Below are 144,179 nucleotides of genomic sequence, written 5' to 3'. Positions count from 1 at the left end.
CAACGTGGGATGTCTTACCTAATATAATAAGGAAGAAATATCATTAAGTGATGGTCTTAATGGTAAGAGTTATCTATTTTACAAGTGCATGAAATCATATTTTTCATTGACAGCTTCGAAAAGAAAAGAAAGAGACTGTTATAGTTTTAATAAGTAAGACTTTACATATTTCAATTGAGTATAATTAATCAAAAATATCACTGTACAGTTATGCCAAAACTAGACCTTGGGTCATCACTTACATATTAAGTAAAGTATAAAGGTGAAATAACACTAATAGGTCTTTGAAGAAATAAAAATCTGTCCACAACGCATTAAACATGTGAACATGGAGGTGGGATCAGGTGTGACCGTCATGGAAGGGTCAGCATCCCATGTCGACCGGTAGCACCTTATAGCCTTATAAGCCTTATATAATGTCTAGGTAGGCGGAATATTCTGTAGTCAAATTAAGTATAAAATAAAGGCTTAAAATCATTAATCATCATGATACTCTTGTTTTCCCTGCCATCTTGTTGGTATGCATTAAAGCAGAAAGAGATCTGTTAGTAATTTGCTTATGTTTCAAATTTTTGTTTTAGAAATCTGGATAGTCAAATACAATTATTGAACGTGAGATAAATTATCGCTGTGTTACTCCCTCCCTTGATTCCGCTACTGATAAAGCAAACTTGGTGGTAAAACAGTAAGAACTGTGCACAAGCTAGAAAGATTATTTCTATAAGGGGAATTATCACTACACTTAAGTCTTACCACAGCTGTTCAAAGACATGTTCAGCTTGAAAATCTCCAATGCCGCTACAGCAGACGACAATTTTTGCTGGTCATTCTGGGATTGTTCTACTTCCGCTTTCAAACCATTAACTGTCTTATTAAGGTCGTCTGGAAAAAAATTGAAAAGAAAAATTGAAGAAAGCAATCGTTTCACACTCTGTTCTGAAAGTTGAATTGTTTCATAAAAAGATACCGTATAGCGGGTTTTCTTGGCGGGTGTAAAATTTGGCGTTTTGCCTGCTGAAAGGTATGCCAATAATTTTGGCGTAATTTATTTTAGCGGACACAGGCCTGAGGGTTTCATTGCAGTTGTACACTAAGAAGACTAAGTAAAATGTCGACTGAATATTTTAGCGATTAAAATATTAGCGGGCTGCCATCGGAACGCCAAAATAAGCCAATATTAGCACCCCGCTAAAATAACCCGCTATACGGTACTGTACCTGACATCATTCTCATAACGGTTGTGTGGTACTTTTCCAAAGTAGACACTTCGTTGACAACTGTTCATTATAAATGGAATTAGCTGTAATATCTTCGCTCAATAATTCAAGTGAAACATTCAGTTTTCCTGACAAAAGTGTTATTTTGTTGTCGATGAGGACTGGAATAGATTTATCTAACTCTAGAGTGTGTTTATTCAGATCTAATAGAGTCACTGACAAATAACGAACTTCAGTTTTTATATCGTCCAGTATACCGGAAGTATTTTTCTCATATTCCCGCCTTTTCGTGTCCAATGCTCTCTCATATCCAACGCGACTGTTTGTAACATTAGTGAAATTTTCCTCAATGTCTTCAAACTTTTTATCAATATCGGTAAATCCCTGCTGGAATTTTGTAACCTGCTCCTTTATTTGTTGATTTTCAGACTTCAGTGTCTGCACCTCTTGTTTGAGATTCACGATTTCTTTCTCAGCGTCCCGGAGTCGTCCGTCGTTGGCAGCCATACTTTGTTTCATTTCCACCATGTCCTTCATCAGAGCGTGGACGTTCTTCACCAGCGCCATTCTGATCAGGGTCTCCTGGTTCAGCAGCTGTCTGAAGACATCGGTGTTTGGTTTCCCACCTACTGATTCCTGTCCTAGCAGACTAGTGACGTTCTGTATGTCGTCATCAGTAAGAGCAGACAACCCTTGCGCGACTGTGATACACAGTGAACAGAGGAGTATGTAAGGCATCATACTTCCATATACGCTATAATGTTTAAATTACATGCCAATTCTTTTATATACAAATTGTTATAAGATGTTTGAAGTATTTGGAGAAAAAAAATACTTTCCAAAATTATATTTTGTTCACTTCTCTTATTTTTCATTTAGTTACGCCCTTCACTTACAAAATTTTACACAAAGAAATCTTAAGTTCCTTAAGATTGTTACTCTGATGGCTATTATGCCGCCCTTATTACAAGGATAAGACATTATATTATTACTTGAACAAGTTTTGAATTAAGTATATGACTCTAAATTATAAGCTTTATTTGTTAAAAAAAATATTTGCACTTAGATGAATGTAATGGTACATATACACATTATTTTTTACTTTTCAAAAAATGTTGCATATAAAAATATAGCTTTTATCGAATTCATCGGTATCACTCTGGATGGTGGTAAAGAAATCTTATTAAGAGGAAAAATACATGTGTTTGAAAAAACTCTAGATAAAAAAAAAGATCACGGCTAGGAACAGGTTAAATTCAAAGACAGTACCGTTGTCAGAAACCTTTAAAGTTAAGCACCGAAAATGGCTCGTTGTCATGAATTTACAGGTGAGGTTATGACAAAATTCGTCCGGTCTCATTACTTGAGAAGACAGGCAGTGAGTAGTTTCTCATTTTTTAAGTTAAATAATTTTAACCAATGTCTGAAATTACAATGGGGAACAGGACTGACACCCCTTTTGGTGTTGAATGAATTTTAGCAGTTAAAATGAAGTAATAAAACAGGAGTTTGCGTTGGCGATATTAAACCCTGGTGAAATCAAACATGGATTTTATTCATTTTCCTTCTGAGATAATATATTGTTTGTAAACAGAATTGGTTATATATACCAAATGGTGCAGACAGTATCAAGACCTGTTGTAAGCCTTTACAGAAAAGACATGATACGAAAAATCAGTCCGTTGTCATCGGTCTGTTGTCGCTACGTATACACTATGAAAGAGGTCAATTTTAGTTTTTTTTATCCTTTGATAAATTTCAAGCATGCCTTAAATAAATGGGTGAACTAATTAGTAATAAGGAACTAACGTATGCTATTTTCTATATTTCATATAAAATTCGGCATTTGTTGGTCATACATAAGGGCTTCAGCCCTTTCCTTAAAAATTGATTTCAAAGTGAAGGAAGAAATACGCACTATAACTCTCCATTCCCGCCTACATTTTGCACCCATTTAATTCAATATTAATGTCAACTTGGCCATAAATTCGTTGTGTAATACAAAGAACTTTTCAATGGTAATTGATGAATTGTTTTAATACCAGCGCTAAATTGTAAATTTTCCCTATTGCCAGCTCTTGAAAAAGGGGGGTAGACGATATTTTCCATTGAAATCGGATTTTCAAGGATCACCATATTTTGTCTTGGATAAGATTAAGTTTCTTGTATCTTTTCTTATGTTTTGGGCAAAGAAATTAAACATATTAATAAAATATCATGTTTCAGGTGTAAATCGCTTCGAAATTGGTGAAAAATAATCATTTATGCTTCCCATGAGAAGGATATGTCCATAAAACAATACAAAACAGGAGCAGAGCAAACAATGAAAGCTATTTTTAGCATATAGGTCACAGACAAGGTTACAAGGTCTTTGACCTTGGTATTATTGGAATGAGTTTAATTAGTAGAGTATGCATATTAAATAGGAAGCCTCTGTCTTTCATGGTTCAAAAGTTACGGCGAAGGTTAAAGTTTGCAGTAAAAAACTATTTTTAGCACATAGGTCACAGTCAAGGTCACAAGGTCATTGACCTTTGAAAGATCTTTATTAGTGGAGTATGCATATTAAACATGAAGTCTAGGCCTATATCTTTCATGGTTCAAAAGTTATGGCGAAGGTTAAAGTTTGCAGACACAGACAGACAGACAGCTAGACAGACAGACAGACAGACAGGACAAAAACAATATACGCCCCGGATCTATCGATCCTGGTGCATAATTTTTACTCACCATTGAATAGAGAGTTTTTTAAAATATATCTCCTAGGTAACTACTGTATCCGTTATCAGACTCTTTGTATGGGAGTTTATATATAAAGATGCTTAATGATTTGTTACTTAGAAGAGGAACTCTAAGTCTAACATATTTAATGTTTTACTAAGCGGTTAAAAATTTTCAGTCCCCCAAATGTTGACCTTGAAATTTTTTCACGCTGTAGTCGCTTATGTGCATCCTTTCGATGGTAACTCAATTAATTGAATTAAATCCACAGAGCAGAAGGGGTAAAGGAAATTGATATAAATCCTAAATATAGACAAAAGATATATCATCACAAACAAGAGGCCCAGGGGCCACAGCGCTCACCTGAGCACATCAGTTTTAAAAAAACATATCAGATCAGAACTGAAATTTAATTTAAGTTTGTTAACTTTTGGGGAGTCCAATTTACACACACATTACCTGAGGATGATTCCATACAAATATTACTAATCCTGGCTTTGAAGTACTTGAAAAGAAGATTTAAAAAGGTTTCCCTATATATTCCTATGTAAAACTTTGTCGGCCATTTTGGCCCCGCCCTACCCCCGGGGGTCATATATACAAACTTGAATCTACACTACCTGAGGATGTAAAATCTTTCCAGGCCCAGTGGTTCTTGAGAAGAAGATTTTTCCTATATATTCCTATGTAAAACTTTGATCGGCCATTTTGGCCCCGCCCTACCCCCGGGGGGTCATGACTTGAACAAACTTGAATATACACTACCTGAGGATGATACCACATGAGTTTCATTTTTCCTGGCTCAGTGGTTCTTGAGAAGATTTTTAAAGATTTTTCCTATATATTCCTATGTAAAACTTTGATCGGCCATTTTGGCTTCACCCTGCCCCCGGGGGTCATGACTTTTGAATCTACACTAAAAATTCCACATGAGTTTCATATTTGTGGTTCTTATTTTTAAAGATTTTTTCTATATATTCCTATGTAAAATTTTGATCTGCTATTTTGGCCCCGCCCTACCCCCGGGGGTCATGATAACAAACTTGAAGATACACTACCTAGGATGATTTGTTTCATCTGTCCTGGCCCAGTGGTTCTTGAGAAGAAGATTTTTAAAGATTTTCCCTATGTATTCCTATGTAAAACTTTGATGTTTTACCCCGCCCTACCCGGTTAAAAAACTTTCTACTCTACCTTGAAATGTTCCACATGAATTTCATCTTTCCTGGCCCAGTGGTTCTTGAGGAAAGATTTTTTAAAAATGCCATAATTTTTCACTAAATCATGATTATCTCCCCTTCGAAAAGGGCGTGACCCTTCATTTGAACAAACTTAATACTTTGTGCCAAGTTTGGTTGAAATTGGCCACAGTGGTTCTTGAGAAGAAGATGAAAATGTGAAAAGTTTACGATAACGATCAACGACGACAACATACAACGACAAAAGATATATCATCACAAAAAATTGTTGAAGGTTTTACTGATAACAAAACATTTATTGACTGCATGTGAAGGAAACATGTAAACATTGACAATCTTACTTAAGGTAGTCGAATTATTGTAGCATACTAGGTGTCAAGTGTTATGGATACATTTTATTAAATGAAGAAAACGATATAAACCGTGTATAAAATTATAAGGCACAGTGAGTTTGAGAAACTTTCTCGATGTTGTTTTTGACGTTACAATGCTTTTAACCGTGTTCCGTGGTGATAATGCATGGTGCTTTTAAAATTGGCTAACATGAGGTCCATTTAATCAAATGGAATGAAACTTCACACATCTTGAAAATATATATGTTTTTACATATAAAAATGTGCTGATATTTAACTTTGTAAAAATAATGTGATGATGAGGAACATTGTATACGTATTTTTTGAATGACCCTCGTATTTATGATTAAAGTAATCTTTACAATAAGAGTAGACATATTAATGGGAAAACATTTTAATCATGAAATATGACGAATGAAAAATTTTAATCTTCATACAAAGATGTCTACCAGGACTTAAAATTTGTAAAAGGACATGTTCATTTCAGCAATTTCGAAGAACAGTTCTTGGTCATTTTCATATCGACTGTCAAATTTAATTTTAATGTTGTATACGTGTTACTCTTTTTTACTGATCAGTTAAGATGGTTTACTGTGGAGATAAATCAGGATAAGGCGAAGATTACATTTTTCTCAGTCTCGAATCAGTTTGATGATATGAATACCATTTGCAAGTGATAGCAGATTCAGCACTGTTGCAGAAAAAGAAAGTAGAAAACAATTCAAATCTGTGTTTAAAACAGTGTTTTTCTTTTTCATATACCACTTTATTCCCAATTAGATTTTTTTTCAATTTTCAATATGCAATTTTACAATATTGAATAAAGTGTAATTTTTACATTTTAGTCAGAAAATTTAAGCAACAAAAGAAGAAACTTCAAATACGAAATGTCAACAATGAAAATAACAAATCTGATTTTTCAAGTAGTGAGAATTTAATTTATAGGGCATATAATACTGCAGTTTTTAAAATAAATGAAGTTTTTTTCTTTTGTTTGTATTTTCTAAGACAAACAAGTTTTTTTATAGGAATAATCAACTCTGCATTCAATTTCGGACATATTTACCGGTAAACATGCAACATAAAGATGCTGTATAATTAATTTACAAGAGGAAACCAGAAAAGGTAGTTATGGGTACAGATTCGGAATGGTAGCTTTTCCCACTAAAACGTTTAATCCATACACTATCGCCCTTCACCAGTTGTAGGACAGCCATATTTGTTCCCGTCATGTAATTTGCACTGTTGTGCGACAATGTTCTGACCTTTGAACTCCCATTAAGGACAATGTCTAATTTAATATAATTATTACTATTAACGTTAACATTGACAAAGAAGACGTAAGTGCCGGCCGTTGGTGACGTAAAATTCCAGTGATGGGGTTGTATCCATTTCCGTTATTGTAAACAACGTGTGGGAACACTAGAGTACTCCCAGACCAGGTTGAGTGACCACTCGTGATACCGACTGTGAAGCCAACGTGGGATGTCTTGCCTATTAAAATAAAAAAAAGTTTATAATTATTAAGAAGGATATGGAGATAACGAACAGTATACAATCTCAAAAGTCCATAAAACAATACAAAATAAGAGCAGAGCAAACACGGACCCCCGAAACATCAGAGGTGGGATCAGGTGCCATGGAGGAGTGAGCATCCCCTGCTGACCGGTCCCACCCGCCGTGTGCTCCTTGTCATGAACAGAAAATAACGGAAAAAATCCGTCGCCAATTCAGTGTATAAATAATGGACTAACAATATGTATGAAAAACGTCAGTCAGCATATGACTCAATGAAAAACTGTATTTGCTGACAAGGTCATTGAATCGACCATAGATTGATTGTGTACTGTTCAACGTCCCTCTCCAGAATATTTCACTGATATGGAGACGTCACCATTGCCGGTGAAGGGCTGCAAATTTAGGCCTATGCTCGGCACTTACGGCCTTTGAGCAGGGAGGGATCTTTATCGTGCCACACCTGCTGTGACACGGGGCCTCGGTTTATACGCTCTCATCCGAAGGACCGCCCAATTTAGTCGCCTTTTACGACAAGCAAGGGGGTACTGAGGACCTATTCTAACCCGGATCCCCACGGGGCGAATCGACCATAGAACTTACGTATATGATGACTTTAAACGAGACTGCTGATATTCTTGAGATATATTGAGATATATATACGTCAACTTGCTTATGTCACATAAATTTATGATAACAGTGCATAAAGTTATTTTACAAATTCAAATAAAATCGCTTCAGCTATTGTATATACGGTTTATGAGCATGCTCTTGCGTATCGAATCAAAATCTGAGATATATTATACCGTATGCAGGTGATGAAGGTATATTCCTGCATAAGTAAGGGAAGTTGCATTATGAACGTAACACATTCTTTGAAATGATTATGATAACAGTGCATGAAGTTATATTTACAATAGCTTCAAATACAAATCGCTATTCAGCTATTGTATATACTCTTACACAATGGTTTATGTAATAGAACATCACAAACTCTTTCTAAAAATCTCTAAAAATTTCTGAATTAACACAGGCTAACTTATTTCCATTACTTACTAAAATTTTTTCATAGGCAATTTTTTTTCTTCGCACTTTGAAAATTTTTTTCGTTTATCCAATATTAAACAAATTTTCAAAGTGCGTAATTTTTTCAAAGTGCGTTGCCACAATGGTTTCTCAATATCATATTCATTAAATGAAGTTCGTATATTTTATCTTTTTATCTACATGTTATTGTATGTTTCATAGCTGAAAATGAAAAATAAATAATTCATTAACGCACCCTGAAAATGTTTAATTGAAACTCTCATTATGCTATGGGAATTCGTTTCTAGCCACAATTAACATATTTTCCTCCTGATTCCAAAGTTACATATTTTCAGATGTGAAATGATACAATAAAAATGCGTTGGTACAGAATGGAATTTAAAACCTCAATGCAGATTTTATTCCTCTGTAATTGAAGATTCCGGTGTAAATAGTTTTGCCGTGTCAGTCCGTCTGTCTAGCTGCCTGTTTGTCCGCAAAAACTTTAACCTTGCCCATAAATTTTGATTTAGTTGAGCTATGACTTTCATATTTCACATGTACATTCTTTGTGATAAGACTTTTCGTTGAGTACCACCAAATTTGACGTTTTGACCTTGACCTTGGAGTTTGACCCATTTTTACACAAATATCAAAATTTTTACTTTGGACATAACTTTTGAACGGTCATACTTGGAATTTCATACCTCAAATATATATTCTTTGAGGCAAGACTTTTCATTGGATACCAAAACATTTTTACCTTGACCATGGAGATTTCCGTACGTACACAAAAAACCTTTACCTTGGTCATAACTTTTGAAAGTTAAGGGCTATGGATTTCATACTTCACATATATAATCCTTATGAGAAAACCTTTCATTGGATCCCAAAAACATTTACCTTGAAGTTAATTTACCGGTAATTAAAGAAAACATTGACAATAATTTTTGAAGTGTGAAAGCTAGGGCTTTCATACTTCATATATTTAATTCTTGTGATAAAACCTTTCATTTGATATCAGGAACTTTGACCTCGACCTTGTTTGACCTACTTTTTAAACCTTGGCTATAAATGCTAGTTCCATGGCTTTTATACTTCAAATATGCATTCCTTCAGACAAGACCTATCCTTAAAACCAACAACTTTGACCTTTAGACCTTGACCCTGGAGTTTGACCTACCTTTTAGAAACTCATACTTGGCCATAACTTTTGAACCGATGATGCTAATGGTTTCATATTTCACGACTGTATTTCTTGTGACAAGACCATATTCAATTTGCATTTAAGTAAAGTTTAATCTCCACTAATCTATGTTGCCATACAGGGGCATCAGTGTTTCACAAACATATCTTGTTTCCTTAAGTTAGTGAAAGTCATCACCTTTGGTATGAAACTCGTGAATTAAATTACCTCCAGGATTTTTAGAGAAGTATATTTTAGTTACTGCACCCATACAGCATGACTCAAAATCACAAAGGAAATTGTGGTCATTGTGCATCTTACTGAGCTACGGTACATTTACTTGGACCGTTTTGACTTTAAATTGAAATTCTTTGGTTGATTGCTTTAATCTTTATATTTTATCAGATGTAATTATGACAATAAATCTAATCTTATTCTACGTAATATAGTTTCAATAATTTATCATTGAACAAATCATGCAAATTAATGCGCAAAAATTATACTGTATGACCTTTTTGTACTAAAATAGAATTATATTTTGGGTATAAGAAATACAAAAAGTCGATACAATATTTTTTTTGTAACAAGTTTTTTATGTGCCGATTGCTTGAAAATATTTGGTTGTTTAAAATAATGAAAGAAAAGTTGGCGTCAATGGTGTAAATTTTATGAGGCTGATTTGGTATTACCGCCAAAAATGAAAAACCTATTTGAATAGGTGATATCACCAATTCAGCAGGTGATATCATCTATTCAAATAAGTGATATCACCTAGTCAGATTTTGAATAGATGATATCACCTATTCGAATAAGTAATATCACCTATCTAATTTAAATTGGTGATATCAGCTATTCGAATAGGTGATATCACTTATTCGAATAAGTGATATCACCTATTTCTTTCAAATAGGTGAAATCACCTATTCGAATTAGTGATATCACCTATTCAAATTAAATAGGTGACATCACTTGTTCGAATAAGTGATATCATATATTCAAATTATATAGGTATTATAACCTATTTGAATAGGTGATATCACAATATCATTTTAAATAAGTGATATCACTTATTCTAATAGGTGATTACATCTATTCAATATATAATACCTAAATCAACCTGCCCTATCTCAGGGGGGGTCATGATTTGAACAAACTTGTATCTACACTACATTTTAAACATACTTCCTATATATTCCTATATAAAATTTTGATAAGCCATTGTGGCCCCGACCTACCCAAGGGAGTTAATGATTTGAACAAACTTGAATCTAAACTACCTGAGGATACTTCCACGTGAGTCTTTCTTTCATGACCCAATGGTTCTGGAGAAGAAGATTTCTATAAAGAGCCCATTATATTTTCATTAAGTCATAAATATCTCTACTTGGAAGAGGTCTTGGTCCTTCATATGAAAAAAAAAATGAATCTCCGTAACCCAAGGATACTTTGTGGCAAGTTTGATTAAAATTGGCTCAGTGGTACTTAAGAAGAAGCTAAAAATGTGAAAAGTTTACGGCGACAACTACAACAACGACAGACAAACGACAGATTTTGATCAGAAAAGCTCACTTCGGCTCAAGTGAGCTAAAAACTAGAAAGTCTGCCTATGCAAGCAATAGCGTACTGAGGGATTATTTTATCTAAGTCAACACGGTTTTTTCAGCATTTAGACTGAATCGGGATTTTTGGCCAGGAATTTAATTGTATATATCATGGTATACTACTATTCATAACAAATAAAATGTGAACTTTTTCACGAAACAAAATTATCAAATTAGTCAATCTTTGAATATTTGCTACATGTTTGCTTTAGAAGTTTTTAATTAAATTGTAATTTCTATACAAGAAAGATTTTTTCAAACTGTAGACTAAATCCTTTTTGTACAAGTCACACTTGAGGGCTTTTGGCCATGACATACATAAATTTGAAAGGTGAATTACGAATAGTAATAGATATTTGGGAAAAATACAAATCTGTGAACAACACATAAAACATGGATCCCAAAAATTCCTGAGGTTTAACCGGGTGCCTTGGGAGAGTAATCATCCCCTGTTGAAAAGTCAAACCCACTGCAAGCCAATGTATTGCTCAGGTGGATGGAATATTTTGTAGTAAAACTTAGTGTAAAAATAAAGGATAACAGCCATCATCTATCATAAACTCTTGATTTTCCTACCACACTGCATATTGATTATCTGTGAATTGTGTGCATTCAATCGGAGAAGTATTTTCTGTTAGGTGTCAATATATATTCCAAAACTTGGTGTAAAACAAATCGAGTAGTCAATTACAATTTTGCAACTGGGGTAAATTAGAGATGTGTTCCCCTCGCCTTTGATTCCTCTAATGATAAAAAAAAATGTGAAAGTAAAACATTCAGAAATGTGTAACAAGCTTAAAAGAAGATTTTTTTAAAGAGAGGGATTATTTACCGTATACATAAATTTACCACAACTGTTTAAGGACATGTTCAGTTTGAAAATTTCCAAGGATGCTACAGCAGACGTTCATTCTCGGATATTTCCACTTCCGCTTTCAAGCCATGAATTGTCTTGTTGAGGTCGTCTGGTAATAAATAAAATTGAAGAGAAACAAATCGTTTTACACCCTGCTGTAATGGACAACCTGTACATTTTATTTTCAATATTTTAATTCAAATTTTGTCCGTAAATTCCGATTTCTGTGCGAACGACTTTACTCTACCGGTCCCCAGAAAAACTCGCTATAATGTAGTGTCGCCGAAGGCGACTTCGGTATACCTGAGATCGCGTGAGCGATCGAAAAAAATTAAAAATACGAAGTTTTTGGCCTTTTTTTTTCCCTATAATTGAATTCTACGGTTAAAAGAAGTTTTTAACCGCGTTCTATGAAAAAATCGACAGAGAATAATTCTGAACAAAGCACGGGCGGTGCATGCTTAGTGTCATTTCTTTCGGACTTAGCCATTCTTTCATGTAAACAGACCAAGGAAATGCCGTTGAAGCTGAATTATGCCGAATTATGATCTTGCAAAATTTACAAGCAACTGAATTTCTTAACTTATATAATTTAATTCTGGTTGTAACGCTGTATTTGATTGGATAAAAAATTTACTTCATATCGTATAAAATGGGTTGCCTACGTCATAATGACTTACGTCAAAAACCTATCAATCCGCCTGACGTTATATTCAAATTTTGTACAAATTTAAGTCATTTTGTTTGAACAATCATCTTTTTTTACTTACATCAAATGAATGAAAATTAAATTATATAATGTAAGCAATGAATTTAATAGCTACCCATTTTATACGGTATAAACTGGGTTGGAACAGTTTACGCTTTTTTATAAACCGCCTCGCGGTTCATAAAGCGTAAACTTTAACCCTTATCAGTTGAGTGACGTAAATCTAACGTCATAGTCCAATGAGCGCGAGGATCTTGTGGATCTGGGGACCGGTAAAGTAAAGTCTACTGATTGTGTATTATATGCTGCCGGCTGTCTGAATTTACTTGTTATGTTTAATTTGAATAGGAATTTGTCATAATATGAATGTTTACAAGGTTTATTGTAAGGAACACTTTTCGTGTCATCATTTATATGGATAAAAAGTTATATTATGTGTACATTTAGTATTTAGTACAAGTATTCTATTAACATTTCATTTGCAGTCAATCAATGTCAGAGACAGGGACGTTGTCATTTCACTTTATCAGAGACAAAGGGCTTTGTCATACCATGCCAAACTATGTGCATTTAATAAAGACATTGAATTAAACCTGTGTCGTTGGTACGAAAGAACACTACACCGGCTCTGAAAATTGAATGGATTAAGATTTTATAGAAGGATTATGTACTGTACCTGACATCATTCTCATAATCGTTGTCTGATTCGTTTCCAGAGTAGAAACGTTTGTTGACAACTGCTCACTGTAAATGGACGATGCCGCAATGTCTTCGCTCAACATTTCAAGTGAAACATTCAGCCTTCCAGACAAAAGTGTGAATTTGTCGTCAATAAGGTTGGGAATAGATTTATCCAATTCTAGAGTGTGTTTATTTAGATCTAACAGAGTTATTGACAAATAACGAACTTCTGTTTTTATATCGTCTAGTATACCGGAAGTATTTTTCTCATATTCCCGCCTTTTCGAGTCCAATTCCCTCTTATATTCTACGCGACTAGTTGCGACAAGAGTGAAATTTTCCTCAATGTCTTCAAACTTTTTATTAATTTCGGTAAATTCCTGTTGGAATTTTGTATTCATATCGGTAAATCCTTCTTCGAATTTAGTGACTTGCTCCTTCATTTGTTGGTTTTCAGACTTCAGTGTCTGCACCTCTTGTTTTAAATTCACGATTTCTTTCTCGGCGTCTCGGAGTCGTCCGTCGTTGGCAGCCATTGTTTGTTTCATTTCCACCATGTCCTTCATCAGAGCGTGGACATTCTTCACCAGCGCCACTCTGATCAGGGTCTCTTGGTTCAGCAACTGTCTGAAGACATCGGTGTTTGTTTTCCCGCCAACTGATTCCTGTCCTAACAGACTAGTGACGTTCTGTATGTCGTCATCGGTAAAATCAGACAACCCGTGCGTGATTGTGATACACAGTAAAAAGAGTACCATATAATACAACATGGTTACAAATAATTAGAATAATTGTTTAAAGACAAGTCGATGCTTTTTATACCATCGTCTTCCACCTTCCTCAAATAATTTATTTTCTCCACGAATGAGTCTACTCTGCTCTGTTTTTTGCAAATATCAAAACAAAATGTTTGTTGTAAATGAGCATTTATTGTAATGCCAAACAAATTAACCAAATATGTACAAAAGTTACATATGACCATATTTGAATATATCCTTTATAAGGATATTAATATACATAAGGAAAAAATACAAATATGACTAGAAGAATTTGCAAAAAAGATGGGAGAACAAACACGCCACAAACTTGTCGATAACTGTTTATCCACGCACGGAATAAAATCACCATATAGTCCCATTAAAGGCATTATATAGAGAATAATAAATACCCTTTTCCATATCACGTCCTGTATCACGCCCGAGACACCAATATCAGCCAGAGGGCCGAAGGCCCGAGGGCTGATATTGGTCGAGGGCTGATACAGGATGTGATGTGGAAAAGGGTATGTTTTATTATATTTATTACATACTTAGTAATAAAATACAGAACACATTAAGTTGAGAAGAAAATAAGTAAATAATCATGGATGGACTTCTTACAGAAATATACATGATCTATTTTCATACGATTTGGGTTTGTTGCTAGTTCTATTTCAATGCACTCGATCCGTAATTTAAAATGATCTATTACATTTACTTGTAAATTATAATTAACCTTATTTTCAAAAAGTTAAAATTAAGAGAATATGAACCCACCAAAAATTGTGTACGATCACAAGTACTGTTTTTGTGGTTTAATTTACTAAGGGTGTGATATTGACGTCACAATAGCCGTATCAGCCCTGCAGGGCTGATATGGATTTGCGGGGCTGATATAGGTTATCAGCTCCGCAAATCCATATCAGCCATGCAGGGCTGATACGGCTATTGTGACGTCAGCCATATCGCATATGCAAAAAACCTGTATTTATTACTAAGTGTGTAATAAATTATATTATCATCACAGCATGAGCTGAAAATTCACAAAGCCTCAATCCAAGGCGTCGCCACAATGGTTCACGATCATAATGTTCAATGTTTTGATATAATCAGCTAATGTACTTGCAGTGTTTTGTAAACAGAGTTTAAAAATATTGGGTAGCGGACAACTTTATAAGCCCAATCAACGATGAAAGAAGGTGTAAATCAATTCAGATACTCACACAAGTCAAGAAATCAAAAATTATTTCCATCAGAAAGCGTGGTCTGGATAAACAAGATCAAGTTACAAAAATAATATAGTATCAAGAATTCATCGGGGCATTGAAAATTCCGGAAAAATTCTCTCATAACAATAGACTGACAGAGATGGTATAAATTACTTTATGTTGCACATAAATACAATTATGGCATTAAGACGGGAAAAAATACTTTTCAGTTCTTCAACTGAAAACATAATTAAAAGAAATCTTGAAGTACTTTCGAGTAGGGTGATTATTCCCTTTTATTTGATCAGTATTGGAGATATTTGATTTCAAAGAGTCCACATAATTGTATCACTCAAAACAAATTCAAGTTCAAGTTCATTTTATTCACTCAGACCATATCAATGGTACATGAGGTTCAACAATATGTACAATATATACAAAGAATAATATACAAGATACACGTGAAATGGCGGAAATATTCACATAAAGTAACAAAGATAACTATGGAGGACAGACTTTTTCATATACTCTATTTATGTAACAGCATAGTGTTTAATCAATAGTTTGGAGTCAGCAGATGACAACAATTCTGATAATTTGAAAAAATTTGGTCTATTACAATATATACTGGGAAGATATTTTTTTCTACATTCGGAAAAATATTTGCATTCTAAAATGTAGTGATACTCATCAGCTATTTGTCCATTATTACAAAGATTACATTGTCTATCATTTTGGGGAATCCCAAACCATCTCCCAGTCTCAACTGGAAGACGATGATTTGTTGTTCTTAGTTTAATTAATATTGTTCTAAATTTTTTTGGTAGTAAGGCTAAATATTTTTCAAATCCAAATTCTGTTTTGAAGATACTATAAAAGAGACCTTTAGATGAATCGTGCATATTACTTTGCCACTTCTGTATGTACTGATCTTTAAGACGTTGATCAACTATAGCCTTTAGCCATTTAATATTTATAAAGGTCTGTTCATTCCACACATTTGAGAAGCCACAACTATCTAGTATATTCTTAATACATAAAATCCAAGGATTCTTATGACTTCCTGTACTGAACTGTTCAAATAAATGTCTATATGTAACATAAACAATCTTATTTTCAGGGCTTACCAATAATTTTGCCCAATAGGATATCATTCTCGAATACACTGTTATATACAAAGGGAAGCGACCCGTTTCGCCATAAACCATATAACTAGGAGTACTACTTTTTAGATTAAAAATATGTTTCAAAAATTTAAGATGAACACGTTCAATCATATCAATGTTCTCAAAACCCCATATCTCACATCCATACAAAAGTACTGGAGTGACAACTTTATCGAACAAATCAAGCTGGCAATCTACTGGTAAATTAAATTGTCGAATTTTTCGTATAATTCCATACATTGCTTTTTGAGCTTGCTCACATAAATGTTTTTTAGTTTTACAGAATGAACCTGATCGAGAAAACAGTATACCTAGGTATTTAAATTCGTTCACAATTTCAATAACAGAATTAATGTAATAAAATACATTCTTAACAGATGGACCTTTCGAAAAAATCATAATTTTTGTTTTGTCTACATTGACAGTCAGTTTCCATTGTACACAATATGAATGAAACTCATTTAGAGCATGTTGTAAACCCTCTGCAGACTCAGACATTATAACTGTATCGTCAGCATAGAACAAAATAAATATTTTAAAATACATCAAAATTTCATTTTCTACAGAGTTTGAACTGCTCACATTATTAAAAGATAGCCCATGTACATTTTTGCTGGCCAGAAACTCTTCTAGATCATTAATATACATAGAAAACAGGAGAGGTGATAAATTTTCTCCTTGGCGGACACCAATGTTACAATTGTAAAATTCAGATGAAAGACCATTCATAGTCACAAGAGACTTGACACCATTATACATATTTTTTATAAAAGTAAAACATTTTCCGGTAATGCCATTATTCAAAAGTTTGTACCAAAGCCCATTTCTCCACACTGTGTCGAATGCCTGTTTGAAGTCAATAAAAGCACAAAAAAGTTTCTTTTTGAGAGACATCATCATGTTTGAAAGAAAATGTAAACTAAGTATATTATCCAAGGTAGAATAACCTTTCCGAAAGCCAGTTTGGCTTTCGCTTATAAGATTTAAGCTATCTACATAACATTCCAAGCGTTTACATAAAATGGAGGTAAAAAGCTTACCAAGACAACTTAAAAGTGTTATTGGACGATAATTTTCTGGATTTGTTGGGTCACCTTTATTTTTATTCTAACCCTAACCCAAATTAGGTATGAATTAAATATCGGTCAGCAATGTACATGTAAGCTTTATTTCTTTAATCAGATCTACGTACTTTAAGTAAGTAAGTAAGTAAGTAAATTTTATTTAAAGTCGGCATTGTATACATACATAACAATAAACATGAGCTCTGTAGAGCTCTTCAACCGACTATCACAGTTAAAATATCACAGAAAGACGTTTACACATAAATTATCATGCAAAAACACATGTACATATATACACATACAAAAATTATGACAGATAAAATGAATTTTAAGAATTAAACAAATTTTAAGAATTTATAGTTTCTTTAGAATAAGTTAAAGAAAAATAATCAACTTGAAAAGCAATATGATTGCATTAAGAGAAACAAAAATAAATATAACGTGAGTATTATAAATAAATAAATAAAAGTCATATGATAGTACATGTAATAAAATTAAGCACTAAGTTTAATTCATAAATTCAGATAAAAATAACTAATTGTATTATTAATAATATTAAAAATAAATAAATAAAACCCGATAATTGAATAAATTTGAAAGTTTAGGAAATTTAAATTCACACAGACATAGCTAAACCAAATTGAGAAGGAAGGAAAGAATGAAAAATAAAAATAAATAATAATAATAATTTTTAAGTAATTTATGTTCCTCATCAGTACACATCCTGCCTAGTGATTGGGTCAGTCCCTACCTACATAGGCAAGATATGCATATTGTGAGGTTAAAGGGAAAAAAAAAAAAAAAAAAAAACTAGAAAACAATGAAATAAAATGAGATAGGTGATATCATTAGAGAAAATGAAAGATTTCAAAAATAAATGAAAATTCAACTGTTTCTAAACATTGTCTCATCAGCTATGCAGCCCCACGCCGTGGTTTCTGCAGGAACTGCATTTGCATTTTTCCCCCGTCCATGTCTCTATGAAAGTTTTAAATTGGCTGAGGGTGGAAAGTTCCCTAGCATGATTTGGTAGAGAATTCCACAGCGTAGCAGCTGCATAGCTGAATGACTGTTTTCCATACCTAGTGGTTCTTGGCCTAGGTAATTCCAGGGTCTTTTGATATCTAAAATTGTATGTTGAATTTCGCTGTTGAACTAAATCTTGCAGGAACAGTGGGCATTGATTGTTTATAATTTTGAAAACTTCAAGGGCCATGGCTCTCATACGCCTGATTTTCAGTGAGGGGAGGTTTGATTTTTCTAGGAGCTGGTCATAACTGCTTGTGTAGTCATTATATATGAATCTTAGTGCTCGCTCTTGAATTTTTTCTATTTTTTGGCAATTTTGTTCACTGCTAAAATGCCATACCAGAGGACAATAACTAAAATTGGACATTATAAAGGAGTGATAGATGGTAAGTTTACCCAGTTTACAGAGATGTTTCCCGACACGTTTTAACACATTTAATTGTCGAGCTGCTTTTTTACAAATATTTGATATATGAGAATTGAAGTTTAAGTTAAAATCAAAAGTAACACCAAGCAGTTTCACTTCATCCTCACAGGCAAGAGTTGTACCTTTCAAGTTTAAAGTAATGTTTTTATCATGCGTCTTTTTCCCCAGTGCTATTGCTTGAAATTTTTCTGGGTTTGCCTGCATTTTATTAGCTGAAAACCAATCGATGAGAGTGCCACTTTCCTTTTCAAGAGTAGTAATAACATTTTGTAAGATAGGATCAGATTTGGATAAGGTATTATCATCAGCATAATTGTACAAATCTGAATTTTTTACAAAATAAAAAATATCATTAATGAAAATATTAAAAATGACTGGCCCAAGAATTGATCCTTGAGGTACACCTTTAAAGATATCCAACAAGGTGCTTATATTTTGACTAATTTTGACACACTGTTTTCTGCAAGATAAATAGTTCTTTATCAGATCTACCGCAGGTGGAGAGAGACCATAAGATTTTAGTTTGAGCAGAACAAGATCATGAGGGAGGCAGTCAAATGCCTTGGATTAGTCCATTAAGATAGCAGCAACATATTTATTTTCATCAAGAGCTCTCTTCCAATCCTCGGTGATTCTTAATAAGGTCGATTGGCAGCCATACCCTGATCTAAATGCCGCTAAATAAGGGTTAAAAATTTTATCAAAATAGTTCGATATTTGGGTGTTAATTGCATTTTCAAAAACCTTGGAAAGAGCTGGGAGGACGCTAACTGGTCTATAGTTTCCCTTATCTAAGACACTGTTCTTTTTGTGAATAGGGACTACTTGGGCTATTTTAAGGGAATCTGGGAAAACTGAGGATGACAGCGACATATTTACCAGTTTGGTCAAGGGACTGATAATAACAGGCTTCGCGTAATGTAGTATCTTTGGAGAAATCCCGTCTATACCCGTAGCTTTTCTGGTATTGATCTTACTAATTTGTTTACTTATAAATTCTTCATCAATAGGTTTAAATTGGAAAGATTGATCACTGAGTTGTGGCAAGTTTTCCCTAATTGCTTTAACACTTGGGTGATTATCATCAGTGCTTAAATTTGAATTTCCTATATTTTTGGCCACATTAACAAAGAAGTCGTTGAAGATTCCTGGTATTTTGGATTGGTCAGTTTCAATCACATCATTTTCTAACAAGACTGTATCTTTCTGTGCACAGCTGCCCTTGTTTGTTAAAAAAGGTTTAATAGTGGGCCAGAAGTCCTTAGATTTCGGACCACCTGTACATCTTTCCAAAAAGTAATTATTAACTGATTTATTCTTTAACTTTGTAACATAGTTCCTTTGAACTCTATAGGCTTCCCAGTTCTTACTTGACCTACAAGTTTGGTATTTGTTGTGTAGCATTTTTTTGTTATAGATAGCTTTGCGTAGTTCTTTGTTCATGTATGGAACCTGACTGGGTCTTATTTTTCTCATTTTCATTGGCGCATGCTTGTCTATAATGGTTGCAAACTTGTTGCTAAAATCAGAAAATGCTAAGTTGATATCATTATGGTCCTCATAATAGAAATCCACCTGCGCAAGATCTGATATAAAAGATTCTTCATCGAAATTTTTAAAGGTACGGCACCTCTTCCATTTGCTATCTGATTGTTTGATGTTGCATTTAAATTGAACACCTATAAAATTATGGACATCACTGAGGCCACAGCTAAAGTTGCATATCTTGTTAATTTTGGTATCATCTTTAGTCAAACAAACATCAAGCAGACTTGGTTTAGCTATTCTGGTGAAGCAAGTCGGGCCTTTAACTAGATTGGTAAAATCAAAAATATCACAGATGTCTAGCAAAGGGGCGCCTTTATCCTTATCTAGCAGATCAAAATTCATATCTCCTATAAACATAATGTTATCGTATTTTGTAATTACTTTGTCCGCCGTTTTGCAAAAATCATCGTAAAAAGTAGAATTGTGAACATTTGGTGGTTTGTATACACCAGATAAAAACCATTTTTGACAATCAACTGTTATTTCCAGGCCTATTGATTCTAAAATTTCAAATTCAAGTTGCTTTTTCCTATCCCCTGCAATATCTGAACGTAAGTAAGCTATAATCCCACCCCCATGTACATTTCTATCAGCTCGCCATAAAGTAAAGTTATCAATGCTAAAAATAGAATCGGGAAAAGAATCATCTATTTTAGTCTCAGAGATGAAAAGAATGTCTACGAGGTTTCTATTCAGGAGGTCTTTTATACTTTCAAATTTGGATCTTAAGCTGTTTATGTTTAAATAGCCACACATGAGATTTAATGGTAGTTGCTTTCGAGTGTCTTTTAATTCGCTGAAGATGTCGTATTCAGCGTGTTCAGTATACCCATGGTTCGAGTTTCCTCTGCCGGTGTTCTGGCTTTCGTCGGCTTGGGGATAAGTGGACCTGTCGCTCTCAAAAGGTTCAAAGAAGAATGATTCAGAGAAGGGTGGTAATCTGCAGTCACAGGCTATACAGAAGTATGGATCGTTGGAGTTTCCTAGTTGAGTATATTCACGGACAGTTATTGTGGTGCATTTTCTATGTGTCCAGTGATCACAAAAATCGCACTGAATTGCTTGCTGATTTTTACGTACTGGTTTATGACATGCCAAACAGGGATTCTTAATAGGACCTGGATTAGTGGATATATCACCTCCAAGAAGAAGGAGTTTCAAAGCTAGATATTCAGGTCGGCATTGTTTTGAAATTGACAACTTCCGGTTTGCCTGATTAAAAAGAATTTCGGTGCTAAAACTTGGATCCTGAGTGTTATTGACTAGTACTGTGTTACCTTGTAATGATCTGCATATAAAAGAGTCCTTTGAGGTAAAAACTTTAGGAGAATTGTCTATAAAATTGATTAAAATCGCCAAAATTGTAAGCACTCGGTAACCACGTATTCCCGCCATTCATGACGTCAAGAGCTCAAGAGAGAGTACTTTAAGAAATGATGGTACATTTGTCTTAATTCTTAACTCAAATCAACAAAAAACATTGTTTTAATTCTTTTCATAAAGAAAGATACAGGCTCTGATCCTATTATGCATTGTTTCATGGATTTTTGATCTTGAAAATACTTTTCGTTATCTCCATATGCATATTTGGAACGTATAGATTTTAATTCGTGTATTAACATTTTATTTATGCAAGCATATTAAAAAAAATTGTCTTTTCAGGCGTTTGTACGCTGTAATCATGGGAGCAGAGCAAACACGGAGTTCCAAAACATCAGAGGTTGGATCAGGTGCCATAGAGGAGTAAGCATCCCCTGCCGACCGGTCACAAGTATGGAACGCCAAATTAACATATATTCAAATATTTGTACCTATTTTCAAATAATTGTACCTATCTTTAAATGAATTGAAGATAGGTGCAATTGGATTAAAGATAGGTATAATTGAATTAAAGATAGGTGCAAATGAATTGAAGATAGGTATAAATAATTATACCTATCTCTAAAGAATTATACCTAGGTACAAATGAATTATACCTATCTTTAATTGAATTACACCTATCTTCTAAAGATAGGTTCAATTGAATTATACCTATCTCTAATTCATTTGAAGATAGGTATAATTGATTTAAAGATAGGTACAATTGATTTGAAGATAGGTTCAATCTAGACATATTTACAAAGGATTTGGAGATAGGTACAATTCAATTATACCTAGGTTCAATTCGTTTTATGTTGTTGGTAAATAATGAACGCTCCCTTGGAGATAATTTTGAGTATGGAGGGAAACGCACAGAACCTACAGAGCGACGACAACAAGGATGAAAGGAGAAATAAATGTTAATTCAAAATGTGCAAAAAGCATCATATACTTATAAAAATACACATGCATATCATGTAGGTCTATCTTGTATTGCAGCCAGATGAAGATTCCAATAAACTTTCGCGCCAGCTGTGACGTATCGGAAATGACGTATGATAAAGGGAGTAGTTGTTATTGCCAATATCTTAGTAATTAAAGATAGGTTCAATTCAATTTTACCTATCTTTAAATCAGTTATACCTATCTTCAATTCATTGCATGTGTACCTATCTTCAAATCAACTTGTACCTATCTTCAAATGAATTAAAGATAGGTATAATTGAATTGTACCTAACTCTAATTCATTTGAAGATAGGTACAATTGATTTAAAGACAGGTACAATTCATTTGAAGATAGGTACAATTTAATTGAAGATAGGTACAAATAATTGAATATATGTTAATTTGGCGTTCCATACACAAGCGCCATGTGCACCATGTCATGATCAGGGAATATCGGAAAAGACGGTCGTCAATTCAGTGTATATATAAAGGGCTAAGAATTAGTATGAATGTCAGTCAGCATTTGACTCGATGATAAATTTTATTTGCTGACAAGGTAATTGTATCGACCATAGAACTTACGAAATGTTGCCTTTAAACGAGACCGCTGATATTCTTGTTTCATCAATTTGTCAATAATTTACCTCGTTTTTCAGTTGTTCATACTTAGAGCATGCTTTGCGTATCGTTTAAATATACTCCGTATGCAGGTGAAGAAGGTTTATTGCTGCATATGTAAGGGAAGTTGACGATATATTGTAAAGTCAAAGTTAGATTACCATCTTTTCAAGTAAAATATGCAAATATGAAACAGATGTGTCAGACCCTGTGGTATCTTTAATCTTTAGATCCAGCGGGATATATCGTATCGAAATAAGAATGGAAATAACCATTTTTAATTGACAATACGTCGTTGATATATCTAAATGTCGAGTTGAAGGCCACAGCAAGAGTTTTCGTCGATTTTAGACAAAAAAATTGAGCTTCATATAAATACAAACAGAAGTCTCTGTCGAGACTGTAGCTCTACTGGTTTGTACTTATAATAAAGGAAAAGTAACAATTTGACCTGAAACTCTGCAACAGCAATAAATAGAATAATGATCCTTGATTTGATACCTTTTTGTGGCAATATTAGACTGGAATTTTCTGTCTCTATTATACTAAGTGCGCATATCAGACAGACAAGCCAGTCTACAATAAGACTAGAACTGTATAGGAGATTAGTAGAAGCCTTTTAAAAGAATTTTACAGGTATTTCAAGTTTAGTAACCATGGCAACATCATTCATAGGAGGAATGTAGGAGGAATAACATTTTGAGAGTATTTCACAGAAATTTCTATTTTCGTAACCATGGTAACACCGTTCATCGAAATTAAGTACCGAATCACAGGATAATGTATCTCAGTGTTGTCTACTTGTGTGCTGAATTATCTTGAAATCAGACCAAAATTGTAGAAGGAGTAGCATTTTGAGAGTATTTCAGAGAAATTTCTATTTTTAATCTATGTTTTTAATTCTACATTAATCACAGCAACATCGTTCATCGAAATTAAAACCGAAACAAGGAATTATGTATCTTAGTGTAGTCTACTTGTGTGCCAAGTTATATTAAAATCAGACCAAAACTGTAGGAGGAGTAGCATTTTGAAAAAAAAATGTTTACAGACGGACAGACAGCTAGACGCATACGGACAACGGACAACTTACTATAAGCTCGTCTCGTCTCTGACCAGTAGAGCTAAAATTTGGTCTGTTTATATCGGGGCACAATTGGTACCCATGAGAATTTTTAAGATTGTTGGAAGACCTGGTCTCCAAAATCCAGATAATTCAGGATATCAAGTATCTTTTTTGATATGTCATCTTCAGAGTTCTAAACAAATAATTTTGCAAATGACCAGTGACAAGGTAAGTAATTTACAAGTTCCATTTTTATTGAAAAGCATGCAATGATTTTCCCGTCATTTCCCGATCATGACAATTTAGGAGCACACGGCGGGTGTTACCGGTCAGCAGAGGATGTTCTCTCTTCCATGACACCTGATCCCACCTCTGACGTTTTTGAGGTCCGTGTTTATTCCGCTCCTATTTTGTAATGTATGTTGGACTTTTGAGCTTTCAATCTAAACTTCGTTTACCGAAGCACTATCTTATTTTCTTCAATATGTCGAGAAACATTTCGTTGGATAACTCTCGCGGTCTACTATTTCCTTAACTCGCTTATTCCTCTTTCCTTTTGTTTTATTCTTCACATGAAGATTGTGGATAAGCTTTTTATCCTATTACCAGCTCTCTATAGAAAACAAGTCAAGATTCTTGGTGCATGTACGTATTTCTGACTGATGTTGATATAACTTGATCATAACAAAATCACGTACACACTGTCAAAATGTTCTAGTCAGCTAATGCGAGTACTAAGTGAACTAAGAATTGTCATAAAAATTAATTGAACTAATTATGTGGTCGGATCGAGGGAGTCAATTGTTTAAAAATCATACTTTACCGTTCTAAATTATTAGTAAAACTTTAACCCATAGGCCCTAATTATTCCATTGGATTAAATTGCAAAATATAAACTTTATGTGCTATTTAATCATCAAGGGATATCTAAATTATAAGATTTCGTTTGACTGAGCAAATTACTGCTTTATTTCCGATTTTTTTTTAAAGCTGATGTTTGTGCTTTTTGACAGATGTAGAGAATCAAGAAAGAGTGAATTCATCTTAGACATAGCAACGGCTTAGATAAACTCAACATAAATTTCATCCTGGGTACAATATAATCCCTGTTTATCAATTTTCCGTCCATCAGTACTGCCCAGTTTATCAGAACGTCCGTCTATCAGTACAGCCCAGTTCATCAGAACTTACGTCCATCAGTAGAACAGCAGCACTACAAAGTGCACACTACGACCCTGAGCCACATTCGGGGATTGAAATAGAACGTGAAGAGCGCGGAGAATGCTGGAGTCGATAAGAATAGAATTCTGTTATAAAAAACATCACTCAAGTTTCCAATTTAGAGTCAAACAAGGGTGAATCATATGAAGAAAAACATACCAAGTTTCTATTGTTTTTATCAGTTTCACGAACTGTTTTAACTGGGAATTTCTTAAAATCATAATGAATTTCATTTAGCGCAGTAATTCTAGTTTTGCACTCGCACACATATGTAGCATTTAGAACTGAGCTTTGAAAACATGCGTGTGAGATACTTTTTTCCACAAATTTTTAACAATATTTTTTCAATATATATTTTCTTTGGTAAAAGAATGATAAAAACACGTTGAAATTCTGAAAAACACGACTACAGCGTAGAATGCGAAAACTACGTATTATAATTGGTGCACATTTCTCATTCACAGATTTCTCAATAATATTTTTATCTTCCTCCACTCTTTGTTATCTGGTCGTTATCTGTTGGACGCACGTAGGAGATGTTTTATTCTATTACTGAAATCTGATAAAATTTGGGAGGAGAATAATTCTGGCAATAGCTTGGAGAGATTAAAAAAAGAGTGTTCAATGTGTATTCCTCTCGATATGACATAATAATTGCGTCACTTTCTCGGGATGACTAAGCGCCGGTGTAATTTATGAATGACTGGTCTTGTAAATACCTGACATTCTTCAGGCGGTGATGCGGCTCTCTACTGCCGCGCTAGTATTCCATTAGATCGCAGGAACCACTTTCTCGTAAGAGCGTGGAGCATCTTAGACGGATTCCATTTCAACGAGCTGCAAAATAATTGGATATAAACTGTTAGCTCGTTATTTCAATACACTTCTCTGGTAAGTTGAATTAATGTTTAGTTTGTAATGCTATAAAAAAAATGTTAGATTCTTAAATAATCATAACCTTTAAAAATTAGAATTATGTGTACGTATACTTACAATTATTTTTCATGCCATAGTAATAATAATCGGAATGTGAGTAAATGAAGTTTGTAGACGTTTCTGGTATCGATAAGTTTCCGTTATCTTCTCTTTTATCTAGAAGTTAAACAGACTCAGGCTCTGTACCTACTCCAGAATCAGAGCTCGGGCGAATATGGCCAAGTTTCGATCAGAGCTACAAGTTCCTGTGAAAAAGGACGAAATGACATTTCAAGACCGCCAGGTTAAAACTTGGGAGGATATGGAGGTTCGAATGGAAAAACGAAGGAAGGAATGGGACGATGAATTTGAAAAAATCCGAAAAGATTTCTTTACATTGAAACCAACAGATAATGGTATTGGAAACGGAAGCATTGGCAATCATATCGGATCAAACAGCAGCGTGGACACACTAAACTCCATGTTCGAAAATGATGGAACCGGGGAGAGATTTAAAGTGAGATTTGATGTTTCCGAATTCCGACCAGAGGAAATTCAGGTCAAAGTGCAAGACAATAAATTATTTGTTTCTGCTAAACACGAAGAGAAATCTACAAAAGCCTCGGTAAGTCGTGAATACAATAGACAAGTCGATATACCAAACAACGTCGATCAAGAAAAACTGCAGTGTGTTCTAAGTAGAGACGGAATTCTGACGGTAGATGGCCCCACTAAAGGACAAATTCAAATAGAAAGGGAGACAACTTTGCCAATACAACATCAGCCATCAAATACTCCCATAGTGACACCAGTATCCCCGACACCTAACGCTAATAACCAGATAGCGCCTTTCTCTAAACCACTAGAAATCGCCACCCCTGTCAAAAACCCTATCATAACGGAGCCCGATGGTACTCGTAAACTTCGGCTTAGTGTAGACATTGGAGAGTTCAAACCGGAAGAAATAGTCGTAAAAACAGCCGACCGGAAGTTAATTGTACACGCAGAACACGAGGAGAAATTGTCGGGTCGCACACTTCATAAGGAGTTTAACAAGGAATACGAATTACCGGAATCCGTGGATCAGTCTGCCATCACGGCTTACATCGGGGAAGAAGGGAAATTGTTTGTCGAGGCCCCGCTGAAACCACAACAACAGAAAAGATATTCCATCACACAGAGTCATGACGTCAGAAAAGTAGTCGTCACCAAGGAATCCCAAGTGACCATCACCGATAGCAACAATAGACCCATGGTAACGATCAATGTCCATCGGCGTTAAATAAACGCTTGATTCGTATAAATATAAGTGCTGTAGAGAGAATTCAATGTCTCAAATAGACTGAAACAAAAATGAATTCTGTTCTATTTTTATTACAACATTTATAAAGACAAAAGGAGACATTTATAAATACAAATCTTTCGTAGAAATATTTATTGAGTGACAAAAGGGAAATTGTTGGGGCCATTCTGTTCGGTTTCATCAGTTTCAGGAGGAATGTATTTTTAAAAAGTAATTTGGATAATGCATTTTCAGTGTTGAATCAATTTACGTAAATTTGTGTTCATCGCCTTTGCATCCACTTGTTGCGCAGATTCATCATTGCACAAATATGTTATCTTCATCGGCATGCCAACTGTCAGTAACCGGATATGACCCCTGACCCCATCATAGACTGGTCGTGTGTTCCCTTCAATTTATCTCAGACTCTGAGAGTTACATATTGTTTGTTTAATGTTATTGAAAACTTGAAGTATTCCTTAATAGCAAGCGTCAGTTAGAACTTGGAACCAATCCAAATTGAAATCTTTTTTGGGAAATGTGAAAGTTCTGTCATTGTGAAGACCAGTTACTGATGTATTGTTGAGTTTGTGAAGTCGCTCTTCCTAAGTTATCAACTGACAGATCTAGTGTGGTTATCTGTGTACGTGATTCAACCTTACAGCTCGGGAGAAAAAGAAATGTTGTACATTATCTGTTTTAAATGGTTTTCATTATTTATATTAATTTATAAGTAATCAATGAGATAATATAATTAATTTGTAAATATTTATACATGTATACCATGTATATAGGCTGTGAGAAGCTTCGTACAACAACAAGTATATATTCCATATTGTTCTTACAACTATATCTGGCCATTACTGTCAAAAAAACATCTATTTTATTGTGCGTCTCTAACTAGTATTTTCTCATTGCAAGGAAAATCGCCATTGAATGTTTAGCTAGCTAATTCGTGCAAACCATTTTTACTGTGATATGCTGTGTTTTATATTTGGGGAAAGTGCGAGTTAATTTATGAAAAATGTGAATTTATTTCTGAGAAGTGCGATTAATTTATATATTCATGTTCATGTGGCAAATGTTCGTATTTATGTTAAATGTAAGGGAAATGACGCCCCGGCTCATTCAGTGTGAACCTGTGATTTAAAATGGCCGTCAATTTTAAACGTTTCAATAACTCTTTGTTGTGTCTATGTTACTTTTGTAGATATTTTGTAAATGTGTACAGAAATAAATGTTACTGTCTTCTTTTTCTCTGTTTTGATTCAATGTTAATAATAAAGGATATGTAAATGAAAATCCAATGATGAAATATAAGAATATTAGTCATCCAAGACTCCATCCAGGTCCATATTTTTTTTCCTTTCGTCTGATCCGTTATTATCGGAAAGGTTTATCTGGCAACGTATACGAAAAAAAAAACAACTTAAAATTCCTATGAGCAGTTTCATCCCCCCCCCCCTCTCTCTCTCCTTGCTGATTACATAATAATTTAGCATCTTCTTCTCGATTTGTTTGGCGAACATAAGAGTATAATTTCAGTAACAGCTACTCAATCTGTTCCAAGATTTAATTTTTCACAGAAATATCTGTCAGACATAAACAACTAAGACGCGGAATGTATATTTTAGGAACATTAACACATGATCGAGAGTTTTTACAGCTGAGAGGAAAAAATAATGGCGAGCGACAGGTGTGAGAAATTAACCAAAGCTTCCGTAATTAACTCGTAATATAACAGGTTTAAAGAAAACCTATAGCAGACATGCTTGACTATCATAAACAAATACTAACTAGCTATAGTATTTGTTGGGTAAAACGAAGAAAAAATCCTCGAGATTCAAGGACAAATATTTCTCGAATAAATAGTTTTAGAGGTCACGACTCTACGACAGAAATATCAGATTTAACTTCTGTGATGTGAAATTACTGTATTTACCTTATTTTTATCTTATCTTCTCAATTTATTGGTGAATAAATATTTGTTTTATCTTTTTTACAACCAACTGCTATGATCCTCGGTGTCCATCAGAAGTTTACCCTGAGATGGGTTAGACCCTCATCATCGGCGTTCATCTGCAATTTAGCTCAAGCTTCGTTCATAAATTCGCTTGCGTTTCTTCTGGGTCAGCCATGTTGACCACTTTATTCGGAGTCCATCTGTCGTTTAGCCTGTGCAAGGCTTTTATCTAAACCACCATCTTTGTTTATTCAGCGGCTGTTGAGCTTCAGTCCCATGCACTCTCTTCCACTTGAGTAGATCAAAGTCTATCGCTTTTGATTCATTTGAGTGGAGTCTAATTTTAACATTTCTCAAATTACTTTAAACATATGGCAGTATTTTTATAGGATTTATGTCAAATTCCATTGGGCTTTGAATTTAAAATTTTCGGAATAATTTCCGAACAATTCAGTTGAGCATCATTTCACATTTAAAACTAAAATCCATAATCTATGAATTCAGTTATGTTTCACAACTTTAAAACAAAATAAAGATTTACATCTATGGCCGCTAGATTTAGCTCTGTATACATGTATAGTATTCAACCAATTTCATTGAAGAAGCTGAGGCACAAATCGGGGACAATTTATCTCCCCTCCCCATTTTTATTAAAATCATCGATATCTTTTTACCCTTTAGGCCCTAGAACTGATTATGATTTTTAACTTCCATAGAAAAAGGCGATCATGTCCCAGAACTCTTGCCTGTTTAAAATGGAACTGAGAGGTTCCGAATCCCTGTTACCGTGTTACTTCACCATGGGTCGTAAAGTAATAATATTTACTCGATGTTTGCCGGATATATTCTGGTGCTGAATACATTCCGCATGTTCATTCAAAACAATGGAAGCCACACGTCCATTGTTTCCTAAACTTCTCTAGTTACAGCTAACTATATACCAGTATCTCTTGACTCCACTGACCACTTCTAATCAGTATCCATAATTGAACCATACATGAAGCCAACAAAACAAATTGCCTATACCAGTTTCCAGTAAAAAGGGACAACACATGGCTTTTTATGTAAGAAGTTGCAATATAACAATTTGGATGTCAAATTATATCACAAATTTTTGTATAAATCATCCTGATTACATAGTTTTGTTGACTTTAAAAAAGGTGCAGCAGTTCTTCTATTGAAATTTATTGAAATTTATGCATGCAGTCTTTTGAAATCAGAAACTATGATTGGCACTTATTGGCACTTATTGTGCTCTTCTATTGAAATTTATTGAAATTTATGCATGCAGTCTTTTGAAACCAGAAACTATGATTGGCACTTAAGTTATTGGCACTTATTGTGCTCCTTTATTGGCCAACCTGTTTTTATGTTCATATTAAACAATATGTATTCTAAAACTTCTGCATAAGAGGGAGAAAATACTTTCAATTCGAATTTCAGATATATTGATGACGTTTAATCAATTAGCAAGACCAGTTACCTTCATTCATATGTCCACTCCATATATATATCATAATAAAATCGAAATAAAAGATAAGAGATAGAATTCTCATCTGTTTCATATTTGACAAACGTGTTGACTTCAACATTTCTTATTTATACTGTAATACTATCACCTGAATATAGTGTTGACGTGTCCCGAGTTATTCGAAACTCAAGGGCATCCTCTGAGTAAGAATAATTTTTGAACCTTAACAGGCCACTGTTAAATAAGTTGATGTTACAGTTAAGCTATCTCATTGCATGTCAGCTTTTCGTTAATTCTATGGTCAATGTGATGACCTTGCTAGCAAATAAAACATATCATTGAATTGTGTTTTCTGACTGACATACATGTATTTCATAGCTATTGTTGCCTTTATACTTATACTAAATTAGACTAAGATGAAACTCTAAAAGTAACTGGTAATCTACATCAAATTAAATTTATGAAAGAAGAATTATAGCTTTCATCAGTTTGTTTAAAAGATACTCTCTGGATACCTTGAAAGAAAATAAAAAGGTTGCCAAACATTACATTGCCTAATTTATAAGTAAAACATTCCGTAGACCCCGGACAGCGATTCTGAAGATCACTTATCACGGCAATCAAAACAGAAACCTTGATAACATTTAGTTCTGTGAATCTTCATTAAACAGATATCAGGTTCGATAGTTCTGTACATCTATAAGAACCAACTGTCGTTGTCTTGTTTATGTGAAGATGAAGAGCCGTTTTACCTTTCTTCCTCGTGGAGATTAGCTAGTCTAAATTTACCTTCAAAGACATAAGAGTGGATTCCGGGGAACCTGCATTTTGATAATGGCTAATCTGATGATATATGTATCTTCACTTTCAATAAATTCCTGTACATCAAACAAAATTCTGTATTATTTTAAGAGGTAATGTTTTGAATGACCAGGAGTTTTACCAAATATGTTTCTTTCTTATTTTCCTTATCTGCCGTTCAATGGTTTCATAACATTTCAAAGCGGAATTGAATATGAAGTGGAGAGCATTATATAATATATATATAAAGTCCTTTTTATTTCGTTATTAATTCTTGGACTGAATTTCCTGATTATTGCTGAGAGGTTTTGAATCCGGGTAGTTTGTGACCTTTGAACTGAGATAGGACAATTCTTGTACGTCATCATTCCAAAATGGACGTCACGATATTCAACACTGCTCGTTTCACTTTATTTCTGATGCCCAAAACGTTTCTCCCTAAAAATTTTAACAAAACTAATGGTTAAAACTGTTTTAATTGCATGCGTAAATGTTTATAAATACGATTCTGACGTCGCAGTGTAGGTTTTACACATTAATTTTAGTTGTAACACGTCATTTGATTGGTTAAACGGTTTTATCCATTTTGTATAACATAACTTGCCTACGTCACAATGAGTTACGTCAAAAACATATTACTCCGCTTGACGTTAATTTTAAAATAACGCTCAATTTCAAACCTTTTTCCGGAGGAAATATTGTCTTATTGTCTACCCTGAAATTAAATTATAAGGAATGAAGCTTATTTCAACTTATGTTATCCGATATAACATAACTTGGGGCAGTTTACGCTTTTTATAAACCGCTTCGCGGTTTATAAAGCGTAAACTGCCCCAAGTTATGTTATATCGGATAATAAGTTGAAATAAACTTCATTCCTTAAATAATTGCAAGCCAACTGTTTTTACTGCACCAAATTAAAATTAAGATTCGTTAAACGTATGACAACGTTACACAAGCGTCACACATTTCTGTACTGGAGGTGTGTTTGCTAACATGTAATTGTTTTCATCAACACTTACTCTCTCTGTATAATTATGTTCCCCAAACGAAGTTGGGGAACATATTGTTTTTACTCTGTTTCTTATTAGGGCTTTTCGACTTTTGTCGAAAAGACCTATTGTTTTCGTCTTGTTTTATTATTATTATTATTATACTTAACACTTCTATCGTTCAGGATATGGGGAGTACCTTTAAAACTAGGTGTTTTATTTAATAACTACTTAATAGCAAATTTAAATCTCACGTGCGTGAAACAAGATCAACTTCCGGTATAGTCACTTCCGGTTTCTACCAACGGAAAACTGAAATTTCTAAAGAAGCCAAAAACATTTTCAATTTTAGTGTCTAGACTCCCAAATTTAAGATATGAATTCTAGAAACCTTATCCAATAAATAAGTGCGCGTACGTAACGTTTGACCACAGATACTTTTCAAGATATAAGACTTCAAACATTGAAGAAGGGGGGATGAAATTTTTGAAAGTCACAATTACGTTACAAAAATTATTTTGAGCATAAAAATATGTTAGAACTAATTAGTAGAACATATACTGTAAGTTTCATATCAATCAGAACAGAACTTCCGGTTTTATGGGTCTTGAAAGTTTTATTTAAAATTGAAATTCATCGTGCCACATTATCTCTTAAAATAATTAAGGTTTTCTTGTAATATTTTGAATATGAAATGACGCTGATGCTGTTGTGACATCATCAGATTAAAAAATTAAAATTTTGGAAAATAAGGGATTTCTAGGGGCCAACATTGAAAACGGACCTTTGCCTGTAACTTTTTTATTTCTCAATGAATTTTCAAATAGTTTTCAGATTTCACTTAAAGATTAAAAGGACACTCTAAAAAATATGGTCCGTGGGGTCACTTTTTGACCCCTTATAGGAGTTGTAGAGACCTGAAATATTGCATTTTTTAGTCTTTTAGAAGATATGTGTGCAAGATTTATCTCTCTTTGTCCATCTGTTTGTAACGTTATATGCTCTCTATGTTTTAATTGTGGTATGCATCTGAAGAGTACTTCCGGTTTTATGAGTCCCTTAAAATTGCCTATGGAGATTTCTATGTTGAATTTTAAAACACGTTTGTTCCATTATCTCAAGAGGTGGGCAAGCAATTCTCGTGAAATTTCATATGAATATTGACTCAAGCATTGTCTCCAGAAGGTTAGGTCATGAAAACAAAAATCCTTCAAATTAAAAGATTTTAGGGGTCAGTACAGAAAACGGCTTTTTCCCTGTAACTTTTTTAATTCTCAACCAATCTTCAAACTAATTTTGGAATTGTATCAAGCATAAAGAGTACAGTTTAAAAATTATGGGCCGTGGGGTCACTTTTTAAGCCCTTATAGGAGTTTTAGTGGATTGAAAAACATTTTTGTATGTGTATAATAACCACGAAACAGTTATGTCTCTTTAAGTAGACACTAAAGTACAAAGAGAAATGTTATGTTTCCAATTATGTATTGATCTCAAAAGAACTTTTGCTATATTGTATTATATGATTTTTTTTAATGTGTAACATTGATTTTCTTTTAAGATTCTTTATTTTAAGGGATCGAAAAGCCCTCCGTTTTTGTTGAACGACAAAAATAAGGTCTAGTTATTAAGGTCTTCCGTTTCAGACGGAAGACCTTATAGTGATTGTACTGTTTCTTTTTATTATTATTATTATTTTTTTTTTTCCCCTTTTCTTGTAAGACGGATTTCTCAGGGATGGCTGGGCGGATTTTCTTGAAATTTTCAGGGATGGTGCAGAATGAAAATACGCTCAGACGTTTTTTTCATTTTTTCAAAATATACTTCCGGTCGTCAGATTTGTCCGATTTCCGTTTTTTTTTCACAAATATTTTGTCATAGTCATATCTGAGAAACGGTAAGAGATTAAGACACCAAACTTATATGAGTAATAGATCTTGATAAGTAGGCGAGCCCATTTGGGTTAAGATTGTCTGCCGTCACTTCCGGTCGTCACAGGAAGTGATCAAAGAAATCGAAAATTTCAACTTTTCTTTATTGAAACTTTTTTTGCATAATATTATAGCATTTTATTTGTAGTTTTGAAATATGTCAGTCCCACCGGAAACAAAAACGACAACTTCCGGTTATAAGAGAAAAACTGCATATTTTGAGTATTTTTCTTTCCCATAAATATTTTTTATAGATAAAGTATTTGTGATGATTTTTGGATATGTTATTTAAACTGCAACTGTCTACAGTAACGTCAAATATCTGAGTAAAATTCACTTCCGGTCGCGTGATTTCTTGTCCTCAAAATGAGAAGTTTTCATGGCTAGATCTCGTAAACGGTAAGAGATTAAGACACCAAACTTATAGGAATGGTAGATCTTGATGAGTAGGCAAAATCATTAGGGATAAGATCGTCCGCCGTCACTTCCAGTCGTCACAGGAAGTGATCAAAGAAATATAAATTTCAACTTTTCTTTTATGAAACTTTTTTGCATCACATTATAGTATCCTATTTGTCGTTTTAGAATATATGAATCCCACCGGAAACAAAAACAACAACTTCCGGTTATAAGAGAGAAACTACATAATTTGAGTATTTTTCTTTCCCATAAATATTTTTTATAGATAAAGTAATTGTAATAATTTTTGGATATGTTATTCAGACTGCAAATGACTACAGTAACCAAAAATATCTTTGTAAAATTCACTTCCGGTCGTGTGATTTCCTGTCCTCAAAATGAGAAGTTATTATAGCTATATCTCGGAGACGGTAAGAGATGAAGACACCAAACTTAGAGGAGTGGTAGATCTAGATGAGATGACAAAATCATATGGGATAAGATTGTCCGCCGTCACTTCCGGTCATCACAGGAAGTGGTCAAAGAAATCTAAAATTTTAACTTTTCTTTTATGGAACGTTTATTGAATCACATTATAGCATCTTATTTGTAGTTTCAAAGTATATCAGTCCCACTGGAAACAAAGAACGACAACTTTCGGTTATGAGAAAAACTACATAATTTGAATATTTTTCTTTCACATAAATACTTTTTATCGTTAAAGTATTTGTAATGATATTTGGATATGTTATTCAGACTGCAAATGTCTACAGTAACATCAACTATCTTTGTAAAATTCACTTCCGGTTGCGTGTGATTTCCTGTCCTCAAAATGAGAAGTTATCATAGCTAGATCTCGTAAACGGTAAGAGATTAAGACACCAAACTTTTACAAGTGGTATATCTTGATGAGTAGACAGGTCCATTGGGGATAAGATAGTCTGCCGTCACTTCCGGTCGTCACAGGAAGTAATCAAAGAAGTCCAAAAATTCAACTTTTCTTTATGGAAACTTTTTTTCATCACATAATAGCATTTTATTTGTAGTTTTGAAATTCGTCAGTAACGCCGGAAACAAAGAAGGACAACTAAAATACATATTTTGAGTATTTTTCATTCCTGTAAATATTGTTTATAGATGAAGTATTTGTAATGATTTTTGGATATGTTATTTAGACTCTAACTGTCTATAGTAACGCCAAATATCTTTGTAAAATTCACTTCCGGGTGCGTGATTTCCTGTCCTCAAAATGAGAAGTTATCATAACTAGATCTCGTAAAGGGTAAGAGATTAATACACATAACTTTTACAAGTGGTAGATATTAATGAGTAGGAAAAACCAGTTAGGAAAAGATTGTCCACCGTCACTTCCAGTTGTCACAGGAAGTGAACAAATAAATAAAATCTTTTCTTATGGAATCTTTCTTAGTAATACGTTATAGCATCTTTTTTGCAGTTTTGAAAAATGTCAGTCCCACTGGAAACAAAACCGACAACTTCGGGTTATGAAAGAAAAAATGCATCATAAATTTAGTATCATACTATCCCATAAATATTTTTGTTAAAAAGAGCATCTGAAATAATTTTAGGACATGTTATTCAGGCTGAAATGTCTAGAGTAACCTCAAATATCTTTTCAAAAATTTACTTCCGGTCACGTGATTTTTTGTCCTCAAAATGAGAAGATAATATTACAAGATCTCTTAAACTGTAACAGATCAAGACACTAAACTTATATGAATAAAAAACCATGAAGATTAGGCAACAAATATAGGGTAAAATGCGTCCGCCGTCACTTCCGGTCGTCACAGGAAGTGATAAAAAAGTTGAAAATGATTTTGTACATGTTATTAAGACTATAATTGTCTAAAGTAAAGTAAAGAATCTAGGTAAGTTACACCTCTGGCTGTTTGTTTTCCTGAAATCATCTAAAATATTATATGCCTTTTTAAGATTATTTTTAGATAAAAGCTCATTCATGTAGATAAATAGAGGAGAACGGAAGACCTTCTTTGTTGCTGTAGCAACAAGAGTTTCTAGTTAGGTTCCCCAAACGAAGTTGGGGAACATATTGTTATTCTTACTTTCTGTTTCACTTTTATTATTAGGGTCTTCCGTCTCCAACGGAAGACCCTTCTATTATTCTATTGTTTCTTCTTCACTTTTATTATTCTTCTTTTTCTTTACAATTTTTGTGCAGAAGATTTCTCGGAGATGGCTTGATCGATTTTGTTCAAATTTTCAAAGATTATGTGTTTCTATCTGAAGTTTGTGCCCCCGGCTCAATTTTGAAAAAATCACTTCCGGTGGGAAGTTATCGCCCTTTTACTGATTTTTAGAGGGTCTCCTTGTCCATGAGTAAACTCAAAAACGACATTAGCTAGAGAGCTGAAATTTTTAGCGAGGATAGCTGACACATTGCTGAATTGCGCATTGGATTCAAAATTTTTCAGAAAGGTCCAAAATGGAAGCTCGGTAGGGGTCAAAATCTAGGACACGAATCATGGGTGAATTTTCGAGACATTTTGTGTCATATCTTTTAAAGTATGATTATTTTGTTAAGACATACTGAACAACATTTGTGGGAAATGACAAGATCTTTAATATGACACCAAAAAAAAAAGTGCTGACTCATCACATTAAGGACAAAAAGGGGCCAAAATTATTCATTCAATAACTGTCTAGCAATCAGTTTTTTGTTATAAATTACTGAAGCAAAAATGTTTATCTCAACAATCTACAACTATATATTATAATTTTCATGCCGTTTGATACATAATTAGGGGCCACAAGGGGCCAGAATACTAAATCTTTGACGCTTTATATCTCGAAAGTGAAAAAAAATTTGACAAGTAATATTGAACAAAAGATGTTCAAAATCATGTTCTGAACAATATGCAACCTTTCATTTTTCGCTAAACGTCCCCATTAAGGAGTTGAAGGGTTGGCCCCTAAATATGTCTTTTGCAAATAACTCGAAAACGAAAAAGAATCTCTGAATAGTTGTTGAACAAAAAGTGTTCAAAATCCAAGGAGCTTTAAGATGAAATCAAGAACAAGGGGCTGGGTGCTCAAATTTGGGGCCAAGAGGGGCCAGAAGTCTTCAATGGATAACTCTTTATGAGTTAATATTTTATAATACATTACTGAAGCAAAGATGTTTATCTCAACCATTTACAACTATATGTTATGATTTTTATGTCGTATGGTACATAATTAGGGGCCACAAGGGGCCAGAATACTAAATCTTTGACGCTTTATATCTCGAAAGTGAGAAATATTTTGATAAGTAATATTGAACAAAAGATGTTCAAAATCATGTTCTAAACAATCTGCAACCTTTCATTTTTCGCTAAGCGTCCCCATTAAGGAGTTGAAGGGTTGGCCCCTAAATATTCCTTATGCAAATAGCTCGAAAACGAAAATGAATCTCTGAATAGTTGTTGAACAAAAAGTGTTCAAAATCTAAGGAGCTTTAAGATGAAATCAAGAAAAAGGGGCTTGGCGTTCAAATTAGGGGCCAAGAGGGGCCAGAAGTCTTCAATGGATAACTCTTTATGAGTTAATATTTTGTAATACATTACTGAAGCAAAGATGTTTATATCAACCATTTACAACTATATGTTATGATTTTTATATCGTATGGTTCATAATTAGGGGCCACAAGGGGCCAGAATACTAAATATTTGACGCTATATATCTCGAAAGTGAGAAGTATTTTGATATGTTAAATTGAACAAAAGATGTTCAAAATCATGTTCTGAACAATATGCAGCCTTTCTTTTTTCACTCAACGTCCCCATTAGGGAGTTGAAGGGTTGGCCCCTAAATATGTCTTTTGCAAATAACTCGAAAACGAAAAAGAATCTTTGAATAGTTGTTGAACAAAAAGTGTTCAAAATCCAAGGAGCTTTAAGATGAAATCAAGAACAAGGGGCTGGGCGCCCAAATAAGGGGCCAAAAGGGGCCAGAAGTCTTCAATGGATAACTCTTTATGAGTTAATATTTTGTAATACATTACTGAAGCAAAGATGTTTCTCTCAACCATTTACAACTATATGTTATGATTTTTATGTCGTATGGTACATAATTAGGGGCCACAAGGGGCCAGAATACTAAATCTTTGACGCTTTATATCTCGAAAGTGAGAAATATTTTGATAAGTAATATTGAACAAAAGATGTTCAAAATCATGTTCTAAACAATATGCAACCTTTCATTTTTCGCTAAGCGTCCCCATTAAGAAGTTGAAGGGTTGGCCCCTAAATATTTCATTATGCAAATAACTCCAAAACGAAAATGAATCTCTGAATAGTTGTTGAACAAAAAGTGATCAAAATCCTTTAAGCTTTAAGATGATATGAATAAGAAGGGCTGATTCCTAAAATTAGGGGCCGTGAAGGGCCACTAGCGGGTTTTTTAAGTCTTCAATGTTCAATGTCTTTTGACAGATTATGAAAAATCATTATTTTAGAATGAAAATCTAAATCAAAATCTTATCTCATCTCATCAAGAATTGGACGGAAGACCCACTCGTTGTTCACAACGAGATCGTATCTAGTTATTATTATTATTCTTTTTTTTCTTACCGATTTTGTGCACGCGATTTCTCGGAAACGGCTCGATGGATTTCCATGAAACTTTCAGGACTTATGTAACATTACTTAAACCTTATGCATTTTTTTTCGATTTGATGACGTCACTTCCGGTTTGGAGATATTGTCGATTTTATGATTTTTGAAGGGTCAGGTTGTCCTCGAACGTTCTGGAAAATGGCTATAGATAGAAACCTGAAAATTTTAGGTATGATAGTCCTAAGTCTATAGATATGTAAAATTTATTTCATTTCTATCTGAAGTGCCGCACGTCGGCGCTCGCTATGGCGCGAAAATAGTCCTATCGCGAATTTCAAAAATTTTAACACCTTTTCTACGATATCTTTTTACCTGGAAATATTTTGTTAAAACATTTAGCCCAAAAGAAGTGTAGAATTCCAAGACCTTTCAAATGATATCTCGTAAAAAGGGCTGGCCCCTAAAATTAAGGGCCCAGAGGGGCCGAAAATTTTTTCTTAATATCTCAAAACATATTGAGAATTTGTAATAAGTCAAAGAAGCAAAGTTGTTTAAAATGTCAAGTTAAATCTATTGGGGTCGTCAAAATACGTCCGTCGTCGTCACTTCCGGCCAAACCGGAAGTAGTCGAAAAACGCGTACTTTTGGCGTTCTTGAAAAGTTTTTGGGTAACATATGTCTCTGGGAGCATGAAAAATTAATTTTCAGTCCGTCGTCGTCACTTCCGGTTAAACCGGAAGTAGCAAAAAATTGCTTATATTTGCATTAATTAACATAGCTTTAGAGGATCCAAACCATTTTTGGCGTTATTTCTCTTTTTTGTTAAAAATAAAAGCTACTTCCGGTCAATCACGACGGAAGACCTTCTCGTTGCTTTGCAACGAGCTTTGCTCTAGTTATTATTATTATTATTCCTGGGAAAATTTTGTCCTCGAGTGATCTTGTAAACTTTACATCCGACTAAGGTAAAATGTTTTTAGGGTCAGTAGACATGTTATGTAGATTTGCCGAACGAAGGTCATTTTGCGCGCACGTGCTTGCAAGAGCGCGCACGTGCAACACGAGAAATGACCAATATAATGGAAATTACTGTAACTTTTCTTTTTTTGGAAGAATTTTTTTGAAACTCATAATATAAGGATACATTAGTAGTATAGACAAGATGGCATGGTCAAAATAGCAAGATCTCACGCGCATGCACGTGCGCTTTGCTCTGATTGGCTGAAACTAAAGTCTCAATATCTTTCTTGTTTCTTGTCATAATCTTTTGAAATTTTGAGCATAGTCCTAAATTATAAAGATCTACAGCATGATATATCAAAATTTCCATGAAAGCATGCGCATGTGCGCGTGCTGTAATCCGATTGGCTGAAACTTTAAATGGCTATATCTTCTTTGTTTTTTGACGAAATGCATTGAAATTTGAAACATAGTCATGCATTGGGATATCCTAAAATATGATGTAGGAAAAATCATGAAATCACGCGCATGCACGTGTGCTGCAATCTGATTGGCTGAAACTTTATATGGCTATATCTCCTTTGTTTTTTTACGAAATGTTTGGAATTTTAAAATATAGTCATTCATTTAGATACCCTTCAATACGATAAAGATAAAAATTTATGAAATCACGCGCATGTATGTGTGCTGCAATCTGATTGGCTGAAAATTCAAATGGCTGTAACTCCTTTGTTTTTCAACGAAACAGGATGGGATTTAGAACATAGATATATATAAGGGACTTCTAAAAGAAGGTGTAGTCATTATGCACGTGCTTGCACGTGTGTGCACGCAAAATGAGTAAAATTAAAAATACATTCGAATGAGTGTATTTTTTAATACTTATGGATTAAATGTTTTGATATTAAGTATATTAAAATTTTAGATAGTGTAGACAAGATAATATGGTCGTTACGCAAATGAACACGCGTGCAATGCCTATTTTTAAATATATTTTGTATTTTTCTGGAAGACTCATTAAGTCTAAATTCCATAAAGTATTTCTTATTTAATAGAGATTACAGGGAATATGGCACCAAAAGGGAGGTGGGGAGCGTTTGGGGAACATCTGTAACGGTCCCCGTTACAATTAGCACTAGTTGTTTATAGTTTCTTCTACCGGGCACGGAATGCAATGAGCGGAATAAATAAACGTAACAAGGAATTTTGACTGGAAGCATCTGTACATCGAAAACATAGCGTGAAATATCACAGATTGTGGATTTTTTCGTACATCTACGAGCACTTCCTTAGAGATTTCAAATTTTTGTTTTTAAATTGGATATTCTTCCTATCTTCGTGTCAATCTAGTTACTGCGTTTATTGTAATGTTTCCAGACCATTATTACGTTATAACTTAAATGCCAAAACTCCCTGTTTATCAAAGAAGAATAAATGAAAATATTTAAACCATAAAACCTACTCCAAATATCTGTTCCACGGTTATTGATGGAAAATTCTATACCTAGGTCATCAAAATTTGGAAATGTATCAATCATTTAGGTATAACAATATTTTGCAAAACATTCTTTCTGGACGTTGCCAAAGTTGTACATTACCGACATAACAAAGTTGTTAATCGACCAGTCATTTAGTCTGAGTGGGAAAAACATTTCTTGAATTTGTGCAGAATATGACAACTTGTCATAATCGCTCATGTTAATTTGAAAAAGAAATGTAAAGATTTGTGAAAAGAAGAGATTCTAGGAATGAACACTTTCTACAAACCAGCATGACGCCATGTTTGTTAGTAAAGAACAGGAGTGGACACCGAGCAGGTCTGCCAAAATCCACAGGATTCTGTATATCTATTAATTTTTTTTTTTTTTGTAAATTGAAGTAATGAATGCGCAGTACAGTAAAACTGGATTAAAACGAAATCACTGGGGCGCATCAAATATTACTTCGCTATATCTGTAATTCCTTATATCCGTATACGGAATTAGTTTAAATTTAATATAGCTGGGGATCCAAGATAACTTCACTCTATCCATGAATTCGCAATATCTGTGTTCGTGCTAAACAAGTTTTACTGTACTATAATATATACGTATATTCTCTTTATTTAGTGAAATTTTGGGGTTTACAAATCGATAGAAATGTCATCTCCTGTGGTACGAGACTTTTACATCATATAAATATTGTTCACAATGTTCTTTAAACTCAAATATGATTTCAACTTTTCAAGGAAGTGGTTTTGAGGCAGCTATTGTGCATATTCGGCGTAAACCACACAGTATTTACGGGATCTGTAGAGATGTTAATTGTTAGACGGTGCTGTCAGACAGGTGTTAGATCTATCACATCAGAAAGTCAGATCTAGATTCCTGTGATTTACAGAGTATATTAAATGCCAGTCTTCTGGGAAATAGAAAAACCAGCTCCATTTATTACTCAATGCATCAATGGCGCGCTAACAAGTTGGCAATTATAGCAACTATACTGTAGAGTAATGGTGGGAGAGCGCAATCAGATGTTAAGGAGGCTGGGGATCAACAAATTAACCATCACATATAATTTTTTATATATGATATGTTAATATGTCAACTATCCTTTGTTTTTTAAATTTGGTCATTTTTAGCTCTACTGGTCAGAGACCAGAAGAGCTTATGCGATAGTAATGCGTCCGGCGTCCGTCCGTCTGTCTGTCTGTCCGTCTGTAAACAATTTTTCAAAACGCTACTCCTCCTACAATTTTAGTTTGATTTCAGTATAACTTGGCACACAAGTAGACTACACTAAGATACATAGAATAGTGCATCGGTTTTTGATTTCGATGAATGGTGTTGCCATGGTTACTAAAAATAGAATTTTCTGTGAAATTCCTTAAAAATGCTACTCCTTCTACAGTTTTGGTCTGATTTCAATATAACTTGGCACACAAGTAGACTACACTAAGATACATAGAATAGTGCATCGGTTTTTGATTTCGATGAATGGTGTTGCCATGGTTACTAAAAAAATTTTCTGTGAAATTCCTTTAAAACGCTACTCCTTTTACAGTTTTGGTCTGGTTTCAGTATAACTTGGCACACAAGTAGACTACACTAAGATACATAGAATAGTGCATCGGTTTTTGATTTCGATGAATGGTGTTGCCATGGTTACTAAAAATAGAATTTTCTGTGAAATTCCTTTAAAACGCTACTCCTTCTACAGTTTTGGTCTGATTTCAATATAACTTGGCACACAAGTAAACTACACTAAGATACGTAGAATAGTGCATTGGTTTTTGATTTTGATGAAGGTTGTTGCCATGGTTACTAAAAATAGAATTTTTTGTGAAATTCCTTAAAAATGCTACTCCTTCTACAGTTTTTGTCTAATTTCAATATAACTTGGCAGACAAGTAGACTACACTAAGATACATAGAATAGTTCATCGGTTTTTGATTTCGATGAAAGGTGTTGCCATGGTTACTAAAAATAAAATTTTCTGTAAAATTCCTTAAAAACGCTACTCCTTCTACAGTTTTTGTCTGATTTCAGTATAACTTGGCACACAAGTAGACTACACCTAGATACATAGAATAGTGCATTGGTTTTTGATTAAGATGAACGGTGTTGCCATGGTTACTAAAAATAGAATTTTCTGTGAAATTCTTTTAAAACGCTACTCCTTCTACAGTTTTGGTCTGATTTCAATATAACTTGGCACACAAGTAGACTACACTAAGATACATAGAATAGTGCATCGGTTTTTGATTTCGATGAACGGTATTGCTATGGTTACTCAAAATAGAATTTTCTGTGGAATTCCTTAAAAACACTACTCCTTCTACAGTTTTTGTCTGATTTCAAAATAAGTTGGCACACAAGTAGACTTCACAAAGATACATAAAATAGTGCAATGGTTTTTGATAAGTACAAACCAGTAGAGCTACAGTCTCGACAGAGACTTCTGGTTGTGTATCTTCATATGAAACTCTTCTTCTTTAAGAGAACAATATAGTATTTAAATGGCCACAATCCGGCCCCCAGCCCTCTTAAGTAAGAATCCCCCAGAAAAAGGAGGTACAACCCTTATACAAAAGCATAGATTTGCAGGAAATTCCTGTTAAACTTGAAACTTCAAAGTTTGTTGTCTATGATAGGAACAGATTTTTATTCATAAATACAAGTAATATTGGCAAATAAATTAATTTAGAAGTACATGTACAAGTCGTCGTGGTTCTGGCTTCTAACCATATCGAAAATTCAACTTCGGATTTTAACTTCAGTATCTGTTGAGAAAAGAAATGAAAATAAACGTTTTATTGTAGTAGAACCATTGCCTTTCTAAGAATAAATGTTTCTCATTGTGGAGGGAAAGAAATAAGTTAATTTATTCTCTCTCTTGAAATCTTTTCAGTACACTTATTCACCTCCTGTTGCAGTTCATTTATTCCCAGTCTTGTCTTAATTGCTGACTTCACGTGCATGTTGTTCTTGTACTGTAAAATAAAATGCAATTCATATTTTTATGGGGTTAAAAATTCTTAAACTGTAATGTGTAAAGAAAAAAATACATGCACCTGTGTTGATGTTTGCACTGAATTTTTAAAAAGAAGCAATGGTTTGGTTTTTCCCTGTATCTGATGAATAAATTCCAATGTTAAGCTCACAGAAGATGTCCTTATTTGGCATTCTCCATAATAATGATTGTTTAACATAAAAGGATAGTAACTGATAAATGAGGACAATGACTGAATCTTAAGGACATTGTCTAACAAATGAGGACACTATATGATACATTGTCTAATACACGAGAAGGTCTGACCGATACGTGAGGACACTGACTGATACGTGAGGTCACTGATTGATACGTGAGGATACTGACTCATACATGAGGACACTGAGTGATAGTAAAGACACTGAGTGATACGTGAGAACACTGAGTGGTACGTGCGGACATTGACTGAGAAGTAAGGACAAGGATTGATACGTAAGGACACTGGCTGATACGTGAGTACTGAGTGATACGTGAGTACATTGAGTGATACGTGAGTACATTGAGTGATACGTGAGGACACTCAGCGATACGTGAAGACACTGTCTGATACGTGAAGACAGACTGATACATAAGGACTTTGACTGAATCGTTAAGACATTGGCTGATACTAAAAGTATATTGGGCTGACACAAGAGGACACTGACTAGATACGGAAGGACACTGACTGAGATTTGAGAATACTGATGATGTGTGAGCACAATGAATGATACGTAAGCACACTGACTGATACATTGACTGAAACAAGCACTAGTTAAAAAAATTATATCACCTGACTGTTAAATTACGTATTGACTTATTGATATTCCACTCTCTTACTGATGACCCAGTGACTGACATCTTCGCTAGCCAAGGGTTTCCGATCCGAAATCTTCTCTACAACAGTAGATTTGGGATCGGAAACCCTTGACTAGCGAAGATGGGTGACTGGCATACTGAAGATGTTTTGTCTGACAAATCGAGAATGCCTCAAATGACACACAGAGGGTAGAATGACTGACACACGAGAACACGTCCGACAGATAACTCTCTGAGTGACAGATGAGGGCCCATCAGTAAATCAGAACAGTGACAGATGTTCTCAGCTGGCAAGAAAATGAATAAAGCCTACTTCTGTTTTGGTCCTTAACTCTTCCACCCCATTCCCCCGTTAAGTTTTGGAATTTGCATTTTTCCTTGTTACTTTTTTTCTGTAAAAATAAATAAATAAATATATGTCTTTGATTCTCAAAAAACTAACCAGCCCTTACTTTTCCTCACACTGAAACTACATGTATCCTTAACTCAGAATCTAATGGAATGGTCGATTTCTAAAGGAAAAGAACCGCAATCAGCTATCTCTAGTCACTAAGCATACACTTAGATTGCTTACTCACTGCTTATGAATGGGTTACACTGTTAATAGTGTATTGGTAGAAACGGAGCTGGATTCAAAAACTTTTCAACAATTTAACAGTTATTTAGTTTCTCGTCCATTTTCTTAATTTTCATAAAGGTAGACAATGGAGACTGGAATAACATTAAATTTGTCACCTAAGTAAGAGGGATCGAGGAATACTGACGAGCTAGTCGATGTCTGCGAATGTCGTGCATGTATTAACAAGGCTTGAAGAATGCACAGAATTCTACCTCTGTAATGAATGCTCCCTCTAGATACCATACCTACCAACTATTCGTGGATGGTTCAGATATAACATCATTTTATTAACACACATCTCCCCTCCCACGTACTATTTTAATATATTTCATAAATCACCGTGTTTCTGCTTCTGGTATCAGTTCAAGGCAAGGCATAAAAAATAGATATACGCCCAACGCACCCCCTCCCGTTTCTATGCCCATGGACGTAAGTGCGTAGTAAATTCCGCGCAGCCGCTGCATTTTTTTTACTTTCTTATTTATTAATGCTTATCGACGAATGAAATTCAACTGATATGCTTGAATGAAAGCACAGTATTATTGATATATATCATGATGCAGTGCTCAGAGTTCATTATTTCTTCCTACTTGGTGTCACTGTCTAGTAAGATCTTTGTCTCTGTGACTAGAATACCTCTCTCTCTGAGTAGAACCGACACTTTTATGTTGTTAATTCACCGTGTACAACACACTTACATCTTATCCCACATTGTAAAGCACACTTACATTTTTACCCCCTTAATCGAGGTTGCCTCCAAATGAATATGACTAATCCTGACTTTCCTGTAGCTGTTTTTTTTTCGCTTCATTTTAACAAATTTGAATACTCCGTACCCAAAGACACTCTGTGCCAAGTTTGGTTGAAATTAGCCCAGTGGTTCTGAAAAAAAGAAGATGGGGAAATTGTAAAACGTTTACATGATTACAACGATGTCATCTACATCGACAGGCATAAATGATAAAATTTTGATCTGAAAATATTTGAATCTTCGACGGAGATATTAAATGGAAACTTTACCACACCTTACATCTCTGAGAATGATATGTTACATGTAACAGTACATCAAAATAGTTTCAATTAAATAAATCTCATACAATATAGCTTGGTATGCAACTTTTCAATGGATTGAGTTTGACTTTGACCTTGGAGTTTGATCTACTTTAATCAACAAATTCCGAACGTTAAGCATAACCATAACTTTTGAATAGTTGGTGCTAGGACTTTCACACTTCACATTTGAATAGTATTTCACTTTCATACTTCACATGTATATTCGAATCACTGTGAGAAGACCTTTCATTGGATATTAAAATATATGACCTTGACCTTAGCTTTGAGTTAGACCTACTTTTAAAACCTTGACCATAACCTTTGAACTGCTAGTAATAGGACTTTCATATTTCACAGGCGGATTTCTTGTGACAAGACCTTCCTATGAGTACCAAAAATTTTGCCTTTTGACCTTGATCTTGGAGTTTGACTTGCATTTCAGAAACTTCTACCCTTGCCATTAGCTGCTGTTTTACAAACAATTTTGTTTATAAAGTGCTGACTCGATCGCAATCTATGAGTAAGAAAACTATATAAGCGCTCTGCAACTGAAAAAGGAAATCACAGTCGTCTTCTGTGAAAACAACAGAAAAGAGATAATAATACGTTGAAATTAAGTGTAAAAATGAAGGGGAAATGTCGGGCAATTTACATTTTTTCGCTAACAGTAGGTCAAAGGATTAATTTAAGCTTTCTACCGAGACAATTTTAACTTGGCACAGCATCAACAATGTCTCTCCACACAGACATATCTGAATCAGGCTTTTATACACTGCTGTATGGCCGGGGTTTATGAGGTTTATATTTTCAATATAATAATCCGTATCTTAATTGTCATCTCTTATCTGGAAATGAAAGCACAGCTCTCCTTAGGTATACATGTCATGGCGTTTTTTGAGAACAAGCTTAAGGTTCCTCCTGTGAGTCACTTTCCGTGAATTTGGTTGATGCAGCAAAATAAAACTGAAACAATGCGCTCTGAAGAAACAGGTGCCCGTTCATATTTTACAGAATACTTAGGTTCTTGCGTCAAACAGTCTACGTTTAAATGAAAAACCTGTTATGTTTTGCCATTTTTGCTAAACTGACTAACATACGTAACATTTTCATTTTACGATTAGGTATTCAAGCTATAGTTTCACCTCTTAATTATAATATTTCAGATAAATGTATGTGCTTTACACTTGGAATTTAAGCACTCTTTTAAAGGAGGAATAGTTCACAATATTAAATATAGTTTCACAAAAGAATTTCGTCTTTTGATGGATTAAATTACTTTTTGTGAGAAAAATGTAGCAGGAAAATCGCAATAAAATCCCTCTGAATTCATAAAAGATCTCACAATAAATCAAATTCCTTCAGTATTTAATACTTTGGAAACATAGACATACAAAAAACATATCAATGGAAGCAACTTAATTAAATAATTAACAATGGATTAGGATAGTAAAATAAAACCTCTCACATTAGTATTATTAACATTAATACTTCCGCTGTAATAACAAATATCTAAGTCAAGTTCATGCTGTGTATTCAAACTCTCATCTTAATCAGTTTTGATAAATGTTGACGATTTCTCTTAAAAATCAAACCAACATGTTAAATTAACACACAAACACACACATTTCATGGCAATATTATGTATTATTTTGGGCAATATTTGGCTCACATTTACATATTATAAACTTTTTAAAGAAAACTTGAACAAGAAAATAATCAAATTTAGCTGTGACTTCACTAACGATAAATAAGTTGAATGTAATTATTTAGGCAACTACTAGAATGGAATCTGAAGCTTTTGCCTCGGTAAGATACCTGTACTGTGTGGTTCAACATACCCTGGAAAAATAATCTCCTCTGGTAAACTTGAACAATTTCATGCACAATTTTAAACACGATAAATTAAATTCTTAATATTCATCTACATGCAATAGAATAAATAAATGGAACACATTAATATTTTAAAGCTTGTATATATACATAAATTTATATTGTTTTTAAATTTCTTAACTGCCTGTGATAGGAATACAAGTGTAAATCAGATTACTGTGTATTAATGCTGTAGACAGCCGTGTACTTTAAATTAGTTATCCATACTTTCAAAGCTTCCTACATTGTTTACCCAGGCCAACAAATTTCATGGATCATTAACAAAGATAAACTCTATCTCATCTTAAGTTCATCAAAAAAAAATCAAAGTTTTTATCCTTAGAGTATGCCTCTGGTGGACTCAAAGTAAAAACATTGATTATCTTTCAAATAAAATCCTTTTTCTAGTGATCTGCCATTTTACAATATATCAATGGAGAAAAATACCTTGCCTGATGTGTGTTCCCTTCTTGGCAAAATTAATGGTGATTCTCAAACTTTAAAGCTTCAGATCTCATGAGAGCAAGGTGAAATAACTCACTGAAATAACTTTTTTTAGGCCAAGTTTATTTTTATGTAATAAGGCAAGACAGCCTACTTTTGAAATTTCCATTATCTTGTATATAATTTTAGTCTTGTGGGATATATGTATAGCAATAACCAGCATTTGTGAAAATCATGTCGAGTTATAAACACCAAATACTTATCTCACAGTAAATTGTCAATAAAATTTGTTCTGCAGTAGGGCCTAATGAAAAAAAATACTTTGGTGATTCAGTAAATCCCTAGCTTAAAAAGGCAATGTGTATGAAAATATAAACATCATTTGCAGAAATAAAAATCAGTATGAATAGGACTTATACATGTACCATGTTTCACACAAAAACAAAGTTTCATTATCATGATAAAAGAGGTGGGTTATTTTTAGGAGGACTCAGGAAGTCTTTTTGAATATATTTAATAATATGGTATAAAATCTATGTTTATATGATACAATACAATACATCACAGCCCAAAGGATTCGTCTTCATCCAACAACCCAAACTTACAATAAATATCAAACCACGAGTAAATAATCTTAGGCTATTCTATAACATCCGACTGTTGTTCAGAGTTTACAAAATATCACAAAATTAAAGACATTTTAAATATTTCAGATCTTCATATATTTTACTAAAGCTCATGTTCTCTGTATTGGGACAGACTACAAGAATCAGATGTTGTCGTTTTTGCTAAATGACTCTCTCACTATCAATACAATAGCCTCAGATATGTAGACTAGAAACAGAAATAGGTTCATTACAGTCATTTGTCTTAAAGGCTACAGCTATTGTAGATTTGTTGAAAAGACTCTAGCTTTTGTGGATTTGTTCCAAAGACTCTAGCTATTGTAGCTTTGTTCTACAAGCTCTAGCTATTGTAGCTTTGTTTAAAAGGCTATATGGCTATTGTAGCTTTATATTGTAGCTTTGTTCCAAAGGCTCTGTATATTGTAGTTATTTTTAAAAGCTTTGAACACAGTTACATGTGATATTCATATCAGGCTTTAAACCATGGATATTCACATCACTATGCCAACAGTTTCTATTGGCTTTGAGGAGGGTCATTACGCCAAAAGATCGTCTTCCTCCTCTTGTAACAGCTGGTTATATTCGGTGTCGCTGAATGTTGGCATGAATCTCCGCTTCCCATTGGACGTTGTCCATACGATACGTCATCCAATTCCAGGTTCTCTTCGTCTCTAAGTCTAGTGAAACCTTCCGTATCTGACTGAGATCGGAGAACACCGTCTTGTGAGGCAATGAACTGCATCACCAAAAATAAAACACTTAACAAAACACTGAGAGCCAGACAGGCGTACATCAGGGACATCTTAAGGTAGTGTTCATAGAAATACCCCGTGGTGACGGGCACGATCATCTGACCCATAGCTGATCCCATCACAAGCACCGCGGTTGACTTTCCAGTCATTTTAAAATATTGGTCAACCCAGGACACAGCTGTAGGGAAGAGAGAGGACATTCCAAATCCCAGGGTCAGGGTCCCAATCCACAGAATGGCATCATAGTAACTTATTCCAAAGCTTAAAAGTGATGAGCCAATCAACATCAGGGAAATGTCTACTAATAACATACACGTAGGACGGAAGCAGTTCGCTATAAATATTGAAAATCCTCGTCCTGCCGCTAGAGACCCCCAGAAAATGGCTGTCACTATTGCTCCTTTGTCTTTAGTCCAACCCATAAAGTTCACTATGAAGGTCATCAAAAGGCCTCCAAAGGTCGTCTCCATGCCAATATAGGCAAGGAAAAATAAAAACATCATGGACATGATCACATATCGCTTGCATGGATTTCCGAATTTATCTTGGCCTACATCACTATCTTCATATATACTGAAGTCCGACTTGTATCTATCATAGCAGTACAAGCCACAGAAGAAAAAGCCATTCACCAGTAGCATAGCACCAATGATAAGATAGGCCATTTGAACCCGGGACATATTGCTGACAACTTCAAGAATGTTCTTGGATTCTGTCATGTGTGGTTTCTTACGTCTAACAGGGAATGTAGTATTGTGAAACACTGTCGTTGTGGAGTTGTTTATTTGGTCTGAAGTTGAGGATGTGGAACTTGGTATCTTAGGTGAAGAAGTAGATGATTTTACAGATTTATTGACGGTGGGTGTTTGGGTTGTCTTCTTCTTGGTGGTGGGTGCTTTTGTAGTTGTAGTGGGTGCAGATGTACTTGTAGTGGGTGCTTTTTTAGTTGTAGTGGGTGCAGATGTACTTGTAGTGGGTGCTTTTTTAGTTGTAGTGGGTGCAGATGTACTTGTAGTGGGTGCTTTTTTAGTTGTAGTGGGTGCAGATGTACTTGTAGTGGGTACTTTTGTAGTTGTAGTGGGTGCAGAGGTACTAGTAGTTGGTGCAGATTTACTAGTAGTGGGTGCAGGTGTACTAGTAGGTGATTCAGTAGGGATCATGGGCGCTTTGGTGGTAGTGGTATTGGGTACCTGTGTACTAGTGGGTACTTGAGCACTGGCGGTGGTTGTGCTATGTGCTTTTGTGGTACCCATGACGGTGGTACTTGTGGCAGTTTTCTGTGTGGTAGCCGTGCTGGATTTTCCTGTCAGAGTATTATCCTCTTTTAATGACATTTTACTGTTTGTTGCTGGAGTCTGTGTGGACTTTGTACCATTAATGCCCGGCGTGCCTGGAGTAGGAGTAACTTTATGGATGTCCTTGATCTCTGGATTTTTCTCCTTTTGATTTTCTGGAGGTTTTTTAATATGTGTTAAAAACTGAGTACCGTCTGCCTTACTCTTGTCGTCTGTGGTGGAGTCAATGTGTGTTGGTTTCTTTGGGACAGGAATGGTAGTAGGAGTGGGGGTCACAACTGAAGTTGTTGTCATGGACACATCCTTTGTGTATAAATGTAACATGTCCGTAACATCAATCTGTGGAATCGTTTCATTTACATCTCTTCCAACCCGAGAATGATTTGTGTTCTCTATGAGAAACTTAGTAAAGGAGTCATCATTCACAGGGTTAAGCTTTCCGACATTCTGAATGCTGTTGGACAAGAATGGCTGAGAAAGTAAGGGAGCAATGAAAGCTCCCACTCCAAAGGCAAAGTGCATGGCCTGAATGTAGGGAGGGCTCCTCTTACCCCAGATCCTGACACAGAATGCATTGCCTCCTGAAAAAAAGATGAAAAATGGGTCAATAAATACCTAAAATGTTCAATGAACAAAATAAAAAAACTATTCTACACAATGTATACAGTCAGGGTTATTGGTCCTGGGAAACTTGTAAACAAATTTGACAAGTCATATATTTGCCTGTGGACATGACATAAGTGTTTAAAGTGAAATAACTTTTTTTTAAAAACATTTGTCTCATTTTGAATTTGCCCACTGATTACAAGTAAGAAATGGCGGGAATATTCAAGAATAATCAGATCAGAGACATGATGCATTAAATTTTTTTGCAGTTTAAAGTCATTTGCAAAAAAATGCATCAGGCCCAAAATTTTCCAGTCATTTTTTAAGCATATACATGTACCATGTCAAACTAAAAATCTTAAATTATATTTTTAAAAAAATAGCCCTAATGGTTAAAAATTAACTGACTTCAAAAGACGTTCTACCTGTATCCAAAACTCCCATGGAGCATCCCTGTAATGACATCATCACTGTTAGAACGGTCAGCGTGAGTGACCAGGGGATGATACTAGTGGCCAATGCGGCCACGATCAAAGTCACCATCAACAACAGCTGTTTGTCAAAGTGGTCAAACAGAAAACCCCCGATCAGTGACCCTAACAGATAACCGATGGAGCGTGCTGTGAAAATCAGCGCCATGTGAGTCGTGTCTGTGTTGATTCTCTCCTTCAGGTCGATAAGGGTGGCCCAGGGATCGCGATACATAGACCCTGTAATAAAAATACACACAGTGATAGTGAATTAAATAGAACCATCAGGTGTTTCACAAAGCCTTCTTAGGACCTATCATAGGGATTGCGATACATATATACTACCCTTGTCTTAAATTCCTAATTATGACACACAGGTAAATTGATGAGTGAATTAACTATATTGCATGCATATCCATTTCTTATGGAGACAGAGAAAGTGTTTAGGGAAAGAAAATCCAATGAACTACCAGAATATGGATGATTGTGTTTTCTCCAGGTTAAAACTGTTTTACTTTGCATGGAATTAGTAGGATTTCAGTAACTGGCAAACATGTTAAAATTACAGTCAAGGTATATAAAAATGTCCGTTCACAAAACTGGCGAAGTCGATGGTTTACATGCTGGAATGTACCATCATTTAAAGAGCACGCCTTTGTAAACAAAACAAAAAAAGCACATAATTTGATCCATTATTATACATGCATGTATACATTATATTTTTATCTACATGTATATCTATTTATTTATTACTAGTATTTTAATCGATATTAAATTAGAATTTGAAAATGATATTTCAAATAAATGGAAACACTCGTGTTCACTTTCGATAAATACATGATTCTAAATGAACCCCCAACCAAGCCCCGGGTATATAGACGTCTCTCCCAAGAATGATTGCATCTTATTTCTTCTAGGACGTTATTATTGAGGGGACACAAACATAACAGAGTTTTGTTTTCCATGGTATTCTATACATTGGTTAAATTATTATTACCCACCCCCCCCCCCCCTTCCCGTGCATGACATTCTTATTTTATATGTGTGAGAAAGCTTGACACATCACGAACAACTAACGTGGAGTACTCATTGACAAAGATTTTTTAAAAACGCCCTCACAAGTATTCGCTACGAAGCAATCATTTTTGATTTTCATTTAATAATTGACAATTAGAAAAGTATAGTAAAAAAAAACAATACCTGCATTGGATCAATACCTTATAAAGAACAAAATAAAGTAAATGTAGAACACGTAGAATGATGTTTAAGATAATACAAATATCGTGTGCCCGTAAGGGAAGAGAGCTTGAAAAGGGCTTGAAAGGGTGTGTCTTTTAATGCTTACTTCTACCAGCAAACTTCACAAAGTTAAAACACACTTCTGTCCAAGTCCTTTGAAAGTCGGGGTAATTCCCAATTCTCCCGCCCCTCCTTTTTGAAGCTAAAAATATAACCCATAATGACAAACTGAGAGTTGTACATAGAGTGGAGAAGTTATTTCATTACTCCTTATAAGGGTACAACTTAAGAAATGACTTAGGAAGCATAATATAAGATTGTTTCGTGAAACAGCTGTGACAAATCCTAGGAACTTTCTAAGTTATAACTTAGGCATATCTTAAGTTTTGTCTTACGACACATCTTAGGAAACATTTGTGAAACAGGCCCCAGGTCAATAAAGGTCGGCCCGGGGATTGCGATACATATATATACCCTGTAATAAAAATAGACACAGTGATAGTGAATTACATAGTTAATGTTGATTTTATCATGGTAAAATGAACTTCAATAAAACATTCTCAATGATTTTACATTGACTGCTTGTCAATTATGATGTTCTATATGTATTCCATAAAAACAATAGTCTAGGTATACTGTAAATCACTTTTTATTCGCGAGAACTTCATTACGCAGACGGTATGCTCGCGAAAATTTCATTCTCGCGTATAATAGAAAATCCTTTAGATTATACAGAGCAATGACCACCATTCGTGAAAATTTTGTCTCGCTAATAAAGAGTCAATGGCTATCTCACGAAAACAAGGTGTCGCGAAAATTAAGTGATCTACAGTACTTATGACAAACATTCATATCTGATGTACCATGTGACAAAGTATGCACTGAATATTGATGAGCCTTGTCAGAGTTCTACAATACTACATATATATTGTAGCACTTACTGACAATTCAAAATTATTTTGCAAGCATTTTCTTACATATATTTTTACAGATCGATTCATATATAGATATTCATTCTGATTTCTCATATCTTTGAGTTTATGACAGATTTCAAATATGCAATAACCTGAATAAGACACAGAGATTTGGTCTGATAGTTTAAATTTTAATCATACCAAAGTCAGAAATGTGAAGGACAGACAAATTGTCTTGACAAAGCTGCAGCACCACATGGATGTCGGACTTTTCCGTTTCCGTAGATCCAGGAGGGACGTGTGATCGTACGTCCCCCCTTCGTCATCCTCCTCCTGCATCATCCTGAAGTTCGTACGTCCTCAGATAAATCACAGGACCATTAAAGTCTCATTCCAGCACTTGTCTCAAATAATACCACATTCAATAGCATCTCCATATTCATATGACAACCTATAAGGTATATTGTGACAATATTTAAGTTCATAAATGACGTCTGTAAATGGGTTGGATAATTATTTTAAGCCTATTTTAAGTAGAATAAATACATATCATGAGACGGGCGAGTACGCATCAGAGTTATCAAAATATTCAAAATGTTTATATTTATCAATTTAGATCTAGTTAATCCACAGGCACCTAAGTTACCCCCCCCCCCCTTCTTTTAATTTTGTAAGAGTGTATAATACCTCGAAAATATATAAAATTTCCCCGTCAAACACATCTCTATGTCGTTATGTGCAAGCAGATTGTACTTTTTATCACGTTTAAAGAATGGCCCTATGATAATAAAAATACACAAGGTAAGAAACAAAAGTTGTAAACAAACGGTGGCAGATTAACAAGGTAATAATTAGTGATACCTATCATAATTTTGCAAACACTCTGTTTGTTCTTTTACTAGTCTCTTTAACCTAAACCCCGCTATTAGCGTTTGATATGCCGTAATCGGACGATTTATTAATCGGTTAATTGTAATACAGTTTAAATATCTAACCAATCAGATAAGGCAAAACAGAAAAGCAGCTCCAAAACCTCCTCCAACGCTGCCAATGGAGAAAATTTTATGTATCCGATTAATAAATCGTCCGATTACGGCATATCAAACGCTAATAGCGGGGTTTAGGTTAAAGAGACTAGTAAAAGAACATCTCCCAGACAGAGTGTTTGCAAAATTATGATAGGTATCACTAATTATTACCTTGTTAATCTGTCTCGAAGCAGGGGTCCCCCATTTGTTTACAACTTTTGTTTCTTACCTTGTGTATTTTTATTATACCGAATAGGGCCATTCTTTAAACGTGAGAAAAAGTACAATCTGCTTGCACATAACGACATATAGATGTGTTTGACGGGGAAATTTTATATTTTCGAGGTATTATACACTCTTACATTTTTTTTTCATTAAAAGAAAGGGGGGTATTATCCATACTTCAGGTGCCTGTGGTTAATCACTTAATCGTGTGTTAATTTCAATATCGAGTTCAACCTAGAATTTGTTATTTCGATAATGTATACTACTATAGTCAACGTTAAAAACCTTACCAAAGTAGACGACCAGTTAATCAGTCATACTCATCAACTCATGTTAGATCTACTTTGACTGAGGGCATACACGTCAGAGTGCTAACCGGAAACAGCAAAATGATTACAATGGTCGCTTACATCATATTCAATAAACCAAAAAAATCATCTTTATTTGAATTCACAGATATAAATCAGCATTTTTAATTATTAAAGATATATTTATTACTTTAATTTTTAGCCAATAGTATTTCAAGAAGACTTCATTGTAGGTATGCAACAAGAATTTCGTTTCACACTGTGAAATGAAAGTGAAAGTAGGTGGCAGAAGCCGACCCAAAGTCCACTGGGACATCACAACGTCAAACGATGGCAGCGTCACACAATGAGAGTTTGCAGAAATTGTTCAGAAATCTGGCCATTCCTGTTGGGTTATCTGCAGCAGCTCTAGGCACCGTGTACTTCCTGAGGAAGTTCGGAATAATTTATCAGCTATTTCACAAGGTAACATCAGGGCTTACAATATATCCTCGAATGGGCTCGATACATTTCTCTGTTTCTGGTCAAGCATTGTACCAAGTTGTATTTTCATATGACATCAGCATAACAGAAACTTGTTTCTGAGGGGCTGTTAGTAGCTCTGGTAATAAGTCTTTTGTTAGACATGTTAGATTTTCATAGACCTGTGTATAAATTTAATAAACTTTGAGTTGTATAATAAACATGATAAATATTAACTGAACTCAGCTGAAACAAAATTAACTTTTCAAAATTGTAACATTCATTAATGCTTTCACAGGTTGACAGCAAAACGAAGAGAAATGGTGGCGACATTGTGGCTGATGTCCTTAAGGTCAGTCATTCTACGATAAATGGACCAATTCATGGTATAAATTTAAAAAATATGATTGTTTCAAAAAGCAAAATGGACATCATAATTCTCTAAAGGACAAATCAATAGACTGAGTGAAAATAGCTTACTCACAACTAGAATCAATGATATAAGGTTCTGCATGCTGCTGTGGTCACGGTCAGATTACGAGGGTTGTTCGATATGTATTGTGTAATGTACCACAGCGCGATAACGCCTTGCACGATTTCGTCGATATTTATACGCTTGGATAACTGTATTCAATACCTTGCCAACAGTATAAACACGAGCCTTTATCTACACATGGTTATAAAATAATCGTCATTTCAATAGAGCCAGTCGTTGACCACTGTTGTAAAAATGGTTGGGAAAAGGGTTGAGAATATTGAAGAAATTAGAGCTTATATAAAAGTTCGCACAAAACTCGGTAATTCGGTAAAGCAGATTTTTACTGAATTGGGGAAATTTATGGGTCTGATAAGGTATCTTATGAGACAGTTCGTAGGTGGAGACAGAAATTTCTGACTGGCACAGAGTCCATCAAAGATGCAGCAAAATCGGGTCGAACTGTGACTGTATCAGGCAAGACAAATGTCTCAAAAGTCAAGGAAATTAATTGAAAGTGATGGCAGGTACACGATTCGTGATATTGCCAAAGCTGTTGGCATATCTATGGCATGCCAAATTCACAAAAATGATCTAAACCTATATAGTTTCACAATTGATAAACTAGGTTTATCGACTGTAAACTATAGTTTACATACCGTAAACTATAGTTAATGATTCGTTAAGTATAGTTTTCATCTGTAAAACTATATTTAACGGTTGTTAACTATAGTTTACGAATGATAATCTAAGTTTATCTGTCTGTAATAAGCGTTAACAATAGATTTTGTTGATAAACATAGATTCACGTTTGTAAACTATAGTTTACAATCGTAAACTATAGTTAAGAGTTGTTAATCATAGTTTCGCAAATCGTGAAACTATATTTATCAGATCGTTAACTATAGTTAACGGTTTGTAAACTATAGTTTACAAATCGTGAAACTGAATTTATCAGATAATCTATGTTTTGCAATTGCAAATGATTGATTTCGGTGTTAAGTATAGTTTGCGGTTGTGAAACATAGATTATCGCGTTCACTATGGTTTACAGATGTGAAATATAGATTAACATCGTTAACTATAGTTTACAGTCCGTAAACTATAGTTTACAACCGATAAACCTAGTTTATCGACTGTGAAACCATGTTTTGCTCATTTTTGTGAATTTGGCGTGCCATACATATCGCTATCGCGGGTGCATTTCATTTTGAAGCGTATTTTGAAAGTACAAAAGATTTCTGCCAGATGGATACCCCATATATTGACAGATGATCAAAAAAAGGTACGAATACAAACCGCTAAGCGAAAAAAATGTTTCCAAACTTCAATCAAAGACAATTTGCAAACATAGTTACTGGTGACGAAACATGGCCATGATGGGTTCACTATTTCGAACCAGTAAGAAAAGTTGGAAACAAATTATGGCAAACCAAACACGGTAGAAGGCCTGTAGTTGCCAAAAGGACAATGAGCACAAAGAAGGTCCTTTATTGCATATTCTTCTCTTGTGATGGTTTAGCCGTACAAATTCCGATGCCGAAGGGCAAAAGTGTTACAGGTCGGTATTACCGAGATGTTGTTCTGAAAAAGCTCAAGAAATATTATCAGAAACAATGTCCTGTGTCGGGATTTAGGCCTGTTCGCCTTCTTCATGATAATGCTCCATCACATACATCTGAGCTTGTGAAGCAATTTTTGAAGTCTGAGAAGGTTACCGTCTTGCCACACCCACCATACTCTCCGGATCTAGCACCATGCGACTTTTTCCTTTTTCTAAAACTTAAAAAGTTCTTATCTGGTCGTTGATACAAGTCACGACAGGCCCTTGGCGCAGCCGTCAGTCAGTGCCTTAGAGGTATACCTAAATCAGCGTACCGTGACGCATTTCAGAAATGGATTCAGAGATTAAAATTTCAAATCACGGAGAATACGTTGAAGGGATGTAATGTCCATTTGACTATTTGAATCGAATGCTTTTGAGATATCCTACAATACACAATACATATCGAACAACCCTCGTAAGTTTCAGTTCTTTTTGAAATCTGCATTCTGTCGATCCGTTGTCACAATAACAATATAAGATGTCAGAATTATACATTGTTTTATTTGGTTTGTAGGCACATGGAGTAAAGTACGTGTTTACACTCGTAGGAGGACATATCTCCCCGATACTTGTAGCGTGTGAGAAGCTGGGAATACGAGTTGTAGACACAAGACATGAGGTATGATCTTTTAACACCCGAATTCAGTGAAGTTGTGCCAATAACTATGAGAAATGTCCACTACATACCAAACAATCCTTATAATGAAGGGAACATTTTGAGTAGCAGTAGAACTCTAGCCGGGTCTACATGAAAAATATATACATTCATACAAGCTAAGTCTTTGTGATTTACAGAACAATAATTCACACTAAAAAGCATTCCTTATATTTATAATTGTAAAAGCACCAAAAATACACTCAATATTTGAATTTCTCGGTGTGCTATATCATTGCATTTTTATCACAACCTCTGTAGCCTCATTTTGATGCCACTTTAGCATGAGTTTTTCCATGCATATTTTTAAACCGGAGTATATCCGGTACACGAAAACAGTATTCAAATTAATTTCACAGTTGCATTGGTAGAAAACACAACAAATGTAAATATTAAATATCAATCACTTCCATCATGATCATAGAAATATGTCCTTTGATATAATATTATATGTCTTGAATAAAACTGAACATAAATCACTGCATCATTTTCCATGAAACAGTTGATTAATTGGCCTTTTAAAACTTTAAACAACATTCTGTAATTATTATAATAAGTTACTAAAGGCATCATTTATTGTTTTGAATAATTTATTTACATTCAGTACAAATAAGATTGAAATTGATTTAAAGTTTTCGTTAATAAAATTATTCTGAATTTCTATTGTATTGTTGTCAGGTGACTACAGTTTTTGCGGCAGATGCTGTAGCCAGAATGTCTGGGACCATAGGTGTAGCAGCTGTCACCGCTGGACCAGGTAAATATATTAACATCAACTAAACTGTATAGCAGCCGTCACCGCTGGACCAGGTAAATAACATCAACTAAACTGTATAGCAGCCGTCACCGCTGGACCAGGTAAATAACATCAACTAAACTGTATAGCAGCTGTTACTGCTGGACCAGGTAAATAACATCAACTAAACTGTATAGCAGCAGTCACTGCAGGACCAGGTAAATAACATAAACTTAACTGTATTACAGTATAGCAGCCATCACCGCTGGACCAGGTAAATGAAGACATCCAAGTAAAATGTGTATATAAAATCACTACTGGACCAAGTAAATAAGTGATATCAAACTAAACTCTGTATATATTTATTCATTGCAAGGGTAGGTAAAAAGTGATATCAAAAAGTATCTTTATTGAAAAAGTAGGCCTGTTTAATAGGAATTTATTTTTATTTAACTTGATGTGTTTCATTTTCTCCAAATTTTTGACTTCATGATCAGGAGGAAATGAATTATTAAGTGTGTAATGAAGATAAAGGGTCCTTGCTGTCAAGTCAGAGAGGAAATAAATATGACTGTGTTTAATTTACCTGTAACAAAGACAGGTATATTTGTTAGACTAATAATTATAAGCTGTGGAGTGAAATATAATGACATTGCTTCCTACGTTTGACTAACACTGTCACTGTCTCTAATGACACATTGCTGACAGTACCGGTTTTATATATTCGCTGCAGCTACACTCATTTGTCAATAATAGTTTCAGGTTCTTATATTATATGTTATTTCAATGTGCTGTATGATACCCAGTCTTTATTTTTCAGCAGAGGTGACAAGAAATAATGATATATTTTACGTGAAATGGCAATTCCTCTCTCGTAAAGCAACACACAATTTTATTGCAGTGGAAGGTTGAAAGGAATTACATAGATTTCAGCACCATTACCTGACATCCAATGCTATGATGATTATTCAAATAATCAAATTCAAATTAAAATATTTAAATTGGAATTTAAATGTGATTCAATTATAATGACATTGATTCCTGCAGGTCTGACTAACACATTTGTTTCCTGCTGTAGAAAGGTATCAAGGCTTAGTCAGTATATATTGTACATTTATTTATCCTTACCTTCGTCTACATATCCATACATGTATCTCAAAAGTTTGAAAGTGAACAGATTCATGTTCTTATGTTACTATGTTTGTATTCTCATGTGCTGTATAGAAATACCCAGTGGACTTTGTCCTGTAGTCTTCAGCAGATGGTGACAAGAAATAATATATTTTACTTAGAAATATGAAGACCTCTCTCGTAACAACATTCGATCAGTGGATTGTGGAAAGGAATTACATGTATATAGGCAATACCTGTTGTCCAATGCTATGATGATTATTCATAATGAAAATATTTAAATTGAATTAAAATTAACAAATAATCAATCTCTCTTAGAGGGTAATTTTAATGTTACAACATTCATTTCCTGTTACAGAATGGTTTTTAATGTTACAGTATATTTTGTAATTTTAATTTATCATTACCTTTTAATTTCCATATAATTTTAATGTATATTAGTAATTTTAATGTTACAGGGTAGAGGGTAATTTTAATGTTACAGGGTAGAGGGTAATTTTAATGTTACATATAGGTATTTTAAATGAAAACAGGGTAGAGGGTCCCTTTTAATGTTACAGGGTACATATGGGCATAATTGTGGTAGAAAGTAATTTTAATGTTACAGGGTAGAGGGTAATTTTAATGTTACAGGGTAGAGGGTAATTTTAATGTTACAGGGTAGAGGGTAATTTTAATGTTACAGGGTAGAGGGTAATTTTAATGTTACAGGGTAGAGGGTAATTTTAATGTTACAGGGTAGAGGAGCACTCCAGGATATAGACCAGATGTCGCTGTTCAAACCTTTGTGTAAATACTGCGCCTCAGTAACAAAGATCAGAGACATCGTACCCACACTGAAGAAAGCTCTACACGAGGCACAGTCTGGGACCCCAGGTATTATCAGATTAACAGAATTATTACAATAAACAGAAACAATTCATAACAGAATTATTACAATAACCAGAAATATTATCAGATTAACAGAATTATTACAATAAACAGAAACAATTCATAACAGAATTATTACAATAACCAGAAATATTATCAGATTAACAGAATTATTACAATAAACAGAAACAATTCATAACAGAATTATTACAATAACCAGAAATATTATCAGATAAACAGAATTATTACAATAAACAGAAATATTAAACATTTGATATAAACTTTTCCCTGTTTGCAGGTCCAGTGTTTGTTGAGTTCCCCATCGACACACTTTATCCTTATGAAACAGTTAGACGGGAGATTGGAACGAAAGAGAAGGGACCTGTAAGCCTAATCCAGAGGGTAATCAACTGGTAATTAATTAATAATTTGTATGTATTACCTTGGTTATATATGAGCTTTTAATAGACTAATAAATAATGAGGAAAGGAATTATTACCTCAGTCGTTAGATTTTATCTCTTTTCTCAAAAATTGAAAAATATTGGGTATAAGACAATACTTAAAAAATTTATCAGAATTTTGTGAATTTTTTTAAAAAGAAAAAACATAACCATAATAATCTAAAGGTTCTGAGAACAAAAAGTGATGTACTTTTACTCATTGAGGATTCCTTATCAGGGACCCCCTTTATTTTTTCTGATATTGTATCTAGGTATCTGATGAACCACCTTAACAATCTGTTTGCTGGTGCATTTGAACCCCGTGACATGTCACCTATACCTGTCAATCAGCAGAAAGCCACACCCTCTCAAGGTCAGATGGGGTCACTGTTTTTAATCACATATAGCAATTTTTTCTTCAGTGAAATAAAAATGGAGTAATGTTGTAGTATTTCCTTAAGAACAATAAATGATCATTTAAGAACATTTTTTGTAGTTAAAAGCAAGATGTGGTTATAAACTCGAAAGCTCCTATAGTGATTTATTCTTGCTATATCAAATTTTTATTACTTCTGTAACTATGAACTCATTCCAAATAAAAATAATCTTAACTAGTTATGAAGTATGTCTCAAATAATTTCCCAAGTTCTGGGTAAAATTCTTGCGAAAACAAACATTTTTTTGTTCTGGAACTATGAATTTAATCCTAGTAGAAAATAATCTTAACCAGTAATAGAGTACAAAATAATGTATGTCTTAAATAATTCCCAAGTTCTGACTAAATTTTAATTTGTCGACACTCACTTGACAGACAGACAGACATAAAGACAGACCCTGTCAATCTCTCTGTGAGGCTTTGTCTGTTACAGCCCTTTCTGTTGATTTTAGTTCAGAAGAGCATAGAACTGATCACCAAGGCAAAAAGACCAGTGGTTCTGGTGGGAAGTCAGGCAACCCTCCCTCCCATACCTGTAGATCAACTCAGAAAGGCCCTGGAGGTAAGGCCACCCTCCCTCCCATACCTGTAGATCAACTCAGAAAGGCCCTGGAGGTAAGGGAGTACCCTCCCTCCCATACCTGTAGATTAACTCAGAAAGGCCCTGGAGTTAAGGGGATACCCCCCTCCCATACCTGTAGATTAACTCAGAAAGGCCCTGGAGGTAAGGGGATACCCCCCTCTCGTACCTGTAGATCAACTCAGAAAGGCCTTGGAGGTAAGGGGGTACCCCCCTCTCGTACCTGTAGATCAACTTAGAAAGGCCCTGGAGGTAAGGGGGTACCCGGTTTACTCTGTAGAAAAGTTCTGTCAGGTAAGAAGATAAAGGTCATCCAGACCAAAGAAAATTTTGGGAGAGATAGAATGGAGGCAATTAAACCAAGAGTTTTAAAAGTGAAAGAATATGGGTCATCCTGACCAGAAACATGTACCCAAGGCTTTTTATATTGATGCTAGAAAAATGTCTAAAAGATAATAAACAGAGGTGCAGATGTTAGATTTATCCAAACTTTTAGAAAAGCTCTGAGAGATATCAAATCTTTACACACCTTGACTGTATGTACTTGTCCTATAGATATTTACACACCTGTATAATGTACCTAACCTTTACAGGACATGGGGATCCCTTGTTTCCTCGGGGGGATGGCCCGAGGACTGCTGGGGAGGTACAGCCCGATCCAGGCCCGCCAGAAAAGAGGGGAGGCACTCAAAGAGGCGGATCTTGTCATCATGGCAGGTAAGGTGTGCCATAAATTATAATTAAGCTGTTAGGTGGAGAGCTTAGGATGACAGCTAATGACTCTCCATACTGTCAGATCTTGTCATTATGGCAGGTACGGTGCTCCATAGTTTATAAAGCTGTTAATGGGAGAGCTTAGGATGACAGCTAATGACTCTCCATACTAAAGGTAAATTTTGGTAATGTCTGCTTGTACATGATAGATTTTAATGTTTTGTTTGTTAGGGGCAGTTGCAGACTTCCGACTCGGATATGGGCGTGTCCTCAACAGACGTTCTAAAATTATCACCATTAACCGCAGCAAGGAGCAGCTGTATAAGGTAAACAGAGACAAATAATGGGGGAATCTTAGCTGCCTTTGCAGCAAAATTGTCAAAATCAGCTCAATTGTAGTACTTAATTTGAAAATTACTCACGTTAGACATACTTAAAGGACACTTTTTTTCTGAGAATACTGTAAATGTGGAAATTTTGACGATGTGCTAATTTTGACTACTGTAAATGTACTATATTTAGCGTGTACAATATTTAGCGGAAAATGATTTTTAAACAAGTTAGTGTAGATTTGATTTAGCACATTTCTTGATGTTCTTATTCATGTATCAATGTTTAAGACATTTAGCAATGTACTTGAATTAGCGGAAGTATCTTTTCGCCAAAAGCGCTAAAAAGAATACACCGCCAAATGTAATACATTTACAGTATATTGACGATTTTTCTTTTCTCGTCAAAATTTACACTCGGCAAACTTCACATCATATTATATATATAGCGTCACAACAAACACTGACTATTCTACAACTTTACCCCTTAATTTTCTCGGCTTTCCTCTATTAAAACTAGACCAAATTTACTGTTAATTTCCTTTGTAATTAGTTATGAAAACATAATGATATATAATCACACTTTTTAAAAATCATTGAATCTAAGCTAGTGTATCAAATACTTGCATGCGTAATATAGTGTAATTATCACACCTTGCTTGACCAAGTTACCTCGGACAATTGATCTCTTTTAATGAAAACAAAATACAAAAAGGGTAATTTATGTAGTCAAATCTTTCACACACATAGGGTTTGTACAATCTTACACACTGTAGGTGGTCTAACTCTAACTGTGGAATTCCTTTTTTTACTTCGTGAATTTAAAGATGCATAACTCTTGATTCGGTATTTCATCAAAATTAACACTCATCAATTTTCGTAAACTAAAAATCATCAATTTTTCAAGTCGTCAATATAACCACGTTTACAGTAACCACTTGCTCATGTTATTACTGTCTAAAAATTTTCTTGTCAGAAAAGTTTCTCCCACCTCAACTTTGATAATCAGTGCCTGTACTCAGCTTTGTTCATAATGAATTACAGTACATCCTTTTGTCAGCTAGGGTATTGCTATTTTTTAAAGCTTTAATAATTATTGTCTCTTTCATGCTGAAGTATGTAATTTCTGTCTAAAATTCAGACATGTTTTGGAAGCCTACTGTAGCTGTAGATAAACTGATGTTTATAATTTTTGTCTAGAATTCAGACATATTCTTCTGTCTAGAATTTAGATATGTTTTGGAATCCTACTGTAGCTATAGATAAGCTGATTGTAATTTTTGTCTATAATTTAGACATGTTTTGGAAGCTAGCCTACTGTAGCTATAGATAAGCTGATTGTAAGATCTGTCTAGAATTTAGACATGTTTTGGAAGCCGACTGTTGGTATAGATAAGATGAAGTTTATAATTTCTGTATAGAATTCAGACATGTTTTGGAAGCCTACTGTAGCTATAGAGGGAGATGTAGCCAGCTTTATTGTCCAAATCTCCCAGGGACTGAAGGGATACAAGTGTGACCCTGACTGGATACAGAAACTCAAGGACAAAGATGAAGAAAAGGAGAAGGCCAATAGGTAAGGTCAAGGTCAAGTTAGAGGTGACACTATCAGACACTTAGCACTTAATATCATCAGGACTCAGATCAGCAAAATTCAGTGATCATATTGTTTAGAATGAATTATAATTATGACATTGAACTAATTTTAAAATGGTTTTGAATCTGGTCTTGAAAAATTTTTAAGTTTACAATCAAACATATATAAAGGCAGGAATTTTTAATTTACAGTTATACAGGCCGTAATACTTTCATCTATGTTTAGTCATCATGGTCATGAGAAAAGTATGAAGTACATACTAAGCATTTTGTATACCACATTTACAACCTTATTGCTTAATTTTCAACTTTACAATTAATTAATATACTGACAGTGATTTTGTCTCATGCTTAAACTATTAGTAATCCCATTCTTTTATAGACTGAAGGCTGATGAGAAAACGGATCAGCATCTGAATCCCCTGAAGGTTTTACACATTGCGGAGGAAGTAATGTCTGATGATACAGTGATGGTGGCAGACGGGGGCGATTTTGTGGCAACCGCTGCATACATCCTCAGGTAAGTTTACAGGTGTTTGTGATTTTGTGGCGACCACTGCATACATTCTCAGGTAAGTTTACAGCTATAATAGGGATTTTGTGGCAACAGTTGCATACATTCTCAGGTTAGTTTACAGCTGGTGGTGATTTTGTGACCCCACTTTCCACAATTAAATTGTTGGATGTGGGGCCACAAGAAATTAGTGTACAGGTGGCAGTGATTTTGAGTGTAAATGCACTTCAAAAAAAGTAGACAATAAAAATATCAGATATAAACTTAAAGATTGTTTGTACTTATTGCTTGTATAGAATAAAGTAGTTTGTTTGAAAACTAACTGTATGTGATTTATAATAAGGTTATAATTTTAATATTCTCCTTTGTATAAATTTCATAATCTTTCTTGGAACAATTCAATAAAATATACTCAAAATGATTTAACCAATAAATACATGTACATGTATATAAATTAACATTTGTGCTAAAATGTTCATTGCCTCCTTTGTTTTTCAATATGTGTATAACATCTTTTAACTGAGTTTATGTTGTCTCTCACCAGGCCCCGGGCCCCCCTTCACTGGTTGGACCCTGGAGCCTTTGGTACCCTGGGGGTTGGGGGAGGATTCGCCCTGGGGGCTAAGCTGTGTCGCCCCGACTCTGACGTGTGGATTATCTATGGTGACGGCTCCCTTGGTTACAGCATTGCAGAGTTTGATACCTTCACCAGACACAAGGTTTGATTTACAAATTTTAGACTTATTTTACATACACTTTTTAGTAAATCTCATTTAACATGTTTAAGTACTTGTATTACTAGTATGTGTAGATTTTGATAATAACAATGAAATATCAATGTTTTTCATTTTTTAAAAAAAATTGAATAGATATTAATTTTGATGACATAATTCTTCAATAATGAATGAACAACATTGCAATATACATGCAGATGGATTTACTCTGTTTGGTTATATATTGTTTGTATCTTATTTAATGGTTATATTATGCTAATTATAGCAACTTACACCTTGACTGTTTACCTACATAATAGATACCTGTGATGGCTTTGGTGGGTAATGATGCTGGATGGACACAGATTGAGAGAGAACAAGTCCCTATGTTTGGTAGCAGTGTAGCCTGTAAATTAGCAGTAAGTAATTCATACCATAGCAGTGTGGCCTGTAAATTAGCAGGAAGTAAACAAGATCATAGCAGTGTGGACTGTAAATTAGCAGGAAGTAAACAAGAAAACAAGACCATAGCAGTGTGGACTGTAAATTAGCAGGAAGTAAAAGAGACCATAGTAGTGTGGTCTGTAAATTTGCTCCAAGTAAAAGAGATCATAATCAAACATCTGTCAGAGTAACAGGTATAAACATTGTGGCCAGCTCATTTCTAGGTTTTTCCCTTTCAAGTGAATGTCTGAAATTCCATCATAAGGCTAAGTTTTAAAAATAAGGAATGAAGCAGATTGATTTAAAATGGTATTGGCAATGCATTAAGGAAGTTATTGTTATCTACTCAGTCTCTTAATTATACCTTCTCTGCACTCATCCCCATCATACACCCCCCAGAAAAATATTCCAGTAAAGATCACTACAGGGTGTGAAAATTGTCATTAAATTTATTAATAAAATATTTTGTGTTTATTTTTAGTTCACTGACTATGAGAAGGTTGCTATTGGTTATGGTGGTATGGGACTGAGGCTGGACAGGAGTAATGAGGACAAGATTCGCGAGGTCCTAACGGAGACAATAAAACGGAACAAAGAAGGAAACAGCGTCCTAGTCAACGTTCTCATCGGGAAGACAAACTTCCGAGAGGGAAGTATATCTGTCTGAGGACTCCCTCGTAAACTGTGTACATATACAAACCAGAAGTTCATGTCTACATTTAATTATCTGTGTTCAGCTGTACATGACTATAACTATTAAGTAGATGTCCTTTTTATCACAAGTCTTTTTTTCAGAAAGAGTTACTTCTAAACATTATTCAAGCTCATGTCCTGATTATTGCAATTTCTTTCAAAATGAATTCCTTTGAAATATGTATACATCAGCTCCATCTTTCCGTGTCTGTGATATATTTTTATACAACACTCCACAAAACATCATCATCTTCAGTGTTATCAGAACAAATTTCTATTAAAATATTTAAAGTCTGACGTGTTGTTTTTATCCTCATTCTGGCAGTGGCAGCGGAGATTCACACAATATTCCATGGTTGTAAGGCAGATTGCTTTGTGCTCTTTAATTGGTGTCCCATCATACAGATAAATTTATTTTTGTTTAGTTAGTATAATTGTGCGAGTCCTGCACGTCAGTTTCATTTATGTCTGTCTTATTTTTGTTACCAAAACAAAATCTGGGTTTGACTCCCTTTTAGCAAACTGGTTAAAGAAGACTTTTTTGAAAACTTGATTCAGAAGTATTAAAAGGGTCTGTCAATATGTAAATGATTAGTCAAAATACTCATCCCAGAGATTTTGTTAGATGTCAGTAAGACTTGTCAAACCTGCAGCTAATGGTAAAGTGTGTGGTGCTCTGTTAAAAAGTTTTCTAATATTAGGACCATTTTCAGTTTAGTTTGGACTTTCAGTAAGTGTGGCATTCTTGACGTTACATGATTAGCTTCTGAAATTTACACAACTTTCCTTCACTGTTGAAATATGCATTGGATGGAAATTCGGGCAAATGCCAATTAGTGAATTGAGTAACCAATTACATTGTCTCCTCCTTAAAGAGGTGGGGCTTAAGTTGTCTCATCTTTGTCAACAACAATTTAAAGTTCATGACATTATTGATTTCTTAACCATGCAGTGAGAATCTATTTGCCATTTGACAGGCAGTAAAAATGTAGCTCAAAAAATGACACGCCTTACTGAAAGTCCAAACTAAGCTAAGCCTTGAAATGGTTCTAGGATTGTAAACGGCACAAAACTGATGATCAACATATTGCCATATATTGTCTTTATTGTGTATTTAAATTGTCACATTTTCCAAACTGTATTAGATATAAATGTAAGAAAACCATTAATAAGCCAATAATTGCTAAGCTATCAAAATTATACAAATATAGAGCAATCTATATAAAAAATAATTACAGATATGATTTATAAGAAAATAGATATATGATTAACAAAAACACTAGAAGTGGCGTAGAAAAATTATCACAGAAGAATTAGACCAGACAGGCTGCAATGTTTATAACAAATGTGGAAACGTATAAATCATAGCAAAGTATTAACTAGAAATACAAGAGGAAAAGAAAGAAGCAATATCATCTGTCCTAGGCATTCACTAAAAAGGCCAGGTATACCAATACACAATTCTCGGTTAATTACCATGAAGTCATCTGTCCAAAAATATATTTTTTTAAATATATATATCATTCATCTTCTAGATAAACAGAAATACAATCAGGATTTATAATTAACAAAAAATTTAATATAGGATAACATATACTAAACAACTCAGTTGGTACATAATGGCATAAGGTGAATAAATTCAGTGAAACATCATTCACCAATATACATGTAACTATTTTGATTAAATTTTCAGACAAAATACAAGATTGAAACTCAGGAATGCATGACAAACACTTTTTCACTTGACAATATTTTCAGCTTCAAGTAACCTTCGAATTATAAATGTTTGCTTGTCCTCGCTTGGATAAAATAATAGATCCGTACTTATAGTAGCTAAGGTGGGAAGAAAATATTCTCCAAAAATTATAAACAGAATTTTTTTTTGTTAAAAAGAAAATCCACATCAAATATATTTTTTTTCCATCTGAGAAAAGTTGAACCAACAAAAAAACGCCTGATATAACCGGGTCTTGGAGGCAGGCTGAACTGTATGTGATCATGAAGCAGTGGTATTAAATCATACCATAGAAATTTTAAACAGATATTTCAAGCTTAAGTCAGTCTCTTTCAACAATTACTAGCTATGCTAAAAAACAATATTGCAATATATAGAACACTTGTGGGATACAAAACAACTATAACGTGCAAGTACTAAACCCTAAACCTATAAATTTCTATTCTACAAATGCTTTTAATTAAGACAAAATTTAAATGATAAATTATGTAATTTTTACAATTCCATGCATTTTTAAGTACACTTGAGTTCCAGAAAAGTAATATTTAATCAATCAAGTTTTCATTATAAGATATAAGATACCGTATCGTGGGTTATTTTAGCGGGGTGCTAATTTTGGCTTATTTTGACGTTTTGATGGTAGCCCGCTAAAATTTTAATCACTAAAATAGTCAGTACTCTTTTTAGTGTTTATCTGCAAAGAGCTGAAACTCTGTGTCTGCTAAAATAAATTACGCCAAAATTATTGGCATACCTTTGAGCAGGCAAAATGCCAAATTTTACACACGCCAAAAAAACCCCAATATACGGTACCCATGAAAGCCATGAGGGGGCCTATTTATAGATTTCAAAGGCCATCGTCTTTTGATTAATTTTTCAACATGTTTAGCTTTAATTACTTATCAAAACATAAGAATTAGATACTGATTTCTGGTACACCAATATCTTGAATAACATGGGTATATATTTATATGTCAAATAGATTTGGAAATGCAAACAACTTATTCTTACAAATCCCCCCTAATCTATCAAATCCTCAGCTATCTAGCTTTTCTTCCCATCAACTTCAAGTTAACAATGCTTGACTGTACTATAGCTTGATTCAGCGAATATAAAATTGACTCTGAGGTTTTAGGATGTGCTTATAAACACAAGGTATGTGTTTGGAACAAGAAGATTTTCTAGCAATGAAATAATGTAATATATTCACTTGTGGGATACAAAACACAGGGAATCATAACCAGCACCAACAAATTAATTAAGTTAAAATTAAAACTTCTTCATTCCATGCAAGCACAGAAAACAAAAACAAACATTTATCATTATTAGCAACTTAACAGATTAATTGTGGAGGGTTACTTTTCCTTTTCTGTAAATACATGTCAACATACAGATTTGTTACAGATCATAGGACACAATACATGACTTTGTGTATATGGTACTCATGGTCTGGAGAGAAGGAATGGATATTTATAGGGAGCAGATAAATATGGATTTGTTCAAGGGACTCCTTTAATGCACACACAAACAGAGGGACTAATGGTTTACAGGAATTTAGTGCATGTATCAAATTTACAAAAAAAAAGTTATCATGATAATAGAGTAGGTATAGTGTACCTTATACTATACATGTACCCCCCCCCCCCCCCCCCCCCAAAAAAAAAAAATTTTTCATTATTATATGAACTAACAAATTAAAAAAATAAATATCCCATCTGACACAAGCCAAATTTTTTTTCATAAAAAACTATAAACATTAAAAAAAATCACCTGCTTACTGTTCAAATAAACATCCTTAACCTAAGTAAGAGGGAAAAACCTGCAGAGTAATACATTAACTCCCGTATACAAGTGCATAGAATTAGTATATTGGTACTAAGGTGATACATTGTAAATGCAAAGAATACAGATAGCAATGAAGCTCAATACAAAAACAAAACAAACCAAGAAAAAAAAACTTCAGCTAAATAGACAGCCTAATATTAAATGTAAGCAATGGAAATATATGGACTGGTGCATGAATTTTAGCAAAAATTTAGCTAGCAAACTGTCATATACAAAGGTATAGCTTATTACAATTACAATGTACAAAGGATGCACCAACTAGAAATTACTATCAAATTACATGTAACATGATTAAAAAAATCATAACTATAAATACATTAGAAAACCATTTTTATACATGTTTATTTCAATGAAAAAATTTAATTAAATCAAATAAATCTAATCTAAAGGTTGATAACAAAATTATAAACTATACTAAACTAAAAACAGTTACAGTTTATAGACTACAAACACCCCTGTACATTGATATGTACCACTAACAACTTTCTGTAACAAACAAGGTCAAATTCTAAGTTTTAATTTATCTAAATAACTACATGATTAAAATTCACTCAACAAGAGGCCCATGGGCCACATCGCTCACCTGAGAAGCTTTGACCATTCTGTTCTTTACCAGATTTCCCCCATGTAATACATATTGTGACCCCACCATACCCCACTGATCATTATTTACCAGGTAGACAATTTAAAATATACACTACCACAGGATGCTTCCACATAAGTTTCACACAAGTTTCTGGCCCAGTAGTTCTTGAGAAGAAGACTTTTAAAGATTTTTCCTCTTCATTTCTATGTAAAACTTTGATTCCCCATTGTGGCCCACCATACCCCCGGGTGTCATGATTTTAACATTTAAAATCTACACTACCCCAGGGTGCATCCACATAAGTTTCAGCTTTTCTGGCCCAGTGGTTCTTGAAAGGAAGATTTTTAAAGATTTTTCCCATATATTTCTATGTAAAACTTTGATTCCCCATTGTGGCCATGCTCAACCCCCGGGGGTCATGATTTTAACAATTTAGAATCTACACTACCCCAGAATGCTTCCACGTAAGTTTTAGCTTTTCTGGCCCAGTGGTTCTTGAGAAGAAGATTTTTTGATGACCCCACCCTATTTTTGTCTTTTCTTGATTATCTCCCCTTGTGAGGGGACTTGGCCCTTCATTTTAACAAGTTAAATTCCCCCCTTCAACCAAGGATGCTTTGTACCAAGTTTGGTCAAAATTAGCCCAGTGGCTCTTGAGAAGACGTCGAAAATGTGAAAAGTTTACAGACAGACGGACAGACAGATGGACGGACGATGGATAAAATGTGATCAGAAAAGCTCACTTGAGCCTTCCACTCAGGTGAGCTAAAAATATTTTTACAATGCTTAATAAATAACAATTTCATGTAGTTTACAGTAAAACACACTTACATCAAAAATGTTTATATTTAACTATTACAGCAAGGCTAATTTCATTCCTTGTAGCTTTGAAATGTATTATGAACTAAGCAATAAAACATTATGTTTACAATGAAGCAGATACACCATCCCTGGTACCTTGTTATATACCGGTAAGTGTGGTTTACTGTATTATTACTATTTTCATAAACAAACATCATCTTGATTCTAAAATCTTATGGAATGCCCTTTTCGTATAACTTGTGAACAGAATTTCAATTTCAACAACTTTCGCAGCACAAACTTATGAACTGGCAGCTGTGAAGTACCTTTTCAATGTCTGGCAAGAACTTTTTTCCCTGATCATAATTTGTGTACACCAATAGATCTTGATTACAGCAATTTTTGAAAAAAGTTTAAATTCATTAGAATTAAATACGTCTGATTACTGACATTAATGCTGGTATTGATTAAGGATAAATAACACAAACAAACATTTTTCAGAAATCAGCATTATTTCTCATAGATTAACATTTAAATTGACAACCTGAATAATGTTTACAAAGTAGAGTGGGAGAATTTTATAAGATTTTGTCATAAATTTAAAAAAATGTGCAAAATTTTGTATGGAATTATATAGAAGGCAAAATAAAATCTCAAATCTAAGCACCAAGGAAAACCTACGATTTCTTTATATTTCAGGGATTTATTATTTACATCAATACAAATCAAAATCAGTCAAAAAATATATATCAACCCGCGCATCCATTTTTTGTTTGTGGTAAGTACCCTTAAGTTTGATGAGGTATAAGTATGTAATAACAGGTAGTACAAGATACAAACAAAAAAATCTAACCACTATCCATAAATATGGCACTCCGAATGTATTTAACTTAGTCCTTAAAATTTAGAAATTATGAAGTACATAATCAAAAAAATTTCTAAACATTGCATAAATAAAGAACTAAACATAAAAATATATCAGACGGGTTGAACCTTTTTTTATCCCTGTGTTGTACACGTGTGAAGGTAAAAACATCAATATTTCTCTACCACTCATCACAGAAGGTGGGCGTGTCTTGCAGCTGTCAATCACAGAGGGTGGGCGTGTCTAACAGCTGTCAATCACAGAATGAGGGGCGTGACCCCCAGCTTGTTTAGCCGCCAATCATACTCATTGTACTTAATGTCCACCTGACCTACATTTTTAATTTTAAATAGAAGAACTACAGCTCTGTCCTGAATGTCTTTCTCAAGATAAGGCATGATCCATCTGGAACAAGAAGTCATCAAATTAAAAACAAAAGGCCCAAGGGCCTTGAATCGCTCTTCTGATAAATTGTACAATCTATCACTTCTATTAGAAGCCTCCAACTCTATTAGTACCATAAGACTAACAAAATTGCATCAACTTACAAAGTTTGATAATATTTAGCCAGTTAAGACTGAAGATATTAATATAATATAATTATAAAATACCATAAGTAGGTCACAGTGACCTACCTTTTTGATTGAAATTTTCTGAGGACTCAAGATACATTAATTGACAAAGACTGATGATTCTACTTAAATAAGTACCTGAGATATTCAAAAGTAGGTCATCATGACCTAATTTTTGGTCAACATTCTCTGAAAACCCACGATGCATCTGACAAAGTTTGACGATTCTAAGCCAATTAGTACCAGATAACTAAATATAGCCATCAAATGTCAAAATTAGGTTATGGTGACCTACTTTTTGGTCGACATTATTCAAAAACCCATAATGCCTAAATTGACAAAATTTGATGATTCTAAGCCAATAAGTACCTGAGATATTCAAAATTAGGTCACCGTGACCTACATCTTGTTGGACATTCAATGAAACCCTAAGATGCCTCAAATGACAAAGTTTGATAATTCCAAGCCAATAAGTACCAGATACAATTAAATATAGCCATAAAATGTCAAGAGTAGGTCACAGTGACCTACTTTTTGGTCGAAGTTCTCCGAAAACCCAAGGTGCCTCAACTGACAAAGTTTGATGATTCTTAGCCAATAAGTGCCTGAGATACTTAAATATAGCCATAAAATGTCAAAAGTAGGTCACTGTGACCTACTTTTTGGTCAACGTTCTCCGAAAATCCAAGACGCATCAACTGACAAAGTTTGATGATTTTAGGTCAATAAGTACCAGAGATACTAAATTATAGTCACAATATGTCAAAAGTAGGTCACGATGACCTACTTTTTCGTCGTCACTCTTTGAAAACCCAAGATGCATCAACTCACAAAGTTTGATGATTCTAAGACAATAAGTACCGGAGATACTTAAATAAAGCCATAAAATGTCAAAAGTAGGTCATCGTGACCTACTTTTAGGTCGTCACTCTCCGAAAACCAAATATGCATGGACTCACAAAGTTTGATGATTCTAAGCCAATAAATACCTAAGATACTTAAATATAGCCATAAAATGTCGAAAGTAGGTCATCGTGACCTACATTTTGGCCGACATTTTTCAAAGACCCAAGATGCATCTACTGACCAAGTTTGATGATCGTAGGTCTGAAAGTAATCAAAATATGCGTTTTAAACAATTTGAAAACAAATGTCGGCAAAATTCAAAAAGTAGGTCACAGTGACCTACTTTTTCATAAATATGTTTTAAGGTCCCAAGATGCATCAAAGTACAAGATTTGATGATTCTAAACCTCCCAGTGTCTGAAATAATGGGATTTAATGTTTTTAAAAGGATAAGTCATGAAGTTCAAAAAGTAGGTCACGGTGACCTACTTTTAAGTTGACATTGTTTGAGGACCCAAGATGCATCAACTGACAAAGTTTGATGATCATAGGCCTTAAAGTGTCCAAAATATGCCTTCAACTCAATTTGAAAACAAATCCCCATAAAATTTAAAAAGTAGGTGACCTACTTTTGAGTTAACATGATGTGAAGTCGTAAGATGCATCATCTTACAAGAATTGATGATCCTAGTCCTTATAGTAAGCAAAATATACACGTTTTTATTAATTGTAAATTTAGGTAAACTTTGAAGTGACCTTGAGACCACGCCCTTTGCCCCAGGGTAATTCCCCTTGCAAATTTTAATCTTCGACATATCCTGATCCTTGTGCGTAAGTTTGGTGAAAATCTGCCTGGTGGTTATGGAGAAGAAGATTTTTTAGCAACCAGGGTCCACCGTTATAAAACTTTAAGAATTCCCAGAAGAATTCTCAACTCAAGTCTTGAGAATTACTCACCTGAGAATTATTGAATAAAACAGAGTTTAAGGAATTTTTATTTTTCTCAACTTTTTATGACAGCCGCTGAGTCTGAGAATTTTGGATTTGAGAAAATTCTCAGATTTGAGAGCATTCTCAGACTTAAGTATGTTTTATGACGGTGGACCCAGTACTTTTGTTTTTGTTTTCCTGATTATCTCCCATTGTTTAAGGGTCCCAACCCTTATTTTAGTATAAATGGTAGCCCTTGGGCCAAGGATACCCTGTGACAAATTTGGTACTGATTGACCAAGGGGTTCTTGAGTTATGGCCCATATTCTAAAAAGTTTACGCACACCGCACAAATGGCCATAGCATTAGCTCTTTGAGCCTTTGGCTCAGAAGAGCTTAAAATGTACAAGACTGAATTTTTAATTATTGTTTAATATGAATAATATAATGGGCAATAGTGAGTGTGAACTAAATCAAGTGATGAACCTATGAATTCAACACCGACATCATGACTCATGAAGTTACTTTTACATTTGTCTATTATAGAAATTGTGCTAAATGTATACATGCATATCTGATTCAATGAATCTGATTTAAATGTAGTTTTCAATATATATATTATTATAACAGTAATTTGATCTGAAGGGTCGTATCACATCGAGTTGACAGGTGCAGATCATCTGATCTAACTAGACGCAAAGCGTCCAGTTAGATCTGATGATCCGCGCCTGTCAATGAGACGTGATACAACTCTTCGGATCAGTTTACTGTTATAACGATAAATTTAAACTATACCCCTCATTACTAGCAAAATATAGCAAAATAAAACATAAGAGATCAATTGTATAACATTTATCCATAAAACAAGGCAAAATAAAAAGGGTCTTTTTCACACCCAAGAAAAATAACATCAAGTTTCTGTGTACTATGTCATCAGTTCTAGAGAGTGGTGATATGGATCCAGAAAATCACAGTGTGGTGATCCGGAAAGTCGGATCACGACGTCACATGATAGCGTAATACTAGCAAAATATATATATATATGATATATATAATAGACATTCATACTACAGTGTATTGATGATTAGACTATAAGCTGCTTACTCAATAACTGCTAAACTGTTCTGATGATTAGACTATATAAGCTGCTTACTCAATAACTGCAACACTGTTCCCCCCGAAGTCATCACGGTACCACAGGAAGATCTTAGAGAGCCAGACTTCGTCCACCTCTGTAAACATGGACACTTCCTGTTTACAGAAATTCTTTGTGGCTTGGTCCAATGCCTTGTCAAGGTTTTCTGCTGTGTACACATTAATGGCTGGACAGGACTGCAGAAGAAGCATTGATAATGTACACGTCATACACTTACAAATCAGAAGTCAGTTTTGTGATATGAAAATGTTAACGCTGGTTGCTACTAGTATAACTGCTTCTATAGGATATGAATTTTCCCTATCCAAACTTTAATAATGAAATAAACACCAATACTTAAACATTGCATCCAATAAATAGAGATCTACTTGTTCATACCACTGCTCCACACACGAGAGCAAAGTGAATTCTGGGATCCAGGTTCTTCATGACGTATTTCAGTCGAGGGTCTCCCTCTGCAAACTGAGGTTTGGTGGAGGCTGGGTGACTTCGGTTACCTGACAAAAAAAATTGAGAAGGCACCTTTAACAAACTACTGTAAAAGATCTCCTCTCAAAACCTACTCTTGATGGGAAACTCCCATACGTATACTCTAACCTGACTGGAACACTCTCAAATCCTACACTTGATGACACACTCTCATAACCTATACTTAGTAACACACTCTCTCATAACCTACACTTGGTGACACACTCTCATAACCTATACTTAGTAACACACTCTCTCATTACCTACACTTGATGATACACTCTCATAACCTATACCTGATGACACACTCTCATAACCTACACTTGATGACACACTCTCATAACCTACAAGTGATGACACACTCTCATAACCTATACTTGATGACACACTCTCATAACCCACACTTGGTGATACAACCTCATAACCTACACTTGAAGACATACTCTCATAACCTACACTTGGTGACACACTCTCATAACATACACTTGATGTGACATACTCTCATAACCTACACTTGGTGACACACTCTCATAACCTATACTTAGTAACACACTCTCTCATAACCTACACTGATGATACACTCTCATAACCTATACCTGATGACACACTCTCATAACCTACACTTGATGACACACTCTCATAACCTACACTTGGTGACTCACTCTCATAACCTACACTTGATGACATACCCTCATAACCTACACTTGGTGACACACTCTCATAACCTACACTTGATGACACACTCTCATAACATACACTTGGTGACACACTCTCATAACCTACACTTGATGACATACTCTCATAACCTACATTTGGTGACACACTCTCATAACCTATACTTAGTAACACACTCTCTCATAACCTACACTGATGATACACTCTCATAACCTATACCTGATGACACACTCTCATAACCTACACTTGATGACACACTCTCATAACCTACACTTGGTGACTCACTCTCATAACCTACACTTGATGACATACTCTCATAACCTACACTTGGTGACACACTCTCATAACCTACACTTGATGACACACTCTCATAACATACACTTGGTGACACACTCTCATAACCTACACTTGATGACATACTCTCATAACCTACATTTGGTGACACACTCTCATAACCTACACTTGATGACACACTCTCATAACCTACACTTGAAGACAAACTCTAATAACCTACACTTGATGACACACTAGGGCTGTGTATTGAGCAAAAAATCTCGATATGATACAATATTTTTTAAAGCGATATACGATATATTCGATTCTAAAACAAGTCCACCAAAAAAGGCTTATTAATCATTTAATGCATGGATTTCATAAAAAATTTACTGTTTCATTATCCATTTCAAAGTTCTTATCCCAAAGTCAGTTAATAAAACACTTCCAATCGAAACTTCTAATGACTGTAAAATCAACATATTAAAATAAAATTTTTATGTATTTTATAATAACTATAAAAACTGTGTTATTTCTTTTATAAATCTATAATTATTGATCAGTTTTAATTCAAAAAAGTAAAATATTATCTTTGCTGATTAAAATTCCCATCTTTTTAGCAGAATTAGAAGAAAAACTGCTTGTCCCATACGTATTGGAAGTAATTTTTCAATACGATATTTTTCTTGAATATCAATACATATCGATATATGGATGTATTGATACAGCCCTATGAGACACACTCTCATAACCTATACTTAATGACACACACTCATAACTTACACTTGTTGACACACTCATAACCTTCATTTGATGACACACTCTCATAACATACACTTGATGTGACATACTCTCATAACCTACACTTGGTGACACACTCTCATAACCTATACTTAGTAACACACTCTCTCATAACCTACACTGATGATACACTCTCATAACCTATACCTGATGACACACTCTCATAACCTACACTTGATGACACACTCTCATAACCTACACTTGGTGACTCACTCTCATAACCTACACTTGATGACATACTCTCATAACCTACACTTGGTGACACACTCTCATAACCTACACTTGATGACACACTCTCATAACATACACTTGGTGACACACTCTCATAACCTACACTTGATGACATACTCTCATAACCTACATTTGGTGACACACTCTCATAACCTATACTTAGTAACACACTCTCTCATAACCTACACTGATGATACACTCTCATAACCTATACCTGATGACACACTCTCATAACCTACACTTGATGACACACTCTCATAACCTACACTTGGTGACTCACTCTCATAACCTACACTTGATGACATACTCTCATAACCTACACTTGGTGACACACTCTCATAACCTACACTTGATGACACACTCTCATAACATACACTTGGTGACACACTCTCATAACCTACACTTGATGACATACTCTCATAACCTACATTTGGTGACACACTCTCATAACCTACACTTGATGACACACTCTCATAACCTACACTTGAAGACAAACTCTAATAACCTACACTTGATGACACACTAGGGCTGTGTATTGAGCAAAAAATTTCGATATGATACAATATTTTTTAAAGCGATATACGATATATTCGATTCTAAAACAAGTCCACCAAAAAAGGCTTATTAATCATTTAATGCATGGATTTCATAAAAAATTTACTGTTTCATTATCCATTTCAAAGTTCTTATCCCAAAGTCAGTTAATAAAACACTTCCAATCGAAACTTCTAATGACTGTAAAATCAACATATTAAAATAAAATTTTTATGTATTTTATAATAACTATAAAAACTGTGTTATTTCTTTTATAAATCTATAATTATTGATCAGTTTTAATTCAAAAAAGTAAAATATAATCTTTGCTGATTAAAATTCCCATCTTTTTAGCAGAATTAGAAGAAAAACTGCTTGTCCCATACGTATTGGAAGTAATTTTTCAATACGATATTTTTCTTGAATATCAATACATATCGATATATGGATGTATTGATACAGCCCTATGAGACACACTCTCATAACCTATACTTAATGACACACACTCATAACTTACACTTGTTGACACACTCATAACCTTCATTTGATGACACACTCTCATAATCTACACTTGATGGCACAATCTCATAATCTACACTTGTGACACACTCTGATAACATACACTTGGTGACACACTCTCATAACCTACACTTGGTGACACACTCTCATAACCTACACTTGGTGACACACTCTCATAACCTACACTTGATGACACACTCTCATAACATACACATGGTGATACAACCTCATTACCTACACTTGGTGACACACGCTCATAACCTTTACTTGTTGACACACTAGGGCTGTCACGGTTCCAAAATTTTTCGGGTCGGGTCGGTTCTGATTTTTTGAGGGTCGGTTTCGGGTTTCTCGGGTCGGGTATAGGTAATGGATGAAAAGCTCATGATCTGTATTATTTTCAGCAATAAAAAGAATATTCTCATTTAATCTTAGAAATTGGAACATTATAACTAGTTTAAAATAGCCTCCTGACTAGACAACAACTGTACCAAATTATTTAAATCACCTTTCAGGGTTTCAGATTGAAATAAGTAACTATAGGACATCTGCATATTTACCAGAAAAGTTATAGGCCATTCTGTCCTAAACTTCCTAAAATTATAGGCCAATAGAAAAGTTAAACTAACTCAGATTTCTGTCAGACTTTTACAAAATAGTCATTTTATTACATAAAATATTCAAACATGTATATTAATTTTCCTTTTAATAAGGTGGAAATATTATTTTGTTTCTTTTAAACAAAATTAATATATTGAAACAGAATGGGAATTGTTTTTTTTTTAATTCCATTCAATGGTTATTTAACTTATATTAGTCCCACCTTTCATTACATGTAAATGTATTTATTTCTTGGGATTACAATTTTTAAAAATAGTAATCCAAAAATTAGACTTGTATCTCTGATGATATTCAATGTATAATTACGTTTAAAGATTACCTAGACTATTTTTTCCCCTTAGAAAAACCTTGCAACATTGTCCGTTTCCTGCTATTAGTCCGACCCCATATTCAATCATGGCGGTAAAAATAACAACATGGCATGGATTCCTTCGATATTTTAAACATTCATCACTACTTGATGCTCCTTGCAGTTGGGTTTGGAAATAAAATTATAGAGTATTTTGTCAAGATCTATTTATACCAAAATGTCATTGGCTGATTGAATCGGCAGTTGCAGAAAGTAGAGAAAAACAATCGGATCTGAAAGGAGGAAAAATTATACGACTGGCCTTTACATACAGAAGATAATCGGCCATTGTGTCTGTTCAATGTCAAACTTATAGGTAGGTAAACTTTTATTGGCAAATGGCCGACACCAATCTGAAACCCTGCCTTTTAATGACAATTTAATTTGACGCCATTTTATAGTAAAATCTACTCTATTATACAAATTGGAACCGAACCGAATTCCAGAAAAACGGAACCGTACCCGACCCGAATTAATTGTTCCGCGGTTCCGGGTCATTTCGGGTACCCGTGACAGCCCTATGACACACTCTCATAATCTACACTTGATGTGACACACTCTCATAACCTACACTTGGTCACACACTCTCATAACCTATACTTGGTGACACACTCTCATAACCTACACTTGGTGACACACTCTCATAACCTACACTTAATGACACACTCTCATAACCTATACTTGATGACAGACTCTCATAACCTACACTTGGTGACATACTCTCATAACCTACACTTGATGACACACTCTCATAACCTACACTTGATGTGACATACTCTCATAACCTACACTTGGTGACACACTCTCATAACCTACACTTGGTGACACACTCTCATAACCTACACTTGATGACAAACTCTTGTAACCTATATTTGATGTCATACTCTCATAACCTACACTTGGTGACATACTCTCATAACCTACACTTGATGACACATTTTATAACCTGCACTTGATGTGACACTCTCATAACCTACATTTGGTGACACACTCTCATAACCTACACTTGATGACACACTCTCATAACCTACACTTGGTGACACTCATAACCTACACTTGATGACACTCTCATAACCTACACTTGATGACAATCTCATAACCTACACTTGGTGACATACTCTCATAACATACACTTGGTGACACACTCTCATAACCTACACTTGATGACACACTCTCATAACCTACACTTAAGGTGACACACTCTCATAGCATACAATTGGTGATACATCATAACCTACACTTGATGACACACTCTCATAACCTACACTTGGTGACACACTCTCATAACCTACACTTGATGTGACATACTCTCATAACCTACACTTGATGACACACTCTCATAACCTACACTTGGTGACACACTCTCATAACCTACACTTGATGTGACATACTCTCATAACCAGTACACTTGGTGACACACTCTCAAAACCTACACTTGGTGACACACTCTCATAACCTATACTTGATGACACACTCGCATAACCTACACTTGGTGACATACTCTCATAACCTACACTTGATGACACACTCTCATAACCCTATACTTGATGACACACTCTCATAACCTACACTTGGTGACACACTCTTATAACTTACACTTGATGACATACCTCTTCATAACCTAACTTGGTAATAACCTCACACTTGGTGAAATACTCATTTTCATAACCTACACTTGATGACACACTCTCATAAATTACACTTGATGTGAAACTCTCATAATCTACATTTGGTGACACACTCTCATAACCTACACTTGATGACACACTCTCATAACCTACACTTCGTGACACACTCTCATAACCTACACTTGGTGACACACTCTCATAACTTACACTTGATGACACACTCTCATAACCTACACTTGATGTGACATACTCTCATAACCTACACTTGGTGACACACTCTCATAACCTTTATTTGATGACACACTCTCATAACCTACACTTGGTGACACACTCTCACATAACCTACACATGGTGACACACTTTCATAACCTTTACTTGATGACACACTCTCATAACCTACACTTGGTGAAAAACTTATTTTCATACCAATAATAGACTAATACTAAAGATTAGTTGTACACTGAAATGTACAAGTTCAGGTAATTGACTCGCTGTTAATTATACTCACCCCTGAGAATGCCGTGCTCAATGTCGTCCAGACTGTAAACTTGTCCACCTACGTTGTAGGCCGTTGTCTTCCAGAACTGCTGAATGTCAAGGACAGAGCTAGGAAGAGATTCCTGTTCAGCGAGACCATGGATGGTCAGGGCATTATACAAGTCTAGGAAGAGTTAAGGAACCTGATAGAGGTCACAGGTCACATGCATATAAAAGAAGCATATCAATGTGATCAAATTAATAGATATTACATAATCTAACAAGGCTAGAATATTCCACAGACTGCTCGTAAACAAAACAGTTGCAAATAAATAAAATGTTTCATGCAAACATTTAACATCAACTAACCCTAACCCAGAAATTTCTGATACAAAGAGAAATTTAAGAATTTTTTTAAAATAATTAGTCTTAAGTCTAGGTTGTAATAATTTTAAAAGTTGTAACTTAAATTAAAATCAAAATTGTCAGGCTCTGTTACAAACATAAGTAAACCAAAAAATTTACAATTAAAACATGTAAAACTTAAAGCTGTATAAGTCTAGGCTAAAAGTAAACAGTGCACATTTATGTAATACAAACCAAAATTGATCCAAATGTCAACTAGGATTTTCTTTAAAACTATTAACATATGGTTTTTTTGTAAATAACTTTCATGTGTGCAAATTTGTTTTAAAAAATTTTTCATTACGTTTACATGTATAAACATTATAATATTTTTTCTTTCTGACAATACACATCATATGGATTTTTTTTTTGACTTTGTACAGGTTTGATCAATCACTTGAGTGGTTGGTGAATAATTAATTCACTCTTGTTAGAGGCCCTGAAACAGATCAATTAACTGCGATGTATGCATCAGAGCCTTCTTTTTTACGTGTTTGATTTATTTTCATTATCTCTCTGACTGTTGACAAATGCTGAAAAATTTAAAATTCTTCTCTGACATGAAATATTTATAAATGATAGAAAAAGATCTATACCATATACATTCTTAAAACTTACCATTTTTGTAGTCTTTCTCTCATCTTGAGTAAAAGAATTATGTCAGGAGAGAAAATCTAAGATTTGTCAGCTTAAATCTTTAATCATATTTTAAAAGAAATTAAAGGAAGAACTGGGAATGTGATTGTACCAGACCTTCAAAATTTATAATGTTTAAAAACGTAAATAAAGATCAGGGAGCACCAGCTAACTAATCTACACTGTATACATCAAGGGATCAGACACCAATAAAAAAACAATTTATTTAAATCCCCCTTTTGTCAATATACCCCCTGGACTTAGTAGCAGGGTATGATGTAATCCTGTCCAATATTCCTTAATGTTTTCTCAGTATACTGTATACAGGACTGGGTATGCTGGTTTTCAAAAGAATTAAAACTCAGCACAATCTGTAGTGTTTATCTCTTTAATCAGTCATGTTGATTTTTATGGCTTGATAGCAGCTATAAATAATTTTATACTTAGTTTTACAGTTGTTTGAAAAAACTGACACAAAATAAATACCAAAAAGGACAGTTTTACAGTTGTTTAAAAAAATTGACACAAAATACACACAAAAAAAAGGACCAGTAAGTAGTTTAAACAGCAGTTTGTTGGGATGTCATCCAGGCTTTTATTGGATCAGAAAAGCTCAGTCAAGGCCCTAGATCTATTGGGCTATAAGGACATTTATAATGCAGATCATAAGGATTGTGATAATGTACGGTGTGTCTGTCTGTGTGAACCAGCTCTTTGAAGGTCAAAGGGCAAATAATGATCAATTTTAACCCCCCATCCACCCCTTTTCTTTCTCGATCTCATAAAATATCAGCCATGTACAACATATTTAATGCAAGAGAATGAAGTTTTATATTCAGCTTAAGTTATAATAAGTATCTCCATTATCATCAAATTCCTCCTGATCTAGCTAATACAGAACAATAACACCCAAAGGTTTAAATATTATTACCTCAGTAAACATGGTAAAATAAGATATTGAGAGAGGTCAATGTTAATTATTTCTCTATCATGTTACTAGCTTTGATATAGCTAACTAATGGCAGCCTTCTGCATGGATTAACTATGTAATCATTACAGTACCAGCCAGTGAAACCTGTGATAATTATTACTGATGGATTAATCTGCTAAATGGAGTCATAACCTTTATTTCAATCAATTATTAAACTCCAGACCTCAGGAACTGGCATCATGGTTAGAGATTATGCTAAATTCAATCTACAAATTTCTTAACAAAATATATTTCAAAAATTGGTTGTCAATAAAATTCAACTTAAATTGTCAAAATAATCAATGAATTAATCCTATAGAAACTCCTCAAATGTTGTTTAAGTCAAAAAATATCTTAAATACTGAAGTACTCTTCAGAATAATTTGTCCTTAACCATGTTGACAACAACAACACTCTAAAACAAAAGTTAAGCAGACCTTTGACACCCTTGATCTGCTCTGGTTTGTTCAAAGATGAGACATACAGAATATTATAAGATATAAAAATATGAATTTGATGCTAATAAGGAAAGAGTGTGAGTTCCTATCAAAATGATACCGAGAACTGAGCTGACTAACTTAATATTACGAACGCCAAGGATATGACATCAGCAATTTTTCAAATTAACATTTGTGATCCACCAGTGACATAAACATAATATTCCTGTCTGTAATCATAATATACTGTAGCTACAGATCTGTAATGTTATGGTTTTATATAGTAGTTTTGACCATATAGTACGTAGTCTTGACACTATGGTCAAGACTACTATATAAAACAATAACGCTACAGATCTGCAGCTGAAAATACTGTAGAAATACTTTTTTGCACATGGTATTTAAAATTAACGCTATGTATATGGTCACAAAATCTCCACGGAAATTTGTCCAAGCATACTTAATTAATACAAATGCAAGATATATAGTAACAGTCTGAGAATTCCGCGTAATTTTCAACCCACGGATTAAACCGAAATTGAGATTCTGGGGAATTATGACCCCCTGGAAAAAAGTATGTATACAGTAGCTAAAACAACGTTAACTTTCATATTTTTTAAAATAGCCTAAAAGCTATGTCAAGAAAGTTAAGTTCTGATTGAAAAATTCATCAATGTGTTATAACTTTTTCTGGAACTCATTCTAATCCAATCAAAACAGAGGGAATCAATAAATAAAATTAAGATTGGAATTATTGCAGTATATATACAATTCTTGAAGTGACACCATAAAAAATTCACTGTCAGACATGAACATTTCCTGCAGAATTCACTGACATTAAAATTTCCCCCTTCACTTGATTTTAAGGATACTGATGAAGAAGGCCTTCCTCTCGGGTTCACTGAGGTCATCAAGGGAGACAACCTGTAGCTGTAGAGTCTCCTTCTTGTATTCTTTGAATGCTTCACTTTTCTTTAGTTTGTCATAGTCAATTCCACGATCCTCCCCAATACATTCGCCCTTGATACTGAAATAAATAACAGATGATCATATAATGAATTTCTAGATCCTCCCTTGCAATACTCTCAATTAATGCTAAAAACAAACAATCAATTCCTGGATCTCCCATCACATATACTAGCTCTCAGTCAGCATCATTCAGCATACTGTAAAATCACAAAAATTTGTGGGGTCAAATTTTCAAGGATTGAGGAAATAATATTATTGTGGGGATTTGATACTTTGTGGGGATTTGATTTCATTGTATGAGAATGTTGAGTAATGTTGTATTTGAAATTTTACATTTGGTGGAGGTCATAAGTTCGTGGGTCTCTCCATACCTCAGAACCAACGAAAATTTAACCCCCACAAAAATTTGTGATTTCACAGTATTTTACTAATTTTACATATTTATTCTGGTAAACATTTAGGCAATTTTTTTCTCCTAAAACTTGTGTCACCGGGTTCACAGGTGCGTGAAGGTCAGTCAATATATCGGGTCTCAATAGCTCAATTGGTTAGAGCATTGGCACGGTACACCAGAGGCCCTGGGTTCGAGTCCCGGTTGAGACCTGATTTTCACCACCTGTGACACATGTAAAAAGGGAACATCAGGCTTGCTTTGGAAGAGGAATGGTTGACCAGAAGAATACTGTCAAATTCTGAGAAGAGACTGGAGGGGTAGACATGTCTTGCAGAGTCTAGGCCCCGTTCTTATTTATCTAGGCTTGCATGACATTACTATTTTGAGTGTCCTAAATTATGGCAACTGAAAAAAATATTGGTAACTTAGAAGTTAAAATGTGTTATTTATATTTACGTATTTTATTTCATGAATGAAACAAAAAAGAACACGGTGTGACCCTTGGGAGACCGGAAAACAGCTGATATCTACATATCTTTCTAATCTTGAGCCTTTGACTTTTAAGCCACACAATTTACAACTTTATTTGCATTGATTTGATTATTTTTAACGAAGCGTATTTACAGGTTGAATAATCGCAGGGACGTACACAGTAAATACGTATGTTTCTGAAGACTGTCATTAATCTGGATCCCACTGGAAAATACAACATAATGTTAAGGGGGTGTCAGTGGGTACTCAGTACAAATACACGACGAACTACGAAGTTTACCTTAGCATAGTCTTCTGAAGTTTTTTCGATAGTTCCACGGCTTTAATGGCATTCTTCTCTGCTTTACCATGCTCGTTGAGAACTTTTACCTTTGGTTTCGCCGACTCCTCCATTGCACACACTGAAGAAAGATTTGTCAATAACTCAAGTCAGGCAAAAACCCTTCATAACTAATAACTTTCGTAACCACTCGGGCATTTCCGTGAACGATAAAATCTGAATGATGATAACCGAGCGGTTACGATCGAACTACCGGGTGCCCATTCAATTTGTTCCATATCTAAATCGTCCCCCCTCCCATTTTAAAGTATACATTTATTGTATTTAAAAAAAATCTGTTTTTGTGTATAAGCGATTTAAGAAAAGAAAGAATTGTTATTAACAAAATTTTATGAACTCCAAAAATCAAGCTTTTTCAAATGACACCAAGGTCAATGACCCTGTGACCTTGACTGCTACCTATAATATGCTAAAATAGCTCTTTTGAACCTTCGACAAAACATTTGAACCATGAGAGATAGAGACTTCATATCTGGTACGCATACTCTACTGATTAAGTTCCTTCAAATGACATCACGTTCAATGACCTTATTGTGACCTTGACTGTTACCTATATGCTAATAATAGCCTTTCCGTATCCTCGCCATGCATAACTTTTGAACCATAGGAGATAGAGATTGCTTAGTGTGCATACTCCATTAATAAAGTTCTTTCAAATGACACCAAGGTCAATAACCTTGTGACCTTGACTGTGACCTATAATATGCTAAATATAGCTTTTTCCGAACGTTGTTGCCGCCGGGCGCATAGTATTTCACAAACACATCTTGTTTATTTATGTTTCCCGGTAGAAAAAGAGCTCATACAGAACATTTCTATTTAATTAGAACTTTGAACAGACAAGTATGAAAAATTATGAATTACCAGTATTACAGGGTGTTTCATAATATATGTCACATTCTAAATCTTCAATTTGACCAACACATGTAAAAGATCTTACCTAATATCCAATAGATCTAAATATACAAAGATTTGGTGTTTTCCGGAGATCCTTAAAAAATATACAGCTATTTTATTTTGATAAAACACGCTTCACAGAGCATGCTTCGTTTCGCACGTTCACAATACATTGACATTTTATTGATATCAAAAATTGCACAGTTTAGCACAAAAAGATTAATGATATTGCCCGTCGCTAAAGTATTTATGAAACGTCACTTAGCGAAAGAAGATGGGTGGATAAGGCGGACGAAGTGCATAAAGTGCGACAGATAGGAAGTGAAAAATTTAATCTCAATTTTATCCAAATTTTAATTGATATTTCCTCTAATATTAAAGTATACTTAATGTAAAATCTCTATAATTTACAAAAATCTCACCAAGACTGAAAATATTTGCCCATGAAAAAGCATATACACAATAAAAAGAACAAAACGATCATTTTCTCATACTTTTACAAATTTTTTTCAGTATGAGTGGGTCTTCCCTCCATTTTTTTTTAGAAAGGTTATCCTAAAGTTTGCAATTAAATTCATATACAATTTATCGCTTACAAAAACATGGAGCGAAGACCCACTATACCTTAGCAGTACACTTTTATGACAAAACATTCGCATCTTTCCGAAAAAAAACTTCAAGTATACGTCGGATTTTTATTGCTAGGGGTTCGAATCCCACGAGTATAATCTTATATTTTTCATGTGTTTTTATAAAAGAAAAAATTCTCACGAGATTTTTTTCTCTCAGATTTTTTTTTTATCTCATAATTATAAATTTTAATAATCAGAAGTTAATTTAAATACTCAATTCACATACTGAATATGATTTCTTAATATCCGATGCTATATGCATTCTGCCCGCCTTGTTTCCCCCATCTTCTTTTGAAATAAATTGGAGGGTATATGACTGTTCTATAACAATGCATAAATAATCAACGCGTAAAAATTAAGCCAAGAAAGGGAACGTCATTGAACATCATGGAGCACGAGCAACTAATAATTATGTGTGCATACAGGAAAATGTCTAAAAAGAGACTAAAATGCTTCTAGATGCTGTTGAAATTGCTTTTACAAATATCAAAAGTATTCAAAAGGTAGTAGCTTTATATAAGAATGGAAGGATTAACATTTTCAATGATCAACTCCTGTGATATCGCATTACCCAGCTTATCATGCTTATTGCATGGACCTTGTGCCAATAGATTTTGCATTGATTTCGCTTAACTGCGCTGACCCCTTATTTTAAGATCTCGCTAATATCCGAAACAGCACAAAAGACATTACAGAAGAAAATTAACATGTCTTGATAAAGATATTTAATTTTTATGTAGAAAAAAGAGAAGAAAAGTCTTAAGATCGAAAGATATTTACAACTCTGAAAAAGCTTAAAGGGTTTGAAATTTGATTGTCACGTAACGTCAAGTGATTGCTCCGTGAATCCTATGACCACACAGTAAAAATCTTTGTAAATTTTCTATATTTTAGTAAATGGACCTGATATTTTACATACTAATAAACAAAAGATAAGAATTTCATCAGACATAGATCACACTTCACAGTACACAATAGATTTTCCGTAAATCAATGGGTCCGCGAACTTTTCTAGCAACCCTCGTATAATTTCTCTTTGTTAGGTTCTCAGAACTTGAGAAGTTATCTGAGCTTTCCCACGAATCATATTTTGAGCAAGTAGCTAAGCATAAATTGAGAAATAATTATTTTGTACATATTTTTAATTAATCATTTTTGTAACATCCGCTCGGTTACACGAATGTCACACAACTATATATACGGACTCTTCATAATTATTCTTGTCCATGAAGAATCTAGCTATACAAAGTATTTGGACTGTACTTTAACATCCGATGTAAATTGGGGACTATGCATATTTCAAATGTCTGTAAGAAAGCAAGTTTACATGTACTGGGTGCAACGAATCCTCCAGGCCATATACCATCCATATCAACAGGTTCGTAGTATCATGGCACCCCCCCCCCCCCCCCACACACACACACTTTTTATTGCAATACAGTTAAATTAAGGGTAAAATGTATTATGATTGTTAAAAAAAAAGTACTGAAAGAAGTTGGCCTCTAACCCCCCCCCCCCCCCAAAGAAATAGGAATTTGAGTTTAAATTGGACAATTCCCCATTACGATACGTAATAAGATTTCTTTTTATAGTCATGAATCATTGGCGTCGGAAGCAAATTGAAAGTGGGGGGGCTAAGTGTCAAAAAAAATAAATTTTATACCTTCTCAAAAAACCTGACAAGCAAAAAAAAAAAAAAAAAAAAAAAAAAAGGGAAATGTCTATTTTCAAATCGAAAAATCCTATTTCGGGGGGGGGGGGGGGGGGGGGGGGGGGGGTTCGAACTCGAACTCCAGTTCCAAATATTTTCTTCAAAACACCACCACTTTTCCCATTTTTAACTTATACTAAGACATATATGTGGAAAGTGGGAGGGCTAAACTTACGAAGTTATGTTCCATGTCTATACCAAGTATATATCTGGAAAAAAAAGTGGGGGGGCTAAGCCCCCCCTAGCCCCCCCGGTTCCGACGCCTATGTGAATACAACAATAATATACATGAAATAAAATATCCAAGTAAGCATATCAGGTTTGTTGAAGGTTTTCTTTCCTAATGTCAAAGCACTTTTTCAAAATGTTACATACTCTTCTAGCAGTACGTTTTAATAATTGTAGGGTTGAGGTTTTCCTTCATGTAACATTGAGCATTAAATATATCGCAATATTGTAATCTACATTGATCTAATTATATTATTATAAATGGTTAACTTCCCAGAATTTGATGTAGAAATGTTCTTTAATTGTTCTTTGATTTTGTTTCTTGTTCCTTATATTTTAAAGTTTTATGTGAAGATAAAGACAATTTCTGTTGTAGAGTATAAAGTTTTCTTTGCCAAGTTATTCTAGTCCCCGTGCAGTGTTTTATCTTCCTTAAACGCAGACACCATTAATTGGTTATTACGCTCATTCGATCTCCGTCTCTAAGTTTGGGAAGGTATAATGCCCTGATAGTACAATGCCCTGATTGACCTGATTGCATATATTTACTGAAATAAAGAGTTTTTATGTGCATAAACAATATTATTTTTATTGGAAATTGTGAATATTATCATTTTCTCAAAGAATCATCAAGAAAATGCCAAATAAAATATTTTTATTTAGTTTTAATTGATGGAGAAAATTGACAGGGGTATAATGCCCTGATTTTAGGGTATAATGACCTGATGACCTGATAAAATGAAAACCTATAATAAAAGCAAGTTTTCATAATATTTGTTTCATTTTTCAAATCAAATTTATTTTCAGTAAGATAAATAAAGGTTTAACATAAAAGAATTTTCAAAAATACCGATTTTTAATTGCTCAAATGCGCTTTTAAAGTTAACAAGGTGTATAATGTCCTGATTTTTGAATGCCCTGATTTTCGCTAATGACCTGATTTCAATACCTATTGTCTATACTCATTCATTGAAGTTGATGAAAATATGAAGAATTCCCTAATAACTTGATGTTCATTAATTAATTCTTTTATTTCAGTCTTCATTCTACTTGCAGACACTTGTTTCTGTAATAAATTTTTGATCAGTAGTATAATAATACCACGGATCAAAGATTAATTATAGAAACTGTCAAACAAGTGTCTCTGCTAAATTCTATTCATGTTTTTAAGTTGACACAAATTGTAGAACTCATTGTCATGCATTTTATTATGTTGTGCTAAGGTTTTTGTGGACATAATAAAAAAATCTTTGAAGTAACTTTGATAGATTTGGAAAAATTGATGAACTTCTTTTTAATGAACAACATTTATGAGAGACTGCATGGTAGGCAAATGTTAATTTCCAAATGCAAGAAAAAATGCAGATGTTTTAAATATACCTGGAGGAAATAAATGTTTTAAAACTTTGGGGAAAGAAATTTAATCTATATTTTTTTCTTATTTGTATTTATTTATTGTTTTAAAACTTACAAGCACTCAGTTTACTACTAAAGTAATTTTTATTATTAAATACCGGTAATTTGTCGAATGAATGAAATATCTTGAGGATATAATTTTAAGTAGTTAAGGATAAAAAAAATCACAGAAGTTTTTGTATCTACCAATTTTACGAAAATTTTCAGTAAATATAAAAAGTATGTAATATCTGTATAATATTTAAAAAATAAATATATATTATTATTATTTACTTTTTTGTAAAATTGATAGGGATGCAAACTTCTTTGAAAAAAAAAATTGAACATGTACATGTGGTTCATTCTATCCATTCCCACTTTTTGAAAATCATGTAGAAAAAGGTAAGATTTTATGTGGGAATAGGTGGAATTTTGTGTAAACAAATAATTAACTATGTTCTTAAATTTAGGTATTAAGTTGCTTTTTCTTGTAAGATCTTTTTATTATTTCAAAAATCCGAAATAAATCATATTTTCTCGTAGATGTATTCATTATTTTCTGTCTTAAAATGTACAAAATACAGGTAAATCTAAATTTTTTAACATCTATTGTTATTTGCAAGTGGGAATAGGTGGAATTAAGATTTTTAAAAAGTGGGAATAGCTAGAAGACACCATGTATATGATCATAATGCCAATATTCATCTGCAATATTCTATGGCAAATTGATCAATTAAAAAAAACAGTTTTGATATTCATAAATTGCTTGTTTTTTATGTTTTTATTATATCTGATAATGTCAAAGAGAACATAGAGGCCATACGTATCCCCTTTACTACCTGGGGGTATATCCCATTTATGGCTTCTGTAATTATCACCTGTGTATTCCCAGTCAACCATGTTCTGCTGACCTCATAATTCATAAACGCACCTCATAGACTCATAACTCTCCTATTTGACCCTTAAATATTATATTAAAGACAAATTTATTCAATAATAAACAAAACATTTTAATGTATATACTTTTGATGAAATTTTAAATATGTCTAATAACTACATGCACAAAAACAAACTTATTGGTTTGATCATAAATCAAAATATCATTATTTAAAATTTAATTAAAGTATTATGAAGCGTTGATTAATCAAAATATCAGGGCATTTCAAAATTAATTTTTTTATCTGGAATTGTTGCAGATATTTAGGAATTAATTAAATTACATGTAAAAATTTTGTTTAAGAAACATAGGTGTTGAAATGGGGGGGGGGGTAAAGATAGAAATATAATAAAGGAATTGAACATTGGGGCATAGGTTAAACAACCCACCCCACCCCCACCCCTTCCCGAATTTTAGATTTAGGACATTTTACTAAAAAGAAAAAAAAAATGGTGTTTTAAAAGATATTCAACAATCAAGTCATTCCAAAATATTAGGTCATCAGATTATGTATCGGGTCATTTAAAAATATCAACAACTAGGTCATCAACTTTTTTTTTTTTTTTACTATTATAATAAAATTCTTAAAATCATTTTCCTTTAAAAGTACATAGACTGTAAGTTCCAGTACAGAATCATCAAATATTATGAATAATTCCACCAATAATTCATTATCACATGCATGCATGCATGTTTTACATGTTTCCATCAATATGCTTCATTTGTATATGCCTTTATTTTCTCAAAAATTCGCTATATATTTTTTTCAATATTTTTTTTTCTAATATCTACATTAAGATTATATAACTTAAGATTATGTAGTAATTAATTAAATCACACATTTACATGTAAAAATCAGGACATTATACCCATTGAAAACTTCAAAAGTGATTTCCAACAATATACAATAGATAATTTAGCCTACACTGAATTAAACTACTTTTATATATGATCCTTAAAAGTTATTTAATCAAATAGTAAATTTTAAGTTTTGCTAAGTTGGGTTTATTAGAAGTTTTTATACTATCAGGTCATCAGGTCATTATACCCTAAAATCAGGACATTATACCCCTGTCAATTTTCTCTGTCAAGTAAAACTTCATAAAAATATTTTATTTAGCATTTTCTTCATGATTCTTATAGAAAATGATGATATTCACAATTTCCATTAAAAATAACATTGTTTATGCACATAAAAACTCTTTATTTCAGTATACATATGTAATCAGGTCAATCAGGGCATTATACTATCAGGGCATTATACCTTTCCTCTAAGTTTGTCTTAATCAGCTGTTAATCCCCACGCCCAAACCTTCACAATACAAACTCTATTTACTCCAGATGAAATTTTACACTTGTGTCTCTCTGATAAAGATCAATAAAGAAAAAAATGAGAAAATTACAATACGTTACATTTGTACACTGTTATAGATCGTTTATTGTTTACAAAATTCTCCATTTTGCACTTTATACCGAGTATAAACAGATACGATTCTTTTGATTGGACATACCTGGAAAGATAAACCAATCAGCAAAGTGATAATATAAAGCCTTCACGGTTATTGAATCACGGTTAGATGAACGTTTCAATGACAGAAAAAACTTAAAAAATGGCAGTTAGGGGGCTGATCGTAGAAAAATTTGGATCCCCAGAGCAAGACGACGAAGCTACGGAAAATATCGACAGAAACAATTTAGGTATATATATTTTTTCATATCATAAAAAATTGGGATTTTGCAAACTTGATGTAGAAGAAACGACTTGATGAATAACAGCTGATCTGACAGATTGTGCAATCAGTTTGTACACGGTTGTAACGGATTATTTGACGCGGCAGGTGTGTTAAGGAAAGCAGCCCCGGGCAGAGGCTTCCTCAAACATGACGGAACTAGTCCATTTTCTTAGCTGTATGACGTCCTGTAAAAAAGAAAACAAAACAAAATAACGAGAACAAAAGCAATTTTGACTGATGAAATCATAATTGATCAAAATAATTTTCAAAAGTCAAGCCTATATCCCCAGTTGTAAAACAAAAAATAACACACATTATCTAGAATTAAGCACTAGCTAAAGAAAAATTAAATGCAGTTTGAAATGGATTAAAAGTTTCAGCGTCTAATTACACTGTATTATATGATATAACACTTTCAGAATGTTGGGTACATGTTTTACAAACATGTATAAGTAAAGCAAGAATCTGTAATTCTGTATTGAAAATACAAACATGGTGTTATAATTTTATTGTACATTTTGTACAATTGAGGACAGATGATACTAGCATAATAAATTTTTAAGATTTTAAAAAATGTAAACTTTCTAAGCATAATTTTCAAGATAATGAACATTCTATCTTTTGGCAACCATCCTTATTGATATATACATGTTTATTATATAGTCTATTTATATTCCCTATATAATCTATACAAGCGCAAACAGTTCATTACACTACATATTCACTGGATTTGAGGCCGTATTCACCGGAGGGTCATCACGCGTGCAGCATCACAATCAACATGTCAAACAACGTTGTAAATAATGGTTGCAACGGCCGCAGCGAGCTACGTATCTGAGCAGGAAAAACATTATACAAACCTATTGCAGGATTATTTTTAAACATTTGGACGTCTTACACAGTGAGACTTGAAAAGGAAAACACGGAGGTGACAAAATGTAATCTGGACATTTTTTTCAATGACGGAAGTTCGTTAATGAAAATGGTATCATCATTCAGCCATCAGTGTCTTAAGACTTATTTATTCAAATTTGGACTATATAATAAAACAATTATGAACTCTTTTGGTGTTGAATATGGTTTGTTATTCACCAGAAAAATATCCATATTAACCTCGGCTTTGCCTCGGTATATATGAATATTTTTCTGGTGAATAACAAACCATATTCAACACCAGAAGAGTCCATAATAGTATAATATACAACCTCTTTTGGACTATAAATCCCCTTAATGACAAAATTTGATTGAAAAGAACTTATGTTGTCTTTTTCAAGATTTTTTATAAAAAAATGTATCATATGTCCCTAATATGATGAAAGTGTTAAAATTCCAAGAAATTATTATAGAAATGTATTAAACACTAAATTATCTGTGAGAGAAACATATGATAATGAAAGCCACCTGGGGATCGTCATAATACAGTATACATGTGTACATCATGTACATACGTGTCTGGTTAACACCACACCCCAGTCATAATACAGTATACATGTGTACATCATGTACATACGTGTCTGGTTAACACCACACCCCAGTCATAATACAGTATACATGTGTACATCATGTACATACGTGTCTGGTTAACACCACACCCCAGTCATAATACAGTATACATGTGTACATCATGTACATACTTGTCTGGTTAACATCACACACCCCAGTCATAATACAGTATACATGTGTACATCATGTACATACGTGTCTGGTTAACACTACACCCCAGTCATAATACAGTATACATGTGTACATCATGTACATACTTGTCTGGTTAACATCACACACCCCAGTCATAATACAGTATACATGTGTACATACGTGTCTGGTTAACACCACACCCCAGTCAGATCAACATGGTTTACATTGAAAGACAACTCTTCCTAGTAAATCTTACAATGGAACATAATTATTCGTTTTTGTTTTGAACATATTTTATTGAAAGAATCAGAAAGACTGGAAACAAGTTCTGTCAATTTACACCGTGTATAATTTACAGCTGATTTAAATGTGTACCAATATCTCTGTTAAAAAAAAAATGGAAATGTAACTATGCTGATTGTAAAAATTAATCTTCCGAAATAACAATAAAAATTTCTTAGGGTCAGTCAGTATTTATCATGTTTATAGTGTGGTAAGAACTTCTTCCTGGGTCATGTTGTCCTAAGTCATATTTCTGTACTTTCTTGATTCATTCATAATTTTCAGTGAATGAAAAACACTTTTTTAAAGGAAATCTATTCATTGACTTATATGATGCGCATGTAACCTCCAGGATAGCTCTTACATAAAGTAAGGACACTATGTATAAACTGATGTCATTTTACGTAATGTCAGTGTTTTCCCTTTATTTCAAAGTAAAGGGTTAGAGATAAGTTGTAACAGGCTAGAGGCTGAGGTTTATGGACATTCTCTGTGGACCTAACAACAAATTTTTATTTCAAAGCGGCATTTTTGTCAATTGAAGCGGTCAATTTGGCAGGTAGCCGGTTCTTAGGGAAAACACTGAATGTTTGTCTTAATGAAGGTGCTCCTAAACAATATCTGACTCAGTAAAATTATCTAGGTTATTCCTTTTCATGTAATAATTCATGCATTTTAAGGTGTTCTCATTTATCCTTTTTATCCCCCTGCTTGAAAAGTGGGAGGGTATATATATTTATCAGGATGTCTGTCTGTCTAGCTGTCTATATCTGTTAAATCTGTTATGCTTTGGGGTATCCGTCTCTTCATGCTCTTATCCGCAACTCTTAATTAATATGCCACTGAATGAAATTTAATGATACTTGCACAGAATCTTTATTACATATAAGTACTTACCATTGTGCACCTATTTAATTACTTTTTCATTTGGCACAAATTTTGGGTTTCCCATAGTAAGTCATGGACACTCCATTCTTTTTATTTTTAATTTTGAAGAGTACCCATCTCTAATATTTGCAACTCCTCCAGGGTCCTATACCACTGAATCAAATTTAATGATACTTTCACAGATTCTTTATTACCGGTACATTATAATAGCCAAAATAAATAGTGTGTTTCCTATTCCAACTTGAGAAAAAATAGAGTAGGAAGGTATGAAAAACATTTTAATTTATCACTTTATTGTTAAAAATTCTACAAGGAAATGAAATCCCTGTCAAAACATTTTCGATTAATGTGTATATGATATCCATTTTCTCAAACATGGAAATGATCCAGATTAGGATTTCCAAAGTGAAACCAGAATTGTTTACTTCCAAAGGGTTATTATTGGAGGATAAATTTTTCAGGGTTGGCTCGTGTATTTCAGGGTCAGCCGGGGAACCAGAAACACACTATTTATCTATGCCAAATACAATTGTGCACTGCCTAGGCCTATTTTACTTTTTGATCTGACACATTTCAGTTTTCCAAAAGTAAATCATGGGCTTTGGCATTATATATTGGGGAGGGGGGGGGATTTATCATTCGATGAACTCCAAGTGCTCACAGTAATTCTCATTTGTCTTTAGTCAACACAAGTCCTAGTTCCTTTAACATGTGAATTTAAACATATCAACACTTTTGCCCTATCCTCTTTTGGACAAATTTGAAATGGAGCGAATTCAAAGAATACAGCTAGTATAATTTCTTATACAAAACTATGATTGGGCGAATTTAAATGGAACAAAATTGTTTCAAGTGCGAAAGGTCGAAAATAACCCTTTATACAGTATTATCACATGATGAAATAATTATTATCTTTCTTAGCCCCATTCTGTGTTATGTACTGAACTCTATTGTGTTTTATACTTCACTTTTCAGATTTTCTGTTCCCGCGGAGTGGACACCGAGTGGTGGTAGACGACAGTAACCTTTATGTACTGGGAGGCTACAACCCAAAGTTCCTGAATGTTCCAAACACAGAGGACACCTACTACCCACTGTTTAAAGAGGTAAAGTCTCCGGACCTCAGACTCAAGCTATACGGAAAAGCTATTTCAGGCAGCAATATCTTATAGTTAATTTGTCTCTATCAATCTTTTCTTTTTAAATGTTGCATCCCCAACAGAAGACATTGTATTTTCTTTCAAGTAATTTTGCATATTTTTGTTTTACAAACTTTGTCTTTTGCAATATTCTGAAAGCAGTGATAGATGCAGTGAAAATTGATCTAAATTTTTAAAAGCCAAGATCACAAATGTAGACCAGCTCTTATTTTGCCGAATATTTACTGTTTATGCCTTCATTTAAGAAATGAATTTAATTTTTGAAGATTCATGAGGTTATGAACTACGACGCTTCACGCCGGCATATTTCATGAAGCGCGTTAGTGCTTCATGATAAATATGCCGGCGTGAAGCGTTGTAGTTCATATACCTCATGAATCTTCAAAAAATTAAGTTCATTTCTTATATTTACATTTTTTTCTGATGACTTGCCGTAAATTTGCGCCGTTCAACTGTCATTTTTAAAACAAAACAGTGTGTATACGGAAAAGTAGTTCATGATGAAATTTATTTGTTAAATAAATTATCCGCATATGAACATAGTTTAAAATATTTCAAGTGTTTACATTGTGCACTGTCGAGTGTTTTATGTAGACAATTGACAGAAATTTATTTCAGTATAAATTAATGTACATGTAAAGTTGACGGTCGACAGGTTGACAGTTGACAGAAATTTGATTAAGAATATGCAGGGTTGACGGTTGACAGGTCGACAGTTGACAGAAATCTAATTCTATCATATTTAATTATAGTATATGCAGGGTTGACAGTCGACAGTTGACAGAAATTTATTTTAGGATATGCAAGGTTGGCGGTCGACAGGTCGACAGTTGACAGAAATTTGTTGTAGTATATGTAGGATTGACAGTCGACAGGTCGACAGTTGACAGAAAATTATTTCAGTATAACTGTATATGCAGGGTTGACGGTTGACAGGTCGACAGTTGACAGAAATCTAATTTTTTCATATTAATTTAAGTATATGTAGGGTTTACGGTTGACAGGTCGACAGTTGACAGAAAATTATTTTAGTATAACATTATATGCAGGGTTGACAGTTGACAGGTCGACAGTTGACAGAAATCTAATTTTATCACATTAATTTAAGTATATGTAGGGTTGACAGTCTGCAAGTCGACAGTTGACAGAAATTTATTTTAGGATGTGCAGGGTTTACGGTCGACAGGTCGACAGTTGACAGAAAAGTATTTTTAGTATAACTGTATATGCAGGATTGACAGGTCGACAGTTGACAGAAATATTTAGTATATAGTATAACATTATATGCAGGCTTGACGGTTGACAGGTCGATAGTTGACAGAAATCTCTCGTTCGGTATAAGGCTAACCCCAATCTCTCGGGTGGGTACAAGACTAACCCCAATCTCTCGGGTGGGTACAATGCTAACCCCAATCTCTCGGGTGGGTACAAGGCTAACCCCAATCTCTAGGGTGGGTACAAGACTAACCCCAAATTCTCGGGTGGGTAATCTCTCTCGGGTGGGTACAAGGTCTAAAGGCTAACCCTAATCTCTCGGGTTGGTACAAGACTAACCCTAATCTCTCGAGTGGGTACTAGGCTAACCCTAATCTCTCGGGTGGGTACAAGACTATCCTTACTTTCTCGGGTGGGTACAAGGCTAACCCCAATCTCTCGGTTGGGTACAAGACTAACCCTAATCTCTCGGGTGGGTACAAGACTAACCCTAATCTCTCGGGTGGGTACAAGGCTAACCCTAATCTCTCGGGTGGGTACAAGACTAACCCTAATCTCTCGGGTGGGTACTAGGCTAACCCTAATCTCTCGGGTAGGTACAAGACTAACCTTACTTTCTTGGGTGGGTACAAGGCTCTAACCCTAATCTCAAGGTGGGTACAAGGCTAACCCTTATCTCTCGGGTGGGTACAAGGCTAACCTGAATCTCTCAGGTGGAAACAAGGCTAACACTAATTTATCTTTTGAATTCATAAATATAGAAGATTGTTATCAGATTTACTGCCAGACGATGAAGGAAAAATTCGTTACTATTCATTACAGTAGAAGTTTGGTCTATATGGAACGTTGATATCAATCAGGAAGACTAAGTGGTTAAAGCACCTGACTAGTAATGCAGAGGTAATGAGTTAGATTCTCGGGTTTAGTCATAAATGGTCGACAAATGTAAAAGTATACGGTGGTTCTTCTGTCACCATGTCATCTGTCGACCTGTAAATGGTCGACAAATAAATGTGCTAGGACTTCTGTCAACTGTCGACCTGTCAACTGTCGACAAAGAGATATGCTAAGTTCTTCTGTCAACCTGTCAACTGTCGACCTGTAAATGGTCGACAAATATGAATATGTCATATCTTCTGTCAACTGTCGACCTGTCAACGATTGACAAAGAGATATGCTAAGTTCTTAGAACTATCAACCTGTCAACTGTCGACCAGTAAATGGTAGACAAATGAATATAAAAGTTCTTTTGTTTACATGTTTCAACCGAATAACTGCTTCATTCTACGCTCATGGGAACTACTGTAAGTCGTTTTAATTCCACGGTGTTAAATTTTCACGATTTCTCAAAAAGTTCCAATCGCGATGGTTTTAATTTCACGCTGTAAGAAAATTTCTCACAATCATTTAAACGTTTTAATAGCTAATGATAGCTTTCACGATGGGTTTATTTTCGCGGAAAAACGATGAATCGTGAACATAGCGAAATTAAAACCATCGCGATTATTTGCCAATTTACAGTATTTGTCCGTATACTCCACTATATTTTTTGACTTTTTGACGTCGAGCGGTATTATGACGTAATAATGGAGATATTCATGCTTATTCATGATACATACCTAATGTAGTCCATGAGAAAATATACTGCATTTTATTTTGTAAAGAATCATAGGGGAAATTTATTGGAAATGTAAATATTATCATTTAAGTTTATTGATATCACTCCACAGTTATGGAAGTTCAACTTCGCGAGAAGGGAATGGACAAAATTAGAAACTGACGGTAACATGCCAATAGAGCTGGCGTCACATGCAGGTAGGTATTATGTTTAAAGGCAAATATACAGCTAACTGTGTGTGTATGGTTAAATGGATCATTTCTGCTATATATACATGTATTCGTTAAATCAGAAGTTCTTCAGTTGCTGTTTACAAGACATGAAGTCATGAACATGTAAAGAAGGTTACTGTATATAATTGTTTTTTTAAATAATGTAAACCTTGTTCACGTTGAGTCTGTCCTTCAATCCTGTTTGTACAAATGTCGCTGTAATTCGTAGACAGCTGCGTTTTCTGTGACAGGTTTTCTTGTACAGTTGAAGTATAACACTTATAACATCTGACAGTGATATGACTGAGTTTTTTTTTTACTTCAGTCCTGAGGGCAGGGAGGAACCTTCTGTGTTTTGGAGGGACTGGGGTCCCCTTTGGTTCTAACAGCAGCAATCAGCTAAACATCTGTAACCTGGACACACTGAAGTGGAGACACATGAAGTGTTCAGGAGAATCTCCACAGAAAAAATATGGGCATGTGAGTATCACTCAGAAAAAAATACACGGTCATGTGAGCATTACTCAGAAAAATTAAGGGCATGTGAGTATCACTCAGAAAATTAGGGTCATGTGAGTATCACTCAGAAAAAAAAACAGGCATGTGAGTATCACTCAGAAAATAAGGTAATTCGAGTAAAATCAGAAAAAATACGGGCATGTGAGTATCACTCAGAAAAAAATAGGGTCATGTGAGTATCACTCGGTAAAAATAGGGTCATGTGAGTATCACTCAGTAAAAATAGGGTCATGTGAGTATCACTCAGAAAAAAATAGGGTCATGTGTGTATCACTCGATAAAAAATAGGGTCATGTGAGTATCACTCAGAAAAAATAGGTCATCTGAGTATCACTCAGTAAAAATAAGGGTCATGTGAGTATCACTCAGAAAAAAATAGGGTCATGTGAGTATCACTCAGTAAAAATAGGGCCATGTGAGTATCACTCAGTAAAAATAGGGTCATGTGAGTATCACTCAGTAAAAATAGGGTCATGTGCAGAGTTCTTGAAATCTTTTTTTCGCTGTCAGTCATTTGGACTGACTGCCACGGGAAGTTTGTCAGTCCAGACATATTTCTATCAGTCCAACAAAAATATTAAATAGAAACTAAGAAAGATTAAAACTGTATTTAAATTTTATTATCAATACATTCTGCAATCTGTGTCAGTACACACTGCATTTAATTTGATCATCGTATAACAATTTTCGTTGAATTCTCATGGGAGGTCGTTTTTCTTTATAAGTTTTTAATCTCATTCGATTTTCTCACCTGGCTTATACCTTACCGCCGTCAAAAAACTTGTTTAAACAATTAATCAATCATAGTTTGGTACCTGCGTTCATTGAAGATTCCATCACGAGATACGGAAAAGCGTTTAACAGATTATGATCGGTCGGTTATAGGGAATTCGTACGAAATTCAGTCGGATTTTCACAAGTTGCTTTCTCGACATTTACCGGTCATTTGGATTGACACAGAACGTAAAGTTATCGGTCCTTGATTGTTTTTATTGGTCTTGCCGACAGGACCAAAAGATTTCAAGAACTCTGCATGTGAGTATTACTCAGAAAAAATAAGGGCATGTGAGTATCACTCAGAAAAAATATGGTCATGTGAGTATCACTCAGAAAAAAGAACGGTCATGTTTACTTTGGTGTTATCAGGCCGTTGAAACAGTTAATCACCTGCCAATGTGTAAATTTATAAACATATACAGTATAAAAGTTAAATACAAGTGTCTTACATTCAATCAACAGACTGTGACAAAGATCGGCAAGCACATGTACGTGTGTGGGGGGACATCGGGCTACACGTACGACCTTCACATTCACAGACTCGACCTTCAGTCCTTGACCTGGGAGGAGTTACCTGCCCTGTCTGACTTCGTTCCGGAGAGCAGGTAACTGTACAGAAATAAAAACTACTGTTTAAAACACAACTGAATTTTGCCAGTTAAAAATCATAGTAAGGCCAGGTAAAATTAATCTTTAGTTTTTAATTTGCAAAAAAATTGTGATAAATTTTTTATTTTTTATAATTGTTATTTATATATAGGCCTAAGTATCAACAAAACAATGGACGCCCCGTACACATTTTTTTCATTACCTGAATGCAAATATGAATAGATTTAATTCTTTTCATATTCTTTTAAATTTATAAAGAAAATTTTTGCATTAAAAGTTAAATATTTATTGTTAATTAACAAATTATCAAGTACACATTATACGGCACACCCTGAACAAAATGAGGGGGGATACCAATAAATTGTATATGCGCGACTTCTTATTTTGCAAAATCTATATAAATGTTCTAATAATTATTCTACTGAAAAATCTAGACTTTTCTTAAGTCTGTCTACGATGTTGTAGATTTTTTTTATTTCAAAGCTGGAGATCGTTATATATAACTTGACCAGGTGTCATTTTCCTCATCTATTTTTACTTAGTTACTTAGATCTCTCTTCATACTTGCTCCTGCCAGTGATGGTATATATATGTGTTTATGCTATTTTTTCTTCTCTGCCTTCTCTATACTGACAAAGTATCTTTTCCTTACACATTTAAACTGCTTTTATTGCTGATTTTTCTCCATTCTTCACATGGCGTTTTTGCTATAAATAGCGACACGATTTACAGACGGGAGATAACTCTTAAACTTTGACCCAAATTCTTACTTTGAAAATACCAAAATAAAAAACATTTTGGAGGGGCGAATGAGAATCTAAAGATTAATTTTATATGGCCTAACATTGTTTTTAAAAAGTGATAAATGATTTTTGATAAGTTTTAAGAGGGCCTATTTGTGTTTATTTTTAGGTACCGACATGAGGTGGCGAGCCATGACAACCATCTGTTTGTGTTTGGTGGAGGAACTGCCTCATCTACCTTTGGATTTGAATACGTAAGAATAATTTGTCCACTTTTGGATTTGAATACATAAGAATAATTTGTCCACTTTTGGATTTGAATACGTAAGAATAATTTGTCCACTTTTGGATTTGAATACGTAAGAATAATTTGTCCACTTTTGGATTTGAATACATAAGAATAATTTGTCCACTTTTGGATTTGAATATTTAAGAATAATTTGTCCACTTCTGGATTTGAATACGTAAGAATAATTTGTCCACTTCTGGATTTGAATATGTAAGAATAATCAGTCCACTTTTGGATTTGAATATTTAAGAATAATTTGTCCACTTTTGGATTTGAATACGTAAGAATAATTTGTCCACTTTTGGATTTGAATACGTAAGAATAATTTGTCCACTTTTGGATTTGAATATTTAAGAATAATTTGTCCACTTTTGGATTTGAATACGTAAAAATAATTTGTCCACTTTTGGATTTGAATGTCCACTTTTGGATTTGAATTTTTAAGAATAATTTGTCCACTTTTGGATTTGAATGCGTAAGAATAATTTGTCCACTTTTGGATTTGAATACGTAAAAATAATTTGTCCACTTTTAGATTTGAATGCGTAAGAATAATTTGTCCACTTTTGGATTTGAATGCGTAAGAATAATTTGTCCACTTTTGGATTTGAATACGTAAGAATAATTTGTCCACTTTTGGATTTGAATATTTAAGAATAATTTGTCCACTTCTGGATTTGAATACGTAAGAATAATTTATCCACTTTTGGATTTGAATACGTAAGAATAATCAGTCCACTTTTGGATTTGAATATTTAAGAATAATTTGTCCACTTTTGGATTTGAATACGTAAGAATAATTTGTCCACTTTTGGATTTGAATATTTAAGAATAATTTGTCCACTTTTGGATTTGAATACGTAAGAATAATTTGTCCACTTTTGGATTTGAATACGTAAGAATAATTTGTCCACTTTTGGATTTGAATATTTAAGAATAATTTGTCCACTTTTGGATTTGAATACGTAAGAATAATTTGTCCACTTTTGGATTTGAATATTTAAGAATAATTTGTCCACTTTTGGATTTGAATTTTTAAGAATAATTAGGGCCCCGCAAGGATTTGCGGGTGCCCTATAGTAATCACTCTGTCTGTCTGTCTGTCCGTCTGTTGAATACTGTCAACAAATTTTCTGTTTTTTCCTAATAACTTTTTTTATGGTAGCCCACAAATTTGGTATGGTAGTTTAGGCAAAAAGACATATTTTGATGCTAAGTTTGTTTCTCTATGTCCTCTGGTTTGGAGCTAATTTTATATAAGTGAACTTTTGGATTTGAGAGATAACTTCTGAAAATGTTGTAAACTTTTGGAGCCCCTTTGGATTAATTAGCTTACCTTGAAGAAAATCCAAAGCATTATCTTTTCATCTGTCACATTGAGATTAATTAACCTCTTCTGCAAATGAAGTTTGTTTTGAAGTTAAGTCCATTTGGAATGCTATGAACACTATGAAATGTGGATTGAAGTATAAATGTTTTTACTTTATTTTTGTTGAAATAGCCTACATGATGAGTTTTAATTTCATTGACTTGAATAGATTAAAGAAGATATATTTTTTATTTTTATTTGTTTATTTACTTTTGAAAATTTGAATATTATTAATTTTTAAGGCAGTTGGATAAAAACCTCGATCATTCTATCATTTTTCTTATTATGAATTAAGAAGAAAATGATGAGAGAATAATTAATCCCTTGGGATTAATTATTTGCTGCAGAAAATTTAGAAGGCTTATCTTTATCTGTCACTTTAAGATTAATGAAAACCTTTGTCTGCAACTGCTGTTTGTTTTGAAGTTAAGGTCAAGCCTTCATGATATGTATTTGCATTCATTGAAGGCTGGCATTTTATATAACAAAAGCTTCACTATTATTTAGATATAATTGTTCTTTACTGCCTTATGTAAAATAAATACAAGGATATTATTTACAGGTTTTTGACATTCGGGAATTATCTTGAAATTTTAAGAATACAGTTTGTTTCCATATATTTCTTTTGCTGCACCCTTATAATTCTACCTCATGGCGGGGCCCTTGCTGACTGGTCAGTTTTCTAGTTTGTCCACTTTTGGATTTGAATACGTAAGAATAATTTGGCCACTTTTGGATTTGAATGCGTAAGAATAATTTGTCCACTTTTGGATTTGAATACGTAAAAATAATTTGTCCACTTTTGGATTTGAATGCGTAAGAATAATTTGTCCACTTTTGGATTTGAATATTTAAGAATAATTTGTCCACTTTTGGATTTGAATACTTAAGAATAATTTGTCCACTTTTGGATTTGTATATTTAAGAATAATTTGTCCACTTTTGGATTTGAATACGTAAGAATAATTTGTCCACTTTTGGATATCTGTGCATTCTCATTTGGATTTAGATACATCCACTTTTGGATTTGAATCATTCACATTTGAATGTGAATATGTCTACTTTTTGATTTGAATGCATAAGAATGATCTGCCTTCTTTTAATTTTGAATACCACAACTTTTAGATTGTTTTATATAAGACTGAATCATTCTCTTGGATTTGAATACATTAGTCTAAGAAACAGAAAACGGAAAAGTAAAAAATTACTCTGATAGTCACAATTTCAGCACCCTGACCTATGCATGTATATATATAAAGTCTTCATCTCTCTTATTTTGAGTCTGTATTTCTTAGGTTCCAGCATTTCACATTCCAACTTGTAAATGGGAAAACATCAAGTCCATTCCAGACCCTAAACACGGTAATCTTATCATTTTTCCAAGTTTGCTAAAGTAATGTATACAAGTATCTTATAATCATTGAAATGTATTGTTTATTCTTTGTTACATTTCATTTTCGTTACATTTGGTAAAATTTGTATTTATTTTTACTTTGAAATATAGTTATTGTTGGTCTGTAGTTATTTTCCTTATATTGGAATTCTCATAAATAGGGCTGGGTAAAAATATCGATATTTCAATATATTGCAATACAATGACAAAAAACATCGATATACTGGCAATATGCTTAGATTAAGGAATTTTATCATTAAATATAAAAATGGATGTATGAAAGGTCTGATATTCAGCCAAACAGTTAGACAGAAGTTGTTTTGTGGGAGTATTTCAAATCATAACTTAAATGAAATTGACAAGATTTTTTTCCCTGTTGGTTACTTTTCATAGTTATGTACATTCTGCCTGTAAATTGAGATAAATATAGTAAGAAAATGCCATTTAAATTACATTAAAAATATTGCAATACATATCGCAATATATGTTCAGTAAAAAATATCACAAATAACGCAATACGAAATCTCAGGCCAATACCCAGCCCGACTTACAAATTAACAATGATGAATTTAGAAATTTGATAGTAGTGACACTGAAAGTAGAATATCTTTGACAGAATTTAGATATTTCTTTCACAGGTTTTCCTCCCCTTAGGAAATGTCACAGCTGTGTCAAGTTCAAACAAGGTAAGGTCACTAGCCATGCATTAAAGACATTAGATTTGTTAAAAATTTGTAGCAATGAATTTTCTTTCGTTAACATTATTTACAATTAATAATTTTGATTTTTGTGTTCATGATGTTTTGTAATTTCTTTTGTTATGTAAAACCTATTATAAAGCTCTGGATTCAAATTTTTTACTCAAAAACTTGTATCTTATGCAAGCCTGACTAAATTGTAAATTCTATCAAAACTCTGGACAACAAATGTTTACATGTGTGATGGATTTGACACACATGCAGTATTTTATCAGATATTTTTACATTTTTTGATGTGTTTTCTTAAATGAAAATACTACTTTATTGACATTCAATTCTAAGGAAATGAAGTTGGTCTTTTAAAAATCCTTTCATATAAAAAACAAACCGCACAAGACATTAAGAAGGCTAGAAAGTGAAGTCTCATGACATCATACATGTATATTAATAGTTACATTTCCAGAGTCTAAAAAGTACAATTAAGTGACATTGATTCTATTTTACTAGATGTGTACATATGTGGTGGATTTGACACCCAGACAATATTTGGAGACATTTGGAAGTTCTCCCTACAGACATACACATGGACAAAGTTACCCTCCTCTCTACAAGTTCCTGTGTACTTCCACTCGGCTGACATCACTCAGGTAACCATGGCAACAATTCTTCATTTGTGTAAATGTTCTCATCTACACAAAGTTCAATTTGTGATGTATCTGTCTGTGAGATTAGGGGGTCCCTTTACAGTGTGTAAGTCTCTGTACTTCCATTTTTAAACAAATGAAGAGTTTGTGTAAAATTACCAATAGGAAAATTGATTCATTGCATTGCAGGGGCTGACAATTTATAGATTTTTAAGGCACTTGTCCAAAATTGACTTGCCTACCTGAATTTTTGCTTGCCCTACCATAAAATATATAATATAGGTTACGATTTACAGTCACTTCGTACACAAACCGAGTCGTACACAAACCAACTCGTATACAAAAAGTCAACTCGTACACAACAAAAAGTCAACTCGTACACTAACCAGAAGTGAACTCGTACACAACTCATACAGAGGTTTTCCTATGTGATTTAAGGCAATATTTGCCACAGTTTCCAAATAATTGAGAAGTCAACTCGTACACAAATGTGTTTTGAGTTAATTAAATCAAGATTGTCGAATTCATTCTTAATTCTTAAATTAATTCTTAAATAAACGTAATTATCTTAAATAAATCTTATATTGTAAATTTAAATATTTTATTTGTTAAATATGTAGTTGAAAAACGTAATTCAAATGGATTTCTAATTGTCAACAAGATTGTTATACGTAGATTTATATTTCTAAAAAGTTTTCTGTTATGCAAGTAATGCATGTTGATGTAGAATATAATATTTTACAGCATCCTAATTTATTATGTTAAGTAGATACATGTATATAGTGAAGATGGTAACTACATGTATTTGCGGGGGACCCAAGGTCCTAGTTGAGCGTACGTTTTATCCTTCTGCGAGACGTTTTTTCGATACATATAGTATCTCATAATTAAAGGATACCGAATTATGAGCATCTCGTAATTAGCGTTTGTCGCAGATTCAAGAAACCACTGCGCGTGTGTTGGTTTAAGGTGGCTCATTACATCCACAGTTTATTTTAGATTTCATTACAGCACCACTTATTATGTAGATGTCAAATATCCAGAACGAGGTATTGATATCATAAATATTTTTTAGAGAATTTTTTAGCTTTTGTCTAATTTTAGTGAAATGTTTTATTTCAAGTTTATTGTTACCAGAATTTCAGAACTTTCAGTGTCAAATGATGGGCATCTTCTTAAGACAAGTACAAACAGTGAAAATATCTCATAATACCTAATGTTAATTTTAGTAGAAAAAATAATTTTCTCCTAAAAAACAATTAATATCATTATCTTTTTAATCTGTGCACAAAACATTAAGAAAATGAGTTCTGAAGAGACAAGGAATGTATTTCAATGAATTACATGTGACAAATTGAATGAAAAATGTTTAAACGAAATGAAAATGCCAATTTAAAAAATATTTGGTATAAAAGGTCCACTTTCAAGAGTTATCTTTCCTAATAAGCCAAGACTCAAAACACTAAGGAACGTTTGAACATTACATCTAAATATCAGAAAAAAAGCTTTAAATTGCCAGAGTATATATTTAAATCAATAAAGCAAATATATTAACACCAACACAGTAAATAGTGCAAGTAAATAACTTTTTAAATTTCAATAAGGTTGTAGATTTAAACTCGAATTTCCTCCATACAAACATGTCATTGATATAGCTCACTGCATGCATCGCTATGAAATTGCACAAAACTTGTTTGGCGAAGATTTGGCTGTTGATTTCTTTTGTTTCTGCTTAAAAGCAATCCTTCTTGGTCCATGCATAATGAATCCGTTACTTTGTTTTCACTGTTTATAACACCGCATGTTTCATCTATTCTTAAAGCGCTTTAAAGGTCAGGGTCATATTATAGAGGTACCTGTACAAATCGTCCCCAGAGGGAAACGGTCGAAACAATGGAGGTTTATTTTTTTGTGTAGTACGTCATCAAAAAGTGGTGTAATGAGCCTCCTTAACAATACTTCTTTGATGTCTTTGATGTTCCTATCAGGGAAGTTGAATTATTTTAATATTTAGGGAAAAAACTTAAAGAAAAGTAACACTTCGTGTTATCAAACATTATTAATTTTTGTATAAAATTAAATCATAACGATTGTAATATAAACGTTGTGTACGAGTTGACTTCTGGTTTTTGTGTACGAGTTGATTTTTGTATACGAGTTGGTTTGTGTACGACTCAGTTTGTGTACAAAGTGACTGGACACCTAGGTTACTCCTTGTAAGTAAGAGGAAGATACCTTATATTGTTATTAAACTATGGGTCAAAAAGTTAATTACAGAATCAAGTGCCTGTTGTAGAGAGGCACTACCTTGTAGCTTTGTTTTATTCTTTAATGTTTTATTATAACTGAATTTTTCAGGAGGGGTGTATGTATGTGTTTGGGGGCGTGTCCAAAATAGACAAAGTCCGAACCAATTGTTTACAGAGGATCTGGCTGACCACGCCCAGTCTTCAGGAAATCTGCTGGGAGAGGATCGTGTCGTGTCTGGACTCAGACAGTCTGACCAGGACATCATTTCTCTCTTCTCATCTTCCTCTGCACTTCGTAGAGAGGTTGTCATGACACACAGTTTATCAACATCTGTTATACCCTCCATAAAACCATAGTCGACATGACTACACCGTGTACAACTCTTCACCGCATGATGTCACTGCTTCGTTTCTCTGAGGAGGAATGACTCCAGACTGCCAATACCACATCGATTCAAAACCTTCTCAATCACATTGATTTCCCCGTGTGTTTTTTTTTAAATAAGATTTTTTTCATTAAGATGCCCAGTGTCTCTTAAGATGACATAACCATTACAACCACTCCATATTTCTATTGCTGTTGACCTGTTTTTAAAACTATATTTTGTTTTTTATGTTATTTTTTGTGGCATTATTTTTGAGCATTTATAATTTTTATGGATGTTTGTTGTAAGCAGTAAAGTGACAGTGGAAATTTAATTACAAGTAGATGTTTACATTGTATGTGTATATTATGAGCCTATGTTAGACGATGGTTTATTCGTTTGTTTGTTTTTTGTTTTTTAAGGATTGATGAAGGAAATGTTATTGTTGAGGTCTGAAGATAAATGATACCGTAAATCACTTTTTACTCATGAAAACTTCATTTTTGCAAAATTACGTGAGACAGTTTGCTCGTGAAAATTTCATTCTCTCGTACAATAGCATTCCTTAAGATAATACAGAGCAAAAACCACAATTGGTAAAAATTTTGTCTTGCTAATAAAGAGTTGATGACAATCACCCGAAAATAAGGTGTCGCGAATATTTTGTGATCTACAGTATAATTTTGATGACAAGTTGTTGCTTAAGAACATCAGGGGACTCTTTTAAATTTTTAACTTTATTTTTGCTGAGTGAAGTTTATATACATGTAGGTCTCTGGTGTAATAGGGCTCAGAGTTTTAATGTAGAGTATAGATTTAGTCAGTTCTAATGTTTTAGTTTTAATGTTTTGTAGTTGATAGAGTAGTCAGTTAAAGTCAGTTTCTAAATGAAATCCACCGGGAAGAATTTCTTACTTGATATACAGCATAATAAGGTTATAATCCTTGCTTAGTTTTAACATAGTATTGTCCATAGTTTAGCAGTAATTTATTTGTTTTGTTAATTTGTGAAATGTGTTAGGTACTGTTACATAACTTACATTTGTATTAAAAGTCTTTAAATTTCAAAGGATAACCCTGAAAGTCAGCTATTTATCTTAGAGCTAGAGGTCTTGTTAGAATGTTCAGATCCTAAGACTCCTCATGGGATGCTTGTTTTGTATTTTCTGAGAGAAAAAATGTCATTTTGTAAAGATATAGTTTTCCCCTTCAGTACAATATACGTGAGAGTGTGCCATGATTGAAATTTGATGATCAGAATAAGAAACGGTTATAGAGAAGACATATTACATGTAACTCCAATTGGTGGTGGTACATGCCTTATTAATGAATGTGAAAGTTGACCTAATTTGAATTATATACAATGTATGTGTCATATTTCAGTAATCAAATGATTAACAGTGGGACGTCTGTTTTATGTATTGGTGCATTAATGTTGGAATACATGAGATGTACATGTATATGGATTTTGTATTAATTTGTTAATCTTACTAGTCAGTCTGTAGTGTAGTTTTCCAGTCCATGATATTACTTAGATACTGGGTAGAGTAGTTGTAGATTTAATTCCTTGTCTGTTTTCATTAGAACTTGTAGCTCACTTGGTGACAAATTTACCTCTGTTTCTGGAGAAATTGATTGACAACTTATAATACTAAGGTTACATTTCCTGATTCTGCTTTATTTACTGTAATCCAACCTTTATTCGTGTGTGAGAAATTTTCGCAAAGTTCGCATCTCATCATCGCGAATATTTCTGGCCACAAACCAGTACTTAAGGATAAATAACACAAACAAACTTTTTTTCAGAAATCAGCATTATTTTTCATAGATTTACATTTAAATTGACAACCTGAATAATGTTTACATAGTAGAGAGGGATAATTATATAAGACTTTGTCATAAGGTTAAAAAATTGTGCAAAATTTTGTATGAAATTATATAGAAAGCAAAACAAAATCTCATATCTAAGCACCAAGGAAAACCTACGATTTCTTTATATATCAGGGATTTATTATTTATGTCATTTCAAATCAAAATTAGTCAAAAAACATATATCAACCCGCGCATCCATTTTTTGTTTGTGGTAAGTACCCTTAAAGTGTATGTGTCTAATAACAACAAATCCAACAAGGCTTGATCGGAAAAATTAATTGTCACGAACAAGTTTATCCCTAATAAATCATGAAATAAAGTCTTCACGATTAAAGTTGGTTTACAGTCATTCATTGAATTTAAGACAACTCTATGTTTTGATATTCCTCAAATTCATGTAAGTCCATGCATTGAATTTTTTAAGTGCAATGAATGATAATGACATGGACAATTTTCACAGAAATAGAGGTGATTTTGATTTAGTGATTGATACTTTTTAATCATATTATGTTATGAGTTATTTGTTTTATGACACAATTAAGAGCCAGTACTTCATCCCAATATATTTTTCATGAATAATTTTTTTCAACTTGTTGAACTGTTTATAGATGAATTTTATTAATGTGTGAATGAGTGTTTGCTGTGATTTTTTTAATTTTCTTCTTCCAACACATTGTTATACAGTCAGATGTCAAATGAGACCAGAAATCTAAGAGTTTGAGTTAATTATGTGTAAATTTGAATTCATGATAAGGTTTGGTTGTTTGACTTGAGCATTAGCCTTTGAAGTGTTCTAGGTTTTGAGGGTTAATTCTTCTGTATATAGTTCAGTTCTTAATAATGAAACATCTAAAACATCAAATCTGATAAAGAAAAATATATTACACAGTAATTATGTTTGACTTAAAAAAGAACTTGAAGGGAAATTATTTATTAGTGCATCTGTATTCAAAAACATTTACATAAATAGATTTCTTGGTATAAAAAATGCCTTGAAGTTATAAACACACTATATTAAACAGTTAAATCTTTACAGTACTCCACCCAGTTTGAGAATTGCTGAGAGATTTCATTTGAAACAAATAATTACAATGAATTCCCAGCCTGATAGCAAGTTCTGATGATATTTTCAATAATTGTACACTCTGAACTGTATTTTGTAATTTATTCCCTTATTTTACGAGAGAACTATAAGTCTATTGTACAGATGTGTGCATTTCCACGTAAAAAATTGCTGTGATATATATGTGTGCATGTGTCTTCCTACCAAGTTTTATGCAAATCCATGAAGAAATTTGTTTCTATTAGATTATCATTACACTTTTAAATGCACTGTATCTTTTAAGATATTTTCTTATTTATGATAGCTTAATTATAATGAAATCGGTTAAAAAATGTTTAAAGATACTTTTATCTGGTTATATATGTACAGCATTTTCTTTGTTACTGTAGAAGTACTTTTTTCCGCGTAATATTAATTTACGCTATGTATGCGGTGACACATTTTCCGTGGAAATTTGTCCAAGCATCTTAATAAAAATGCAAGGCATATAGTGACAGTCTGAGAAACCTGCCTAATTTTCAACCCTCTGATTAAACGGAAAATGAGATTCTGTGAAATTATGACCCTGAGGAAAAAACTACGTCTACAGTATGTTTTTTAAAAAAAATCTCATTAATGCATGTACATGTATCATTACATTTATTTGACTTTTAACACCTTTTAGAGTTTTTAGTGTAAAAATGTTAAAATAATTTTATACTTTTCATAGATCAAGATTCATTGCCCTGAGAAAAAATATCCTTCTTTAATATACAAAGAATTTCTTGTTCAGGGGCATGATCTATTCCCAAACTCAATCTCTGCAGACATCTTGAGAAAATAATTATTGATGTTGAAGTAGATTTGGACAGCACATTGTTACTATAAATACTTAAGGAATGAGAAGAATAACCATAATTACAGAAAACCCATAAAACAAAGCTTTCTTGAAGAGAACAAATTGTATTCAATAAAAGTTTCTCGTTAAAAAGATTTTGCTTGTTTTTCTTTCTTTCATATGGAACAATGGATTGACAAATCGATGTTTTTCAAATTCAGTACTTAAGTTTACAAAGGTTCACAAAAAATGAAAAATTATTTGATATGTGTTTAAATGATTATTTCATATACTGAACTTAGTAATGGTTCACATATTTCACAGTATACAGGTGATGTTTATTTCATGTACTGGATGACTTTTACTTCCCCAGAATCAAACAACCCTACCCACAACCTCCCCTCACTGTCCACACTCAGTCCATTAGGTACACCTAGTCCAAAGTTATCCACACATCTCAGGAACTGTCCATTCTGATCTAGGATGTGTAGACAGTCATTGAATTTATCAGTCACAATGATGTGACCCCTGGAGTCTGTCTCTATTTGTCTTGGAGAGAATGATTTCTTTCCCCCTGGAGGTTTGTTGTTGTATCTGAATCTGACTTTTCCTGTCCTATCCACCGCTACCACTACTCTTGCATTAAGATCAGAGGCCACTATGTCTCCATTGTTGTTCTCCACCACATACACACCGTATTTTCCTCCCTGATAGATTGGATTGCCATGTTCATCTTTCTCTATTTCCTGTGTCACTCTCTGTCCCTGATAACGGACTATTTTATAATGACTACCATCAGTAGTATCCATACTAACTAGGATGTCCCCTGACCTGGTACAGCACAGTCCATCTGGATGCCAGCCCCTTGGTGTGGTGATCAGTGTCTGTCTTCCCATCTCTGACAATCTTCACTTTGCTTTTGTTTATATCACTGTATATCAGTTCTCCCTGTCTGGTCACTGTAATGTCATTAGGGAAATTCTTACATGTACTGGTGACAGTGTCTTGTACAGCTCCATGTATGTCCACACAGGTTATCATTTTGTCTCTACCACTAATCCAAGCTTTATCTGATCCTACACAGGCCACTCTACCTAATTTTCTAACATGAGTTGGAATGGTTGCAATCACTTTGGCTTCTAATAATTCCTTAACAGATAAAAAGGAGACTTCATCTGTCAGACTGGATAGTGATGTCTGTGTCAGTGTAGCCTTATATTCTCCTAATTCTATGCTGAGTTCTCTCCCTTGGACTGTGTTTGTTTGAAGAGAGGGCAATGGTAAATCAGGTATTTGTGGAATGTTTCTGTATTCCTTCAGTTTGGATTGGTAGTTGTTGACATCAGACACTTTGTTGGACTTCAGGATTTCTTTGTTTTCTTGAACAGTTTTGATCATACTGGAATTCTGACTTCTAAGTTTGGACTGACATGACTTTAGAGTTGTAATATGATGATCTCTGAGTGACTGGATCAGGGATTCCATTTTGTTAAAAATGTTGTCCACCTCATGGTGCCATTGTTTTCTTTGATCTTTGATCTGTTTCTGTAAATCTGTATAATGGGCCATGAATTTTGAGATGTTATTTTCAGTGCTTTTGTCCTGTGCCATGTTCTTTGGAATAATAACCTCAATTTCTTCTGTTTCTCTTTTAATTTTTTCCCTCCTAGCAGCAATAATGTCTGCCATGTCCAGAATGTCATGACCTTTATGAATGGGTCCTGAAAGACATTTAATGCAGACCGGGACATCACACTGTTGACAGTGGGCCTCACATCTCTGGTGGGAATGAGATGTACACTGATGGAACACAAGTTGTACTGTACGCTTTGTGAAAGGAACAATGTCATGCTTCATGAACTTGAGGCTGTTGACATGTTTGTTGATGCAGTGTTCACACAGACCGACTTGGCAGCTGTTACAGAATTGCTGGACAGGTTTGACACAAAGGTCACAGGTTATGAGTTCCTGTGCCTGGCTGGTGACAGTGGCCATTTTTATTTCCACATTGCAGCCATATCTGAAAAAGAACCATTCATATTCACTGGCGGATTTAAATGGGGGGATGTGTGCCCCCCCCCTAAAATTTTTAAAGTATGATATGACTTATATAAAAAATGCCACATTTTGGTACATAACTAACCAAAACTACTGTTATTGTGCCTGGTATTACTCTTTTAAATACACGAAAACCCGGGAGCTTCCAGGGGCTTGTCCCTTGGGCCCCCACCATTCAAAGTATGTCTTGACTAGTATTAATTATGCTACTTTGGTGCATAACTAACCAATACCACTATTAGTAAGTAAATAAGTCATTCATTTTAGTGGCATGTGTCATAATACAATAAGAAACATTCAATACAATTAATATTCAATCACAAGGACCTATATATATGTCACTTTTAACAAAAATAATTGAAAAATATGTACTATTTTAATTGTGCCTGGTTTTACTCTTAAGGAGCCTGGGCATAGTTTCAACTTACTTTTTAAAACCAATTTTAATGTTTGTAATATTCCTACCTAAAGCACCATCTATTGATTAGCAAAAATTTGAACATCATTTGTTGATTAACAAACAAGAAACAGAACTTAAAGTTCTTCATAATGTATTTTTAACAAAGGCTCGTACGTTGTTTTTGTTTACATATAGAAAATATCATATTTATAACAAAATAAATAAAAGTTCAGCAAATCAATAGTAACTGTCTAATCGTATTTAAACTTAACTTTTATATGAATTTGTCTACTTTGAATGAACATATATTAGTATATTAACCTGTGTAAACAAAAACAAGACACTAGCCTTGTTTACATAAAAAAGGTTTTGAGCTCTAAATCTGTCTTGTATCTGGACAACTGGCATTCAAATTTTTGATGATCATTAGAAAGACCCTAGTTCAATATTTGTAAGAATGGAAAAATAAATTTTGAAATTTTAGCTGGAACTGTGTCCATGTCCCTTTAAAAATCTAGGAGCTAGCTTCCGGGGGCTTCGCCCCCTGGGCCCCCACTAGAGCTTCGCCCTGGACCCACTGGGGACTTAAGATGCCCCCGACCCATTGACTCAACACAGTTATCCATAGATAGAATGTTCTATCATTAAAATGATAAATGTCCTACGGACCCGGTTTAACCGGGTGAGGGCTTGTCCCGAGACACAGTTAGATTATTCTAACTAAGTTATCCACAGCCCCCCCCCCCCGCCCCAATCACAAATCCTGTATCCACCCATGAGATTTTACTAAATCTATCGTATCAATTAGAATAAAACTTTGTATTCTGTTTTATATGGCATGATACCGCTTACCAGATTAACCCTTTCAAAAAAGACAGCTAGTATTTCTTAAAATGCACGATTTTTTAACAACTGAATGGACTTCGAACAGTCGAAAGCACCCTGTGGATTGCGAGGAAAATATACATAGATAATAATACATATAAAAAAATCGGTTATATATTAACATTTAAATGAATCATTATTTATACATACATGCTTTGTGTACCTTGACTTTTTCTTCCTACGTCTACTTTCGGTTTGGTTTTATTCTTTCTGGTTTGATAATCACGTGACAGTTGTGTTTGCCATTATCGGTAACATGACCTTTAATGTTTAGTTCACTGTTGAAGATTATTGCATTTCACGTTTTTACATTTTGCGTCGAAATGCAACGATTTTTAGATTATTACATTTAGCGTTGTTACATTTTGTCGAGATTAACCATAAGCAAATGACAAGAACGCAAAATGTAATTTAACAATACAAATACAAATATTTTATTGGCACCAACACAATTACAGTAATTGGTAAAGGCCCATAGAAAACATAGTGATAAGCATGATGTAAATACAATTGTAGAACACAACTAGAATACAAACAATTGGTGTAAAATTATGTATTATATCTTAAAATACTATATATATATAAATACATACATATGATTCAGTTCAATGTAGTTACTCATTTATAGCTATAATATTTTTTCTTATATCAAATATTTGACATAAAAATGATGAGAATATTTTAAAACCTTTTTACAACTAGTTTTCATCAATAGTTTTAACAATTTGTCATTATTATATAAATTGGTTCAAGTTAGGAAAAGTAGATAGTTTTGTTTTGAAAAGTTTCTTATTTTTCATATTTTGGACATAGCAAAATGAAATGTTTTTCATCCTCAATATCAAGGTTTTGACATACTTTACATGTCCTATTATTTATATTAATTTCAACAAATATACCTTATTCAATTTCTAAGTTGTGTGCACTTAACCTAATTTTTGCTAAAAATGATATATTTTGTAGTGACTCTAGTTTGTCAATATATTGAGCATCGTTTATTATCAAGACAAAAGTTCTGATAAAGAGGAGTTCATTATATTTGCATTTTGTTCTTGTAATATTTGATCATGAATGCGTTGTTTAATAATGCCAAGCACTGGTTTCATTGACATATTAAAATTTGTTAAAAAAAAAATCCTAAGTTATTAAGACAATTTTTACACACATAGACCATGTGTTATTTCTTTAGTTTTTATAAAAATTTCATGTGCCAATGTATGTTCCATTGAAATTAAATGATCAAGGTATTTGATAGCAAACATAACAATTTTTGATTTGACTGGGAGTCTCCCGAGTTCAGAATAGCAGCCATTATTTGAAGTTTTGCAATGAACTCCTAAGATTTCTTTCAAAAATTTAATATGAAATTTTTCATAAGATGCTGAATCCTGAATTTTTATATGTTTTTCATATTTAATATATAAACTTGCTGCATAAAGCAAAATGGGGATTATCATTGTATCAAATAATTTTTCAAGCAATTGACAGGAATGATGTTTTAAACCTTAAAGTGAAATGCATTTTTGAATATATGCTTTTCTGGCTTTATCAACTTTACCGATGCAGCAAGATTAAATTTGCCATTACATTTAAGATTTATACCAAGGTAATATTTGTCGACAGTTTCAATACAGATACCATTAATAGTAAAATGGTTTACAAACTTTTTGGTGAGCCAGATTGAATACAATTTATAATAGATTATAGGCAGATGAAGAGAAAATAAAACAGAAGGAAAAAATAGATTTATGCAATTTCTTACAATTGGCATAATTTTTTTCAGCATTTTAATTTTTATGGATGTTTGTTGTAAACAGTAAAGTGACAGTGGAAATCTATTCACAGTAAGATGTGTACATTGTATGTGTAAATTTTGAGCATTGTTTGATTTGATGATTTATTTGTTTTTTTTTTTAAGGATTGATGAAGGAAGTGTTATTGTCAAGGTCTGAAGATAAATGATACCGTAAATCACTTTTTATTCGAGAGATCTTTATTTTCACATTTTGCGTAATTACACAGACGGTTAATTTGCTGAGGAAAATTTCATGCTTGCATTTGAGGGCATTTCTTAAGATAATGTAGAGCAAAAACCACTATAGGTAAAAAAAATTGTCTTGTTAATAAAGAGTTGATGACAATCACCCAAACAATAAGGTGTCGGAAATATTTTGTGATTTACGGTATAATTTTGATGTCATGTTGTTGTTTAAGAACATCAGGAGACTCTTTTCAATTTTGTACTTTTTTTTGCTGAGTGAAGGTTATGTAGTTTTTTGTCCAATGGGACTTTTGAGTTTGAATGTAGTGTATAGATTTAGTCAGTTCTAATGTTTTAGTTTTTATGCTTAAATTTGTAGTTGACTGGGGTAGTCAGTTAAAGTCAGTTTCTAAACGAAATCCATTGGGAAGAATTTCTTATTTGATATACAGCATAAGAGGTTATAAGCCATGCTGAGCTTTAACACAGTATTCTCCAGATATTAGCAGTAAGTTCTATGTTTTGTTAGTTTGTGAAAATAATGTGTTAGGTATACTGTTATATTCGTATCAAAGTGATTGAATTTAAAACCCTGATAGTCAGCTATTTATTTTATATGTAGAGGTCTTGTTAGTCAGAATATTCAGAACTTAAGTCTCCTTATGGGGGTACTTGTTTTGTAGTTTCTGAGAGAGAAAAATGACATTTTGTAAAAAGATAAATATTTCCCCTTGAGTAGAATGTGCCATGATTGAAATTTGACCAGAAGAATAATAACTGTAATAGAGAAGACGTATTACATGTTACTCCATTTGGTGGTGGTACATGCCTAAATAATGAATGTAAACTTGAACTTATATGTGTCATATTTCAGTAATCAAATGATTAACAGAGGGATGTCTGTTTTTTGTATTGGTGCATTGATGTTGGAATACATGAGATGTATATGGATTTTGTATTAATCTGTTATTCTTACAAGTCAGTCTGTAATTTAGTTTTCCAGTCCATGATATTACTTAGATACTTGGTAGAGTAGTTGTAGATTTGATCTTGTCTGTTTTCATTAGAACTTGAAGCTCACTTGTTGACAAATTTACCTCTTTTCCGGAGAAATTGATTGATAGCTTATAGTTAGGTTACATTTCCTGATTCTGCCTTTATTTACTGTAAACCAACTTTTAATCGCGTGCGAGAAATTTTCGCAAAGTTCGCGAAAGTATCGTCATTGCAAATATTTCTCGGCGCAAACCAGTACTTAAAGTGTATGTGTCTATAAACAACAAATCCAAAAAGGCTTGATCGCGAAAATTAATCGTCACGAACAAGCTATCCAAAATAAATCGCGAAATAAAGTCTTTACGAATAAAAGTTGGTTCACAGTCATTCATTGAATTTAAGACATGTCCATGTTTTGATATTCCTCAAATTCATGTAAGTCCATGCATTGATCTTTTTAAGTGCAATGAATGACAAAGACATTGACAATTTTCTCAGAAACAGGTGATTTTGATATATTGATTTAGTGATTGATACTTTTTAATCACTATGTTATGAGTTATTTGTTTGATGACACAATTAAGAGCCAGTATTTCATCCCAATACATTTTTCATGAATTATTTTTTTTCAACTTGTTGAACTGAGTATAGATGAATTTTATTAATGTGTGAATGAGTGTTTGCTGTGATTTTTTTAAAAATATTCTTTTCCTAACACTTTGTCATACAGTCAGATGTCAAACGACTTTGAGAGAAATCCGAGTGTGAGATGATTTTGTGTAAATTTGAATTCATGATAAGGTTGGGTTGTTTGACTTGAGCATTTGCCTTTGACACATTAATGGTCCAGGTATTGAGGATTAATTCTTCTATATATAGTTCACATATTAATAATGAAACAGCTAAAACACATCTCTGATAAAGGGGAAAATATTACACTGTAAAATATGTTTGACTTGAAAAAGGACTTGAAAGGAAATTATTTTTTAGTGCATCTGTATTTAAAAACATTTACATATAGATTTCTTGGTATAAAAAATGTTTTGAAGTTATAAACACACTGTATTAAACAGTTAAATATTTACCTTACTCCACCCAGTGTGAGAATTACCCGAGAAATTTTATTTTGAAACGTAAATACTGACAATGAATTCCCAGCCTGATAGCAATTTCTGATGACATTTTCATTAATTGTACACTCTGAACTGTACTTTGTAATATATTCCCTTATTTTTAACAGAAAACTATTGTAAAGATGTGTGCGTTTCCTCATTAAACATTGCTGTGATATATATGTGTGCATGTGTCTTCCTACCAAGTTTTATGCAAATCCATGAAGAAATTTTTTTCTATTAGATTATCATTTCACTTTTAAATACACTGTATCTTTTAAGATTTTACTTAAGCCTGGCTATATTTGTACAGTAATTTCATTGTTTTTAATTTAAAAAAATCTCATTAATGTACATTTATTATTTTAATGACACCTTTTAGAGTTTTTCATTGATCAAGTTTCATTGTCCTGAGAAAAAAAATTATTCTTTGTATACAAAAAATTATTTTTCTGGTTTTAATATATATATATATAATAATATGTTTAAATATTTCTCATTAATACACCACAAGATTGCCACTTTTCCCAAGGATTAAGAAAAAGGTTAAAATTTGTGAAAGTGCATGTGTCATCTTTTAAATTAAATAAGATTTTTAATTAATTTTTGTGTGAAATGCAAAACCCAATCTCTGCAGACTTTGTTCATTCATTTAGGTGATATTGGGAAAATTATTGTTGATGTTAATGTTGAAGTTAATTTAGCAGATTGTCACTAGAAATACTTAGTAGTAAATGAGAAGAATTTATTAAAGAAAACTGATAAGACAGACCTTTCTAAATTTTTGAACAAAATTTTTGTATCCAATTAAAGTTTCTCGTTAATAATCTTTCTTGTTTTTTCTTTCACTTGGTACAATGAATGTACAAGTTGATGTGTTTCAAATACTCATAATTATACGAAAGTCAATGACAGTTGTGAAGGATGAAATTGTCAATAGATTCACTATTTTTGTTTTATCAAGATTGATATAACCTTGTATTTTCATTCATGACATATTACAAATTGATTATTTTAAGGCTCTTAACACAATTCCCCTTGTTATTCATCAACAATAAATAAATTGACAATTATACAAGAATTCTTAGTATAAAGGTCTACTGCAAAATTATTTTTTAATTTAATAGATGCTGAGTTTACTTTGCAAATTCTGTGATTGGTGATATATAACAGGAAAGTTTAATTATGAGTTGTTGATTACTAGACTAATTTTTATGTCTTCCCTGACCATCCTGATGATATTCCATTGCCCCATGATGTGCGATGATATTGCTATATTAAAGGTGTTATAAGTGCCTCTTTCCATTGATCAGGGAACTTTCCTTGATGTATCGAAACATTGAATATGGTGGTAAGTATGGGTGATATTTCATTTGCTAGTTCTTACAGCAATTTCCCTGGGATGTTGTCTGAACCAGTGGCCTTGTATGGAATGATGTTCTGTAGGAGCTTCAGGACACCGGCACGGTGGGCTGTGATATTTGGAACAGGTGAGTAAGGACTGCTGGATTTCTCAGGTAAGTTGGAGTTGTCCTATTGCTTGAAAACTGAAGCAAACTGTTCGTTCAAAATGTTGAATTAGTCGTGATGTCAGTATAAAGTATCACCTCCGTACGTAATTGATTCACTCCGGATGTTTCCATTCCCTTGCTTTTGATGAATCCTCAAAGTCTTTTCAGATTTCTGGTATTATCCTCGATAAGCTTATTAGAGATGTAGGAGATGTATGTTTCTCTACATTTCCTCTGGGTTTCTTTCTTAATTTCCTTAACGTTATCCAAATCCTGTTGTTTTCCACTTCCGTTAGCTTTGCTTTAGCATCGCTTTTTTTGATAGTCTTATGACTGTTAACATCTGTAATTTTTGAATGCTTTATATGGAATACCTCAGCAAACTGGCCCATAGCTGTGCGGAGGTTTTGAGATATCTGCATTCTTCCAAATGTAGATCTTCTTGTGTGCTGGTTTCTGGTATTTAGCTTTACTGAGGGTGTCTATATACATGTATGCAATTGTATCGTGGTCGTTTATGCCTATGTCGCTTTTCAATGAGGAGATAGAAGTGTCAGATGATGAATCATAGAAATTAGAAGTAGATATATCTACAGACTCAAAAAAGAAAGTACTAAAATTTGGAAGGCTGCACTGACAGCGAATCAATGAAACGTCTGGTTTTTACAAAAGCTTTGTACATGTGGCTACCCACGTCTATGCATTTAATATGGTGCCACCATTTTCAACTGTCACATGCTATTGCCTGTTGATTCCAGCAGACTGCTTTAGCGCAAACCATACATGGATATTTTGGAGTTCTAGGATCTGGATTTTGTTCACAATCTGCTATTTGCAGAAGTATAATAAAGCTAAGGTTCAATAGATAATGATGTTTGTCAGTTTTCTGACATGGACTTATAAGTTTTGGTCGTTTATGTACAGTTAATATGGCTTGATGGCAAACAGATTAATCAGAGTCGTGAAGTTGTGAAATTGTAAAAATTCATGGCAAGAATGTACTATCCTTCAAGGACTTACATATGATCCAGAACATGAAATGAAAATATGTTTATTTGAAATATATGGAGATAAAAAAAATAGTATTGTAGATCAAAAGTCCATAAAACAATACCAAACAGGAGCAGAGCAAACACGGTCCTCCAAAACATCAGAGATGGGATCAGGTTCCATGATGAAGTGTGTATCCCCTGCCGACCGGTCACACCCGTCGTGTGCTCCTTGTCATGATGGGGAAATGACGGAAAAAATCCGTCATCAATTTATTGTATAAATAATGGACTAAAAATTAATTAATATGAAAAACTTCAGTCAGCATTTGACTGGGTGATAAATTTTTATACCCCCCCCCCCCCCGCTTGAAAAGTGGGAAGTTATACTGTAATCGGTATGTCCGTCCGTCCGTCTGTACGTCCATCCGTCCGTCTGTCTGTCTGTCTGTTACACTTTGGGGTACCCATCTCTTATCCGCAACTCCTCTTATACCACTGATTGAAATTTAATGAAAATTTTGAAGAATTTTTATTACATATTGCCGTTGTGCATCTTATTTTTTGATCCGACAAAGATTTCGGGTTTCCCGGCCACAGCAAAACATGGACTTTGCAATCATAACCATATGGGAGGCGGGTATCATTTAGTGAGCTCATTGCTCACAGAACCTCTAGTGTTTGCTTTGTATTGTTTTATGGACTTTGATATTGAATACTTTTCGTTATCTCCATATCCTTTCTGACAAGGGCATTGTAAACGACCATGAACTTACGAAATGATGCCTTTAAACGAGATTGCTGATATTCTTGTTTCATCAACTTGTTTGTCAATAATTTACCTGGTTTTTTCATACGTAGAGCATGCTCTTGCGTGTCGAATCTACTGAGATACATAAACTCCGTATACAGGTGATGAAGGTAAGTTGGTGCACAAGTTAGAGAAGTTGACGATAGAAAAGTTAAAATCATCACGTTTATCATAGACCTTGGTTGTTAGATTGCCATTAACGTCTTTTACAAGTAAAATATGCATATATTAAGCAGATGTTTCAGACTCTGTGGTATCTTTTATCTCAAGCTCACCAGGATATATCTTATGGACATGAGAATGGAAATTACAATATTATTAATAATTGACAATACGAGGGTTGTCCCAAAATTCCGTAGACAAGCGTTGTTTTGTAGGAACCCTGTGTCATACATTAATGAAACTTCGTATATAGATTAAACTAACACTATCTAATAGATTTATGGACAAATATGGAGTAACTACACAAATTATTCCAAATTAAAAGACACATTTCATTTTCTGGTGTAGGAAGGCGGCGCAATACCCAAATGTTTCAATTAAAATCTGGTATATTATATTTAAAACCCTTCGAAAAAGTAATTACTACCCATATTTTTTCTTAATGGAAATGAAAATTCTTAATATTGTTTTATTAACTATACTTCCTCAAATTTTGGTGCTTATGCTTTGATAAATATGAATTTTATAACGTTTTGTATACACGGAGGTGAAATCCGAATTTTAGAAAAATGGCGGCTGCGTTGGCCCAGGCGGCGCATTGGACAATGATCAAGTGTTTTGATCCTGATTTCACTTTTACAGAAATGTACCAGTCATAAATGTTTGGTAGACTAGGAAACTTTTTTCTCGTCCTTAGTATTTAAAATGACTAAAACGGTTTCTCTATGTATATGTAAATAACAGTGACTAAAATAAAAGACAGGGCTAAGAAATGGGCAAGAGTTCCATTGTGCAAATCCATTAGAGAAAACAGAGGAAGAGCCCGTAGAAATATAGCGTTTTCAATATATTATTTTTTCATACCTGTACATGCAAATACTTTGTTTACATATTTTAATGTTTCATCATATCATAGTAATTAAGGTAGGTCGCGGGTTTGCTTTTGTCATCAATTTTGGTACACAATTTTGACGATTCGAGCGGTTGTTTTGTGCACATCTGATTATGATGTCACTTACGTCACAAAGGCAACGTCATGTTGTTTCCTGTTTAATTCTCTGCAAATGACTGTACGAATTTAATAGTAGATTTAACACAAAGTGCATGCTTTTGTACGTAAACCTTGTACATGTTTTATAATTCAATTTCAGTTTGAATTTTGGTGTGATTATATGTAATGTCTTAGGACTAATTAAATACAATACCAAATGAAAACAATAATTATATTTGAAGTGTAACTAATCTGCTAAAAGTCAATCAGAATAAATCAGCGTAAAAGTTATGGCTTGCAGAAAGAAAGTTATCATAAATAAAAAATTGTTTATCGATAAACTTGAGGGATTGTATGAGCGCACTTTTTTTTTCAACTCAGGGGAACTTGACTTCAAATCAAAGCCGGGGTGAAAATATGCGTATTCTTTTCAGGATGGAAATTAATTCTCATCACTAAAAACGAGTTATATTTAATTACAAGTATTTTCCTGTTTGTTTTTTTTAACATTATCATTATTAATTTTGGTTGATTGTTATGTATTCAATTCTCGTGCACTCGCATTGTTTTGCTCGCTAATAAATTGTGAAATGCATTTAAAAATCAAATTGATTCAAAAACCTGGATTTTAAAACTTACAAAACACTGTAAACAATTTTCAAGTATAATTTTTTTCTATATATATTTTATGACAAAAGCTCAACGTGTAAAAGCTAAATGCAAGTGTTTTACATTTTGCGTTTTGAAATTTGATTAAAAAAATTCGAAATGAAAAAATGCTTGAGATTTAGAGCCATATACTATAGCTTGGGACTAATTTAGAAAGACCGTTGCAGGTACCCCCCCCCCCCCTGCCCGCTTATTTCCTCATTATAGGGATGTTTCTCCTACCGTTTTCAAATAAAGTGATCAAATTTTTGTATTATGTCTGAAATCCTATTGACCATGCATTTCCTAAAAATGCAGGTACTAGTATTTTTTCACTCGCGGTGAACATTGTCGCTGCATGTTAACGTCGCTGCACGAGGATTATTTATACCGTTCATTCTGACAATACTAGTGAAAATAAGTTGCTGGTCATCCTAATATGTCTCCACAATAAATTAAATGATGAATAAAATAAAATTTTGTATCGATATCACCTTTTAATTCTTGCATATTCCATCATAGGTCAATATATTTATACTCGTACTGTAAACGTGACTACGATTATCAAATGACGTTGTAGATATTAATAACGCCATAAACGCCAAATTTTAGCATTTTAAAAGAAAACTTTGAAATTATTTAGCAAAAAATCTAGCGAGAAGACATACTGATTTTTTTATATTAATGGTTTTGATTTTACCTCATCTTGACATTTTGAAATTCCTGAATAATTCGTCTACGTCTTTAAAAAGTTATTCAACCTTTTTAAAAGAAACTATTTTCAGAAATTTGGCTTAAAACATCATTTTCCCGTATATTTCAATGGTAAAAGCGTCAAAAAGGATTAAAAATAATACCGCGTTTACAGTACTGTAATGAATCAGGGTTATTCCAATCAGTGTAACAAGGGATGTTAGGGTTTTTGACTTGGAATGACCTGTCTCCCCAACCATGAAATAGACCAGTCCTATGCTATATATATAGCGGGTGTTGACAGATTCAGTCATTCTATCTGAGAATCCGTTCAGTGCAAGTTCGCTGCAGGAGACGATCTAAGAAGTGGCCAGGTAAGGGTGATAGGATAAGTGACGACGCTGAATAAGCTGAGTCACAATAAGGTTACTTTAGGGCTGAATAAGCCTTATTGTATAGGTTGCGTCAACTGGTTGACCTCAGTAACTTTGGCATTAGAAATAAAGGCTGAATAAGTCTGTACCCTAGTGCCAAAGTGAACTGGAGACGCCAGTTGACTAGAGACCTTTAGTTTAGTAACCTGGACCCTTGGTTGGGCCAGTTGTCCGGGACATTGGTAAGGGGTGAGACAAGTGGTCCGAAGTCAAATTGTCCCTTGATTTTGTTCTGCGAATCGTAGTAAATATATTGATTAGGTAAATTGTTGAAATAATCATCGTAAATATATTGATTAAGTTTGTGTCCTAGTGGACAAAATACAGAACATTTGTTTAAATTGTTACACTGCAGAAATCCCGGGTGTAACCGGGTACGTGTCCAATTGAATATATAGACCGCTCGGCTGGGCACACGTTACAGTACTATAACATTTAAACTACTTAGGCAAATTTAATAAAAATTGCAGATGATACGCTTTAAATTCTAAGGAACATTTTATCAAATTTTCAGGATATGTTTTCTCGTAAGAATTTTTGTGCAGTAAACCCGCGACCTACCTTAAGATATGTTACATTTATAACTATAACCGTTTCGTTTAATTCAAGACTTTGATACTGGTAATTGAAATACTTCCTCCAAAAATTTGAACCGTTGACATTTGTATTTTTTGACGTTGCAGATTGCTCCGGGTGTTAGAGAACTATATCACTTTAAATGTTATTACTCGAAAAGTTTTCATGAAAACATGATAAAACTTCGTAATTTATCTGCCAAGAACACGCTTTATCCACCCTGAAAATTTTATAAAGATACGTTAATTTCTTTCAAAAATATGAGCTCAGTCTACGAAATTTTGGGACAACCCTCGTACGTCATCGATATATCTAAATGTCGAGTTGAAGGCCACAGCAAATGTTTTCTTCTTTTCGTGCATAAGATTTTGCACAAATTCTGCTTCACGTTAATATCAAAATAGGTCTGCTTATTTAATCCATATAGTGGACGTGGATACACATGCATTTAATTAACTTTTGCTGTTTATTTCATTTCATGTATTGTATGACTTTCAATTTTCCTGAATTATACAAGCCTACCCACAACTTCTCCTCACTGTTCACACTCAGTCCAAAATGAACATCTAGTCCACAATTATCCACACATCTCAGAAACTGTCCATTCTGATCTAGGATGTATAGACAATTATTGAGTTCATCAGTCATAATGATGTCACCCATGGAGTATGTCACTATTTGACCAGGACTGAAGGATTTCTTCCCCCTGGAAGTTTCTTGTATCAAAATCTGACTGACTTTTCCTGTCCTGTTCACCACTACCACTGTGTCATTGTTGTTCTCCACCACATACATTGCATACTATCCTCCTTGATAGATTGGATCACCATGCTCATCTTTATATATTTCCTGTGTCACTCTCTGTCCCTGATAACGGACTATTTTATAATGATGATAATCAGTAGTAACCATAATAACTAGGATGTCTCCTGACCTGGTACAGCACAGTCCTAATGGAAGCCAGCCCCTTGGTGTGGTGATCAGTGTCTCTGTCTTCCCATTTCTAACAATGTTTACAGTGCTTTTGTTTTTTCCCTCGAAAGATTTTTTCAACAAAAAATCTGTAGAAGTAAGATGAAAACTTTTGAAGAATAAGGTATTCCCCACATATTTACCGTGAACAACCTTGACATTTTTATCTCGGTAAAGAAAAAAAATAATGCATGATAGAATGTAATCGTTTAGTACGGAGATATAAATCGCACCAGCAAGTTCTTATCAAGTTCAATTATAACATTTACCACAATATATTATATGTTGTTAAAAATAATTTTGCTTAGCCATCCGATTTTCATCGACATGCTTTAATTCCATGTGTATATATAAATCAACTCACACAAGTGTTTATCGTATGGACTATACACATACACATGTGTAGTTTTAAATTATCACGGGTTTCATGAGCGCCGAATACGAAACTATGCAGACTTATAATTGGCATTATGAAAGGCGTATCTATAACGTAAATTTGTAAATTTCCTTGTAAATAATAATAATAATAATAATAATAATAATAATAAAGACTGATACATGTATCTATTCGATAAATTTTTTATGTCGGGCTCTAAAAACTGAAAATCAATTTTATTTATTGGTCATTTTCAAAATACGTTCATTTGAGGAATGGCATATTTTTGAAAAATTAAAGTGGTTTTACTATGATTTTTTTCAACTTTATTTGAATAATACAGTGACAAACTACTAAAATCCACTACATTGCAGAGAAGAAAATATTTCTTTTAAAAAATATTGACATTTTATCATAGTCATTTTAAACTTTAATGTCCTTCCTATTACTTTTATAAAAAAGAGCTGTAAAACTCTATTTCAAAATTTTCATCAAATAATATTTTGTATATTGTTAAAAAAAATTAAAACTAGATGCTGTCATGAGACAGTAATACCCGCACTAAGGTGTTTGCCTCTAAATGCACTCTTCTTCATATTGGGCTTTACCAAGGAAAAAGTCAATATAATTCAATAATTTACATAATACATGTATTCATCAAATTGAGCATAATATGCTCAGGTGACCATGTAGCTGCAGATCTGGTTTTATATTTTGTCTTTGATCATAACGCTACAGATCCCCATATGCAAAAAAGGTGCAATTTACGCGCAATATTTTTTGAGCACTTTTGGGCAGAATTTCTCCACTTTCTAGCATTAGTCAATCAACTACCTTTCACTCCCTAATTTTAGACACATTCTCTGGCCAATATGTATATTTTGTCCACCTCCCAGCCATTTATAGTAATCTCTACAGGCAATAAACTCGCTTGATGTGAATTTTCAGCAATCTAACAAATAATTTTAATCAAGCGAGTTTATCTCGAGTAGAGACGACTATTAAGGGTTGGGGGATGGATAAAATATACAGATTGATTAAATAATGTGCCTAGAATTAGGGAGTGAAAGGTAGTAAATTGACCGATGCTGGAAAGTGGAGAAATTCTCCCCCAGAAGTGCGCAAAAAATATTGCGCCGTAAATTGCACCTTTTTTGCATTAAAGGATCTGCAGTCAAAGACTAATATATAAAACCATAACGCTACAGATCTGCGGCTATGTGACCCATGGGCCTCCATTTTATAGGTATTTTATATTCTTAATTCATTACCAGTCGGAAATTAAACTACAGAATTAAATTAATGATGTAAATTAGGTTTGATTAAAGGGGGGGGGGGGGGGGAGGATTTTTGGCACATAATTGGAACATTTTAAATATATTTTCTCATATAGATTAACAACAAATAATATTATTCAAATTAGTGTAAAGCGTTTTAATGAATTTTTCAATATGTGCAAAGTTTATTTATATTTGATTAGGCAGAAACTTCTTGAAAACTGCCATATACACAATCAATTTAATAGTCAACCCCCGCCCGTCTCCCATCAACACACACACACAAACACACCTTATTTGTCTGTTTTTGCAAATAGGCCTAGATTGCAAAGCTAAAATAAAACATCTTTTGTAAATGATAATTTTCAATTTGTTCTTGCACTATACATGTATCTGAACACCTGCATCACATTGGGCTTGCGTCACGTACCCAACTTAAGTACTAGTTTTACCATTGGCATTATCATTTTAGATTTCACAGCACGTGCAGTAGGATACTAGTGTGCATATTTGCATATATGTCGGTAGGAATTATTTCATTTTGTGTTTTAACTGGATTATATTTCATGAAGATGACAGGGCCTAAATAATGACAATCGGTAAGTACAAGTTTTGGTATAGATTTGGGTAAAATAGTCTGAAATGCAAACGGTTAGGTTAAAGTTTAAAGGATCAAAGGTCATCCGATGCTACAATAGACGAATTTCACATTCTGAAGAGTTATCCCCGTTATCAACGTTACATTCAGTTACAAGATCCAGAATTTTTTTTCTGGGAGGGACGGTTCCAGACCAGAATTTCCTGAGAAGCAAGAAAAAAAAGAAGTTATGGTTTGGTCTGTTTTCTAGGGTGGAGGGACACTTAGGGCATCCAAAGTCATTTTTATTTCCTCCAGTATATATTATAGTCCTGCAAATTCCGGGGGAAAGGGGGGGTGTTGAGGGGGCGATCTCCCAATCCACTTCCCTGTCCCTGTAATGACAAATGATCATGTGACTCCTAAATAGTAGGAAACTTTTTCCATTTGACTATACATAATATTGTTTCTTGTGTTATTATGTTATGTAAATTTAATGGTATAAAGGTTATGAACCCCTGGAGGTCATCCCCACTCTCCTAATGAGCTGGAAATGTTCACAATATGACTGCATTAAATTAGATAAAAGTGCATCAATGATAAGATTACTTGACATTTTATTCATGAATTTGTGTCAACATATCTTCCTAGAATTAGGAATGAGAATCATTCAGAGATGGACCACATTAAACTATTTGTATAAACATTTTTTTTTTGCATACATGAACAAACAGGGGTCTGGGAAGGGGTGAGGGGAAGGATCGATCGAGTTAATATTTCTTTATGTCTTAATGGTTGAAAACTCCTAAAATGAATGTTGACCTCAAATCTAACTTGTCCTCATTATTTTTCAAATGGTGGTGTCTCCATATGAGTGAAAAATTCCTGAGAGGGATGTTTAACAACAAACAAAATGACATAAAAACACAATATTGATTTGCGTTAAGAAATATGCAGGGGATTTTTTCCATCATAAATCTTCTTCTCAAGAACAGCAAGGGCATTCTTGTCCCCCATTTTGGGGAAAGGGAGGGGTCACTAAATCTCATTTGTCTGTCAGTCTGTCCATCTTATTGACAGCTAGTATGTGCATCTGTCACAATAAATTGAACCTTGGTCATAATTTTTGAATGATAAGAGATAGTGCTTTCATATTTCACATGCACATTACCACAAAACTTTCTAAATATACTATGATTTTTTAACCCAAGTGAGACCTTGACCTTAAAGTTTTACCTACTTTCCAAAAATAACATAATTTTAAATTGATCATTTTGAAAGAGAAAAGAAAGGGCATTCAAATTATACATGTTTATTACATGTGAAAAGACTTTTCTAAATATATCATGACTTTTGACTCTGTGACCTTGACCTAGAAGTTTAACCTACTTTTCAAAAATATTATATTGTATATATAACTTTTGATTCAAAAGAGATAGGACTTTCATATTTGACATGTACATTACCTGCAACAAAATGTTTCAGAGCATGCTATGATTTTTCCCCTTTGACCCAATTTTCAAAAATTGATATATGATAGGGGTGCATATTTGACACACAATCTGCCATAAATTATGGTATCTCATTCACTAAAACACAGAAAGCAGAGGACCACAATTCTTTGAATTTGCATGTATAATCTTGATAGATGGAAACATGCTCATATAATGTAGATTCAAGTTTTTTATGCCACACCATGATTAGGAATACATGTATAGTTTTTGTCATGTCCGTCCTCCACCCTTCCATCTGTCTTTCCATCGGGCTCAAAGAAACTTTCTAGATATTTTTATCAAAGTTCATATGTTGATGCATACTGATGTAAATATCCAACTGCAGCAATATTTTTTGACTTTGACTTTTCCTTTGACCTTCACTTAACTTTTCTTTAAAGAATGGGTGGACTTAACTAGCCAGAATAAATGCTGCAAATTTAAGTTCCATAAAATGTTAATTTTTTTCCATCATATAAACCCCCGATATCTTAACTGTGTATTTATGGTACGGATGTGAATTTAAAATGCTTCTTTCGAGGTAAACTAAATAAATATTGAAGGCATGGTGCCTCAAGATTTGTTGAATATCAGTAGATTAAATCAGGGTCACACATTTTTCATCGTCTGAATACATAGTCAGCGCATGTTTGTCGGCTGTTCTTACGAAAACTGTAGTTGTATATTGAACAAAATAATGTCATATTAAAAGGAGAAGAGCCTACAAACGTGCGCTCACACTTAATTTAAATAAAAACATGTTCCAAGCAAACTTCTCACTTCCATTGTTACGACTTCGATTGACCTGTTAAATATTACAATTCATCACGTGATGTCCACCTGCGAGTGTACTCGTGGAAACAGTTACATTGTATTCTTCAACCTGACCTAGATGTAAATCACTATGTTAGGTGCCGTTTTCAGAATTTAGCACATTAAATGTTGTTTTCATTTTGCGTGTCCTCACATTTAAAAAAAAAATCATAATGATATCGCTGTAATATTCCAAACACGTATTCGAATTTCTAGAGAGAGAGATGGAGAGAGAGAAAAATGTCAACAATGATACCGATCGATAGCCCCGCCTCCTATTCATATTGAAAGCGCGACCTAAAAACCACTCCGGGTACATGTCAAATTCCGGAAGACGACACTAATGTAACCTTGTTTCAGTTTTGATTCATGGCATTAAGGCATTGCTTTTGTATATATGTTCTAGCTAAAAAAAAACCATGTATACATCGCTCTTTCTAGTGGTGGTAATATGTTTTGGATTCACTTTATTTTCAACTTGTTAGAGTAGTCTCAAAAAGATCCAAAATAGGGCGTTAAGTCCACCCATTCTTAGTGTTTAGCTTTATTTTAAAGAAACCATTCAAGTTGTGTAATGAAACTTCACATGATGATACATACTGATGTAAGCTTTACGATGCTTCACTCTTTTTTACCTTGACCTTTCCTGTGACCTTGACCTCACTTTTCTAAAATTAATGTCTAGACCAGTTTAACTTTTGAATAAACAATTCAAGATATATTTATCAAACTTCATATGCTGATACATACTGCTAAGAGCTATTAATACGTCAACTTATTTTGACCTTGAATTTTCCTTTGACCTTGACCTCACTTTTTAAAATATCATTTTTCGACACCATTACTCCCCCCGGGGCATGATCAACATTCCAAAACCTTACTGTACATCTACATGACACCACCAACCATCTCCCAAAAGATGATTAGGCTACTGTGTAAAATGTAAGAGGAGTTCAGGGAAGACGGGGCTTTTTGCATAAAAAACGTCATTTTTCGACCCCCTTTTGACCCCCCGGGACAAAATCAAAATTCCGAAACCTTACTGCACATCTACATGACACCACCAACCATCTCCCAAAAGATGATTAGGCTACTGTGTAAAATGTAAGAGGAGTTCATGGAAGACGGGGCTTTTTGCATAAAAAACATCATTTTTCGACCCCCATTTGACCCCCCGGGGCAAAATCAAAATTCCGAAACCTTACTGCACATCTACAGGACACCACCAACCATCTCCCAAAAGATGATTAGGCTACTGTGTAAAATGTAAGAGGAGTTCAGGGAAGACGGGGCTTTTTGCATAAAAAACGTCATTTTTCGACCCCCTTTTGACCCCCCGGGACAAAATCAAAATTCCGAAACCTTACTGCACATCTACATGACACCACCAACCATCTCCCAAAAGATGATTAGCCTACTGTGTAAAATGTAAGAGGAGTTCAGGGAAGACGGGGCTTTTTGCATAAAAAACGTCATTTCTCGACCCCCATTTGACCCCCCGGGGCAAAATCAAAATACAGAAACCTTACTGCACATCTACAGGACACCACCAACCATCTCCCAAAAGATGATTAGGCTTCTGTGTAAAATGTAAGAGGAGTTCAGGGAAGACGGGGCTTTTTGCATAAAAAACATCATTTTTCGACCCCCATTTGACTCCCCCGGGGCAAAATCAAAATTCTGAAACCTTACTGCACATCTACATGACACCACCAACCATCTCCCAAAAGATGATTAGGCTACTGTGTAAAATGTAAGAGGAGTTCAGGGAAGACGGGGCTTTTTGCATAAAAAACGTCATTTTTCGACCCCCATTTGACTCCCCGGGGCAAAATCAAAATTCCGAAACCTTACTGCACATCTACAGGACACCATCAACCATCTCCCAAAAGATGATTAGGCTACTGTGTAAAATGTAAGAGGAGTTCAGGGAAGACGGGGCTTTTTGCATAAAAAACGTCATTTTTCGACCCCCATTTGACCCCCCGGGGCAAAATCAAAATTCCGAAACCTTACTGCACATCTACATGACACCACCAACCATCTCCCAAAAGATGATTAGGCTACTGTGTAAAATGTAAGAGGAGTTCAGGGAAGAAAAGTGTGACAGACGGACGGACGGACGGACGGACGGACATGAGTAACAACAATATACCCGAACTTTCTTTAGAAAGTGCGGGTATAAAAATATCATTGAATGCCAAGATGTTTGACATTCATCTAATATATGAGCGTTTTAAAGCATGTCAAACTGCCATATACCAAGCAGAAGCAAAATCTACGGGTTTCTCTTCATGAAAAACCTTATTGTGGAATGTATATATATTATAGTTGAAAAAAAACTTTCTTGTACATTACTTTTGTGATTAGAAGAAACAATTACAGAAAATTATTTAAAAAGGTGCTCTGCCAAAGCAATTTAAACTAGGAAAATATACTGGTAACAGTAAGGACTAGGGAAACAGGATGGACAAAACAGTGTAACAGGATGGACAATGAAATCTACAATCTACAATTTAAATAAAAATTGACTTTTTTAAAACTTTATTGGTTAAGAAAAGAGAAAGAAATTTAGAATAAAAACAGGATTTTGTCAAATCTGGCAAATTCGAGACAATGAAAGACATTTATGTCCATCCTGTTACGAAATTTAATTGTAAAGTGCCATTAAAATATTTATCAATTCATTTTTTGTTTATTAAAGGTACTCTATGCTGTTGCAAAACTAAAAAAAATTTCTTAATTTTAAGAAAAACAAATGATATAACTTAAATAGGTATATAAATACAAATATATAAACAAGAACTCAGTATTGAACAATTTAACACCACACTTGTTGAAGCGGGAAAGAAAACACTGGGGTTGAAAAGGAAGAAGAAGGAAGAATGGATATCATCTAAGACCTGGGAAATGGTGGAACTAAGACGCAAAACAAAGAAGAAAATATTAACAGCCAAGTCAGCTAGGTTAAAAGATCAGCTAAAAGAAACATACACAATACAAGACAAGGAAGTTAAGAAAAGTGCACGAAAGGACAAGAAGGATTACATTGACAAGCTTGCGCAAGATGCAGAAAATGCTGCCTCTAAACAAGACATGGGGACATTATACCGTATTACAAAAACTCTGAGTGGTGGTTTTAAAAGCACAGATACACCAGTGCGAAAACAAGATGGAGTATTGGCCTCTAGTGTAGAAGAAGAGCTTACATGTTGGAAAGAGCATTTTGAAAGGGTATTAAACCAGGAATGTCCATCAACAGAACATGCTGAAATTATTGAAAGTATGGACACTTTGGACATCGATACCAACACACCAACAATTGAGGAAGTAAAACTTGCCATCAAACTTCTCAAGAATGGGAAAGCCCCAGGGATCGATCAAGTACATGCAGAAATGTTAAAAGCTGAGGAAGTAATAACACCCAGACTTCTTACAGATATCCTGCAAACTATTTGGCAGACAGAAACAGCACCAGATGATTGGAAGGTTGGTCTCATAGTGAAGCTGCCCAAGAAAGGTGACCTAGCGGACACAAATAATTGGAGAGGGATTATGTTGTTGTCAGTTACCAGCAAAGTCTTAAGCAGAGTCATCTTAAATAGAATGGCCTCAGTGGTAGACCCATACCTTCGTAAAGAGCAAGCTGGATTTAGAAAAGGAAAATCATGCACAGACCAGATATTTTCCTTGAGGCAAATCTTAGAACAAAGCAATGAATGGAATGCTACGTTGTATGCCAACTTCATTGACTTTGCCAAAGCATTTGACAGTATACACCGTCCTGCTTTATGGATGATCCTCAAACATTACGGCATCCCTAATAAGATCATATCCATCATTCAGATGCTATACAAGGACTTCCAGGCAAAGGTCATCTGCGGAACTGAACTAACAGACAGCTTCCCAATCCAAACCGGGGTACGACAGGGATGTCTGCTTTCACCATTGCTGTTTAGTTTCTGCATAGACTGGGTTATGAAAATTACTACCAGTCAGACCAGTCGAGGAATATCCTGGACATTTCAACAGTCACTAGAAGATCTTGACTTTGCAGATGATATCGCTTTACTATCACAGCGTTACAAAGATATTCAAAGTAAAACTGATGACCTGGTCAAGTATGGCAGACAAATTGGACTTAAGATAAATGTAAACAAAACAAAGTTAATGAGGATAAATACAAAGATAGATAAAGAAGTCACAGCAAACAACGACAGAATAGAAGAAGTAGACAATTTTACATACCTTGGCAGTAAGATCACAGCCAATGGAGATTCCACCATGGACGTAGATAATAGAATTTCAAAAGCCCGTGCCATCTTTGCCAACCTACGGAACATCTGGAAATCCTCAATTATCAGATCCAAAACCAAACTAAGGATATTTAAAACAAATGTCATCGGAGTCCTCCTCTATGGATCTGAGTCATGGAAGGTGACAAAGAACATCTCGCAAAAACTGGATACCTTTCAAACTAGATGTCTCCGTAGAATACTGAAGATATTCTGGCCAAACAAGATCACCAACGAGGAGCTGTATGAAAGAACATGCACAGCTGCTATATCTGACCAGATTAAAGAAAGACGCTGGAAATGGATTGGCCATGTGATGAGGATGAAACCATCAGAGATACCAAGGGTGGCCCTAAGATGGACTCCACCAGGAAAGAGAAACAGAGGGCGACCAAAGGAGACATGGCGACGATCGGTTGAAAAGGAAATGAACGATCAAGGGTGGACTTGGGGCACTGTACAGACAATGGCAGCAGACAGACAGAGATGGAGGTCCTCGGTGCAGGCCTTATGTGCTCCAAGCACGAAGAGGACTAAGTAAGTAAAGTAAATACCAAGATATTTTGTCCCTCCTGTTACAGTTTCTGTCTATTCTGTTACATGAGTGTATTTTTAAGTTATAATGGCACTATTTGAAGCACAAACATATTTCAATATGATTTACGAAGTTTTTTAACATGTGTAATTAAACATTTATTACTTAGAAAAAATAAAAGTAATTTATTTTTTGTTAAAACTCGAGATATGAAGTCCAGTTTTCCTTACTGTTACCATGTTAATTGTAATAGGAATGATAGTAACAGGATGGACGTTTCTCATATAAATCACCCATTATTTAGTATAATGGTCTCTTTATGCATCATCGATACAATGAAACCATTTCTTTGTAACTAAGTTCATCTAATTTTTCTAGCAGAATAAACAATTTAAAGAGTTCTTTCATATTATGAAGGTAACAGATACAACATATTTTCATAATACACTACCAACACGATAAACTTATCGACCTTTGAACCCTTTCTTTATTCTCTTTCAAATCATGGCGCTCATAAACTTGAGACAATAGATGATATATTGAGGATCGTGAAAACAGTTCCTAGGAAAGTGAGATATTATTTTAACATTTTCTTTTTGCTTACAGGAATGCCATAAACTGGTAGGATATTTCACTTCCTGAATGTTAAATGCACAATACTGGTATTTATAGGGTGGCATAAGTAAAACACCCATATTGAATTAATCTGTGAATGAATTCAATTAATATGAGGTGCACAATTTGTACATATCTACACAGGGTGATATTTTCCCTATCATTTACCTAAGCGCCTTACAAAATTTCTGTTAATGTGACATAGTCTACTGTTAAATTTTACTTGGAATGCATAGAATATTTTTATATAAAACACCTGGGAGATGATCAGAAAATAACTTATAAGCTGTATGACCATGTATATTAACCAACGGGGAAAAATTCACTCTAAAGAATATTTTTCCTGTTATTCTGATCAAAAGACAAAAAAGTGAACTTTTTTTAAAAATGACCCTTATATCAAATTTTAAAGGTAAGTTAAACTTTAGGATTGCTACCTCCTAGTGACAGATTTTTTTTTATTCCACTTAAAACGTATTTTAAGCCTTCAAGTCGTATTTGTTAACGGTAGAATTGTCATAAATATTATATTATTCCCAAATGCGGA

General features: G+C 33.9%; 4 protein-coding genes and 4 pseudogenes across 4 annotated transcripts; 3 read left to right on the top strand and 5 right to left on the bottom strand.

The window, feature by feature from the left end:
• Positions 1-1,988, bottom strand: part of LOC134228350 (uncharacterized) — a 2,536-nt pseudogene extending 548 nt beyond the window's left edge.
• A 4,466-nt stretch (positions 1,989-6,454) lies between these two features.
• LOC134228351 (uncharacterized) lies at positions 6,455-13,834 on the bottom strand (annotated as a pseudogene).
• A 12,341-nt stretch (positions 13,835-26,175) lies between these two features.
• LOC134228348 (major egg antigen-like) lies at positions 26,176-28,923 on the top strand. Its single transcript, XM_062710010.1, has 2 exons — positions 26,176-26,364; positions 26,570-28,923. The coding sequence occupies exon 2, from the start codon at positions 26,624-26,626 to the stop codon at positions 27,668-27,670; it is 1,047 nt and encodes a 348-aa protein (XP_062565994.1). The 5' UTR covers positions 26,176-26,364; positions 26,570-26,623; the 3' UTR covers positions 27,671-28,923.
• A 20,180-nt stretch (positions 28,924-49,103) lies between these two features.
• On the bottom strand, positions 49,104-57,664 carry LOC134228345 (uncharacterized; annotated as a pseudogene).
• A 122-nt stretch (positions 57,665-57,786) lies between these two features.
• On the top strand, positions 57,787-70,224 carry LOC134228346 (2-hydroxyacyl-CoA lyase 2-like). The gene is given in 16 exon segments (XM_062710009.1): positions 57,787-57,996; positions 58,292-58,345; positions 60,589-60,693; positions 61,408-61,486; positions 62,129-62,191; positions 63,308-63,472; positions 63,765-63,879; positions 64,181-64,281; positions 64,797-64,906; positions 65,518-65,641; positions 65,870-65,964; positions 67,389-67,543; positions 67,946-68,083; positions 68,622-68,796; positions 69,111-69,209; positions 69,716-70,224. Coding segments are annotated over 16 exon segments (1,899 nt in total). The 5' UTR covers positions 57,787-57,861; the 3' UTR covers positions 69,902-70,224.
• A 5,244-nt stretch (positions 70,225-75,468) lies between these two features.
• Positions 75,469-90,663, bottom strand: LOC134228349 (uncharacterized). The gene is made up of 6 exons (XM_062710011.1): positions 90,423-90,663; positions 89,160-89,314; positions 85,871-86,023; positions 79,642-79,760; positions 79,261-79,439; positions 75,469-76,164 (listed from the first exon to the last, which is right to left on the bottom strand). The coding sequence occupies exons 1-6, from the start codon at positions 90,533-90,535 to the stop codon at positions 76,017-76,019; spliced, it is 867 nt and encodes a 288-aa protein (XP_062565995.1). The 5' UTR covers positions 90,536-90,663; the 3' UTR covers positions 75,469-76,016.
• A 7,179-nt stretch (positions 90,664-97,842) lies between these two features.
• On the top strand, positions 97,843-115,929 carry LOC134228344 (kelch domain-containing protein 10-like). Its single transcript, XM_062710008.1, has 10 exons — positions 97,843-97,980; positions 101,796-101,926; positions 104,926-105,010; positions 105,351-105,505; positions 106,784-106,926; positions 107,843-107,927; positions 110,627-110,693; positions 111,363-111,410; positions 111,930-112,069; positions 114,425-115,929. Exons 1-10 carry the CDS (start codon positions 97,893-97,895, stop codon positions 114,626-114,628), a joined length of 1,146 nt encoding a protein of 381 aa, XP_062565992.1. The 5' UTR covers positions 97,843-97,892; the 3' UTR covers positions 114,629-115,929.
• Positions 115,930-117,532: 1,603 nt separating this feature from the next.
• On the bottom strand, positions 117,533-120,449 carry LOC134228343 (uncharacterized; annotated as a pseudogene).
• Between the last annotated feature and the right edge of the window lie 23,730 nt (positions 120,450-144,179).

Source organism: Saccostrea cucullata, unplaced genomic scaffold (assembly GCF_032062105.1).
Source record: "Saccostrea cucullata isolate Sc308-1 unplaced genomic scaffold, CSIRO_AGI_Scuc_v1 ctg420, whole genome shotgun sequence".
In the NCBI taxonomy this organism is placed as follows: Eukaryota; Metazoa; Mollusca; class Bivalvia; order Ostreida; family Ostreidae; genus Saccostrea; species Saccostrea cuccullata.
This window is presented reverse-complemented; position numbering and strand designations above follow the sequence as displayed.

Excerpts from the sequence above, each read along its gene's own strand:
- LOC134228348 (XM_062710010.1), top strand. The coding sequence starts at position 26,624 with ATGGCCAAGTTTCGATCAGAGCTACAAGTTCCTGTGAAAAAGGACGAA.
- LOC134228349 (XM_062710011.1), bottom strand. The coding sequence starts at position 90,535 with ATGGAGGAGTCGGCGAAACCAAAGGTAAAAGTTCTCAACGAGCATGGT. Across the intron at positions 89,315-90,422 it reads CTTCAGAAGACTATGCTAAG|TATCAAGGGCGAATGTATTG; the intron begins GTAAACTTCGTA and ends TATTTATTTCAG. Across the intron at positions 86,024-89,159 it reads GAGGAAGGCCTTCTTCATCA|ACTTGTATAATGCCCTGACC; the intron begins GTATCCTTAAAA and ends AACTCTTCCTAG.
- LOC134228344 (XM_062710008.1), top strand. The coding sequence starts at position 97,893 with ATGGCAGTTAGGGGGCTGATCGTAGAAAAATTTGGATCCCCAGAGCAA. Across the intron at positions 105,011-105,350 it reads AGAGCTGGCGTCACATGCAG|TCCTGAGGGCAGGGAGGAAC; the intron begins GTAGGTATTATG and ends TTTTTACTTCAG. Across the intron at positions 110,694-111,362 it reads CATTCCAGACCCTAAACACG|GTTTTCCTCCCCTTAGGAAA; the intron begins GTAATCTTATCA and ends TTTCTTTCACAG.